At 37.5% G+C, this 144,179-nt stretch overlaps 6 protein-coding genes and 8 pseudogenes across 8 annotated transcripts; 9 read left to right on the top strand and 5 right to left on the bottom strand.

Annotated features, from left to right (window-relative positions):
* The first annotated feature begins 9,335 nt into the window (after window positions 1-9,335).
* Window positions 9,336-11,549, top strand: LOC143551220 (cytochrome P450 82A3-like). Its single transcript, XM_077041693.1, has 2 exons — window positions 9,336-10,262; window positions 10,765-11,549. Exons 1-2 carry the CDS (start codon window positions 9,336-9,338, stop codon window positions 11,395-11,397), a joined length of 1,560 nt encoding a protein of 519 aa, XP_076897808.1. The 3' UTR covers window positions 11,398-11,549.
* A 22,001-nt stretch (window positions 11,550-33,550) lies between these two features.
* On the bottom strand, window positions 33,551-35,207 carry LOC143551218 (protein CANDIDATE G-PROTEIN COUPLED RECEPTOR 7 pseudogene; annotated as a pseudogene).
* A 2,399-nt stretch (window positions 35,208-37,606) lies between these two features.
* On the top strand, window positions 37,607-38,122 carry LOC143551182 (protein CANDIDATE G-PROTEIN COUPLED RECEPTOR 7 pseudogene; annotated as a pseudogene).
* Window positions 38,123-39,962: 1,840 nt separating this feature from the next.
* On the top strand, window positions 39,963-41,445 carry LOC143551217 (protein CANDIDATE G-PROTEIN COUPLED RECEPTOR 7 pseudogene; annotated as a pseudogene).
* Window positions 41,446-42,462: 1,017 nt separating this feature from the next.
* On the top strand, window positions 42,463-43,654 carry LOC143551205 (protein CANDIDATE G-PROTEIN COUPLED RECEPTOR 7 pseudogene; annotated as a pseudogene).
* A 937-nt stretch (window positions 43,655-44,591) lies between these two features.
* LOC143551204 (protein CANDIDATE G-PROTEIN COUPLED RECEPTOR 7 pseudogene) lies at window positions 44,592-45,906 on the bottom strand (annotated as a pseudogene).
* A 5,059-nt stretch (window positions 45,907-50,965) lies between these two features.
* Window positions 50,966-53,098, bottom strand: LOC143551203 (protein CANDIDATE G-PROTEIN COUPLED RECEPTOR 7 pseudogene; annotated as a pseudogene). Its single transcript, XR_013138462.1, has 2 exons — window positions 51,941-53,098; window positions 50,966-51,478 (listed from the first exon to the last, which is right to left on the bottom strand). The product of XR_013138462.1 is annotated as a protein CANDIDATE G-PROTEIN COUPLED RECEPTOR 7 pseudogene (transcript).
* On the bottom strand, window positions 51,059-51,457 carry LOC143551181 (protein CANDIDATE G-PROTEIN COUPLED RECEPTOR 7 pseudogene; annotated as a pseudogene).
* A 3,701-nt stretch (window positions 53,099-56,799) lies between the features above and the next one.
* On the top strand, window positions 56,800-60,673 carry LOC143551202 (putative pectate lyase 4; annotated as a pseudogene). The gene is made up of 5 exons (XR_013138461.1): window positions 56,800-57,133; window positions 59,353-59,704; window positions 59,848-60,059; window positions 60,151-60,219; window positions 60,290-60,673. The product of XR_013138461.1 is annotated as a putative pectate lyase 4 (transcript).
* A 12,852-nt stretch (window positions 60,674-73,525) lies between these two features.
* Window positions 73,526-76,983, top strand: LOC143551201 (soluble inorganic pyrophosphatase 1-like). The gene is made up of 9 exons (XM_077041681.1): window positions 73,526-73,603; window positions 74,786-74,960; window positions 75,074-75,102; window positions 75,195-75,260; window positions 75,348-75,455; window positions 75,567-75,632; window positions 75,924-76,044; window positions 76,255-76,336; window positions 76,670-76,983. The coding sequence occupies exons 1-9, from the start codon at window positions 73,556-73,558 to the stop codon at window positions 76,710-76,712; spliced, it is 738 nt and encodes a 245-aa protein (XP_076897796.1). The 5' UTR covers window positions 73,526-73,555; the 3' UTR covers window positions 76,713-76,983.
* Window positions 76,984-81,772: 4,789 nt separating this feature from the next.
* LOC143551200 (uncharacterized) lies at window positions 81,773-84,364 on the top strand. The gene is made up of 2 exons (XM_077041680.1): window positions 81,773-82,554; window positions 83,728-84,364. Exons 1-2 carry the CDS (start codon window positions 81,953-81,955, stop codon window positions 83,732-83,734), a joined length of 609 nt encoding a protein of 202 aa, XP_076897795.1. The 5' UTR covers window positions 81,773-81,952; the 3' UTR covers window positions 83,735-84,364.
* A 34,074-nt stretch (window positions 84,365-118,438) lies between these two features.
* LOC143551216 (histone H2A-like) lies at window positions 118,439-120,123 on the top strand. The gene is made up of 2 exons (XM_077041692.1): window positions 118,439-118,878; window positions 119,689-120,123. Exons 1-2 carry the CDS (start codon window positions 118,669-118,671, stop codon window positions 119,929-119,931), a joined length of 453 nt encoding a protein of 150 aa, XP_076897807.1. The 5' UTR covers window positions 118,439-118,668; the 3' UTR covers window positions 119,932-120,123.
* A 1,501-nt stretch (window positions 120,124-121,624) lies between these two features.
* LOC143551215 (T-complex protein 1 subunit gamma-like) lies at window positions 121,625-126,965 on the top strand. The gene is made up of 13 exons (XM_077041691.1): window positions 121,625-121,782; window positions 122,807-122,868; window positions 123,017-123,089; window positions 123,174-123,241; window positions 123,385-123,454; window positions 123,556-123,624; window positions 123,712-123,783; window positions 123,944-124,017; window positions 124,583-125,245; window positions 125,927-126,052; window positions 126,161-126,265; window positions 126,400-126,474; window positions 126,560-126,965. The coding sequence occupies exons 1-13, from the start codon at window positions 121,758-121,760 to the stop codon at window positions 126,746-126,748; spliced, it is 1,671 nt and encodes a 556-aa protein (XP_076897806.1). The 5' UTR covers window positions 121,625-121,757; the 3' UTR covers window positions 126,749-126,965.
* Window positions 126,966-130,981: 4,016 nt separating this feature from the next.
* Window positions 130,982-131,468, bottom strand: LOC143551199 (small ribosomal subunit protein eS17-like). The gene has a single exon (XM_077041679.1). The coding sequence runs from the start codon at window positions 131,423-131,425 to the stop codon at window positions 130,997-130,999; it is 429 nt and encodes a 142-aa protein (XP_076897794.1). The 5' UTR covers window positions 131,426-131,468; the 3' UTR covers window positions 130,982-130,996.
* Window positions 131,469-144,179: the final 12,711 nt, after the last annotated feature.

The following is a 144,179-nucleotide window of genomic DNA, read 5'->3' as shown; positions in this document are numbered from 1 at the left end:
ACTTTTCAATTTCATACCCAAGGCTCCGGTCGGAAAATCCTTGACACGTATACCAACCGTTCCGATTGGCAAGACGGTAAAAAACAGGAAACCGATCAATATGAGGCACCATGTCTCGCGCTATACATACAAATTCATAATGACGAATTCGCATCATAGCACGCGGATGCAGTTGACATAAATGGATCCCATAGGCGGTTAAAAATCTCTGCAAAAATTTTGTTATAGGAAGACGAAAATTCCCATGAACGAAATAATCGGCATACAAAGCCATTTTCCCATGCGGTGGGAAACTGGCTATGGAACCTGGAAAAGGGAACTCTGGTTCCCATTCAGGTGGAACACCATAAGTTTCCAACAGTTTTTCGTATTCTGTATAATCCCACGTAACTTCTATCTCATCAACTTCAGTCTGAACGTTTGACATTGCAAATAGAATTGGGAAAGATAAAAGAAAGATATATGGAAAATTCAGAGAGAATTAACAAGGTAATCAGAACAAAAGAGCAATAAAAATTCAAAAAGAATGAGTATCTCCCTATTTATACCCACCACAATTAATGCGATGGGATATAAACAGTAAAGAGAGAAAAACACCACCCAACCAGTACTTGCCACGTCACGCGGGAAATTCGAAAAAGAGAAAAAGTTGTACAGTCGGGTACAGTGACAGCCGTCAAAAACGTTCCATCATCTGTTCACGCGCCTGCGAGTGGTTAACTTGTCCTTTTTCATGATTATCCATACCAACAGAAGATATTTTCTACTTAACTTCCGAACAACAAAAATCCCCAACATACATCAAGTCCAGAATTTCACCCGCACAAAGACTTCACACGGAAGAAACACTGGACTAGGGGGACTTGTAGAGGTAGGGTACCAAAAAGACCTAAATACCCTTAAGTACCACCCGCGGGTCACATAGAATGTTCTTATAAGCCACCCGCGGGACATACGGATCACCCGCATATCACGATAGAGAAGGAACGTCCTTATAACACGCGCGGAAGCATCTGGGCATCCTCAAAAGTCATCCACAGGACAAGACATCTGTTCGCATAAAACAACTGGAGGATAATGCCAGCGGGACAGCTGTCACCATTCAAGTACTCTCTAGAAGAAGGCTCATGATTCTTACTTGGGGAAGACCCCCCTCTTGTCCTTTCTGTAACGAGACTCACGATGTCTGTTTTGCAGGTTCTGGTCACTGGACTTCGGGAAGTCTTACTCGTATCGTGTTGGTAGTTACCGTATTATACTCATTAGATCCAGGACCCATACCCGGGGATTGGATCATTAGGCCACGTTTCATTATTCTCCTTTACACGTGTTGATGTCTAACGAAGAACTCGACCTTTGCACTCCCTGTTTTGTCTCTTCAAAAACCTTTCTCTTTCTATCTAGATTTCTCTCTCTATCTTCTCTACGGTGATGGTGTGTCACTCGATTTCATCTAATACGGCTCCGATTCTTCTGTTGTCGGGTTCGATTTTGTAAACGGCGGTGCTGATTGTTACCGTGTTCCATCTTGAAACCCTAGGCGACGGCGGTTCTGTGACTGTTGCCGGGTTACATTTTGGGATCCATACAACGGCGGTGGCGGAGACCGTCGACTTTCCGTTTAGATGGAGGTGGTGTCGTGTCGGTTGCCTCATGTCGCCATTTGGGTTTTTGTGGCTTTGTCGTCTGTGTTCAGATGATGTTGGTGACATTGTTTTTGTGCTCGATCATAAGTTGCTCGATGTAATGCCTATACTTATAAATTAAATATCTCTACTTTAGATGACGGTCTCATGAGCTTGGACCGACGTGTATATGTTTTTATTGACTGAATCGGGTGTTTTTGCCTTTGTTCACCGGGTCTGTGATTGAATAAAGAGTTAAGTCCGGTTTCTTTTCTAAAGGTTCAGTTTGCTTAACTGCGAAGCCCTATTTAATCTGCTTATTTTTGTAATTATTGGTTTAGGATACAAATGTTGTGTACTTTAAGTTGCTGCTGTGTTAATTAGTATAACTTCATTTTTTTATTTTTATTTTTTGCATAATCTGGATGACTTGCTTAATTTGGATGATCTGCATGCATTTTAGATGTTGTTAGTGTTTTATTGTTGGTTCATTGGTTTGTTTTGTGTGATAAATAATCCAGATTTCTCTATATTTAGTTTTAATAAATCAAGGCCTGAACTCATTTAGTTTTATATCTATATTAGTTGTGAACTTCATTAAAACATTATTGTTGTGTATTAATCAGCTTGCTTTGTGTTTATTGTTTATGTTTCCCTAATTAAAATCAGAATTACTTATGGCATTTAGAAATATTAGGATTTGTTATGAATCTTAATAAGGTTTTTTATTGACCACTTTTGGTTTCCCATTGTCCAGATTAAGAACTGAAGAGGAGTCACGTTGACAAGCTATAGATGGTTGTGCATCATTGTCGGGTTCTGACTCGGAACTATAGGTGGCAGTAAAGTGGTTATGGCAGTTGTCTGTTGCAGTTGGCAATTGTCGGTAACGTGGAGTCATATGAGAGTTTCCGGATAAGGACTCTGGTTTTTTCGTTGCTAATAAATGTAAACTCTATATTTTGTTGGTGTTCAAGGCTATGATGACGGGCCTCGTCTCATTTGAGTTACAATTTTATTCACTATGGTTTGAGCTATGGTGATGGGCCTAAGCACATCTGAGCAACGGTTTTACTCTCGATGAGCGTCAATGCCATTTGGTGTCTTCTTGGAGTCTGTGATGGTCATGTGACTAATTTCGGTATCACAAGAAAACTGGTTGCAGCCAAGATGGCTATGTGATTTGTATTTTTGACCCTCATATTGTTTGACTACTTTGAACGGTACACGTTTTTAAGATTGGTTTATAGCTTAGTGTTACATCCATTTATTCAGTTATGTCTGTCTATCTTTAAACATGTTATGTTTGGAAGAGGCGGTGATGATAATTTGAATTTGCACAAAGATGAGATTTGTTGTAGACTTGGTGAGGCAATCGAGATGGCCATGTGAGTTGCTTTGCTTTCAGATGGCAACTGATCAATGTGTAGCTACGTGGGTCTATTCTCTTTCTTTGATGCTATCATTTCTGGGTCTCACTTACAAATATTTACTTGGTTTTGGGATTACTTTGCTTTCATGTGTTTGACTTAAATTTCACTCGGAAGTTGGGGTTTTCATGGTTTTACACCAGGCACCCCTCACACAACATCTTTTGTGAAATGTTGCAGCTTGAGTTTATTCTAGATTTTTATTACTAGATGCCTAATGGAGTAAGAGGCGGACATGTTGTCACCAAGTAGAAGATGTGTTCTATTGATTTTGTTCTTACTAAATATTAGAAAAACAAAATTCTTAAGAAATGGTTAACACTGCTGACAGTTTTTGTGCAAATACATTTTGGGTCAAAGGTTAGCATGAATATGTGTTCTATTTAGTTTTGGAATCAATTGTTTCATTCTGGTATGGAGCTGCTGATTTAAAAGAGTGCAACACATTAAAAGACAAATTTGGAGTTGCTGCTTTCAAAGGATTCAAATACAACTGTGAAGGATAGTTTTGTTTGTGTACATGTTTTTTCATGTTTTGTTTACTAATAAGTTATAGCTTTTGTAAATCTTTTTGTTTACTAATAAGTTATAGCCTTTGTAAATCTGTGTGACATAATTTAATGAAACTAAAAAGGTTTTCTTTCAACGTGTTTTTTATGATTTCACAGGCCACAACACACGATTTCGAAACTTCTAAACACAAACCCGCGCCCCGCCCGGGTTATAAAACCTAGTTTATTAAAAAAAATGATGATTACTTGAACTTTAACACGTTACATAAAAATTCAACATTCAAAACATAGAAAAATCTTACAAAAGAATTTAAACCTGTTTTATAACATAAAAAGTAAATACTTGATAAAAAAACAACGGATTAAATAGTTATTTTAATTCAAATACAAAATGCATTACATAGTTATTTTAATTTAAAAACAAAATACAACATTCAATATTTTCTCAGTAATGAAAAATTAGAGAATATTTTACATAATTGGTGTAGTTTAATAAGTCGTAAAGTTTGTATTCTTAGAAATATTAGACAATGGTAAGTGTTGAGATTTAACTACACGTTAAAACATATTGTTCTATTAAATATATATATACATAATAACATTATTTATTACAAAAACACAATTATAATAGAGATATCTTTTTGAATTGGGTTATAAAGTTTAAAAAACAAAGACAAGGGATCCTCCCACACCATTTTTTTTCTATACGGCTCGTATAGGGCTATACGGTCGTATAACACATGAATCATGACAGTTTGTGTCTGATGTTGTCGGCAATCATTTGTAGTGCCTCGTATAGCCCTATACGGGTCGTATAGGCCTATATGGTCGTATAGACACTTTAAAAAAAATGATGACCGTATATCTAAAATACGTGATTTATACCGATTGTATCTGGCTCGTTTATCTTAACAGGCTTAAATGTTGACCTCAAGCTTAGCTCGTCAAAAGCTCAAGATTCTTTATGGCTGGTTGACCTAGCTTGTTTATTATAAAATTTCCAAAAAAAAAATTAAGGTTTTTTTATATTCTAGGCATATTTGTAACTTACATATAATAAAATTTTGAGGTTTTTTAACATCTGGTCTACATACATTAAGCTTAGAGAACTGGAAATATGTCTGTACGGGTCGTATAGCACTATACGGTTCGTATATTCGTTTTTCGGTAGCGATTAAGGCAGTCTGAATGTTTCTGCAAATGTTTTCTATACGGCCGTATAGCCCTATACGACCGTATAGGTTTTATGGCTTTTCAGAGAGCAAAACGAGACATTTAATGCCTATACGGCTCGTATAGGCATATACGGTCGTATAGGCTGCAAAAAGTTGTTTTTTTTGTCCCATTGTCAGTCATTCGTACTCTATACGGTCGTATTGGCCTATACGAGCCGTATAGACATGTGGGGTGGTGTATGAGAATCACATCCCAAAACAAATACACACCATGTGAGTTGTACTTGTTTTGAGAATATGTAGATGCTTTCAGCTTCTGTTTTTTTTATGGTGTAGACATCTTTGCACCCTAATATCTTTAAAATTCAAAATTCAATTACAAAATGTCATATAAAAAAATTTAAAACAGATAATGTGTGCATACTTGCGTCAAGTATTATAAAATGTCATTCAAAAAACAAAAACCACGTTTCACACTACCCAATTATGAAATTAGTGTCGTTCATTTGAATTAGAGTAAGAAAATCAATTAAATTAAAAAAATATATAACTTATAATATATGGAAATAATACTGTGTTGGTATCCCAAATAATATATAATATATGTCACACCATAACCTAAGACGGAAATGTCGGGGCGTGAGTTGATAGTTCCGTTCGGTGAAAGAAGATTAAATTGAGAGAATCACCTCCTTAATCATCCCACGAGTCTCTGATAGTCCCGTTCAGTTAAAAAAAAGTGTTACAGTCGCTATAGCCTAGTTCAGTGAAAACAGAAGCGGCACTTTTCAAACAAATAAAAGCCCAAACGTACAAATGGAAATAACGAGCAAAAGAAGATTAGAATGAGGGGATCCCCTCCTTAATCATCCCACAACTCTTTGATAGCCCCACTTAGTGAAAAAAGAAATTACATTTTTCAAACCAATAAACCACGAGTAAAAGAACATAAGACCGCGCGACTCACCTCCTTAATCATCCCATGAGTCCCTAATAGCCTCATTCAGTGAAAACGAAAGTCCACCAGTCACCTCCAACCCAAACGAACAAATGGAAACCACAACGTAAAAAGAAGACTAGAATGAGCGATTAACCTCATTGATATGGTCGGCTCGTATAGGAGGGTAGGGTGGTCGACGACCTCTAGCCTAATCATCCTGCTAGGCGCGGAATTTTAAAAAATTCTTTTATATCTTTTTGTGAAAAAAAAATTAGTTTTAATGTTTAAATTAAATTACTCAACTCATTTAAGCCTATTTTTATAAACAATTTTTTTAAGAACCCAAATCATAACCACATTAACCCATTTAAAATTTAGTTGTTTAAACTCTATAAAAAATCCTTTTACTTAAGCTCTAGATTTTTTTTCGTCTTTGGCTCCCAAATTTTATCGATTTTTAGAATACATACCTACCTATTTACACACGTACATACATCCCATACTACCTACGTATGTATATATGCACAATCATACATAAATACATTTACATATATAATGACTGATATACTACTTGACCATTCTGCTTTGACAGCCATCCAACCACCACCACGTTACTCGAAAAAGTACTCATAATGGTTTTTGTTTTAGATTGTTAAAGTTACATAGCTGGACAAAGTTTTTACATCATATACAAATTTAGTACATACACATACGTAACTATAAAATCGGTTTAGCTTCTAGATTAAGTGTGTATAAAATTTTATATTGATGTTCAAATGAAAGATTCAAAATGTGATCATAATTATCCAACGTTAAATATACAACCATCTAGTGCTTTGTTTAAGATTTCTACAAAAGATTGTCAAAAACAGGATGGCACTTGATATATACATTTAAGTATTTAAGTACCATTTGATTTATATTGAAATCTTGAGTTTTTTATTATTATTTTCTTGCCAGTTGTCAACATGGTTATAAAAATCTCGACTAAGCCCTGAGTACTCGCTACAATGTATGGTGCCAAGTCGACTTTCTTTAACTCTGCCTAGTTACTCAGAATCAATCAAAAGTGGTCAACCTTCGCCACAATTGAATATAGTCGGTCAACCAGAGCCGATTTTGACTTTAAAAAGTTAAACATAATTCATATCTCTATAACATTAAAGAACGACTATCATTGTTTTAATTAATTGTTTCAAATTTTAAATATTTTAGTATTTAAAGATGTTTTTTTATTTATATTGATATTCACGTATTTTGTTATAAATATTAGTAGGTCTATGATACTTGACATATATCAAATTTTGTTATAATAGAAGAATTACATAATTACTTTATGATGTAATTACATAATTACTCTACTAGTATATATAATTATCCTACTTGATTATCACGTTTAGCACATTAATTTCATTTGTATTTGATCCAATCGTTATACACACACACACAAAAGCTTTTATCCCTTGTATTACGGGGTTGTTTTATATTATTTGTTTCTAATTATATATATATATATATATATTGGATTTTAATTTTATTTATTGAAAGAAAGTTAATAATATAATTAGGGTTTGATTATGAAAGAGTTTTTCAAGTAAAGTTGTTTAGTGAGACCTATGATCCGCTTATTTTTTTTATTATAACGTTATTAGTTATAAACATATCAAATATTTGGTAAGATTAATTTTTATTTTAATGAGATGATATAACCCATTTAAGGGCTATCTGAGTTTGGTGAGACTCATATCCATAAATTCGGGTCAAATGCATGAGAAGTTTCAGTTACAAATTAAACAATCTTGTGATTTGAGAGAGATCATATTAAATAAATTTTATGAAAAATGTAAATAAACAAATGTTATTACGCAAACGCTAAAATAATTATCATTTTTAGTTCGAAACTATAACGTAATAATAATTATATTAGTATTGTCATAATTATTCTACTATTTTATACACTTCTCACGAAGATATTTATAGTTGATATAACACTATGTATACAGGGGTAAATTAATACACAAAGATGAATTAACACACAAAGTGCATAAAACCATAACAACAAATGGCATGTGACCTTTAACACCTTAACTACACATAAAGTAAAATAATTACAAAACATATATAACTAATTACACACAATAATCACGCAACATATATAAATAATTAATTTATAAAAATAACCCCGCAACTAATTAATTTTAATAATTGTGCAATCTAGATTTAACATGTTGTTTGACTTGTTATTCTTTGACATTCATAATATGAAATAACTTATCTCGGGTATGCATATATCCAATAATTCAAGCGCAATTACATGTTTCATTAGCTGCCTTGTTTTGAGATCTACCCGATGAGCGGTTTGTACGATTCCCATAAACTGTGTGGAGCCGAACAAACGTCGGCATTTAAGTTCACACAAGGTTTGTAAGTTTTCAAATACTAAAATTAAATCATTTTTTTGTTTTGCGTTTTTCCATTACGTGTGTGTAAAGTGGTTAGCAGGTATCTTCAATCGTCTTTGTCAAACAATGGCTATAGTAGTGGCCGAACGACAAACCCGCGTGGACTACGAATTTTGAAATAGATCCTGCACTATATTTAGTTGAAATTCCTAATATTTCCATCGAGTGACAATAATGCTTGACCTTGAGCCGAAGTGGGTTTCACTGCCTTGCCAGGGGCGTAGGCAGCTTAAGGGGAACGGGTTCGGCTGAACCCGTACAAATTTTTGTTTTAGTGTTATATATTAGTGTATAATGGCATCACACCCGTAGGAATTTCAACATCGAACCCGTAGAAAATCCAAATCTAAGTGAAAAACAATCGGTCGTTCGTCCCTCGAAATTTCCCGAACCTATAGGAAAACATTTCTGACTACGCCATTGTGCCTTGCAATGTTTTGTTAAATGTTTTCTCAAAGTAGAGTTTCACTCAAGGTTGAAAAACATACCACGTTTCTTACACCGAGCATAGATTGTACCGCTTGACATTTCACATATTAACCCCTTCAACGAAAGTTTCAGTTGTTGATGCACCAACGAATGATTGCAATTGCGTAGTTACGCTTGTCATAATGGATAAAAACTTTTGAGAGTATATGCAAACAATGTAAAGGTGATCGCGAACGTATTAGTGCGAAGCCTGTCTAGGTGATCATTGAATAGTGAGAAATTCTAAGTTATGATAAACTCTTGGTGGATGCCAAGGAGTACGTATTAAATGTAAGGTGGGTTGGTTAACAATCGTCCGAAAAACCACCATATATCTTGTGTTGGTGCATATTTTCTTTCGTTTTAAACCTGTCTACTTATGTTTTAAAGCGTTCTTTGCAACAAATATTCAATAAACAAGAAAATCATTTTTAAGAATCATTATTAATTTTTTTAAATGTTTGAAATAAGTCAAGTTTTTGTAGCTAAATTCAAGAAATAAATTACATCGAAATAAGACAAACGGACAACAAAATACACCTCATGTACATCTTTGAATTTAAATACACCCCTCATGGATCATAAACAATATTTCAAGTAAAATATTGTAATAATTAACAAATGCAACACAAACACACACACACCACTAGGGTTACACTTACATCTATATATAGAGTTATTCACACCATTGCTAGCTTCATATAGCAAGAGACAAGAGTAGTCATGGGGTTTCTTCTCTTGTTTCCCACAATTGTACTCATTTTTCTTTTCCTAGTTTATTTCATCAACAAAAAGATGGCTAAGATTGACACCACTAGAAACCCACCTCAAGCCAAAAATGCATGGCCTGTGATCGGACACTTACACCTTCTAGGTGGATCTCAGCTCCCACACAAGGTTTTAGGTGACATGGCTGACAAATATGGCCCTATATTCACCATCAAGCTAGGTTCTCGCCAAGCGTTGGTGGTGAGTAATGCGGAGTTAGCCAGTGAATGCTTGACCAAAAACGACAAGGCCTTTGCAAGTCGTCCTAAAGGACAGGCTTTCGAACTCATGGCATATAACTATGCCGTGTTGGGATTTTCTCCGTATGGGGATTACTGGAGACAAGTTCGTAAGATAGTGATGCTCGAAGTTCTGTCTCAACGCAGAGTTGAGATGCTTGAACATCTTCGAGTTTCAGAACTTCGAGCATCAATAAAAAGCATATATGATGCTTGGGTTGAAAACAAAGAGGATATGGTGAAGGTGGATATGAGTCATTGGTTTGGGGAATTGATATTAAATAATCTGGTTAGGATTATATTGGGAAAGAGGTTTTCGCCAAATGATGAAGCGGGTGTTCGGTTTCAGGTGGTTATAAGGAAATACTTCGAGTTACTGGGCGCGTTTGTGGTGTCTGATTATATCCCTTTTCTCAAGTTCTTCGACGTGGACGGATATAAAAAACTCATGACAAAAACAGCCAACGATTTGGACGAAATCGTTGAGGGATGGTTCGAGGAGGTAAAGATTAAGCGAGAGTCTGCTCCACAACATGAAGGCAATCAAGTCTTAATGAATGTGCTAATTAACATTCTTGAAGGTGCTTCCGAGACGCAGTTTCCCGGTTTTGACCATGATACAGTTATCAAAGCCACATGTCATGTAAATTCAACTTTATTTTCTCTTTATTTCCTTTTACTAAACAAATGAAACAGGTATCACCTAACTACAATTCTGTCGGTAATTCGTCAGTGATACTTTACCCGGAATTGTGTCCGGGTAATTTAGTTTCTCCCGGATTTTATCGACAGACTGTTTAGCAACGGATATACAGACACATATACCGCCGAAAATTAAGATAACAAATCACGGAAGGATTTAAAAAGGGGTTTTGCTGACATGCTTTTAAGATAAATTAAAACAGCTGATAGCGACGAATACTTTTGTCACAAATTTGTCCCTAAAGCAGAACTAACTTTTTATACAATTTCATTAAAAAACACTGGTGAGATTTTACTGGATACGTCTGTTTGTTAAACAAATTCATAAAAAGGTATAAATTCTACAAGATAAAATAAAATACTACTATAGTAAAATCACATTAATTTACCTTCTTTCTCCTTACTTTGCATTTTAATGATTTCTGGTACATTTCATTTTGTAGCAACTCCTAACAGCAGGCGTGGACACGACATCCGCAACTTTAACATGGGCGTTATCATTATTGCTAAACAATCCAGGCTCACTAAAAACTGCCCAAGCGGAAATTGATAAACATGTTGGAAGAGAAAGGCTCGTGGAGGAGTCAGACATGAAGAAATTGGTCTACCTTGAAGCCATCATCAAAGAAACAATGCGTCTGTATCCGGCTGCACCTCTCTCTGTACCTCATGAGTCAATAGAGGATTGCGTTACAGGTGGCTACAATATCCCAAAAGGCACCCGTCTCTTGGTAAATCTTTCCAAGATTCACCGCGATCCAAATACTTGGTCAAATCCTCATGAATTTCAGCCAGAAAGATTCTTGACAAGTCATCAGAATATTGATGTGAAGGGGAAACATTTTGATTTGATTCCATTTAGTAGCGGTAGAAGAATGTGCCCTGGTGGTATCTTGGCTCTCCATGAGTTACGGATAACGCTAGCTAGTTTGATACAACAGTTTGAACTAAAACCGCCATCAAAGGATCCTATTGACCTGAGTGAAAGCTTTGGAATTACTATTAGCAAAGAAATGCCACTAGAGGTTCTTCTTGCTCCCCGTTTATCGCCTGACATGTATGGGGTTGGCGAATGATAGATCTATTTTGGTTGTAACATGCTTTCTAAGACAGTTATCTACTTGAAATATTAATAATAAGAGTTATGACCTTTCTTCTAATTTAAATGTCAACACATACAAATAGGAGTCCTGATACGTTGTGAGAATCATAGAATATAAACACATGATTATGAGTATTTGAATTTCGAGACCACCAATTCCAACAAACCCGCCAAGAGTGATTTGCACTATTCCCATAAATCCCGTCCAAACAAAGTCATGCCATATCTGATGGTTAATGACAAAACTGCGTTGCTACTTATACTCTTATAGAAAGTTATGTCGACGAATAATATGGCGGTGATGGGCCCACACTAACAATGAATGAAAAGTCTCAGCGAGAATCCAATTCGAAATCTTCTTCTCAAAAATATCGACAGTTACTAACAAACAGTTCGTCCTCATACCGTTCCCTCCAAAAAGGGTAAAATTTTACAGTTCCTTCCAAACATCACTGCTGTAAACGTTGCTTCAGATTTGGGCCAGTGGACTTAGTTATGAACTGATAGTGTCATGGTGGTTTTGGACTTCATCTCCTTAAAAGTTTAAAATATATGGTCTGCAGAAGAAATTTGGACCTCTCTTGGCTATGGGCCATGTGCAGTTGCCTAGCCGGCACAGACCCAAAGCCGGCCCTGTTTATTTATCGGCTACCCCAAAATTTTTTTTGGCCTGCGCTACCTCTTAACTTTTATTCTAAATCCGCCACACTCACTCACTTAAACCCACTACCATTTGTATTGCTATTTGCGTAACAGTCTCTAGATCATGGCCTATTGGCCAACATGTTCCAAATGTCGAGGTTTACGGACCTAAACAAGCTCCATGTACGTGTGCGATACCAACGCTTTGCCACTTTTATCCAAAAATCTGGATTCCGGAGTACGTAGTATCATTATATATACTACATATATGCATATACTGCATATCATGTTACATTAACTTAAAAACCGGTTTTAAACACTAGTTATATTTATCTTTTCATTATATACACACCCACACAGCACACACTATGCCATATTTGACTATATATATGGTCCATCACATACAATCAAACTTTCTTATCTTATCCGTTTCTCAGTTTCAGGTTTCATAAGTCAAAGAAATAATACTATTGCATGCAAAAGGCGATTGTTTAAATTTATTAAGAAAAATGGGTTGCCAGTCGTTCAGATTTCATCAACTTTGGTTGAAATTGTGTTTATAAATAGCACAAAGAAGTAACTACAAATGGCAACCAATCGTCTATCAAACCAGACTACAAGTATGTAATAATGTTTGTTCTTTTACATTCTTGTTTTTGTTCCCCAACCAAACCTCCTTATGTTATACCCTTGGTGTTTATTCGCTGGTGATTAAAATGTTAGAATTGATGTTCTCGGAAATAAAAGATGACAAAGATGATTTTGGAATCCTCATCTTTTCATGGGGTATTGAAGAGGTAGGTCCCAGCAGAGCCCAGTTGGACCCGCAAGACTCACCTTGAAGAGGGACGTCTGCGCAGAAACCAACTGGATCCGCAGGACCAACCATGCTCAGAGACGTGACGTCCTTACGCGCAGTACGCAAGCTGTTCCCGCAGGAAATGCCTCCCAATGGTGAAGTAATCTGCCTGTTCCCGCAGCTGCGGATACAAGCCATCAGAGAAGGCCACCCGCGCAGCAAGGCTACACGCACAAGGCACTTAGCTCTCAATCACTCAGTGTCACCTGAAGGAATGAGCAAAGCCGGGAACAATCCCGCACAAAGACGGGAGGGGGAATACTCCCGCCCAACTAAGCCAGTCCGTACGATACGGGAAGATCTTCTGTACTATACCTGACGAGGTATGGGCAAAAGATCTGACCAAAGATACGACAGCTTATTGACAACAGTATGGCGAGCAGCATGCTCTTGTACTGTATGTCACTATTAGCCGCTGCCTACTCACCAACTCCTGTCATACCACGTGCATAGCCGGCAGTTGGTGGAAAAGGAATAGTACACAGCAGGCCTGGTCACTGTCAGCCGCTGCCTACCCACCAACTACCAGCAGGGCACGTGCGTAGGCCACAGTTGGTGGAACAGGAATACTATTCAGCCGGCCACACCTCCTTGGAAACCTACCTTCGGCTATATATACCCCAAATGGTATGACCATCTCATCTCATCATATTATCATCATATTATACCTGATATCTGCTCTAGCAATCTCTTAATATACATTTATATTTAAAGAGCAATCTAGTCTGATTCTCACGCCGGAGGGTGGTCACAAGGAGGAACCCTTCCTTCTCAGTGACAAGCTCACGGTGTCTGTTTTGCAGGTTATCAGAAGAACCATCTTTACCGGGTCTAACCCCTCGTGGGAAACACCTATCTAACCCCCAGGTTATCTGTAATCTGCCCGGGGTCCGGTTAGTGTTTCTTCATTGGCGCCATCCGTGCATAAAGGCTAGAACTTCATTTCCTTTCAGTTTTTTCAAACTTCTGGAGAGATGGTTAAAGAAACTCCGGTAACCACAACCCCAGCTACTGGGGGGAATACCGGCTACACAGTCTTTACAAACACTACCCCGGTTACCCAAGCCGGGGCAAGTGAAGTAAATTTTACGAACACTACCCCAGTTACCCAAGCTGGGGCAAGTGCAGTAAATAATCGCTCACTGGGATTCACCGATACCCAGTTAGAGAAGCGAACAAGGCTCCCCCGCCAAACACTCGATGAAGTTAAGGCATGGGCGGAGGCACGACAGAAGGAATTCCAAGCTGAGTTGGACGAACGATTGCGTTCCGTCCAACAGGCTGACGAATTCGAAGAATACTTGGACGATGACTCGGAGGAATCCGACACCGACGCGAACCCTCGCCATAGAGCAAAAGGGAAGCGTAAGGAAACGGACTCCCAACCGAGAAGGCGTTTTGGAGAAGCCTTCAAAACAAAAAACACAGGTGGAAGTCCACGTGACTTCTCCAAAACATTCAGACCAACTGTGGCAAATGCGGGAACGTCCAAATTTGCAAGGGACATTGCGGAAGCAATCGCCCCGAAAAGTGCCAAACAGATGTCCAACATCGGCACTTACGATGGTATATCTGATCCAGACGATCATTTGAACAGGTTCATAGCGGGGGCAACCGTCAGTAGTTGGACGGAACCTACGTGGTGTTACATGTTCCAAATGACGCTCGTTGGGGCTGCTAGAGCGTGGTTCGATCGTCTACCGGTCAACCACATCTACGACTGGGCAGACTTCCAACAGAAGTTTAGCCAACACTTCAGCCAACAAAGAAAGTATACCGAAGAGCAATGGACAATCCTCAAATGCATTCGAGAGGAAGATGAATCTTTGCTAGACTTCATCACTCGCTTCAACTCGAAGAAGCATAGTCTGAGTAATATCAGCGAAGATCTTGTTCGCGCTGCTTTCATCCAGGGCGCGAACGACCCAGAGCTCATCCGCACCTTAACGGGTAAAGATGGCATGCCATCCACATGGGATGCCATCATGACAGCAGCTAAACGCTTTGCGGAAACGGAGAAGCAACTGGGTAGAGATCTCCCACAGAGCACAAACCTCTACACCCAGAAAACAAGAGAAGACAACGTCCTTACCGCCCGATTAAACAAAAAGCGGAAGCTAGGCATTTGGCAGTCAAGGGTAAACTTTGACACCTCATCCGGCTTGCAACATCGGTTAGGCGGAAGGGATAACGTACGGTCGAACCAGAACTCCAGATGGACGCCACTCACCATAAGCGTCACCGAGATATTCGCCACTGAGGAGCTCCCATGGCCAAAGGCTCCAATTATCCGACATCGTCCCAATGCTGATCGGAGCAAATACTGTGACTTTCACAGGACAAAAGGCCACAACACTGAAGAATGCACAGACGTAAAGGATATGGTCGAAGCATTTGTCAGAGATGGGACGCTCGCGCACCTCGTGGCGCAATGAACGCTGAGTAGGCTGATGCGTGTAGAACTCCAGTTGGGGAAAACACGAATAAAATTGCAGCTTCAATGTTGGAGACTACATACTGCGCAAACAACGAGATCCCGAACCAAGTGCATATCGGCTCGATGGCACTCCCATCCCAACAACAGGGAAGGGAGCTCAATTACACAGTTTGCATGTAGATCAATTCTAAATTTGTAAAGAAAAGGCCCAGAGCCACTTCTAATGGAAATGATTCTCCTTAGAACATCGACGCTGATGATTTTACATTTATACTTTATGAACTATCAACACTGATGCCGGTTTTCACCGCATACATAAGTGTGAAAGTCGTTGCGTGGGGAAGGCGGCAAAACCCGCATAAACCCAAAAAACGGGAAACCTTCACGCAGGTCAGTTGAAGGGGAAAAGTTCAGTCATCCCACTAAATGAAAGTGCCGGTCTATCCGCATGAATCATGATAGAGGAAACTGAACACTAACCTATTAACAACCGCGCGTCGAACGGTTAATTTATTCAACACGGATATGCTGGTTTTCACCGCATAATTACGTGGAAAGTCGTTGCGTGGGGAAGGCGGCAAAACCCGCATAAACCCAAAAAACGGCAAACCTTCGCGCAGGTCAGTTGAAGGGGAAAAGTTCAGTCATCCCACTAAATGAAAGTGCCGGTCTATCCGCATGAATCATGATAGAGGAAACTGAACACTAACCTATTAACAACCGCGCGTCGAACGGTTAATTTATTCAACACGGATATGCTGGTTTTCACCGCATAATTACGTGGAAAGTCGTTGCGTGGGGAAGGCGGCAAAACCCGCATAAACCCAAAAAACGGCAAACCTTCACGCAGGTCAGTTGAAGGGGAAAAGTTCAGTCATCCCACTAAATGAAAGTGCCGGTCTATCCGCATGAATCATGATAGAGGAAACTAAACACTAACCTATTAACAACCGCGCGTCGAACGGTTAATTTATTCAACACGGATATGCTGGTTTTCACCGCATAATTACGTGGAAAGTCGTTGCGTGGGGAAGGCGGCAAAACCCGCATAAACCCAAAAAACGGCAAACCTTCGCGCAGGTCAGTTGAAGGGGAAAAGTTCAGTCATCCCACTAAGTGAAAGTGCCGGTCTATCCGCATGAATCATGATAGAGGAAACTGAACACTAACCTATTAACAACCGCGCGTCGAATGGTTAATTTATTCAACACGGATATGCCGGTGTTCACCGCATAATTACGTGGAAAGTCGTTGCGTGGGGAAGGCGGCAAAAACCGCATAAACCCAAAAAACGGCAAACCTTCACGCAGGTCAGTCATAGGTAAACTTTGGTCAACTAAATGAAAGTGCCGGTCCTAACCGCACAAATCATGAGAGGAAACCAAACCTATTGACAACCGCGCGTCGAACGGTTAACTTATTCAAGAGAATTTCTAACAAAAGGATGAGGAAAACCTACACGCAGGTCAGATATAGGTAAAGTTTAGCCATTCTACTAAGTGCAAGTGGCGGTCCTACCCGCACAATCACGAAAGAGGAAGCAAAACTTCAACCTATTATCTACCACGTTCAAAGGTTAACTTATCCTAAATACTTAGAAATTTCAAAAAGATGAGGAAAACCTCCACGCAGGTCAGACGTAGGTAAAGTTTAGCCATCCTACTAAGTGCAAGTGACGGTCCTACCCGCATAATCACGAAAGAGGAAGCAAAACTTCAACCTATTATCTACCACGTTCAAAGGTTAACTTATTCTACACTTGGAAAATTGCTAATTTAAACTAAAGTATGCAAGTCATATAACGTTTATAAAGCAAGGAATCCAGAGAAAGTAGCGGTCTTACCCGCACAAAGATTTATATTTCACAATGATTCATTACAAGAATGGCCGGGTAACTACCCGCCTACAAGAAAATAAATCTATACAAGCTAAATCTATCCTAGCAGTGGGAAGGGATCTTCAGGTCAGGCTTCAGGGCCACTTCCACCTGGACCCGCACCATCAGTAGAACGTGGCGGTTCAAGGAAAGCTTTAAGGATAGCTAGCCCATCATCAGCAGCAGCAACTTGGTTCACCTTCTCCACCACCGGATGCGGGAAGGCGGCATACTGATTCACTGCTTGGTCGTAAACAGCTTCAGTATCTACATTATACAAAGGGAAGTTGGAAGGCGGGATGCCTTTCTCAACGAACCCTAGACCAAGCAGGAAGCCGGCCTTTTCCCCATCCTCGTGAGAAGCGTTGAGGGCTGCGCTCATAGCATCGTCATAAGACGTATCAGCAAAGACTCGATGCACAACCTACAAGAAAATATACAAGTGTCAAAACCTTTTCTATTTACAAAGAAAAGCGTAAAGAAATGAAAAGCATACCTGAGACAACGCTTCTCGAAGAAGCCATTCCTTGGCAACCAGAGCTTTTTGGAGGGCAGCTTGAGCTTCGTTACGGGCGCGTTCGGCTTCACTCTTGTTGAGGTTGGCAAGCAACACTTCTTTAGCCGCAGCCTCTTCGACGCCCTTTAGCTTCCGCTCAGTGTGGTCAAGCACCCCCCTCTGGTCCAAGATCTCTTGGAGCTTTTTGGCGTCTTCCATCGCCAAGGCATCATGAGCCTGCTGGAGAGCCTCTAATTTGGCTTTAAGCTCTTCATTCTCCACGCGTAGAGGCTCAGCAACAGGTTCAGCCTTGGTGGCCCTCTCGGTTGCGTTCCTTGCAGTTTCCTTAGCCAGCCGAAGCTGTTCATTAACAGCTTGGGCAGCCTTGGAACGGGCCTCGAGCCGGGCCTGAACTTCAACCTCGAGGGCCTTGAAGGCCTTCTCCTTTTTCGCAGCCACTGCGGTTAGCCTTTGGTTCTCCTCCCGGACAGCCCGCGCCTGAGCTACTTCTTTAATGCGAGCTGCTTTTAACTTGTCGTTTTCACGACAAAGCAGCTCGACGCGCGGCTGCATCCGGGCCAGGAGAACCCGAAGCTCATTGGTTAGCCTACCCTCCTGGTAGCTAGCCATGGCTTCCCCCAACGCACCACTGGGAGCAGCGTGACGAGCCCACTCCACGCACTCCACAGGGGTGTTCCTCGGCGGATGTTCCATCGTGGAACATACACTTCATTGGAATCCGACACTGCAAAAAACAAAAAGCAGTTAGGAAAAGATGATAAAAATATATATATAAAATAGGCCAAAAGAACCCTACGCACCTGTAGGGTCAATAACAGGCCGATAGCCGCCAAACCCATCACCTGAACCCAACGGAAATCCATCCAAGAGGTCAGGCAGATGGGAAGGAGGCAGAGGTTGGCGATAAGCCCCAGGCATACCTGAAGGATCGGCCGTCGTGGCCGATGACGGAGGAGGCATGGTAGAAGCCGCCGCGGTTGCCGCCGCGGAATCCGCAGCAAAAGTAACCGCCGGCTCAGTGAAAGATGCGGTAAAAATGGCACTGACAGCCGGCGGTGACGTCATCACAGCTGGAACAGTCGGCTCAACGGAGTGAGCAACTGAACCAGTGGAAGCAGGCGCAGGCGCAGCCGCCTGGGTCGTCGCCTCAGGTAGGCTGACCAAGCCTACCGTCATGGGCGGAGGGGTACTCCTCTGCGCTCCACCCCAGAATGCGTCAACATCCACGCCTGCACAAAGAAGATAAAGTGTTAAAGACGAAAAGCTATGAAGTTAAGATAAATAAAGTTTGTACTTACGGGTTTTCTTGAGCATGAATGTACGGACAGGCGGGGATGAACCCGACGGAGCCGGCCTCTTTGCGCCGCTCACCGTCATCCGGGGCTCTCCGGAGGTGACAGTCGCAGCCTCCGGAGCGGTGGTCCTATCACCACCCGGGTTCCCCGCCACCTCCTCGCTCTTGGCCTCTGAGTCAGACCGAGGCACCGGATCGGCAGTGAAGGCCACCTTCTCCTTCCCCTTCCCGCCGGCAGCCTTCTTCTTCCGCACCAACGGAGGACCATATGCGGATTCCTCATCAGAACATACGATTAGAGGAATTCCAGCAGAGGTTTCAACATTGAGGGGTCGAGGGTTGAATAGCGCCTTACCTGGCCGCCTGACGCTCAGGATCTCGTGGCCTAGCGGGTAGACCTCCACGAACCGATCCGCCGTTTGTTCTAGGATGGGGAACTCGCTCTCGTCTAGAGCGCGAGTACCCATCCGAGCGGGACTCTCAGCCTCCCGCGGGTACATGAGCGACTGCAAGTCGTTCCCCTCTGAAATAAACAGGAAAGAAGTTAGAAGAGATTATAAATTAACAAAAAGAAACATAGCATACCGTAAGGAACAGAGTTCGAACCGTATTCAAGGACGATTGGGATCTTTTGCGCATCCGCATCCTTCCACACCCGGCTCATCCCCAGCATCACCATCCAGGACTCCGCAAACCGGTAAACCGGAGATTGGACTCGGGATATCTTCGCAAACCATTCCTGTGACATCTGCCCCGATCCGACCCGACCCAGGTACCCGTTTCTCCGATCCGATCTCTTTCTTTTATGATTTAATATTTATTTATACTTATATTTTACTTTTAATAATAATAATATACTTTTCCTTCCCGCCTCTTTCTCTCTCTTTCCTTCCGCCGTCCCGTCCCTCTCCTCCTCTCTTTCCGCCTTCTTTTCCCTCTTGTCGCCGTCCCGCCCTTACGCCTTGTTTCCCTCTTTTTCTTCTAACTCTTTGCTTGTCCTTTGTTCCTTCCCGCCTAAGGTTGTCTGCGCAGCTCCACGCGCCAGACCCCTTACAAGGAATCCTGCGTGAAGACCACCTGTTTCAGCGTTACGCGAGACGAACTCTTCTCGCAGCGCGCTAAGAATTGTAATTCTTCTCGCAGCGCGCGAAGGACGGTAGTTCTTCCCGCGACGCGCTAAGGATTTGTAGTTCTTCTCGCAGCGCGCTAAGGATCGTAGTTCATCCCTCGACGCGCGAAGAATTATAGTTCTTCCCGCGGCGCGCTAGGAATTTTAGTTCCTCCCGCGACGCGCTAAGAAATGTGATTCTTCCCGCGGCGCGCTTAGAAATGTAGTTCTTTCCGCGACGCGTTAAGGTTAGTTCTGTCTGCCTTCGCGCTCGCGCTCTCTTGACCTTCTGTGTCAGCCTTCTCGCGCTAAACCCTTTGAGTTTTCTTCTGTTTAATCTAGCCGTTTGTTTTTGTGATGTCTTATCTTTTGAGCCGTTGACCTAATCTGCTTTATGTCTGAAAAGTCACTTTCGGCGCAGCATGCGCACCAACCCCATTGGTTGGCAGAAAAAGTAACTGACATTATCTTTTGAGATCTGCTTTTTCCATGCCTGACCTGTACCTTTATCTGAACCGCCCATGCTTTTTTTTACTGTTCCCTGTCAGCTTTATCTTGCCTCTGCAGCTGCCATATCTTTCCATATCTTTTACTTTTGGATTCGTATGCTTTTTGATATCTTTTGCTTGATCCTGTTAAAGATCTTTTCCCCTTTTCTAGGGATTATGTCTCCTAGGGTTTTCCTATAAATAATAATAATGTTATTTTCTTAACACTACACACACAAACACTTAATCTCTCTTATTCTCTCTTGCTCCTTGCTCTCTCTGCCGTCCTCCTCTCCGCCTCCGTCTTCCTCCCTGTTCTGCCCTGCTTTTCCGGTAATATATATATATATATAATAATTTACTTATTAATTATGCTAACTTATAATCAAGACTTAAAACAAATCATTAAAACAATAATCTTTAATTATAGGTTAACTTGTGCTTGTTTAAAGTTGGTTCTAGCTTTATCTTACACCGCATCATTTATCAAGTGAGTAATCTCGAACCTAATCCCTTTTTGCTTTTCATGTTTTGGGATGTTCATGTGTTCATACAAACTTAGAGTCTTAAACTGTTTATGAACTTTAGTCGCGCAGTATCCCATGTGTTGAGGACGTAGACTTGGCTGTTTATTTGTATGTGTGGATCATTAACCGTCTTGTCGGTCTATTCCGCAGTTCTCATGGTACCATTAGATGAACACGGGAGAACTATCGTTTATGATTTTCTCTTTTGTTTACACATGCACAGTTTGTCTTGTTTGTGAGCTCAATTGTGAGCACTGGCAGTCTTATGAATCTTAGAGTTGGTCCCGATCAGATTACACCCTTGTTGAAAACCAGACATACACATGTTGCGCGCAGATTTATGGTTATCTATGTATTGTATTAAACTTGATTTCTCACCAACACGCAAGTGTTTGACGTTTACTTTAACACATGTTCAGGTTTGCAGTAGCTGTTTTGGAGCTTGTGGACACCTAGGAAGTTTTCTTTATTTTGGACCTAGATTAAAATGTATCAAGACAAGTTATTGCTGTTTTATTATTATGATTTATATATATTGATTTATGATGATTTATGTTATCTTGTGTTTACCCTGCGCGTGCGCGAATGAATGTATTTATTAAATATTGACACCCAATAGTGTCACGAGTAATGAAACAATATGTGGCGCCCCGATGTATAATCCGCCTTTGGTCGGGGTGTTACAGATTGGTATCAGAGCTCGTTGAGTTTAGGATAGGTGGTTAGACGTAACGGCCTAGAATACCTAAGAGTCCCTTCTCGCGCATGAGAGAAATCTCATGTTTGCGCGCTTATTGTTAATTACTCGTTATTTATGAATATGCTCGCGCTTGCGCAGTATATGACTTTATGTTTTATTCCGCGATATTTCGATTTTTATTGATTTTACTTACATATTCGTTTGTGGGATTTGAAAATCCGAAAAGTCATGGTGATACATGAATAGTTGATTTTCAATTTCCATTTACGATTATGTTCTGATGTTGGAGACTTGAAAAGTCATGGTGATACATGAATTGTCAACCTCCAATACTCATTTTCTTGTATGTTTTATATTGAAGATTGAAAAGTCATGGTGATACATGAATCGTCAATCTCCAATACTCGTTTGCTCGTATATTTTAAATTGGGAATTCGGAAAGTCATGGTGATACATGAATTGTCGATTTCTGATTCGAATTTGTTACCTTTATTAAGTCTGCATTTAGGGTCATTTATTTTACTTTAACTTTTGACAGTAACTGACTCCGTGAAACCAAGCTTTATAAAGTTATACTTTGCGATAAAACCAAGATATTAACTAAAATTAAAACTTTTATAGAATGCCTCCGCTATCTCGCCGATTTCAGAGAAGAGAAGCCTCGCGCATGCGTAGACAGCAACGTTCCCAGGAAATGGCCGCCGCAATAGCCCAAGCCTTGAGCCAAAATAATACCTCCAGTTACAACATTAAGTCCTTTAACGCGGGTAACCCTCCAAAGTTCACAGGTCTTGAAGGAGCCACCGTGATGCTCCAGTGGCTTGAGAAAATAGAAAACACTTTCCTCCACACCCAATGCCCCTCAGACAGACGAACCCTATATGCCTTCAGTGTCCTGGAATCCAGAGCGCTTACATGGTGGAATGGAGTAGCCCATGCGCGTGGCGCAGAAGCTGCTTCCAGCATACTCTGGGAGGAATTCAAGGAAATTCTTACGCGAGAATTCTGCCCTCCCAACGAAGTTAAGCGCCTGGAGGAGGAATTTTGGAATCTTAAGCAGTACAGTGGTGAAGCGCGCGAGTACTCGACACGCTTCCATGAACTAAGCCTGCTGGTCCCTCACCTTGTTACCCCTTCCCGCCGAGCCATAGAGAAATTCCTTGGGGGTCTCCCCATGGAAATCCAAGATTCTGTATGGGCCAGAAACCCAGTTACCCTCTCTGACGCCATCGAGTTGGCCGCTGTGCTCAGCGACAACCATGTCAGAGTAGGAACCCTGTTCCTGCGGGGAACTGAGAAGACCAAACCCACCAAAACTGTCCATGAACCCGCAGAAACCAAACCTGAACCCTCAAACCATAACCAGAAACGTAGGCGCAGACAAGCTTACGCGCTTACCAACCCGCCCATTGTCCAGCAACCCATCTACCAACCCCCAGTTTACGCGCCTAACCCTCTGTCAGCTTACCCAACACCTCCTGTAGTCCACAACTATGCCTTAACCAATCCCGCACTCCCTGCCCCGCCAACTAAGAAACCTTACACAGGAAACCATCCCTTTTGCCCAACCTGTAGATTTCACCACCCAACCCAAACCCCGTGTCGACTTTGTAACCGATGTGGCCGTACTGGTCACACTGCTGAAAACTGTAGAGTCCTTCCCGCCAATCCAATTGCGCCAACACCACCAGTCTACCCGCAGAACCCACAACCAACCTACCAAAACCCACGACCCAGATCGTGCTTTAACTGCGGTGATCCCAGTCATTTTCGGAACGCGTGCCCAAGGCTACAAGTGCAAATCACACAAGCGAATCCGGTGAACCAGATTTCGAACCAAGTGACACGCGGGCGAGCTTTTAACATAACCGCGCACCAAGCGCAAGCGAATAATGACGTAGTTAATGGTACATTTTTGCTTAACGGATTTTATGCTTCTATACTTTTTGATACTGGCGCCGATCGAAGTTTTATCTCTCGCGCCTTCGAGCAGAAGCTTGCGCGACCGCGCAGCGATTTAAAAGAAGATTTTTCAGTTGAATTGGCTAACGGTGAAACTGTTTTAATTAACTCGGTGATTAAAGATTGCACACTTAACCTTAACGAAAACGATTTTCTAATCGACCTCATCCCCATGCCTCTTGGAAGCTTTGATGTCATTATTGGTATGGACTGGCTTACGCATAATCGCGCCGAAGTTATTTGCGCCAAGAAGATGATTCGCATACCTCGAGAAAATGGTGATCTTCATATCTACGGCGAAAAACCCTCCCGCGGTCTTAAACTTATGTCTTGCGCCGAAGCCCGAAGGCTCATGAGGAAAAGGTGTATTGCATTCTTAGCTCATGTGGTTAAACCTGCTGAAGAAGAGAAGCTTCGCGATATCCCTGTTGTGCGTGATTTCCCTGAAGTTTTTCCCGATGATCTTCCTGGTATCCCTCCCGCTCGTGAAGTCGAGTTTCGTATTGATCTTGTCCCTGGTGCTTCCCCCGTAGCTAAATCTCCTTACCGTCTTGCGCCCGCTGAGATGCAAGAATTGGCAAGCCAACTTCAAGAGTTGACTGCTAAAGGATTCATCCGCCCTAGCTCTTCGCCCTGGGGTGCTCCGGTGTTGTTCGTTAAAAAGAAAGATGGATCGTTCCGCTTGTGTATTGATTACCGCGAGTTGAACAAACTCACCATTAAAAACCGGTATCCTTTACCGCGTATTGACGACCTCTTTGATCAACTCCAAGGTGCCTCTTGTTTTTCCAAGATCGATCTCCGCTCTGGCTATCACCAGTTGCGCATCCGCGATGAAGATGTTCCGAAGACTGCTTTTCGAACTCGTTATGGCCATTTTGAATTCTTGGTCATGTTGTAAACAAGATGGGTATTCATGTCGACCCATCCAAGATTGAAGCAATCAAGAACTGGATTACGCCATCCTCTCCTTCCGAGATCCGTTCCTTTCTGGGCTTAGCTGGTTATTACCGGCGCTTCATTTCGAACTTCTCAAAGATCGCATTGCCTTTAACAGCTCTAACGCACAAAGGTAAACCATATATTTGGGGCTCGAAGCAAGAAGAAGCCTTTCTATCGCTCAAGCGATTGTTGTGTGAAGCTCCTGTCCTTGCGTTACCTGAGGGTAATGATGATTTTGTCGTGTACTGCGATGCCTCCAACCAAGGTCTCGGTTGTGTTCTTATGCAACGAGGCAAGGTTATCGCTTACGCATCAAGGCAACTCAAGGTTCACGAAAAGAATTATACAACTCACGATCTCGAACTTGGTGCAGTGGTATTTGCCTTGAAGATCTGGAGACACTACTTTTATGGTACTAAGTGTATCCTCTACACTGACCATAAAAGCCTTCAGCATATATTTGATCAAAAGGAACTCAACATGAGGCAACGCCGATGGAACGAACTCATCAGCGATTACGATTGTGAGATCCGGTATCATCCTGGTAAGGCTAATGTGGTAGCCGATGCGCTCAGCCGAAAACCCTGCCAGCTTAACTGTATCTTGCCGCGCACCCAGCTTCACTTCGCGCCGATTCAAAACAACCTTGAATCGCGTATTCGTGACGCGCAACGCGCATCCATCAGTAATGGTAACCTTCGCGCCGAGTTAGCGTGTGGCGCGGAAGCGCATTTTGTCCCTAATCTGAGTGGAATTCTCTGCTATCTCAATCGCATCTGGATTCCCTTTGATGAGAATCTTCGCGCTGATATCCTGAGTGAAGCGCACAAATCTCGATATTCTATTCATCCCGGCGCTGATAAGATGTACAAGGATTTGCGCATAACTTATTGGTGGCCCGGTATGAAGAAGGATATTGCTGTGTTCGTAGCTAGATGTCTGACTTGTTCTAAAGTGAAAGCTGAACACCAACGCCCATCTGGTTTGCTCGAACAACCAGAAATTCCTACGTGGAAATGGGAATGTGTAGCGATGGACTTTATTACCAAGTTACCTTTGATAGCAAGCAAACATGATAGCATTTGGGTAATAGTGGATCGTTTGACTAAGTCTGCTCACTTTCTGCCCATTCGTGAAAACTACCGTGTTGAGCAACTCGCGCAGCTTTATGTCAAGGAAATTGTCTGCCGCCATGGTACTCCTTTGAGCATCATATCCGATCGCGATGGCCGTTTTATATCTCGCTTTTGGAAATCTCTCCAATCTGCGCTAGGAACTCGCTTGGACATGAGTACGGCATATCATCCTCAGACTGACGGTCAGTCTGAGCGAACTATTCAAACTCTTGAGGATATGCTCCGATCTAGTGTTCTTGATTTTGGAGGTAATTGGGATTCGCACCTGCCTTTGATCGAGTTCTCTTATAATAACAGCTATCATTCCAGTATTGGTATGGCCCCATTTGAAGCACTTTACGGTCGTAAGTGCCGCTCCCCGATTTGTTGGAGCGAAGTGGGAGAAGCTCAAATCACAGGACCCGAACTTGTTCAAGAGACAACCGATAAAATCACCAAGATCCGTGATCATCTGCTGACTGCCAGAAGCCGACAGAAGAGTTACGCAGATCGTAGGCGGAAGCCTCTCGAATTTCAAGTTGGTGATCTTGTTCTCCTCAAAGTGTCGCCCTGGAAGGGTGTTGTCCGCTTTGGGAAGAAAGGTAAGCTTGCTCCTCGTTATGTTGGTCCATTCAAGATTCTCGAGCGTGTGGGAAAAGTTGCCTACAGACTTGACCTGCCGCCCGCGCTCAGTAATGTGCATCCAACGTTCCATGTATCCAATCTCAAGAAGTGTTTAGCTGACGAGAACCTTCATATTCCACTTGATGAAGTTCAAGTTGATGAAACTATGCAGTTCGTTGAGAAGCCTGTTGAGATTATGGATCGCGAGGTTAAGCAAACCAAGCGCAGTCGTATCCCTATCGTGAAAGTTCGCTGGGAGTCCAAGCGCGGAGCCGAGTTTACATGGGAAAGGGAAGATCAAATGAAGATCAAGTACCCGCACCTGTTCTCTGCGCAACCTACTTCGAGATAAATTCCGGGACGAAATTTCTTAAAGTAGGGGAGACTGTGACATCTGCCCCGATCCGACCCGACCCAGGTACCCGTTTCTCTGATCCGATCTCTTTCTTTTATGATTTAATATTTATTTATACTTATATTTTACTTTTAATAATAATAATATACTTTTCCTTCCCGCCTCTTTCTCTCTCTTTCCTTCCGCCGTCCCGTCCCTCTCCTCCTCTCTTTCCGCCTTCTTTTCCCTCTTGTCGCCGTCCCGCCCTTACGCCTTGTTTCCCTCTTTTTCTTCTAACTCTTTGCTTGTCCTTTGTTCCTTCCCGCCTAAGGTTGTCTGCGCAGCTCCACGCGCCAGACCCCTTACAAGGAATCCTGCGTGAAGACCACCTGTTTCAGCGTTACGCGAGACGAACTCTTCTCGCAGCGCGCTAAGAATTGTAATTCTTCTCGCAGCGCGCGAAGGACGGTAGTTCTTCCCGCTAGTCGCTAAGGATTTGTAGTTCTTCTCGCAGCGCGCTAAGGATCGTAGTTCATCCCTCGACGCGCGAAGAATTATAGTTCTTCCCGCGGCGCGCTAGGAATTTTAGTTCCTCCCGCGGCGCGCTAAGAAATGTGATTCTTCCCGCGGCGCGCTTAGAAATGTAGTTCTTTCCGCGACGCGTTAAGGTTAGTTCTGTCTGCCTTCGCGCTCGCGCTCTCTTGACCTTCTGTGTCAGCCTTCTCGCGCTAAACCCTTTGAGTTTTCTTCTGTTTAATCTAGCCGTTTGTTTTTGTGATGTCTTATCTTTTGAGCCGTTGACCTAATCTGCTTTATGTCTGAAAAGTCACTTTCGGCGCAGCATGCGCACCAACCCCATTGGTTGGCAGAAAAAGTAACTGACATTATCTTTTGAGATCTGCTTTTTCCATGCCTGACCTGTACCTTTATCTGAACCGCCCATGCTTTTTTTTACCGTTCCCTGTCAGCTTTATCTTGCCTCTGCAGCTGCCATATCTTTTGCTTTTGGATTCGTATGCTTTTTGATATCTTTTGCTTGATCCTGTTAAAGATCTTTTCCCCTTTTCTAGGGATTATGTCTCCTAGGGTTTTCCTATAAATAATAATAATGTTATTTTCTTAACACTACACACACAAACACTTAATCTCTCTTATTCTCTCTTGCTCCTTGCTCTCTCTGCCGTCCTCCTCTCCGCCTCCGTCTTCCTCCCTGTTCTGCCCTGCTTTTCCGGTAATATATATATATATATAATAATTTACTTATTAATTATGCTAACTTATAATCAAGACTTAAAACAAATCATTAAAACAATAATCTTTAATTATAGGTTAAGTTGTGCTTGTTTAAAGTTGGTTCTAGCTTTATCTTACACCGCATCATTTATCAAGTGAGTAATCTCGAACCTAATCCCTTTTTGCTTTTCATGTTTTGGGATGTTCATGTGTTCATACAAACTTAGAGTCTTAAACTGTTTATGAACTTTAGTCGCGCAGTATCCCATGTGTTGAGGACGTAGACTTGGCTGTTTATTTGTATGTGTGGATCATTAACCGTCTTGTCGGTCTATTCCGCAGTTCTCATGGTACCATTAGATGAACACGGGAGAACTATCGTTTATGATTTTCTCTTTTGTTTACACATGCACAGTTTGTCTTGTTTGTGAGCTCAATTGTGAGCACTGGCAGTCTTATGAATCTTAGAGTTGGTCTCGATCAGATTACACCCTTGTTGAAAACCAGACATACACATGTTGCGCGCAGATTTATGGTTATCTATGTATTGTATTAAACTTGATTTCTCACCAACACGCAAGTGTTTGACGTTTACTTTAACACATGTTCAGGTTTGCAGTAGCTGTTTTGGAGCTTGTGGACACCTAGGAAGTTTTCTTTATTTTGGACCTAGATTAAAATGTATCAAGACAAGTTATTGCTGTTTTATTATTATGATTTATATATATTGATTTATGATGATTTATGTTATCTTGTGTTTACCCTGCGCGTGCGCGAATGAATGTATTTATTAAATATTGACACCCAATAGTGTCACGAGTAATGAAACAATATGTGGCGCCCCGATGTATAATCCGCCTTTGGTCGGGGTGTTACAATTCCGCCTCCTGGTAGTTGGAGGCGTGAAGGCTGGGAAGTGCTTGCCCATTCTTGAATTTCATGGCAAGGGGGATGGCGCGAGAGAAGATGTAGAAGAACTCCCGCTTCCACGAGCGAAGACTGCGCTCGGTTGCGCAAATCTTCAAACCCTTAATACGGGTTATCGGCGTATACCACCCCTGGATGCACCTCCAAGAGTAGAAGGTCATCAGGCGGTCGACGAAGGGCTCAATGCCCAGTATCCGGCACACCCACTCGAAGTGGCGAATCTTGGCAATCGCCATCGGATGCACCTAGGTCAGGTGCACACCGTGCCTCTCAAGGACACGGTAAACAAACTTTGTCAATGGGAACCTAAGATTCCCATAAACAAAGAATGCAGCATATACCCCGATCTTGCCTCTGGGGGCATCATACACCGTCTGATGGGGTTCAGGAAACTCAGGCTCGAGAGACTCGAGCATGAACTTCCTGACGACGTACTGATACAGATCGACAGGCAGAGCACACTGGCACTCGCCAGCAGTACTCTTGTCATCGGCAAACACCCCAGCCTCCTGGGCTGTAGATTCGAGATCACGAGAAGACATCTTACAAGATGAAAGAAGAAAACGATTTCAAGAGAATGCTTGCCTGAAAAGGTGAGTATTCGCCGGAAATCGTTTAGAAGATGAAGAGAAAAGTGAAAGTGTGGATTACAAAGAACCCTCTCCCCCTTTATATACTAATCGCAATTAATGCGATGAATTTAATGCGGAAGAGAGAGAAATCGAAGGTGCAATGAAACTATGACACGTGGCAAAAAGCAAGCTGGCAACAGCTGTTGAAAGGACGCGTACCATTAATTTCGCGGCCACGCGCCCGAAAAATCGCGCCCATGCGCCTGAAAAAGCGTCTGGAATGACCATGTACTGTCACGTCACCATAACTTCCTGCACGTCCTGACACAGTCAGAAGAAACCGTCGCACGACGTTTCAGAGGTTTGGACTGTTCTTATCCTTTCACCAACCTTTCGAATTTCAAAAATTCAAAAAGATTCAAAAGTAAGCGGGAAAATACCCCTTACCTTGGCAACCAAGTAACCATAAGACGGGTGCGGGTACAGTGTCAAGGCAAAACCCTTCACATACTTAGCACCTGCAGGGAATTGAAGCCAAGAATACCTTGGCAACCAAGTAACCATAAGACGGGTGCGGGTACAGTGTAAAGGCAAAACCCTTCACATACCTAGCACCCGCAGGGAATTGAAGCCAAGAATACCTCGGCAACCAAGTAACTATAAGACGGGTGCGGGTACAGTGTTAAGGCAAAACCCTTCACATACCTAGCACCCGCAGGGAATTGACGCCAGGAATACCTTGGAAGTAAAGTAACCGTAAGACGAGCGCGGGTACAGTGTTAAGGCAAAACCCTTCACATACCTAGCGCTCCGCAGGGAATTGAAACCAAGAAGCATCTTCTGGGCAATGCTTGCGGAAACGGAAATAACATCCCCGCATAGCGGGAACGTCGAGAACTACATTGTTTGAAGCTCCAGGATGGAATTGGTGGTTTTAACATAATTGATCACTATGTTCAAAACTACCAAAACCTCATGGAGAATCCACACAAGTGGGACTCAACGCTCCTGACTTGCGAGGAGGTTACAGACCTACCCGCATCATACCCAAAGATCAAGCAGGAAAGTCAGGAATTTCTGCAAGTGACAAGGACTTCCGCGGGAAGAATCCCCATGGAAAACCTTAAAACTAAACCCTTTTCAAAACCCTTTGCTTAAAGTCCAAAAGTTCACCTCACTTTATTAAACATTCATGAGAAGAACATTGGACTGGGGGGACTTGAAGAGGTAGGTCCCAGCATAGCCCAGTTGGACCCGCAAGACTCACCTTGAAGAGGGACGTCTGCGCAGAAACCAACTGGATCCGCATGACCAACCATGCTCAGAGACGTGACGTCCTTACGCGCAGTACGCAAGCTGTTCCCGCAGGAAATGCCTCCCAATGGTGAAGTAATCTGCCTGTTCCCGCAGCTGCGGATACAAGCCATCAGGGAAGGCCACCCGCGCAGCAAGGCTACACGCACAAGGCACTTAGCTCTCAATCACTCAGTGTCACCTGAAGGAATGAGCAAAGCCGGGAACAATCCCGCACAAAGACGGGAGGGGGAATACTCCCGCCCAACTAAGCCAGTCCGTACGATACGGGAAGATCTTCTGTACTATACCTGACGAGGTATGGGCAAAAGATCTGACCAAAGATACGACAGCTTATTGACAACAGTATGGCGAGCAGCATGCTCTTGTACTGTATGTCACTATTAGCCGCTGCCTACTCACCAACTCCTGTCATACCACGTGCATAGCCGGCAGTTGGTGGAAAAGGAATAGTACACAGCAGGCCTGGTCACTGTCAGCCGCTGCCTACCCACCAACTACCAGCAGGGCACGTGCGTAGGCCACAGTTGGTGGAACAGGAATACTATTCAGCCGGCCACACCTCCTTGGAAACCTACCTTCGGCTATATATACCCCAAATGGTATGACCATCTCATCTCATCATATTATCATCATATTATACCTGATATCTGCTCTAGCAATCTCTTAATATACATTTATATTTAAAGAGCAATCTAGTCTGATTCTCACGCCGGAGGGTGGTCACAAGGAGGAACCCTTCCTTCTCAGTGACAAGCTCACGGTGTCTGTTTTGCAGGTTATCAGAAGAACCATCTTTACCGGGTCTAACCCCTCGTGGGAAACACCTATCTAACCCCCAGGTTATCTGTAATCTGCCCGGGGTCCGGTTAGTGTTTCTTCAGGTATCCTCATCTTTTCACGGTGGATCATTTATTCGGGTGGGTGGGGTACGAGACTTCGAGCATATCGTGTTAGAGGTCATCCCATTAGTTTTTGTTGGGATATTTTGGTGAGCCCTCTATAAACAAAAGCTTGTACAGTAATACTAAACTTTTACGTGGCTTCTTATTATTCAATAGAGGATGAAAGTACGATGGATAGTGCTAGAATTTTCACTGAAGAATCTTTAAAAAAAAGTGAAGAGAACGTTGTTGCTAAGTGGTTTATTGAAGCATATGAGGGAAAGCTTTGGCATGAATACCATGGTGCTATTGCTTGAGCTAGCCAAATTGGACTTCAACATGGTGCAAGCAATTTACGAAGAAATTTCAAATCATTCAGCATGTCTATGAAATTTAACCATTAATAGGCTTCATGAACCATTAAAAGGTGTTTTTTTAGTGAACCAAACACACTTTACCCCGACCGATTCAGGTATAGTCTTTTAATAAGTTATAGGAGCTTGAAATAATACAAGTGAAAATCTATCTACTTCCTTACGTTTAAACTTATATAAGAAATTGAAATATTGAAAATTTATTATACTTGGCATTTAATAGCAAAAATCAGTAGAAAAATTATCTACATTCGCAAAGCGGTCACAAAATGGGATTACAATTGAAGGTTTTTGCCACGCAATTTCGATGGCAAAAGGCCATTTGCGACATATTTGTGGCCATAAAGACAGTCGCAAACACTAAGTAGCTAAAAAAGTAACAAAACCCATGGCAAACGTTTGTAGCAAAAATGAGCATCAACAAAATGAATAGCAACAAGCCAAATTTACAGTGAAACTTGTAGCAACAGGGGTATCTGCCAAATACATGCTTCGGGTTTTGGTAGTAGCAATAATATACTTTTATCAAATCTTCTAATTAGTCTTTAAAAAGTTGTCATTGTAAATCTATCTTTCATATTATTTACTAGGTTTCTTATTTTTAAGTGTGGTTACAACACAATGTAGATTCATACGAGAGCTACAGTTTGTTTCTCATTTAAAACAATTTTGATTCACACATGAATTTGTAAAGCGGTGTACCTTTAGTTAAGGTTCGTAAAACAGTTTAATTCAAGTATAAATTGTGAATTTTGTAAGACATTCTCATATTCACGTGTGAATTGCAATTAAGCGAATACTCAAAATCGTCTTTCTTTTTTTACATTGTTTGAAACTACCCCAATACCCGAGTGAGCTACCCTGAGACAGAATGTCAACCGTCCAAACGTTAACCATAAAAAAAATATTAGCCTTAACATGTCGTTGGACAGTTCCTCCAATCCCAATGTGTAGAAACAAAGCTACCTAAAAATGTCCTAACCATGGCAATCATGAGCGAACTCTGTTAAGAAAATATCTTGTATTTTAGACCCGCCTGAACATACAATTTCTTGTTAACGACGTAAGTTGTTGAGATAAAAAAAGTTACGCGCATTTGCATTACTAGGTGAAGACGCATCATCTGAACCTGAAGAAACGCCACTATTACGTGCATATCTGATATGCGCAACCTTTGAACTAGATGATGAAGGCTTGATCTAAAGTAGAATTGATAAATTTATTTTAAATAAAAAAGGTTAAAAAAATGTTTAAAGAATATTCGTATAAAGGCTTGAAACATAAAAAAATCAGCCCTTGCTTGGCTGATTTTTACAGTAATTCAGTAAACAAATCAAAAACAGAGTAAGAACATTCAGGTAATGAATATAGTGAAATAAAAGCATTAAAAGACAAAAGGGAAAAAACAGAGATAAAAATACAAAATGTTAAACAAAGTAACAAACACTATCATATAATCCCACAGTTGATATAACACAATATAAACAAAAGGTAGCATAAAATTGTTCAAAGTAAAACTACTTAAAAGAAATAGTTGTCAACTCACATTGTATCACCTAGGCAGTAATGAGACTCACAAAACAAGAAAACATCCACCATATGCAACTTCAAAGCTCAAATTCTTCATCCTTAAGAGCCAACTCCGCCGCTTCTTCATCTTCCTCATCAAGAACAAAGTACTCGTTTTTCTCAACCGGCCTAAACATGTAAAACATCACCAAATAGAACGCAAAACTAGCTATCTCCTCTGCAGCATTAGCCACCCACTGATACTTATAAGCAGCAATCGTCTTCAACGCAAAAACGACAATCCTTGTAAAGTACAAATAGCCAATAACCACTATATAAAACTGCCTAAAAAGAGTCAACTTCGCCAAATTCCTAGCGGCTTTCCCATCGGTTTTAGACGTCTCCCTCAACGACCTAATCGACCACACAATCGGGAAAATAATCGCGCAGCAACAAATAATATCCACCAACAAAAACACCTGGTTCCAAGTAACCCAATCCTTAATAAACGGGCCCGTCTCCCCAATCACTATCGAAGCCACGTTAGCCAAAACCTGAAGCGGGATCACAATCATCAAAACCTTCTTCTCCTTCTCTTGCAGGAAGGGTTTCAAAAACGACCAACCCGTACCGATCAACACAATCACCGTAAACAGAAGCACAACTCTTATAAACTGAAACAAGTAAAACAACACATCCCACCCATGAGGAGTACCCGTAACCTTCACGTAATGTTTATCCTCCGCCGCGCAGATCAAATTCAGCGCTTTCATAACAAGCAACCCGCCCATTAGCAAATGAACCCGGTGAACCGACCGCTGGTTTTTGAAACACACGGATACCCAAATCCCTAGAAAACATAAATAAATTACAGAAAATATAAAATACAGAGAAGGCAACTGAGTCGACCCAGCAGATAGATAATCCTTAGTTCCATCATCGGTGTTATAAAGCTCTGTACGGACATCCATGGTGACTAGAGATTGAGGGTTACAATTGGCGAAGAAGAGTGAGTATTCGTTAGGGTTATTGACGGCAAATGATTTGTGGAATGAAGAATGAGGTGGAGGTGATAGATCTCTGAAGGTGAATACGAGTAAGATGAATTTGGAATCCAGAACGCAGAAATTAGGGTTTTGTTGGTATTCGATTTGGACTTGGATGAGTGATTCTTCGGATAATAAGAAGAACCCGAGGCGAAATGGGACGGGTTGGGAAGCGGGTGAAGTGACGGAAACGGAAACGGAAACGGAGGAGACGGAGACGGTGACGTTGCCGGTGTGGGTGAACCCGAACCGCTCGAAGAGGATCATGGGGCGGTCGTCGGATCGGATCTTGAGGGATTTGATTTCGGCGGTGGACGGAGTGGTGTGGAGGATGAAGAGGAGGAGGGTGATGACGAGGATCCTCATTTTGAGTCGCCGATGGTGGTGGTGGATTATGGTGGTGGTGGTGGTGGCGGTCCAAATGAGGAGTGAAATAGAGATCGGAAGGAGACTTCTAGGCGGAAGGAAGGCGTGAGCCGTTTGTTGGATCTGGAGGGTCAAACAGGCCCACCAAAGTTTATATAAATAAAGGAAAATAGCCTAAATAGGAAAAATAAACATTTTGTCTCGATAAAATCACTAGAATAGACATTGAATTTTAGTTAGAGATAGAGGTGTATAAATCGGGTTTTTTCTAATACTCGGGTTCGGGTATTGAGAAAAATCAGGTAGGGTTTGGGTAGGGTATTGAGGAGAAAAATTCAACCCTATGTAGCCGGGTAGGATATGATCGGGTTCGGGTTTTGGAACCGGGTATTAATACCTGGTTTTGAATTTTTAAATTTTTATACATTTTTTATATTGTTTAAAATTTAAATTTGCTTTGTAACTTATAAAAATAATTAAACTATATTACAAAAACCATATATCTACTTAATTAAAAATTATTTACTCAGTAATATGCATTTTACAAGAACTTAAACATAAAAGTTGTGAAGTTAACTTAAAAATATACTATAAAAACTCATGTATTATTTCGGGTATTAGAAAATTGGTACCGGGTATCGGGTATAGGGTATGACCGGGTCCGGGTATTTACGGGTATAAATCGGGTATGGTTCCGGGTACGGGTATTGACATCAAAATGCATACCCTATCCATACCCTACGGGTAGGGTCGGTTCCGATTTCGGGTATAGAATACCCGGGTATAAAAAAACCGGTTCCGGGTATTTTTTCGGGTCCGATTCCGGGTACGGATTTTTTGTGCACCTCTAGTTAGAGAGATCCATAAATGTGTGTTAATGGGGGTAAAAAATGAGTTGGGTAAAAAAAGGGTCGTGTTAAAAAGAACCGGGCCAGCCCATCATTCTAGAGTCCCAAAGTTGAATGAATTTTCGGGCCTCTTTTCCAAACTTTATTATTAAAAATATTCATGACAAAAAGAACAGGCCGGACCACTTTAAAAATGATCAGTGTAGTTATATAAGAGGATGATAAATAAACACATTGTTTTTGTTTTTGTTTTTGTTACAAATACATCATCAATTCATTAAAAGTGTAAAAGATTATAAAGAATAAATAAAAGTATTAAAAAAAAGTGATAATATGAACAACGATTACATAAAAAGTCATTATAACTAAGCTTAAATACAAATAAATATATATATGATATGAAATATCTTAAATTTTAAAATGTATTATTAATTCTACATTTCGGTTTAATTATATGATTTCGGTTTGCTGTATACAATGTAAACCAAACAGTACATTACGGTTTTTAAAATTTTGAAACCGACCGATCAAAAGTAGAAAACCCCCGACCATTAAACATGTATTGGCAAGGTTGCAAAAGTCGCTAGGCGGTCGACGAGGGAGCTGCGAGTACTCGGACATGGTATTTTATAAAGAAATTTATTTTTTGGAGATTACATATATGTCAAATATCAAAAGTTTACTAAATATTCTACAAAATACAAACGAAAAGTACAAAAACCAATCAATAATACTTACATATTAGTTCAAGAACATGTCTTAATTGATGAAATTAGTTCAAGAACATGTCTTAATTGATGAAAGAGGTACCCCAATCGAACTTGAATAAGAGGTTTGCGAGTTTATAACATTGAATCGGATGATTCAAAACTCAAATTAGGTTGCGCCATAGAGTGAAAAAAAAAACAATGGCCGCTCTTGGAGAAATTGGGTTTTTATAAAGGTTAAAAAATTGTTAAGAACGAGTTGGACCGTCTAGGCCGAGTAGAGCCTCCTAGGTCCGCGTTGGACTGCCTAGGACCGATTCCGATTTTTTTGGCATTGAAGAAGAAAAACGGTTCAGTGAAGTGTCGAGGAGCGCCTAGACGCCGAGTACTCGGCCGCCTAGGCTGAGTTTTACATATCCTTATGTATACTCTCTACAGAAAAGTAAGTGTGTACTTACCTTTAGTTAAATTGTGTATTTACAGTCATGAAGAGTCTTCCACACTTTAATTGACTTGACGTTGATACAATCAAGCAGTTGCCAATTGAGAATGTGTCACAGAGTTATAAGTTCCGTATTTCTAATCTCTTGATAGATTTTTGAACCATATATAGTTTCACTGCTAGATTGAAGTCATTCAAGTTTAATTGCAATCTTAATCAAATAAGGCATGAAGTTCTCTAGATAACAACAATGTTCTTTTTGGTGAAACAAAGTTGTTACTTTCATGTGTTAAACGCACCTCATGACAGTGATTTAACCACCATAATGATTGTGGTGAAACATAATAAGTACTAAGGAGCGCTACATCTTAGCTAAGTTATTACAGTTTAACAGTAACTTAACATTGACCTTCAATCAACATTTCTTCCTATATTTAATGTATACGTACCGTTAGCGGGATAAACATTATGTGAAAGTCACAGGAAATTCTCATGGATGGAATGTTTTGTTTTACATATTCCAATTTATAAACTCTATGCTTTCGTTCACTGTGATCCTGTCGGTCGGTTTCGGATGGCCGTATCTGAAACCGTTCCTGTTGGAAAAGGAAAAGAACCTTTTGATGATCGTGATCCCGCTTCAGGTTTTGGCTAACGTAGCATCCATAGTGATCGATGCAACCGGCCCGTCTTTTGTAGACTGGGTGATGTGGAATCAAGTGTTTTTGTTGGCGGACTTTATCTGTTGTAGTGCGGTCATCTTCCCCGTTGTGTGGTCGGTCAGTTCGTTTTCGACGACTGATGGGAAAGGTGCTAGAAATTTGTGCGTGGCGGTTGTTGGTTATTTGTTGTTCACAAGGTTTGGCGTTTTTGTGCTTAAGATTATTGGTGAAGTTTATAAGGATCCATGGGTGTGTAGTACAGTGGAGGAAATTGCCAGGATTATGTTCTATTTGGTGATGTTTTACATGTTCTTGCTAGTTGAGGACTGCTTTGTTCTTGGCGATTTAGGTGACTCTGAAGAAGCTGGTTATGAGATGATTCACGGTTGAAGAATTTCAGCTTTGTTCTTGTGTTTGATTTGATACTTTTGTACATGGTGTATAATAATATTCAAATTTTGGGTATATGCCGCGTGATATGTAGAATCATTTGTGCATCTAATGGTTCATTGTCGGGTAGCTAAATAGGTTTGATCAATTATTCATGCATGGGTTAATTTGCCCGTCTCACCTTGTTTCGGTACGGTGAGGAAAATATTGGAGAATACCAACAAACATAAAGATATATAATGAGGAATGTGTGGCAATTCAAACAATTTCGACTTGTTGGATGATTTGGATATAAGGAACCATAAGATTTTTGATAGCAAACCTTTCTTGTTGGACAATTTGGTGAATGATATCAAACCTCTCTTATTATTTTTGGTTCAAACACAGGAGAAAAAAACTTAGAGCTTGGAATGGGAGAAATTGTGAGTTTACTTTTATCAATTTTTTCTTTATAGTATGTTACTTTCGTTAGGAACTTTTGTTGTTTAATTTCCTTTTCCTTGTATGCTCCAAGCTTCTTGCGACTTACTAATTGTCTCTTTTTTGGTTTTATAATATTAGCCTTAAAAAATGTATCGTGTAAACTTACATACACGTAGTTTAAATGAGGTAAGCATATACGTTGACTATGAACATGTACTTTCACGAACTATACATACATATATACGCGCGCATACGCGTGCACACACACACACATATATATATATATATATTATTTTCGGTAATTAATAATAACAAATAAAATATGAAAATATAAAAATTTTAAAATATAGTTTTTAAAGCAGTTTTCAATTATTTTATTTGTTTTTTTTTTCTAATAGGGTAAAAAGAACTCCAACAACTCTCTCCCTTTTTCCTATAAGGAAGAGTCAGGCCATCCTGACGATTAAAGTTGTAGTCCACATATCAGAACAATTATCATCAGTATGATGTTTATCAAGTTTAAATTAACTTATCTTTAAAAGAATCTTTAATCCAGTGATACTTTGCATTCATATGTTATGTTCTTTATGAAACACAAAATTCTTTGTATGATGAATAACACTTTGATTATTAAAAAAAACCACATAGTGATGTTGAATAGAGTCAAACTCTAGAAGAAGTCTTTTCAACAAAAAATAGCTATGTGGATCCTTCTATTGCTATCTAAGCTTCAATACCAGACAAAACAACACGCTTTGTGGTGACTTCCATGAAAAATAATAGCTATGTGCATCCTTCATCAAATATCCCATATGCATAAGTAGATTTTATGGTGTCTTTAATTTTCGTCATGTTAGAATCTTTATAACAAGCATTTGTTTTGCATTTTCAAATATTGTATACCCAAATTTAATATATTAAGATCCACTTAACTGCTTCTAAATGCTACTTGGTTGGACTAGACACAAACCAACCAACAACACTTGTTGGAAAGACAAGGACAAAGCGCTGCCTCTAAATCCGTCAAACGATAATTGATTTTTTTTCCGGGTTGAAGTGATAATTATCTCGGTAGTTATCGATTAAGTATATAAGTTGGATTTATCAAAAACATCTATATATATTGAAAACTTTTCTTTCTATACTTAATGCACATGGTTGGCGGGATTGACCAAATCCAAACCAAAATTCACGTCTGCAACCTAACCCGTAATTTTCAAACATGACGACAAAGTGTATAATACTGTATATCATCGAAAAGTCATAAGTCAACTTGACCAAGTCTACAAAATATCATCGTCCACTTACTTTTCGATTTGTTCCTGCGGTCCATAATATTCTGCCCACTGGCCACTTCTCTATTTAATTTATCTTCCTAGCTTAGTTTAACTTCAACCACCACCTCATACTTGCGTCAAGTCAACCACCGGAGACTTTAAAAAATGACCGTTTTATGGTCAACTCTCACCGGTTTTCTCCTCTTCTTCTTCCTTTTCACTGCTCCGTCTACCGCGGAGATCAAATCGATCAAAATCCAATCCGATGACCGCCCTATGATCCTCTTCGAGAGGTTCCCATTCACACACACCGGTAACATCACCGTAGCCATCTCCGCTGTGTCCGTCACCTCCACGTTATCACAACCCGATCCCACACGCCTAGGCTTCTTCCTCCTATCGGAAGAATCACTCACCCAAGTCCTCATTGAACTTCAACAAAACATAAATTTCTGTGTTGTGGATTCCAAGTTCATTTTACTTCTTTTCACGTTCAAAGATCTTTCTCCTCCGCCTAGCTCTTCGTTTCGCATATCGTACCCTGTGACATACCCAGGCGAGTACACACTCTTCTTCGCCAACTGCAACCCTGAATCACGAGTCACCATGGACGTCCATACTGAGCTGTCCAATCATGATGGTGCTACAAATAACTATCTATCACCCGTGCTTACACAGCTTCCGTCTCTATACTTCATCTTTTCCGTACTTTATCTATGTTTCTTAGGATCTTGGATTTATGCGTGCTTTAGAAACAAGCAATCTGTTTACCTGCTTCATTTAGTAATGGGCGTGCTGCTTATTATGAAAACGCTAAGCTTGTTCTCAGCTGCGGTGGATAAACATTACGTGAAGGTTACGGGTACTTCTCATGGATGGGATGTTTTGTTTTACGTATTTGAGTTTATGAATTCCGTGCTTTCGTTCACTGTGATCGTGTTGATCGGTTCTGGATGGCCGTATCTGAAACCGTTCTTGTTGGAAAAGGAAAAGAAGGTTTTGATGATTGTGATCCCGCTTCAGGTTTTGGCTAACGTAGCGTCCATAGTGATAGGTGAAACCGGTCCTTTTATTGAAGACTGGGTGACATGGAATCAAGTGTTTTTGTTGGCAGACTTTATCTGTTGTTGTGTTGTCATCTTACCTGTTGTGTGGTCGATCAGGTCGTTTGTGAGAACTGATGCGAAAGATGCTAGAAATAATGTGAAAGAATTTAAGGTGTTCTGTGTTGCGGTTATTGGTTATTTGTTGTTCACGAGGATTGGTGTTTTTGCACTGAAGATTTTTGTAGTTTATAAGGATCAATGGATGGGTAGTGCAGCTAAGGAAATAGCCAGTATTGTGTTCTATTTGGTGATGTTTTACATGTTCAAGCCTGTTGAGGACTTTGTTCTTAATGATGGAGGTGATTATGAAGAAGCTGCTGAGTTGGTTAAGGGATGAAGAATTTCAGCTTTGCTTTATGTTTGATTTCGCGATTATATACTATCCTTATATTTGATGTATAAAATTGTGTATATTGTTATGATAGTATGTAGGGGATGGTTCTGATTAGAATAATAATGATAATTGATAACATAGCCATCTCATTTCTAAACAAAGTATTCATTGGTATTATTGTAAGTTCGCAACAAAATTTTGTTTATATTTTAGCACGCTAGAGTATTATTGTCCATTTACCGTAGCAGATCGGGATTTGCTAAGAAAATTGTTGAAACTTTAAAGAGTCGGCCTATATGCTCTGTAGCCTTGTCTGAAAGTAAAAGAACAAAGATAGCTTCTTGAAGGCGCTTAAAGTCTGTGACAACCCAAACTTATGAAGTGACCAACAATAGCTTAAACAATAGTTAACACGGATCAGATTACATTCAAACACAAAAAAAATCAACTGATAAATATGTAGTCAAGAAGGGTCTCAATGAACCCCCATGTAGATTGTTTATTACTTTATATTAGTACTTTCTATTAAGTATTAAGTGGTTAAATAATGTATCGTTTTTTGGTTTTGCAATGAAATACTTTGCATCCAGAATAATATTGTCATTAATAAAATATACTCCGTATAACTTTCTCTGTGGACACCATGAAGGAGAGCAACACTGTAACTTTAAGAAACGCAATAATCGACATATACAAAGGGTCCATGAGACTTGCAGTGGAGAAACGGAGGCGTATTGAGGTAATCGAACCATGTTGTCGGTTAAGAAAATCAACAATCTATCACTTATCGAGTTTGAACTCATCACGGTTGAATTGACGAGTGAAGAATTTACCCTTTTCCCCTTGCCATCTACTCTCTAGATGCATGTGTTCGATCGTGCATTAATGGGTGATTTTATTTACAACTTACTGTTAAGTTTTCTTACCCTTTTTGTTTTTATAGTTACTGACATTAGTAGTCGTTCTGGTTATCATGAGACAAGAAGTAATCGTTTAAGAATAGTATGTGAAACTGTAAAACTACTTGCTGGTTATCTCGGTAGTTATCTATTGAGTACGTGTAAGTTAGATTTATCAAAAACAAGATCTATATTTTATCAACTCTACTTCCTATATTTAATGTACATGGTTGGCGTGATTGACCCTCCAAATCCAACCCAAACTTCACGTCAGAAATCCCAAATTTTTCATACATGACAAAATATCATTGTCCACTCACTTCTCTATTTGATCCTGTGGTTCAAATTCTGTCAACTTCTCTATTTATCTCCCAAGTTAATCTAAACCACCGCCCGGAGACTTCAAAAATGAGTGTTTTATGGTCAACTGTCACCGGTTTTCTCCTCCTCTTCTTCCTTTCCACGGCGGAGATCAAATCAATCAAAATCCAATTCGATAACCAACCTATGATCCTCTTCGATAAGTTCTCGTTCACCATGGACGTCCAAACATATATGTTCAATCATGATGGAGCTACAAATAACTATCTATCACCCGGGCTTACACAGCTCCCGTCTTTATACTTCATATTCTCCCTACTTTATCTGTCTTTTATATGGTTTTGGATTTATGTGTGCTCTAGAAACCAGCGAGCTGTTCACCAGCTTCATTTATTAATGGGCGTGTTGCTTATTATGAAATCCCTTAGTTTGTTTTGTGCCGCAGTGGATAAACATTTAATCAAGGTTACAGGCACTTCTCATGGATGGAATGTTTTGTTTTACATATTTGAGTTTATGAATTCCGTGCTTTCGTTCACTGTGATCGTGTTGATCGGTGCCGAATGGCCGTATCTGAAACCGCTCCTGTTGAAAAAGGAAAAGAAGGTTTTGATTATCATGATCCTGCTTCAGGCTTTGGCTAACATAGCGTCCATTGTGATCGAGGAAACTGGTCTTTTTATTGAAGACTCTGTTATATCGAACCCAATGTTTTCATTAGCAGAGTTTATCTTTTTTTGTCCCGTCATCTTACCCGCTGTGTGGTTGATCGGTTCGTTCTTGAGATTTGATGCGAAAGATGCTAGAAATAATTTGAAAGAATTTAAGGTGTTCTGTGTTGCGGTTATTGGTTATTTGTTGTTCACGAGGATTGCTGTTTTTGCACTGAAGATCTCTGTAGTGTATAAGGTACAGTGGGTGTGCATAGCAGCAGAGGAAATTGCCTGCATTGTGTTCTATGTGGTGGTGTTTTACATGTTCAGACCAGTTGGGGACTTTGTTCTTGATCATCGAGGTGATTATGAAGAAGCCGCTGAGTTGGTTAAGGGATGAAGAATTTCAGCTTTGTTTTGTGTTTGTTTTCGTTATGTTAATTTACTTTTATATTTGGTTTATAAAATTGTGTATGTATTAGTATTAATATATAATATATTGACAGGCCCGGTTCCGGGGATCTAAGGTGGAACTGGGTGGCAACTATTGTTTTAGGGAAAACCGCTTAGACCATATGTTGTGGCCGTCTTGGGGGGGGGGGGGTGAGTTGGGGGCAACATTGGGGCGGAGCACCGATGTAGGGATAATCAGGGGAATGGAGGAGGAGTCGCCATCTTTTTTCTCTCTCTCTCTCTCTTTCAAATACACACATACATATATATGTATCATATAATTGGGCAACAAAGGGGCGACAAACCACTATGGGGCGTAATGGAGAAGGGTTTCGAAGCCCTGTTTCCTACGTGACGATGACGTGAAGGGGCTATGTGGCCCCTCCATACAGGACAACCTTAGTGCAAAGAGTAGTGTACCTCGCTCAAGGGCAAGTTCAAAGCCAATAAAAAGTAAATCTTTGAATTTTCAACTCTACAATTTTGACTTCTATAAGTGAAAACATATATACGCCTATTCATTTACAACATTCTTTTCTTAGCATGCAAATGAGTTATTTTGAAAATGTCTGGCTCAGCCTCATAGTACTGTTGCTGCTCTATTCATCAGTTCTGATTCTAGTAATACACATTGGCGCTTAAGGTTTTTGGTCAAACCACTAGCAAGTGTTATAGTTTAGTAATTATTTCATAACTATTTTATAGATTTCATGACATTGACTATCCGGCCGCCAGGCTAGTATAAAAATACACAAAGGTACTAAGGGCACTTCACTAACATAAAACACAAACGAAAATTATTTTGTTAAAACAACATAGTTATTAAGTTTTTTTTTTATAAAATACAAACAAAGAGAAGTATTAATATACAATACAGTACATAAAAGGATTGATAAACTAACAGAAATGAATACCGCGTTGCAAGTTGTCACCGCCACAACATCACGTGTGTTTCATACCAATATAAGTGTAAACTGACATCACCAGATAGAACCCAAGATATTCATCCCTTGACCATCTCAGGAGCTTCTACATATTCACCTCCAGTGTCAAGAACCAAATCTTCAACTGGCCTGAACAAGTAAAGCATCACTAAATAAAACACAATCCTGGCTATTTCCTCTGCTGCACTACACACCCATTGATACTTATAAACTACAACTATCTTCAGTGCAAAAACACCAATTGTAGAGAACAATAAATAACCAATAACCGCGACACAATACACCCTAAACGCTTTCATATTCCTTTCACCTTTCGCATCAGTCCTGGAAATCAACCCGATCGACCACACAACGGGGAAGATAGCTGCACAGCAACAGATGAAGTTTGACAACATAAACACCTGATTCCAAGTCACCCAGTGTTTGTAATAAGGGCCGGTTTCATGGATCACTATAGATGCTACGTTAGCCAAAATCTGAAGCGGGATCACGATCATCAAAACCTTCTTTTCCTTTTCCAGTAAGAACGGTTTCAGATACGGCCATCCTGCACTGATCAACACGATCACTGTGAACGAAAGCACGGTATTTAGAAACTGGAATATGTAAACCGAAACAATATTCCATCCACTAGGAGATCCTATAACTTTCACATAATGTTTATCCTCCGACTCACAGAACAAGCTAAGCGCCTTGGTCATAAGCAAGGCGCCAATTAATAAATGAATCTGGTGGACAGTTCTTTGTTTATGAAAGCACATATATATCCAAATAGCAAAACCGCACTGATAAATAATGAAGAAGATGTAGTATAGAGACGGGAGCGGCCTAATCCCGAGTGATAGATAATCCTTGGTAGCTCCCTCATTATTGAACAACTCTATGCGGACGTCCATGGTGACGAGTGATTCAGGTTGGCAGTTTGCGAAGAAGAGCGAGTACTCATTGGGGTTGGTCACAGAGTACGGACTATGGTGGAATGAAGCATGAGGCGGAGGAGAGAGATCTCGGAAAGTGAAAAGAAGTGAAATGTACTTGGAATCCAAGACACAGAAATCAGGGTTTTGTTCAAGTTCATGCAGGACTTGGATGATGGATTCTTCCAAGACAAGGAAGAAACCTTGGTGTGAGGGATCAGGATGCAACATCGTATTGGAGGTGACCGACACGTTGGAGACAGCCACAGTGGTACAACCGGAATGTGTGAAACCGAACTTCTCAAAGAGGATTGTAGGTCTGTTATCGGATCGGATCTTGATTGATTTGATCTCCGTGGTGGACGGAGCAGTGAAAAGGAACAGGTGGAGGAGAAATGCGGCGATGGTTTCCCTTAAAATTCTCATTTTTAAATTCTCCGGTGGATGAAATGGTTAGCTTAGAATAAAATATTGATTGATTGATTGGATGTGTTCAATTAGAGGGAATAAAAAGATTGCTTAGCTTAGAATAAAATAAAGATGGGAGACGAATCTTAATCATTGGATCAAATGGTTAGGACGGAGTGGACAACGATACTTTGTCGGGAATTGCATGGATTGGTCTATGTGACTTATGAATTATCGATCGGTATATACTTTGTAGTTATCATTACAAGGAAGACAAACACATGTGTTTCATCTTTTCCGTACTTTATCTATGTTTTCTAGCGTTTTGGATCTTTATGTGCTTTAAAAACAAGCAATTTCACCAGCTTCATTTATTAATGGGCGTGCTGCCTATTATGAAAACGCTTAGCTTGTTCTGTGCCGCGGTGGATAAACATTATGTGAAAGTTACCAGCATTCCTCATGGATGGAATGTTTTGTCTTACATATTCTAGTTTATAAATACTGTGCTTTCGTTCACTGTGATCGCATTAATCGGTTATGGATGGCCATATCTGAAACCGTTCCTGTTGGAAAAGGAAAAGAAGGTTTTGATGATTGTGATCCCACTTCAGGTTTTGGCAAATGTAGCGTCCATAGTGATAGGTGAAACTGGTCCTTTTATTAGCAGACTTTATCTGTTGTTGTGCTGTCATCTTAACCGTTGCTGGTCGATCAGGTTGTTTTTGAGAACTAATGCGAAAGATGCTAAAAAATAATATGAAAGAACTTAATGTGTTCTGTGTTGCTATTAAGTGATTAAATAAACGTTTGTTTTTGTTTTAGAAATAAAATACTGCTGCATCCAGAGTAATAATAATAAGACATATAACATATTGGTTTTTGAAGCACACAGAGTTTGGTGGTTAATAAATGAACAATGAAGCTGGTGAACATATTACTGGTCTTAAAGCACACAGAGATCATAATTGAGCAAAGATAAACGAACATATATAAGCAAACGTAAACGAACATAAATGAGCACATGCAAACATACAATTACAAAACATTAGATGATTTATCCAAAGTTTCAACCAAAAATGAACCTAAACAAACATTCTCAAACATAAATGAACAAACGAAACATGTGTTCATATTCATTCGTTTTATTAAATGAACAAACATAAACGACTTCCCACGGATGAATAGTTCACTGAACGTTCGGTTCGTTTACATGCCTAGGAGCTCCCTAAGCCCCAATGATATATAGTTGTAGCTCCTTGTTCATTAAACAGCTCTGTGTGGACGTCCATGGTGACAAGTGATTCAGGTTGGCAATTCATGAAAAATAGTGAGTACTCGCTGGGATAGGTCACAGGGTACGAATGGTTGAAGGACCGTTGAGGAGAGAGATCCCGGAAAGTGAAAAGAAGTGAGATGTACATGGAATCCAAGACGCAGAAACCCGGGTTTTGCTCAAGTTCATGCACGACTTGGATCATGGATTCTTCCGAGACAAAGAAGAAACCTTGGCGTGAGGGATCAGGTGGCGACTCTGTTTAGGAGGTGACCGACACGTTGGAGACGGCCACAGTGGCACGACCGGTATGTGTGAATCTAAACTTCTCAAAGAGGATTGCAGGTCGGTTATCGGATTGGATTTTGATCGATTTGATCTCCGCAGTGGACGGAGCAGTGAAAAGGAAGAATAGAAGAAGAAGAAAAGTGGTGACAGTTTCCGTTAAGATTCTCTTTTTTTAATTCGCTGGTAGCTGAAATGAGCTGTAGGATGCAATGGTTAGCTTAGACCAAAATAAAGATGTTAGGATAAATGGTTTTTGGTCAAGACTGAGTGGACGGGGATACTTTGTCTATATCTGCATGGGTTGGTCTATGTGACTTATGAATTATCGATTTTGTCGTTATGTTTTGATATTTTAGGTTTTGGACATCAAAAACTCCTAAGCAATTTTAATGAAATTATCATCTATTTCTAATGTTTGGTGTCTCAACAACTGTACAACGAACCACTGTAGATATTAAGAAAAACTTAAAATAAATAGGAAGCTAAGAACTTATTGGAGAGATTTAATCCGGTTCATTTAGGGTTGTTCACGAGCCGAGCCGAACCGAGCGAAGGCTTGCTCGTTGTTTGGCTCGTTTACAACTGAACCGAACGGCTGAAATTAGAACAGAGTGAAAACCGAAACTAGCCAAATTCGAATCGAGCATTTTTCGATCAAACATCAAGCGATTTCGAGCATTAGTTATTTCTTTTTCAGTTTAAAATTTTCAATAAGAAACAAGGTAGTGAAGTCACCCTCGGGGGAAGAATCATTCCATTCACTTGTGAAACTGCTAAGAAGAATAGCTTTTCTCTGAATCCACCACTCACTCTCTTTCGGGTAGGGTTAACAAGAAAGTAAAAGCAATCTCCTCAAGTTTAAAGGTTGTAAATTATATAATTTATAAATAAATTAGTAATTTTTAGACAAACGTGTAATAGATTGTAAATTTTTATTAAAAGTAAGTTTGAAGTGAGATAAATTGATCATGTAAACAAACTTTAGTATTCTAAAAACTTGAATCGAACAAATAAAACTATAAAATTGACGGAATAGGAAAAATTTTAAGGAGTTAAAAAAATTGTAAACTTATATTTATGTGTTTTGTCTATATATTCATATATTTGTTCTTATATAATTATATATAAAATAAATAAAAAATATTCGAGCCGAACCGAATCGAGCAGACCTTTGCTTGTTGTTTGGCTCGTTTGCAAACCGAACCGAGCAGAGCGGCTCGTTTCAATCGAGCGAGCATTTTCCGAGCCAGCGAGCGAGTTCGAGCGACAAGCGGTTTGGACGGCCCTAGGTTCATATATGAAGTTACAAAGTTTAGGATTTTGGCTTATTTGGTTTAATGGTTCCATTTAGAGGTGCACAAATCGGATAACCGGTTAACCTATAACCGGTTTTTTTGTGGGCAATAACCGGTTTTTCGGTTATGGTAGTAACCGGTTTTGACCGGCTGGAGAAGCGGTTTTAACCGGTTAGGCCGGACCGGTTAACTGGTTAATAACCGGTTTTTCATAAAATAATAACTAAAAAAATTGGTTAACCGGTTCGGTTAAATGGTTTATAACCGGTTTTGAAATCAAATATACAAACCGGTTACTAACCGACGGTTAGGATCGGTTAGTAACCGGTTAGGACTAGACCGATTACTAACCGGTTACAAAATCGGTTAGAAACCAGTTAACCGGTTATGATGTGCACCTCTAGTTCCATTCCTGATTTATTGAGCCATGTTAATTGTGATGGGTCTGTTTAAACAACATTCGGCCAACCTAAACAGCGGCGGGCCTATATAATCGGTAATGGGTCGGCGGTCAGCTGAACCTAGTGGACCTAGCCCATGTTTGGTTATATTTGTAGACTTGTAGTAGAATAGGCTTTAACTAACATACAAGTATAAAATCACAAGTTTACTAGTGACAAGTGTTAAATAAAAAGTTTAAATCGGACCTCAAATTTCACGAGTTTTGATGTGGGCCCAAGTGTAGAAGAGCGGGCCATGGTGTTTCTGGAGGCCCAATATCGCGCTTCAAAAGGGGTTGCACGAAAATGGGCTTAACTTGGGCTACGGGCCTCCGTTTCAGGCGTGCTACCGGTCAAAACGACTGTTGGAACGTTGGCCGCGTTGTGTTTTTCCGAAATAAGGCTTCTAGATACACTTTTAGACCACTTTTATGTTTTCGTCTAGTTTTCGGTTTTTGTTTTGGGCTGTTGTTTGGCCTTTGGTTGTTTGTGTTGGCCCAAACCTATTTTGGATTCTCTATTAATATATATGTTATAAATGTCTTGTGACTGACCATTGATCAGAATTGAATAAAAAACTTTTGTTTTTTAAATTGCTGACTTTTGGGTTGAATTTTGGGGTTGGGGAAGGATCATTACGGGCATTCGTAGAATCATCGTGATTTACTTTCGTTCTCTATTAGTACGCTGCATCAGTTTTACATTTGGAGTCGACTGTATAACTTTTGTTATTTTTATTTCTTTTCCATTTTTAAGAATATGTATTAAATCCATGGTCCGTCTCTGTCATAATATAGAGAAAACACTTCAAAATAATTGAACCATCGAACAAGCAAAACTGAATCATTGAAAAGCTAGGTCTTAACACGCCATTTACATGTATGTGAAATGCATTTTGCCTTGAATCTTATCATTATTTATGTGTTACAATTCTTGTCTCTTTGTCCTCTCCAAATCTCCAATACATGGTTAGTCCTGTCCAGATTCAAGGTATCGTATATACTCCAGATTCCACTAAACTTTATCACTAGGTGAAATATCCAAGATTTAAAGTATCAATGCCTAGTGACATTAATTAAGCAGTAGTTGAAGATGCAATATGATCGATCGTTGGTGTTCTAGTTCGATCAGGAGTAGCAGACCATTATTTTATATTTTTAATTAACAAGGAACTTGGACATAAATAACATATATGCCTCAACTTGAAAAAAAATTGTTAATTAGTGGTTTATTAAAGTTTAGTCGTATATAACCTATGAACCAAATGTGCTTTCGTATGAACCAAATGTGCTTTCGATCTGTAAGTTTTTTTTTACAGTTTTCTGTAATTCAAAAGACAAATTCCTTTTAATGTTTAAAATCTTAATTTGAAAGGTTTCACGGTGAGCCATTATTAAGGCGTGCTAAACAAGCTTTGACAAACAACTTGTGTCATTTTAAAAGAAAGTGATGAGATTGTATATATTACTGTGTGTAGGTTGTGTATCGAAGACTTTAAAATGCGTTTGACTTCTGAAGAATATTCTTCCAACCAATTAGTTAGTTACATATCTACCCTATATTTTTGTTGTTTGTTTGACTTGATTCGATTGATTAAATACAATCAAGCGGAGTCATAATATTATGCAACGAACAGGAAATAGAAAAGATTCTAAATAAATATCATTAAACTAAAATAGGTATAAAAACTTATTAGATTTTATAAACATTAAACAGTTATATAAAACTATATATAACACATGATATTACTCAAAAATGAACATTGCAAGTTTGCAACCACCGGAACAATGAAACAAAAATTAATGACAAGTGAGCTGAGATTGATATATATATACATACACGAATTTTATATATATACATATTCGGAAAACGTCATGAAGTTTTCGAAGCTCAAGTTCTTTATCACTTCGCCATCCCATATGCTTCTTTATCTTCAAGAACAACATACTCGCTTTTCTCAACTGGCCTGAACATGTAAAACATCACCAAATACAACACAAGATTGGCCACTGCCTCTGCTGCAATAGACACCCGTTGGTACTCATAAGTTGCAATGGCCATGAGTACAACAACACTAATCCTTGTGAAAAAGAAATATCCGAAAACCAAGCGATAGAACCGCACATATAGAGTCAATTTTCTATCAGCTTTCTGATCAGTCTTAGAAAGCTCATTCAACGACTTAATCGACCACCCGATGGGGAAGAAAATAGCACAATAACATATGGCATCAGACCACATGTATACTTGATTCCATATCACCCAATCTTTACTATAAGGGCCGGTTTTTTCGATCACCATGGAAGCTACATTAGCCAAAACCTGTGCATTAGAATTCAAAGAAACGAAACATTATTGTTGAACCATATTTTCTGTATATTGAATAACCGAATACCTAATCTTATATAAGAAAAGATAACGATCATAACATTTTGATAGAAAAATAACTAACAATCACAACTTGAAAATAAATAATAATCAATCTGTACTGATCAGGATGATAACACTTTAGTAATAATTTTACTGAGTTTGGATCAAATACAAATAATATTAACGTGTTAATTGTCAGAATCAAGTAGAGTAATTATATATACAAGTAGAGTAACTATGTAATTGCATCACACGGTATTTACATAATTACCTGTGATGTAATTACATAATTACTCTATATTTATATATAGTTAATCTACTTGATTTGAACAATTAGCACGTAAATTTCATTTGTACGTTAACTTTTCCCTTCAAAAGATATGATAAAATAATATATATATATATAACAATAACCTGGAATGGGATCACGATTGTAAAGACTTTCTTTTCCTTGGTTTGCAAGAACGGTTTCAAATACGACCATCCGGCACCGATCAAGATGATCACAGTGAGCAAAAGCGTAGAAGTGATGAACCGGAATATTTAAAACAAAATATTCCGTCCAAGAGGATCATTACCTGTAACCTTCACATAATATTCATCCACCGCTGCCCGGAACATACTATGTGCCTTAAAAAGAAGCAACAAACTCATTAACAAATGAATCTGGTGAACAAACCCCTTGTTTTTAAAGCACACGTTGAACCAACACCCTATAAAACATAGATAAAGTATGGAGAAGATCAAGTATAGAGACGGGAGCTGCGTTAACCCGACTGATAGATAGTTTTTGGTAGTTCCTTTTTCGGTGTTGTAGAGTTCGGTGCGTACGTCCATGGGGTGTCTGATGGTGGCAAGTGTTTGTGGGTTGCAGTTGACAAAGAAAAGTGCGTATTCGTTCGGGTTGGTCACAGGGTACCAGTTATGGTAGGAAGACTGTAAGGGAGAGATATCTCGGAAAGTGAAAAGGAGTGAGACGAACATGAGATCCATGAGGCAGAAAGTGGGGCTTTGTTGCAAGAGTTGGATGAGCGTTGAGTCCGAAAGAAGGTAGAAGCCTATGAGTGACGGATCATATGAGGAATCCGTGGAAGTGACTGACACGTTGGAGATGGTGATGGAGAGGTTGCCGGTATGCGTGAACCCGAACTTGTGGAAGAGGATCAGGGGTCGGTTATCAGATTGGATCTTGATTGATTTGATGGCCGCAGTGGACGGTGTAGCGAAAAGGAAGATGAGGAGGAGAAACGCGGTGACTGTTTTCCCTAAAACACTCATTTTTAGTGAAAGGTTTTGTTCAAATAACGGGTGAGATAAAGATATGTCTACGTTTTTACACCGTAGTTAAGAGAGTTGGCATTATATACTTATCAATTTATACATGAGTAGCTGGCATATATGTAGGTGTTGGTCTGGTTAACTTATGCATCTATTCTTTGTTATGCGGGTCTGGTTTATTTCATTATTTGACGAGTTCAAGATGTTAAGCTTGGTTTTCAATCCGTTATAGGAGGCTAATAGTCTTATTAATTCTAGGAAGGGTAGCCTACTAGATGAAGTCTGCCAACAAAGATGATTCCACATCAAAGGATCGGTTTCGCCGATCACTATGGACGCTACGTTAGCCAAAAAATCTGAAGCGTGATCACGATCGTCAGAACCTTATTTTCCTTTTTTAGCAAGAACGGTTTAAAATATGGCTATCCAGAACCGATCAACGGTATCACAGTGAACCAAAGGACGGTATTTATAAACTCGAATATGTAAAACAAAGAATTCCATCCACGATGAGTGCCTGTAACCTTCACGTAATGTTTATCCTCTGCTTATGCATTCCTCGACTGAAAAACCACTGGTATGTAGTCAAACGGGTTCTTAGGTATCTTTAAGGCACGTCAAACTATTGTCTCTTGATTAAGCAAGCATACACTACGAGTAAACAAGGATTTTGTGAGCACGATTTTGGTCGCAAAACGGTCACAACTCCTTTGTTGCGACCATTTTGCTACGTAAAACGTGGTGGAAAATGGCTGGTCGCAGTTGCCCTATTGCCACCAATTTGCGACGGTTGATGTATTTGCGACCAGATTTTTGAGACCACAAGAAAGGTCGTAAATACTGCAACTGATAGTTGCGACCGCGACCTGACTGTTGCTACCAAATAGTGAAGCAGTGAGGAGAGATCCTATGTAGGTTGAGAACAACTCCGGTTGAAGAGTTTTCCGACATCGTGGGGGAGAAAATAAGGGAAGAATCCAAACCGTCTGTAATTTCTCTTTCTATAAATTTTTTCCTACTTTGTACAGCCAAGATTGAAAGTTGAGGAGTTTAAATGGCCAGGATCTCTCTAAATGTTGATTACATATACCGAGAACAATATATTATATAATTTAATATCTAATAGCATTAAAGTGATACCATTTGAAAATGCATGAGCTTTCGGGGCGGTTGTCATTTATTTGGTGTGGGTATTATCAAGCTAATTAAGGGTGGTTCATCACACCAATCATACACATCTCTATTTCACATAACAAATCGAATTTCTGTCGTTCCTAATTTCCATACATCCCAAAATGGTATATATCTTCTTGAACGAACCATAAATAAAGTCCGACTGTCTGAAAATCTAAATGACTAAAGACAACTTCATACACCCACAATTACAGACGGTGTTGGGTAACTCAAGCCCACTATCGCTAGTTTCAAGAAAAACCCACCCAAAGGCAACACTATGATAAAACTCAGTTGTAATTGGATTCAAACTTAAGCGATTATGGTATCTAACCTAAATCTTCATTTCTTCTCCAATGTCAATTGAGTTAAAGCTCACTAGCCATAATCTATGATATTCATCTTTTCATTCTTAAATAATTTCATTTAATTGAATAAAATAAATTTAAAAAAATACTAATACAATTAACTAAAAACTTCAAAAGTAATTTGAAGTTATCTGAAATAAGTATAAAAGTTCTAAACTAACAAAATTCATTGATTAAAATTAAAAGACTAATAGCATAAATTCATGTTTGGAGGCGGTTAATCAGAGAGGTTGCTCTTTCAATTTTTTTTATCTGGTTTGTTTTTTTAATGGTTAAAATAATTATTATTACATTTTATTAAATGATGGTTTTCTTTGTGTTTAGACTTTAGACCATCATACTTTTCAAATTTGCTTTATAATTAAATGATTATTGGGTTTAAATAATTAATTGTGAAATGAGGTTTGCTTAAAATAAACCTTTCGTGTTTAATTGTATAAAAATGGTTTAATTGTTATTCTAAAACTTTTTTTAAGTATAAGTTTAGATAAGGCTTGTTTTTTTAAGACGTATTTTTTTACTTTCTTGGACTTGAGCCAAAAACCTTCAACCAACCCCAGAACATTCCAACAACTTTTGCATCCGTTTTGTTGTGTCCACTAGAACATTCATAATGGGCTACACACCCCAATGTTCAAATCCATGTGGTAACTTGCAGACATTGAGGAAGCCGAACTCTACTATTGTGGAGCATTAAAATGCTTTTTAGGTGCTTTTGAGGGGTATTTTGGACATTTAGCCTCTCCAAAAAACAAAAAAAAAACATTTTAAAGAAGCAATCCCAGACATGCCCTAAGAATTGTTGTAAGTTTGGTTATGCAAACTTGCTGCGAAGTTGGAGTATTGGTCCTCCTCCTCTCTCTCTCTCTATCTCTCTCTTACACACCCATATCATATAATATTACATATATGTATATATATTTAATATTTTTTTTAATAAGGTTTGTTGTTGTGAAATAAAGTTGAGGTGTTTTAGAAAAGTTTGAAATATAATGTGTCGATGATGTAGCGCTTTGTATGAGTTTGTTGTTGTGAATGCTCAATCCATTGTATTTATACGGTTGTTTTGCTACTGCATTCATTGTTTATTGTTGTTTTTGTGCTCTCATCATTTGGGACTAGTTTGCAACGAACTTATTTTTAGCCTCTTTACCTTTTAAAATTACTTTCCCCACGGACTAGTGACCAACTTTATTCTATTTTATAATTTTCATTTTTCTAAACCAACAACCGTAAAATGAAATGTTTATTTTAGTCGCCAATACGGCAACTGATTTTTTATCGCTAAGTTGGTTTTGGTCTCTAAGAGACTTAAGACATTCGGCGGTTTTGTCATAACATGGCAAGGTGGTAAGTTGTCTCGCCTCTATTCATATCCAGCAAACTAGGGCGGTTATTTTACCTGAAATCCAACCTGAAAAACTCGTACCCGATACCCAACCTGAAAAAACTCGTGGCCCAACCCAAACTACCCCGACCCGAGAAACCCAAACCGAAGTAATTAGGATTGGTTCTTGGGTCCAAGTTCTAGGTTTTGGGTCAACCCGAAAAACCTGAAAAACCTTTTAGTTTTTAAACCATATATATTTTGAGGTATTATAGGCTAAAGCCTTATCCGCTAACATTATCATAATTTAGTCCAAACCGACTTTCTCATTCCAATTTTAATGAATCGATTGTTTATTGTTTACTAATGTTTCAATTTATGGCTAAAAGCAACTATAATCTAACACCCAACACGACATACTGAAGACGATTACGTTGGTCTTGTTTATCATGGTTGAACTTCGTTAAATTTTGCTCTTCTTTTGATGTTTTATTGGTTTATTTTTGTTTTGTTATTCGTTTATTTACATTACGAGTAAAGAAGAATATGTTACATTTAAATTCAGCAATGTAGTTTTTTTCCTAAGATGCTCGAAACCCGATTAACCCAACCCGAATTACCCGAACGCGAAGAAACCCTGAGAAATTTGTGTTGGGTTTCGGGTCTGGATTAAAAACTTTAAAACCCGACCCAAGAAATTAACCCGAAGAACACCCCTATTGCAAACACGGTTATAGGTTGCTTACATGAGTATTTAGGAGCATGTTAATATTTAAAAAAAATGTAGAAAGAAAGACGGCCGGTCGTTGGTTTTGCAACTTGTTTTGTAGGTCACAAATTTATGTCCTTTATATCATTTTTCTTTCTTTTTTAGTGGTAGTACTATATAATTGAACAGATAATAATTACTATAACTATTGTCATTTTGAAATAAATTTCAAGCATATGTCTTTTTAAACGTTAAAATTATTTTAAACGTGAACGTGGCCGTGTTAAACTTCTAGATAACAATAAACTGGGTTCACTCGTTTTATTGGTGACCAAAACACGACAAATCCACATCTCCCATCACATTATAAATCTAAGGGGCTAAGTGTTGAATGATATTACTACAAATCCTAGCGAGTAACAACATGGCAGCTGTGTCAGCTCTTTACCATCATGTTGGTCGTTTGGCCATTGGCGGGCTTCACAGTCGTGTTACAACGCTATCAGGTCAGTCAAGTTTAGGGGTTCGGTCACTTTGCCATTGGTGGGCTTTGCGGATTGCTCCATCGTGTTACAAAACTATTAGGTCATTCAAATGCTCATCAGGATTGACCAACGAAACGGCAGGATTATCGATTCTTTACCCTAATGTCGATCATAGCTTGCGGGCTCTAGCCGGTCAAGCTGAGGGATTCGGTCACTTCGCTGTTGGTGGACTTCATGGAGCGATCTATCATGTTACAACGCTATCCGGTCAGTCAAACATTCATCAAACGTAACTATATATAATTGACAAAACTGGCCTAAACATAACTGATAGTGGACATAGTCAATGATTCGGTCTTGAGGGTTGGGAATTGGGATTAAGATGGCCTCGATTAGGCACACAATAACCGACCACTATAACAGAATCAAAGCAGTATATTTGATCATGAAGTAGCAGTTTGCATGAGAGATGCAACGAGCCGAGCTCGAGCCCTCCCTTTAAAATAAAGTTCAAGCTCGAGCTTGACTCATTATTATTTATTAAATATATAACTAGCTTGAGAAACATGTACTACACATATAAATGATAATTGATGACAAGATAATACAATTAAGCAAAATACAAAAAGAAAACAATAAACTTATCATACATTGTTAAGAAACCTATTAAATAGAAACAATACACTAATAAGTAATTATTATATTTTTTGTTTTGATTAGTGTACTATACGAGTTTCAGGAAAACATAACATAGAAACAATTAAAATTGATAAACATAAAAATAATACAATAACTTTATCATATTATTAATAAATTATACAGTTTACATGCAATTAAAAAAGTAAACTCTTGTGTAATAAATCACAAATAGTGAAATTTATTCGTATACTATATTTGATATTGTATTAGTTTGTTTATCTTGTTTCTCATAAACCGAGAAATACCGGGATTTGATAATTAAATCCTTGTGATATATATTGATTGATATAACTTTTGGAAACTTTTATCAAAAATAAGTTTTATAAATTTAGGGTAGAGTTACAATAAAAAGATTAGTTTTTTAGAAATGATAGGAAATAATCTTATTCATTCATTTTAGACTTGAACGGCTGAGATTAGATTAGAGAAGGGTAAGGGCATAATAGAGATAACATATTTATTGACTTTCTCTCTCCACATGCAAGACATATGTCAAATTCCCCCATCATTTTAAAACGTCCATAAATTTTTTTATACGACATTTTTTAAACAATTTCACCTTAATAACGAGTGTTTTTTTATCTTTTATATGAGTGCCATATTGCTATATAAAAATAAAAAACATTGTGGGTTTTTTACAAATTGTGTTTAACCAAAATTGTTTTTTTACAAATTGTGTTATACAATTGTGTTTTAGTTTTTCATAGTGTTTTTTACATTGTGTTTTAATTGTGTTTTTTGTTATTGTGCTATTATTTTCATAGTGTTTTTTACATTGTGTTATTTAATTGTGTTTTTGTCATTGTGTTTTTATTTTCATAGTGTTTTTTCCATTGTATTTTTCATAGTGTTTTCCATTGTGTTTTTTCCGGTGACCATTTCGGTTGATCATTTCCTGTAATTGTTTTTTCGGCGAATTTTCGGTAAATTTTTCGGCGAATTTTCCAGTGAAATTTTCCGAGGATTGTTTACCGGTGACTTTCCGGCGAAGTTTTTCTGAAGACTTTTTCGGCAAGGTAAGATTAGTGAAAATTTAAGTGGGCTTTTAAGATTAATTAAGTGGAATTTTGAAATTAAATTAAGTGGGTTTTTAATATTAAGATAGTACACTAAAAATTCCCTCCTTTCTAGCATTTTTACAAAAATCAAACTTCTTATTTAAACCCAACTCTATAAATCTAAGAATTTTAAAAATAGTTATCCTAAATACAACTTAAGTATTAATGTAGTTATTTTGGTTCTTGAAATTAGTATTTAATAATTGTCGGTGTGTTTCTCACTTTTCTTTTGCTTTGTGTTTGTAGTTAGTTTTTGTCATCGTGTTGAACCGAGGTCTTCACCTTAGCCTTATAGCGATATCAAAAGGAACAATTGAATCATTAACCGTATTAAACGTTGACGTTAAATTATTAAACATTCTAAGCAGCATTTTATATTATTTATTGAACACTTACAATCCGATTTATGAAATATACTTGGTGTACCCATAATCCTACAGAACAATCAAAGCCTCTGAACCCTTCAAAGACCTCTCAGTCCGTAACTCGCCACACATAAAACTCGTGACAGCTCGCAAATTGCGACAAGCACATAAATACGTCTATGTAATGCATGAAAAATAACCATATTTAGGGGGAGAGAATAAGTATATATAATACAGTATATATATAAGTGTTTTATATAAGGCTTTCTACTTAAAGTTGGTTTCTATCTAGAATCAGTAGATACACATGTATATAATCATTTGATTTTTAAGTATGATATGATAAGTTTTGAATCTATTGTAGATGATGGACCTGGATCACTTCGAGCTGGATGTCGCAAGAAAGAACCTCTGTGGATTGTTTTTGATGTTTCGGGTACTATTGAACTTTCATCATATTTAGATGTATCCTCGTACAAGACCATTGATGGACGAGGACAAAGGATTAAGCTATCATGCCACGGATTTAGGCTAAAAGCGTGTGAACATGTGATCATATCCAACTTAGAGTTTGAAGGCGGTGTAGAAGATGAACTAGATGCCATTGAAATCAAGCCCGATTCAAAACATATATGGATTGATCGTTGTAGCCTCAAAGATTTTAAAGACGGGTTGATTGATATTACACGCCAAAGCACAAACATAACCATTTCCCGGTAACTAATTATTCTAGGGTATATAGCAACATGTTTTGTTACAACTAAGATAATCAGTTGTAACAAAACGTGATGAGATACTCTTTTGGTATGCTTCTATTTGTTTAAATTTGTGGTTACTTCACCTTATTTTGTACAATTAGGTGTCACTTTTCACACCATGACAAAACAATGCTTATTGGAGCTAACCCTTCCCACATTGATGATAGAGGTATTTTTTGTCACAATTCACCATTGTTTCTTTGACGGAACCAGACAACGGCAGCCACGTGTTAGGTTCGCTAAAGTACATCTATACAACAATTACACCCGTGACTGGGGCATTTATGCTGTCGCTTCCAGTGTCGACGCAGAGGTCACATTGCTACTTTAGATTAATTGCTTTATGTTTTCTACTTTTGTTCTTAGGAGTACATATGTAATTATGGTACCACTTGTTGATTCAGATTTACTCACAATGCAACATATACGAAGCGGGCAGGAGGAAGGAGACTTTTAGATACATTCCTGAGACGGTAAGCTTGTATTCTCATGATACTTATTTAGACATACATGATTACCATAAGATGGTATTATGTTGTGCAGGCAGCTGACAAAGATGAGGAGAATGCGGGCTCCATTATATCCGAGGGTGACCTATTTCTAAACGATGCTGAATCGGACTTACTGGAACCAATATGTACCATGTTTCACCCTAGCCAACACTACCAGACATGGACGGTTGTACCCGCAACAAAAGAGCTCAAGCATGCTCTCAAACATTGTACCGGATGGCAAAATGTTCCACGCCCGCCTGGAGCGTAACTAGTTGCATATTTTTTTGTATGCCAGATATATATATGACGTGTTTGAAGTATGTTATAGTTGTGGTAATAATCCTAATTCACACGTGAAAGGGAGATAAAAAAACAATTTAAATAAAGGAGAAGTTTAAAGTTTGAATAATGTAAGGTTATTGGTTAATTGGTTTATCCGGTAAGTTTAATAACTTTAAGTTGAGTTTAATCGGGTTATGTAGTCATATAAAATATAAGTCCAGGGATTTTATTGTTTGTACAGAATCTTGTTTTCTGTATAAATCTAATTTTGTTGTGACTACTCTAAAAGCACTTGAACCAAAGACACATCAAGCCTCTCAAGTATCCTCAAAAAAAATTTCCTTTTCCTTTTTTAAATAAAAATTAAACAACTAAAATTGGGAAAAAAAATTACTGTTCCATTAAAACTTAAATGTTATATTAAAATACGATAACTTAAAAGAAACAAGCACGTGCGGAAAGTTTAAAAATCACAATGCCAACCCATAGTTCTCCCATATTTGACGTTTCGTTCTAGAGTTACTTCTAACATCCGACCAGTCAAATTGTCATGAGGGCGATTAAACCTTTTCAACTCCTGATCATACATAACTTGCTTCACCACATCTAGTTGTGCTCAACAACGCTTTGGTAGCCTCTCCTTGCCTCTTTTTTATTCCAACAAACTCCCTGTACGGCAATTCTTTATTTGTCTTGTATCCCGAGTTCACTGTAGGGAAGGAAATTAAAAAAGTTGTGTTCCAAACTTTTTATTAGGAAAGAACGAAAAAAAAGTTGTAGTTGTGTTCTCAAGTTTTATAAAGAAGGAAATAGAAAGTAAGGGGAGAGATATGAAGATGAGTAGGAAAGAATGGTTTTGATTAATGAGATTCTATGCGTAATGAATGATTTCATTTCATTAAGTAATCAAACACTACTTTCTTCATTCCCACATAATGAATCATTTCATTCCCCCTGTCATTCTTGCATACCAAACGCTACCTAAATTGGCCAAATTCGAATGAATTGAAAGTAAAGAAAGGAAAGGGAAAAGAGAAGAACATAAAGGGAAGGAAAATCTTTCCTTCTCTTTTCTTTCTCTCATTAATGAACTTGGAAACACAACGTAAGTATCTCGGCCATATTCATTGTTTATATTTTGGTTTGTGTAAAATGGTAAAATAAAAAGATTGGTTTTAAATAGGATCGAAAAAATCTTTCTTTTATTTATTTAATCAGTGTTGCAATTTTCAAGAGATTCCTAAGGCTACGTGTTTCAATCATGTACTACTACCCGTTTCTGGCTGCCTGAAATGGAGATCAAACCATGGGTTGCGGGTACTATACCCAAAGGGGTACCCCGCAATGCGCTTGTTCCCCCTAGTAGAAATATTATGTTAGCTTTTAAGTAATGATGCCAACAACCAATTGTTACCACTATGTTTTGTTTCACCGTTGATAAATGATGATGAAGTCCACATTCGGATGTCTTGAAAGCAATATTGAGCTTTGATAGTTTCACAACAAGGAGAAATCTCGTAACCCAACCGCGATATGAGCTTAAGTATTTATTTTATAACAAAGAAAAAAAATCATTTGGAGACGTTTTGTAAAGTGTTGAAGAACACTCCGGATCGAGGTCAATCACAGAGGTCAACCGGCGTAACTATTTGGCATTATGATGTCAAGGCGGTTTGGGAAGCTTGATTCATAAGGGTTTGCCATATGACCACTTCGGCAAACCAAGATTGGCGCGTCTCATCCAAGAAGTTCTACAACCGCGTTATACTAATGTAAGTCGTTCTACAACCATGATAGTCTAAAAGTGTGGAAAAAAGCGAAACAAAGTTTAATTATAGGTTGTTAAAGTTTAGCAATCAGAGTGAATTTGACTTGTGATGTTTGGTCGGCCCCTCACGGTTTACCCGATTCGTACCTTGTTACCGCGCATTGGATAGACCCAAATACGTTGCAAATGAACAAGCGTAAGATTGATTTAGAATTGTTCCCGTATCCATGCATGATGCACCGCACCCAATTAATTTCAAATTTTAAAAGAAGTGATTGAAACTTTTAAATTTGAAGAAAAGTTGTTTTCTATATCTTTTGACAACGAACAATACCGTTGCGGTTGTGCAACTAGAACTAACATTATAACCGATATGCGACGTTGATTTTGTCCATAGCCATGTTTTGCATATTATCAATTTAGTCGTGCAAGACGGAGTAAGCCAAATTGTGAATGTAACAAAAGAGGAGGTTTAAACAAATGTTAAAAGATATTTATTTTTTTACTAGCAAGGCAATATATGTATGATATAGGTGTGAATTGTAAAGAGTCGGGTACGCGTTGTTTAGGTGCGAATTGGGACGTACCAACTCGATAAAACTCGATTTGCAATATGTTTGAAAGGGCTTCAAAACAAAAATCAAAGAAAGTTTGATTGCATTCCACGCGTTGATTGCAACTGACATGTCACGTGAAAAAGACCGAGGATTGGCTCATCGTCGCTTGCTAACGAGTATCATTGCCAATCATCTATGCAAGCATCTCAACATGCTGCATTGCTTCGTAATGCACATGTAAATTCGTCATGTTACATAGATAATGGCGACGGCGACAGAGTATGTGAATTCTGTGATGCTTTATTTTGGTTCAATGAGCACGTTTTTACTTCCTCTAGCAGGCAACGTTAGAAGTACACGTGATGTTGTAAGGGTGGCCGAGTTGTACTTCCGTATCCAAGAAGACCTTATACGTGTATTTGAGGAGAATTGAGCATCTGTTTTCGTTTCTGCTTACTTGAGGTTTAAAAACTATCCCGTGCTTGAGGGGTCTTTATGGTTGAATTTGGTTATGATAAAAATAAACTGCTTCATTTGAAAACTTCTATTTGATTGTGTATCAACAAAAACCAAACTACTAAGTACTAACAAGAGCTATAAATTTTGGGGATGATACTTGTGTGTTGTATGGAATGTTTCCGAACTCTTCGGTGCACTTAATGGTTCATTGTTGAATGGCTAAATTGATTTCATCTATTATTAACAATTGGGTTAAGCTACCGATGACCAGTGGCAAACCTAGGAAATTTTTTCACAAGGGTCGGAATTTTTTTTAAGTCGGTATTCAGTTATATAAAATTTTTTGGTCCGGTTTGGTTGTTTGGGTCGAGTCAAATCAGTATATAGTTTTTATTTTGGGTCCAGTTTGGTTGTTCTAGCCTGGTCATATAGGGTCGCGTCATATAAAAAAAAAGATAAGAAAACAAAATAGCATATAACCAAGAAACAACACGTGAAACGTCATTATAAATTAATTAAAATACAACTATCAGACTTCACGCACATACAACTATCACTTAAATTTTCATCACTCATTTGATTACGCAAATCAAAACATGAATAGTGATCATAATTTGCTAGGTCCCAAAAATTTGGTACGAGAGAAGGTGTGCTCATTTCATATCGTTTTAAGTACAATTTACCATATAATGTGTTTCTGTGTAATTAAATTAATAAAAAAAATAAGTGGTTAAAGTACTCTTATATTTTTATCATTAAATATTAATATATACTTTTCACTAATAAGGTTGAGTTAAAACTTACTTAGAACTTTTAATTAATATACCTTTGATTGTGATAGTCAGATAGTGTGGCTTTGAATTGTGATGGACCTATTATTTTTTACTCGGTTGATACTTACCAATTAAAAGCCCAATATACTAATATTAAATTATTAGGTCATTTCGCATCTTCATCATCAACGTCTCACTCTCACCCATATCCAGTTGTGCAGCGCCGCTGCACCATCGTGACCGGAAAAAACAACTAACCATCTTTCAGGATTTATACTTGGTCTGGGTTCTCATAAATTTCACAGGGTTGGTATGAAACTTTCACAAGGGTCTATTAGGAATTTAACACTACAATAACACTATTTACTTCAACATCTTTAGGTGTTTATATATTTTTTTCAAATTTTTAAAGTATGCATAAGGTTTTCAACTAAAATGCTAATTATCAAAGGTATCTAAAACTTACTGTTCAGAGTTTGTAAATGTCAAAATTTCTCAAAAATTGACTACTCAGGATTTGCATACAAGGCCAATTGGAAAATATTCTAGACACTTAAAATGTTCATTAGAAAGAGGAATGAAGTCTAAAACTTCAAAAACAATAGAGTTATGCTCTTTAGAAGTGGACCTAAACTCTGTCAGTCAAAAACAGATTTGACCTTCGGTTTTATTTTTCACGTTTGGGTAATCAAAACTTCTCTAAAAATTACGAAACCAGTGGGGTTTGAAACTAGACTCTTTAAACTTAATGTTAGACTCAAGAAACGATCAATTTGCATCTGTTATGATCAAAATATTGTTTGAACAAAACAGCATTACAGATTTCATCAGCAACAGCATTCAAGCAACTCATGTAAACATTCAATTTATCGGTTCCAACATTCAACCTAGCATCTAAATATCATTCTAACATAAAATTCATGATTCAAACTCATCAATTTCATACCATATAATGTTCAATTCCCAACCTAGACATCAAAGATTTCATCAAGAGTCGAATTAAACATAAACCATTGAAATCTAACATATCTAAATCGATTACCAACAACATACAAACATCACACGATAACAATCGACATCAGCAGCTGAGTTTGGATCGAGGTTTAGGTCTGGTCGAGCATAAGAAAGTCGAAAAAATGAAAGTTTCATACCTAGGATCGTTGGAATCGAAGCAAGGATCGGGAATACAAACTCGGTTCTTGGATTGGAGATGATTTGTGGGTGATTAGAGGCTGCAAGTCGATCGAACAGCAGGGAGAGGCGTGAGTTTGCTGCTGTAGATCGAACAGCAGGGAGAGGCGTGAGAGAGTGAGGCTGAGAAATGAAACTCTAGAAATCCAATTCTCCGCTTTTTTTAGAGAAACAAAATCAGAGAAATGAAAATGGTTTATTTCCATTTCTCACCTCTTTCTTTCATAAACAAACAAGAGAATTCTTTCCAATTCCATTTCTCACCCCTCAATTCCCTCTACCAAACACCCCCTAAGAGAGTAGGACTCACTTTTTAAATATATTTTTTTTACTTTTTTCGTTTATTTTTGTTTAGTTTTATCAGGATTTTTAACTGTATCATTCTTTTAATATTCTTTCTATTTATTACATCATTAAAATATATTTTTATACACTAACAGACGTGTCTCTATTATGGCTCCCGGCTCTAGAGTTTTGGTTCCGTCACTGGCCATGAACAAACTCTTGTAATGCAACGCATATGGCTTCACCATTAGTTGCCCATTATGAGGCATATGTGTGCGTCTTTGATTGCACTGTTACGGTTGCTCTAAACCATGCCCGGGAGTTCCCGTTTAAGTGTGTGTTTTTACCCAAAAACATTCAACTATAAAAGAATTAGCATAAAACTAAGTTAAAACATATTTGGTTGATTAAACCGTCTCTTGAAAACTATTTTATCGAATGTCAAGAAAATGAATGTTAACCTTGGCTTGGCATAACGAGCTTGTAATTTTGGTGTGTGATCAGTGTCGAAGGTACCGAAAAAAATAGTAGAAGTCTTGTGTTTCCTATTCACCTTAATTTGATATGGCAAGTAGCGTGTCAAACAACGAAAGTCTGCGGTTAATGTTATGATTAACTAATTATTAATTTTTTTTACAAAAGTTATGTTTGGAGTGTTGACCACACTAGCAATTTGTAATTGGTTTGAAAGTAACAAGCTTGTATTAATAAAATAAAGTAACACGAAACAATATCAAAGATTTGTATCAATTAGCTGTAACGAAAACACACCCGGGTTCAAGTTAGTAATCATTCAGGGGTGATCATGTTAACAAACAACTTCTTATGATTAGGTTTTCTAAAACATCCTAACCAATGACGTTAACAACCGTCTATTAATCGAGACTACCATAGATTTTCCTTCACAAATCAACAAACTGTTGTTTGTAATACAGTATTACGACACGATATTATACTCCGCATAGACAAGTTTTACTGTAGATGTCAAACAATCGTCAATGATTCAACGATGTTCATTAACCTGCAACCGAATGATTGAATCAACAATACTAAACATCAAGTCCATGTACATCATCAAATAGTTACATAAAACATTGTTCAAGCATTAACACTATTAAAGGTACCGAATTCATGCTAACTCTACACCCGTGGATGATTCGTGGTGGTTTTAGCTACTCATGGTAGTCATTGGATCTTCAATTTATGATGTAGAACAATTGAACATTGATTTAATGGTGATTTTGGAGGCGAAAAACCTCTAAAAATCGCCCTCTTTCTTCCCATAACGACTGTGTAGACCTGCCACGTACATTTAACAGTGTAGACCTGCCACGTGGCGACACGTGGCAGGCGTCGCGCCACGTGGCGAACGTGTTGCCACGTGGTGACAAGTGGCGACAACTGTTGCCACCGTGTGCCACGTGGCACACGTCACTTTGTGTCAGACACCCCATCGCGATAGGGCTCTCTTCTGATCTATCGCGTAGCGCGATGGGTCAGGAAATCAGAATTTACATTTCAGTCCCTCAAGTTTGGAATTTGGCAGAATTGGTCCCTTTACTTTTGAAACTTGACATTTTTTTTGGCTCAAAATTCCCGTGATGTTACAGTATTTATCCGTAAGATGATTGTTGTATCTAGGATCATTCATTCATTTGCAAGTTTCAAGTTATCGAATAATAGTGAGAGAGCCTGCGCGTTACCACTAGGATGCAGCTAGGACTGGTTGGCAACAGTTTAGTTCGTTATGGTATCGACGTTTACTATACCAACAAAATGTATTCGACATTTTTTGGAGATTGATTTTGACTTTTCCTGTCAAACCAGATTTTTCTAAATACAAAACTAACACATGCTCTTTTTCAAAATTAAGCACTTAATATTTTCTAGATGTATATAATTCATTTTTACCAAAACAAGTCGAATGTATGATTTGTTGGCATGCCCTCTATTTTGAGGTCATCTTTTTATAAAGCTTAAAGTCACCACCTACAAGTTGTATAAAAAGGAAACAAAGTATATACTCCGTAATTGTTGGGAAGACAAAATCAAGTTTTACATCCATGTTTATAATCACCCTACAAATATTAAACTCATTACATTTTTTTAAAATTTATTCAAATGACTTTTTTTACCATAATTAAAAGAAATCATTTACATCATGTATGCCATCTCTTGTGAATTTGTGTGTGCTCGTATCAAACCTCATCACGTTTTCTACATCAGGTAAAGCAATGCCTCCCACAACATTGAACCTAATCACGCTTTCTACATCAGGTATACCATCTCTCATGAATTCGTGCCTGCTCGTATAGATGTTTTTTGTCTCGATAATATGACACAAGATTGTTCTACTTCTCATTCTTGACAGGGTAATTTAGACATTTCACACCCAATCAAACAAAATGTTTGTTAAAATACTGAAATTGTTAAAAAAAGATAACATTAATTTAAAAAAGAAAATACTAAATCTTGAAAACAAATTAACAACTAATAGCTAAGTATATGGATGAATATTTTAAAAAAGAAAATACTAAATCTTGAAAACAAATTAACAACTAATAGCTAAGTATATGGATGCAAAATATTCTTTGCTACCTTTCTAAAATGACTCTATTTTGAATTAACTGTTTTTGTTGGGATCAACTGATACCTTTTTAAAATGATAGGTTTTGATCAAACCAAAACTATATCTTTTAAAATAAAACATGGTTACCCAAAGCACATCGATACCCATTTAAATTTTCCTAATTTTAAAGGAACCGCTTTTATCATAACCAAGTTGGTACATTTTTAAAATGACCCAAATAAAAGTGATGCCATTATAAAATGGTATGTTTTGACATGAACCAAATTAATACCTTGTTTTAAATTAATGATCTTTTTAACCAGAACCAAATTGATACCTTTTTTAAAATGAACTATTATAACCGAATCATGTCAATACATTTTAAAAATAACACATTGTGACAGGAACCAAATCCATGCCTATATGAACCGTTTATAGCGGAAGAGTTTGCGCTTCGCGACAGGGACATAAGGGGGATTTCGTTGATAGGGGGTTGGTTCGTTAAGGTACCGACATATTTCATAGTCAATTTTGTAGTCATCTATCTATCATAATAAAAGCCTACCATTTTTGCTACTTGTCAATCCCATAGCCCTCCTCGCCTTTTTTTCAACCAATTTTCATATATGGTCTTTATCTTTTAAGTCATTTCAATATATGACATTAAATTTATAGGTTTATTCCAACTAATTCCATTACTACATATGATAAGTATTCTCCATATGGATTGACAATAGACGTTTAGTGAACTTTGAAGTGCTAATTAAAGTGTTTATTATGGTTTATATATATTCAAAATAATAAATAATAGACATTCGATTCATAAATCATAATATGTGGAATGAGAACAATCGACTTAGACTAAATCCTGATAAAGAAAGCGGCTAAGGCTTAGCCTTTATATACCTAAAAATACATATGATTTTAAAAGTAAAAGTTTTCGGGTTGACCTGAAACTTAGAATTCGGACCCAAGAACCAACCTGAATTACTTCGGTCCAGCTTCGTGTTAGTATTTTCTTGGGTTCGAGTTTCTCAGGTCGGGTTAGTTTGGGTTTAGTTACGGGTTTTCTTGGGTTGGGTTTCATGTTACGGGTAAAAGTAACAGCCCTACTTTCAACGAATATAGATTAGGATCACTATCTTCTTTTTATGCAACTTTAAATCTGCTAATATTCTTCTAACTCTGAGTAATCACTATTATTTGAACATGGTTTTAATGTTAGTATGTATTTTTCATTTTCCTGGCAATTACATTCATATAAAATAAACAAATCATTTTGTTATATTTAAATTTTCGATTTTTATGTTGCTTAATTATACAAGTTTTAGTTGTAAAATATAAAGTCAATTAAAATTTTTCACACATAATATGAATGACAACAAATTTATCATGATCAATCAATTTAAAATTGTAAAGATTCTAAGGATGATTATATCATCAAAGTTCATGTATATGATTTTTGAGATAATCATGTTTTTTTTTGGATAAACATGAGCATATTATCTCAAATGATATCATATTAATTGATTTAAAGCTATGATATTCTATATGTATGAGTTATTTTTTTTTATTAGTATCATGGATATATATTATCATTTATCTAGAGTTGGTATGTACTTGGAGAACTTTTTTATTACATGGACAACTATATATGACTATATCAAAAGTTATAAGGAGACCTATATGTTACTTTATTAAGTGCTACAAACAGACATGAACTAAAGATTTTGATTTTTGATAAACAATGAATACCTACTAATACAATCATAAATGTAGTGTAAAAAGAAGTTTTTATCTATTTGTAACATATTTCTGTAATCTTAGTTATGTAATTTCTGTAATTTTAATTTAATTGTAATTATATTAACAATATATGATCAATTTGTTGACTGTATTTCACTTAATGGTCAAAGTTAAATACAATTACGATATGAGATCTCTCTAAACATTGACAAAGTGAAGTCCCTAACACCATTTGTAACTTCTCATGTAAAAACTAAAATTGTTTTGCCTATTAATAATTCGCAATCACAATATGTTTTTGTATAAACAATCTTCCATTGTTACTTCATATTTTACTCAAAGGTGTCACAATAATGCAACTCAAATTGTTGGTTTGGTTATATTTATTGTGGTTCACCAGTGTTAGATATAGAGGCGAACTCGGTCAAATGCATTAACTTATGTGTTAGTAACTATATTCGATTATGAGTTGTTTAGTAGACACCATTACTAAATAATTTACTTTCAGTTTAAAAAACTAAAACCGAATCGTTAAATATTGAAACAGAATCAAGCCGAACTATTACTAACAATTTGGTTCCAGTTTCGTTTTACGGTTTTGGCTCGTTGGGCCTTAACACAAGTTATCCTAAAGCAACCCAAAGTTAGATTGTGATGATAACAAAAATTAGAACGTGTCAAGTAAGAAGTTAAATTATGTATATAAAGTGTGCCTTTGGATAATAACTAAAATAAACATTAAATATCAGCAAAATCAATATGTTGATACTAGAGTAACTGGGTTTTACCGGGATCGCCAAGCCAAACTCAGATGCTAGCAAGGATCCCGATCATGTCAACATAGTTGGCCTGAGTGGGGGTGGTGGGGCACGGCATGCTTGCGCAATGAGATAACTTAACTGTGAAAGTTACCGTTCAAAAAACAAAATAAAATACATGCTTATCTGAAGATATAGAACATCCACGTATTAATACAAAGTCAATAAAAGCTATTAAAACATCAAAACTTGCACAAAATCAAATTAATAATTTACAAACTTGCACCTATATATCACAAAAAGTAATATGAAAAATTAACAAAGTACAAATACATATTACATTAGTTTTGAGTTTAGAGTTGATTAAAAAAACATAGAACTATACAAAGTATATAGCGAGTATAGTCAGTTGACAACTCAAAATGATTAATTATTTATGGCAATTTCAACCCATTTACTATTGAATGAATTTATTCAAGTCTACGTTTAATCAAATTATTAGAATAAATAGTTCTAGTAGATGATTATGATTTTTGTAATTAAAGTTTCAATAGATCTTTTATAAAAATTACATCAAAAATTAAATTTTGAAGAATAACCCGGCCCAAAGCTTGTTAAAAGTTTCACAATCTTTAAAGTGGTTGAATCAATAAGAAAAGATTATTTAAGAGTGGTTTCATATAATTAACTTTAGTATTATAAAATGGGCGAATCACGTTGATTTGCAATAACTTTTTTTAGCTTATTTCATAGCTTTTTTTTTTTTTAACTAAAATGAGGTGTAGGGAAAAAGTATTTACCAAAATAGTATTTTTGAAAACTGTTTATCAAAATAGTTTTTTTTATATAAAGTTATCTTTTCTCATCTTGGATAAATATTTTCTGTTTAAAAAACATGGATAAAAAGTTAATTAATTTTCTATTTTCTTCAAAATACTTTGAAGGTTGGTTTTTGAAAACTATTTTTCAAAATCTTTTTTTTATTTATTGGTTTCTGATATAAAAGAAACGTTTTAACATTATTATTTTTGGGTTTTTTTATCATCTTTGTTGTTTTTATTTATTGTTTCTTCAAATGTTTTTTTTTATATTAAGAGTGTTTAAAGTTTGAATTGGATTAATGAATTCGATTCGTCATTTGTATTAGTACGATACTGATACTCGAAAAACTTACAATATAAAAAAAACATTTTGTTTAGAAAACAATTATGTTTCAACAAAATAATAAACGCAACTGGGAAACCATAAGAAAACGAACGCAGGTGCCGACTCCGAAAAAACGTTACCAATATAAATGTAGTTCGGTTGGAATTGGTTTAGTTTGTCGCATTACCAGTTAGTATCGACACTCATATAGCTTACGATACTAGAAAAAAACACTCTAGTTTCAACACAACTTTGTTTTCAACAAAATATATACGGGATTGTCGAGAAAAAAAATCAACGCAACTGCGTTTATAATTTTTTTTAAGTTAACGAATGAAAGTAATTTTAAATGTATATATTATATATAATATAATATAAATATGAAAAAGAAAATGAAATTTATTATTTCTTTTAAATATTTATAATATATTTTTCAAGTTAAAAAAAACAATGATAAAGTAATTAAAATAAATATATAATAATAACAAAATAACTTTTTTTATCTTATTAAAGTTGTATTAGTGATGAAAAAACTTTTTAAATAATAATAACAATATATTATAACAATATATTATTTTTCAGCTTTTTTTTCGTCTATATTACTTGAATTAAAATTATTTTTACAAAAAAAAAATGAGTGAGAAAAGTAATGTTGTTTAAAGAAAACATATTTTTGTAAATAGTTTTCGAAATCTATATTTTAGTAAATACTTTTCCCTACACCCCATTTTGATAAAAAAAACTCCTTATTTCATTTATTAATAAATGGTTTATCGATTTTGTTTTTTTATACAAACAAAATTCAACCTATTTGAATCATTTAAGATGAAAGGTCAAAGGAGTGTTTTAGGAACCGGTCTGGTTGGTCAAACAGGGAACCGTCAAAGTCACCAGTCCAGTTATAGGAAAATAAACGAAAAATAAAAATCTGGTCGGTTATTCACAAACTCTAGAAACATGTTTGAACCAGAAAAAACCACTATAACATAGCATTAGATATTTTTAAAACTGGATAACTGTACACAATAATTCTTCCACTGCCTAATGGTACATTTGATGCTGTGCGTTTTATAATCCTTGGCTTCCTATTTTATTTTCTCGCTAGAGTAATGTACTTAAGACCTCAAGTGACACAATGATAATTTAATTAAATGTCAAGTGAGACAACCATTTTTATTCACGATTTTTATTATTATTCATATCCTAACAATGGTGAAGATTAAAAACAAAATAAATCTTCCAAACGAGCGTTTCATTCAACTTAAAACCCCTTAATCAACGGAAATCTATTAAATAGACAAATATCTTCTTCTTCTTCTTCCACCAAACCAAACGTCAACCAAGTTTGTCAAAGTGTCACGGTATCTTAGTCGGGCCGGTGATAGCGGTGGCCCACTCAGGCCCACCACCGAACTCCAGCGTGACGGTGACTCATCACGTATGACATCCTCATCCGCATCTTTTAATATTCCATATGGCACCTTTTTGTCCAGGTCAGAAACAGCTAATTCCACACCACCCAACGCATTACAACTTGTACTTCAATCTCTAATACTTGTACAGTTATTTGGAAAACGAAGAGATTCGTTATGGAAAGTAAAGGCCCGGTGTTTGCTTTAAATTGAGAAAGGTGAAGATAGCGGGAACAGAACAACAACTGCGTGAAGCTTCCGCTTATAACGTACGTTTATATGAGTGTATGTGTATGTGTATGTGTATGTGTATGTGTATCCACATGTTTTGCTTTAATCTTACGCTTATTGATTTCGTTGTTAAATATCATGATTTGCAGTTCAATTTCTCCGCATCAGGTTCACGGATCAAGTAAGGTTTGTGATTTTCTAACTTTCGTAATTATTTTTAAATTCGAATATGATAGATTTGCTGCTGTTGTTTGATTTTTACACATACGTTACTTCGTATTATACACGCTTTGAATAGCTTTTTTTTACCGGTTTATGATGTCAAATGCTGGTGTTTCTGTAGTTTAACTGTATGTGTGAAAGTGAAACAGAGAGATTATATATGATATATCACCATAGGTCTCGATTCGACACGCATTGCTGATGATTCGAGTTTTAAAATTTGGTAGATAAGTCATTATTCATGTTGATAATAGTATTGTTAGCCTTAATGCGATCTGGAACATTTGAAGGAATTTTTACTAGTTTCAACTTTCTAGAAGATATTAAAATGAGTGATTTAACAGCTTATGAAAATGGTGAAAAATGTGATTCAGGACCTATGATTATGTTCACATAATTCATTAATTATTATTTTTTTTAGAAAATTCATAGATCATAGTTGCAAACAGTTTTGGAAATAGCAGATGAGAGGTGCACAAACCGGTTTAAACCTCAAAACCGGTTTGGGATAAAACCAGTTCGGTTTGGTCAATAAAAGTCAAAACCAGTTTATGATCGGTTTCGGTTTGGGTTAAAACCGGTTTCTTTCCATGCTACCATAGGTTTCGGTTAGGGTTTTGATCGGTTTCGGTTCGGGTTTTGACCGGTTTTTCCTTGGTTTTGGCCGGTTTCAGTTTGGTTAACCGGTTTTGGTGGAGAAAATTACAAACCGGTTCCGAACCTACGGTTTCAATCGGTTCCAAACCGGTTTCTACATAATCAGTTTCAAACCAGTTCAGTTTCGGTTTGATTTTCGGGTCGGTTCGGTTAACCGATTTATTTGCCCACCTCTAAGCAGGTCAATGTCATTATGAATGTTTTACATGAAGCAGTTTGTGTATATGCTATTTTGTAATTTGTGTATTTGTAATATGTGGCACATGTGCACAACTTGATCTACTAGATCATTTAATGGCACCAAAAAAGTGTTTTTTGTTGGCTTTGTTTTTCCTTATAATAGATCTCTTTTTATTTGTTTTCCTTTTTGTTGTACATCCTGGAGTAATCTTCTTGTTTCGGTGTTAATTTTTTTATTATACTGACATTTATGATTTAACATGGTTAAAAGCATTTTTTATTGAAATTTTAAGTGTGTTACATGTGCAGGCTGCAACAATGACACCACCAATTGAGACATTACCAACTGACACATCATCAATTGAGACACCAAAAAAACCTGCTGACTCGCATTATCACTCACACCCTCCTCTCAACGAAAGAATACTTTCGTCCATAAGGAGAAGATCAGCTGCTTCTCATCCTTGGCATGATCTTGAGATAGGTATTTCATACTTTTCATCTAATGATTCAAGTTTTTAGTCGATAAACTAAAATAATTCTGTTTAGGTATCTGATAACATTTAAACATCTGACTTTTATGATGATCCAATGCAGGACCAGGAGCACCAAAAATATTCAATTGTGTAAGAATGCGGAATCAGATACTTGCATATAAGAATTTGTGTGTGTGTGTTTATACAAAGGATTTATTATGAAATCTGTTTGTTTGTTGCAGGTGATTGAAATTAGCAAGGGTAGCAAAGTAAAGTATGAGCTTGACAAAAAAACAGGGCTTATTAAGGTAACTATGATGGTGATAAATTGATAAGTGGTGTAATGAGTTGGATTCTACTGGTTCATGTAATAATCTTACATGTGCTTTTATCAGGTGGATCGTGTCCTATATTCATCTGTCGTGTATCCTCACAACTATGGCTTTGTACCACGTACTCTTTGTGAGGACAATGACCCACTTGATGTCTTGGTTATCATGCAGGTGTGTCATTTTTATCTTTTGTTATTTTGTTATCACTGTATGGTTTGAAAGTTGTGAAATTTGTATATTGATTGGAAATATTGCTGATTTATTATACACTTAATATTATAGGAACCAATCTTGCCAGGTTGTTTTCTTCGTGCAAAAGCAATTGGTGTCATGCCCATGATTGATCAGGTATCAACTTGCTATAACATCATGTCTACCCAACAAAAAAGCTCATAATATCAAATATACCTATTTACAAATTTTTGACATTTGTACCCATTTCTTAACATTTCATTAGAGTTTAGACTATGAGAGTTTGGAGTGCAAAGAGAAAGAGAAGGGTATGATGGTCATATTCAAATTTGTATTTAAAAAAATGGGAATATTTTATATTAATTTTTCAGATTGAGTTGGGGTATATATGAAATTGTCTTGTTTTGTGTTTATCATTAAATTTTACTGACATGGTTGACAAATCAGGGAGAAAAGGATGATAAGATTATTGCAGTATGTGCTGATGATCCCGAGTATAGACATTTCAATGACATCAAAGAGCTCCCACCACATCGATTGGCTGAGATTCGTCGTTTCTTTGAAGACTGTAATCTCTAAAAACTCACTTTTTAAATTCTCACAAATAGTATTTTTAGATGCAGTTATATGGTCACATTTATGAATGGGCTGATTAAGGTTGTTTTTTTATCTTAATTGGGTCCATAAAGTAAAGTTAGCTAAAAGTTTTAAATTATTTACGTTTGATTAATGACGATGTTAATGGACTCAAGTTTTGTTTATGTTGACAACTATTCAGATAAGAAGAACGAGAACAAGGAGGTTGCAGTCAATGAATTCTTGCCGGCTGCAGAGGCAATTGAGGTGGTCAAACATTCCATGTAAGTACATTCTCAAAGTACTTCACTTGCTTCATATATACCACTTTTTGTACATATGGTTTTTCAAACCGATCCAATCAATGACCCGGTAAGGTGGCCGGTCCAATGATTTGTTAGGATATCAAGGATTGCCTTTTCATCTATTAGTAATCATTAATCACCTTAGCTCTGTTTTGGACACGTAGCTCGTTGCAAAGATCTCATCATTGAGAATGCAAACCTATAATGTTTTAATTACACATTTCATCTGTAAAAATAATTTGCGTTGTGAAAATCATTTTTTTCAACTAATTTTCCTAACAGCTTGAGTTGACCATGACGTTTATCTTGAAGGGACCTCTATGCGGACTACATTGTGGAGAGCTTAAGGAGATAGTGGATGTCTGGTCCATATATAACTGAAGATGTTTTCATATAATTTTTATTTTTGCAAATTCTATATTTTGATCAAACCTGCACATACTCATGTGTAGTGTAATTTTATGATTGTTATATGACGATGATGATGATGATGATGATGACGACGAAGGCGACAGCAAACACTAGCTGGATTGTTACACGTATTCTATTTTTCTCGTTTGATATATTGGCAATGTAGAAGGAAAGAATTATTATGCATTTTCAAATATGATAGTACTCTTTCTGGTCTTTTATATTGATTTTATACGATGAAAACGATTCTATTTAAGAAGTGTTCCAATCTGTTTTTGGGAAGCCTGTAGATGGGTGTGTCTGTATAGTAGGGATGTTCACAAGCCTAGCCGGTTCAACTCAAGCCAGCAATTATAACTATACTCGGTCTTCTGCTCAGTTGAAACTTGATCTTGAACTCAACTCATTTATAGCTCAAGCCAGCTTGTGGTTTGAATGATGGGCTCATATAATTTTTTTGATAGCGAAGGAAAAAAAAGTAATAATTAGATAAATATTGAAATTGATTAAGCACTTCAATTATTTTTCTAAATGGTTACTGTAGGGGTATGGTACTAAAACCCGGTTCTACGACCCTAGATCTATTATGTTTGGCTTATTTTATTACATGGACTAATACAACGTTATTGGGCTGAGGGGGTTTTGTGGAGGTAACCCTAACTGGGCTAGGCCCATTAGGGTACCATGATGGTGGCCATGAGACTCTATATAAGGAGGTCTCCACCTCCTTATCATGGGGGTCATGCTCAATAAGAGCCACCACCACCTTTTTGTGTCTGTAAACAAGAAATCCTCAGGATATCTTAGCAGTCGCCTCCACACCCCCGAAACCATTGCAGGTTTCAACATTGCAGGTCACCGGCGCAGCCGCAGAAGAAGAAGATCAAGACGTGGTTCGTTCATCTCGAAAATCCGTAGAAACATCGTCATGGATCAGGTCAGATTTCATTTCGTGTTTCGACATTGGCGCCATCCGTGGGACGGCAACGAACTGCCCTTCGATCTTCATCTCGGCTGTCAGATCTCTCCCAAGAAAAACACAGATCTGGAAGTTTACAGAAAAAGGCTTCAAATTTTGTTCTATTAAAGCTCAAAAAGATCCATAGATCTAAAAAGAGGCTTCCAGATCTGGGCAAGAAGAAACGGCCTGATTCGAATTATCAGATCTCCGGATCTGTGATGGTTTTAAATCTGCTCCGGGCTTCAGATCTGTCCAGATCTGATTTACAGATCTAGGTCTAGATTACAGACCTGGATTTTAGGTCTAAAGTTGCAGATCTGACTCTAAAATTGCAGATCCAGAAATTACCAGACTTCCGCCGCCATGTACACACGCCTGTGGATTCTCACTCCGCAGCCGTGCATGTGCCGCCGCGGAAACCACCATCTGGGTTTTGCGCAAGAGACCTCCGCCATGCACGCGCACTCACGAGTCACCACTCTATCGCCGTGCATGCGCGCATTAGGCTACGCGCCAAACTTCAAGGTTGGGAATCCTCCTAATATCCCATATGGCTACGCGCCAAACTTCAAGGTTGGGAATCCTCCTAATATCCCATATGGCTACGCGCCAAGGTTGGGAATCCTCCTAATATCCCATATGGCTACGCGCCAAGGTTGGGAATCCTCCTAATATCCCATATGGCTACGCGGCAAACTGCAAGGTTGGGAATCCTCCTAATATCCCATATGGCTACGCGCCAAGGTTGGGAATCCTCCTAATATCCCATATGGCTACGCGCCAAACTTCAAGGTTGGGAATCCTCATAATATCCCATATGGCTACGCGCCAAGGTTGAGAATCCTCATAATATCCCATATGGCTACGCGCCAAGGATGGGAATCCTCATAATATCCCATATGGCTACGCGCCAAACTTAAGGGTTGGGAATCCTCATACCATATGCTCACGCATCACATATGCTCACGCACATTACACATGCTTACGCATCACATGCTCACACATCACAGTCTACACGCACGCGCACGCAACATCTGCGCGTGGCGCATAACACAAAACCAAAGTCTACGCGCACGCGCATGCAACATCTGCACGTGGCGCGTGACATAAAGTAGCTCGTAAGCCGCCTCACGCGCAAGCTCCACTATTATTACAGCTCATAAGACGCCTCGCGCGCAAGCTTTATTACTTTCACAGCTCGTAAGTCGCCTCACGCGCAGGCTTTATTATTCACACAGCTCATAAGACGCCTCGCGCGCAAGCTGTTATTATTCTTACAGCCCGTAAGTCGCCTCACGCGCAGGCTTTATTATTCACACAGCTCATAAGACGCCTCGCGCGCAAGCTTTATTACTTTCACAGCTCGTAAGTCGCCTCACGCGCCAGCTCAATTATTATTCTCAAAGCTCATAAGACGTCTCTCGCGCGCAAGCTTTATTACTTTCACAGCTCGTAAGTCGCCTCACGCTCCAGCTCAATTATTATTCTCAAAGCTCATAAGACGCCTCTCGCGCGCACGCTTTATTACTTTCACAGCTCGTAAGTCGCCTCACGCGCCAGCTCAATTATTATTCTCAAAGCTCATAAGACGCCTCTCGCGCGCAGGCTTTATTACTTTCACAGCTCGTAAGTCGCCTCACGCGCCAGCTCAATTATTATTCTCAAAGCTCATAAGAGGCCTCTCGCGCGCAGGCTTTATTACTTTCACAGCTCGTAAGTCGCCTCACGCGCCAGCTCAATTATTATTCTCAAAGCTCATAAGACGCCACTCGCGCGCAGGCTTTATTACTTTCACAGCTCGTAAGTCGCCTCACGCGCCAGCTCAATTATTATTCTCAAAGCTCATAAGACGCCTCTCGCGCGCAAGCTTTATTACTTTCACAGCTCGTAAGTCGCCTCACGCGCCAGCTCAATTATTATTCTCAAAGCTCATAAGACGCCTCTCGCGCGCAGGCTTTATTATTCTTAGCTCGTAAGTCGCCTCTCGCGCGCAGGCATTATTATTCTCACAGCTCGTAAGACGCCTCTCGCGCGCAGGCTTTATTATTCTTAGCTCGTAAGTCGCCTCTCGCGCGCAGGCATTATTATTCTCACAGCTCGTAAGACGCCTCTCCCGCGCAGGCTTTATTATTCTTAGCTCGTAAGACGCCTCACGCGCAGGCTTTATTATGCTACAGCTCGTAAGACGCCTCTCGCGCGCAGGCTTTATTATTCTCATAGCTCGTAAGGCGCCACACGCGCAGGCTATATCATTCTCAGCTCGTAAGACGCCTCTCGCGCGCAGGCTTTATTATTCTTAGCTCGTAAGTCGCCTCTCGCGCGCAGGCATTATTATTCTTAGCTCGTAAGTCGCCACTCGCGCAGGCTCTATTATTATAGCTCGTAAGTCGCCTCACGCGCAGGCTTCATTATTTTTACAGCTTGTCACCATCATGGGAAAAACCTCCCAAAACTCAGACAATAAAGACAAGGCCAAAGAAAAGGGAAAAAACCGCCTCACACCTTATAAAGTCCAGCGCTCCACCTAGACGCTTGCGCGCCCAGGAGAAACACTGGACTTGGGGGGCTTGTAGGGGTATGGTACTAAAACCCGGTTCTACGACCCTAGATCTATTATGTTTGGCTTATTTTATTACATGGACTAATACAACGTTATTGGGCTGAGGGGGTTTTGTGGAGGTAACCCTAACTGGGCTAGGCCCATTAGGGTACCATGATGGTGGCCATGAGACTCTATATAAGGAGGTCTCCTCATAGGGGTCATGCTCAATAAGAGCCACCACCACCTTTTTGTGTTTGTAAACAAGAAATCCTCAGGATATCTTAGCAGTCGCCTCCACACCCCCGAAACCATTGCAGGTTTCAACATTGCAGGTCACCGGCGCAGCCGCAGAAGAAGAAGATTAAGACGTGGTTCGTTCATCTCGAAAATCCGTGGAAACATCGTCATGGATCAGGTCAGATTTCATTTCGTGTTTCGACAGTTACACATGCTACCGTTTTGTTGTCATGCTTACCTCAAAGGAGGCCACTCTTACTAGTTACTACTATAATTGCAACGACAAGTTGTCATTGTTTAAGTGACCTAACCTGACCAGACCAAAAATTTGGGCATCGATTAAAAGGCGTCCGAACACCAACAAAATTAACCTCAATGAAAAAACAAACTTTGATCCACTACTACCTCCACGTCAATTGTCTTTTGTCACACGAGCCACCATTACTCTCTCTTACCTTCCTCTTTTACAGAAGTTGTCTTCAACTCACAAATGTACTTCCTAACCATAAAGCATAAGGTCTTTGTTCTCGCCTTGTCTGCCATCTTTTTCGTCTCCTCCGCTCCCTTTCTCTTCCACATCTACCATCTATCATTTACAGATAGTCCAGAATTTTATATATATTAAAAGACAGATTTGGTTCTCCTCATAAAATTCTTAGTTGAATTTCATGTACAAGGACACAAGGCTACAACCACTAATGTCTTTTATTTGTTTATTACCCAGGATTTAGTTTATCATTTGTTATTTATATATATATTTTCACACTATCAAATGGATTTTTTTTTCATTTATTTTACTTTTCCTTTCAACTAATTATAATATTTTAAAACTATATTTTTGAACCTTCAATTTGAGCGAATCTTCATTTTTACATGTTTAATTTGTTAGTTATTTGTTCTAAAGTTTGCTTTCATAATTTTTATGGTACGTCCTTATAATGACCGAAACTTTTTCATAATTTACAAATATTCCGTTGTCACATGTATTTTTATCTGTGTTTCGATGTTAAATACCGCACACTTAAAGTATGTTTTTTTTGCTTATTATCATATGCTAACAATTTAGTGTCGGTACCGTCGATACCAACTGAAATCGCTTCAGTTCGCAGCTTTAACGTCCCAGTTATTTTCATTCTACATAAGATAACTTATTGTATTTTATCATTGACACGTTTTGTTCTGATTCCGTAACACCGACACCGACCGAAATCGCATTGATCTGCAACACGTTCAAGGTTAACGTTTTTACATATTTTTTATTATTCGGTTTAACAATCCCGTACCAAGAATTGCACATGAAAGAATAACCCAGGGAGCATAATGTAAACTTTCACAAATTCATTTTCAAAGATTCTATTTCATCAATTCATCATAAACCTGATAAACCCTCTTCTTCCTCACACATTTCATTCTCCATCAAAAACCCTAACAAACAAACCAAAACATGAACCCATCAAATTTCGATAACCTCTTACTCCAAACCCTACTCGGCCGCCTGCAAATACGGCCACCAAACCCACTTCAACCACACCTCTCACCACTCTTCAATCAAACCCTAGAAGACCTTCTACTGGACACCATCTCAGACACCGAACAAGACGACCCAGACGATGACGACAACATCATCACCAACAAAACCCACCTCGCCAAAGAGGAATCCAAGCTCGAAAAAGAGATTATTAAATTAATTCTGGCCGGAAACACCGAGGAAAGTTTGAAACCCAATTCGGGCCAGGCGGTGTCGATCGGGGAGCACCATATTTGTGTCGGGTATCATATGGAGCCCGGGTCGGAGTACCGGGTGTGGGAGTGGCATGGGCATGTTATGTTGTTTGATGATGAGAATGGGTATAACCCGGAGTATATTTATGGGAATTATTTTGAGAGGTTGAGAGGTACGGTTAAGACGGAGGAGGTTGCGAAAGATGATGGTGGTGATAAGAAAGATAAGAATGTGAATTCGGGGTTGAAGGAGTTGATTGGAGCGAGTGAGGAGTCGGGTACGGGTCGGATACTTCATCGGAATATGAATGCTGGGTCGTCGAGGTTTGATCTTGGAACCCTGATCTTTTAATGGAAGTTGTTTTATTTGTGTTTATAATAAACTTTATATAGTTAACGGACCGTAGGTTAGATGTTACAAAGTTACAAACAAGTTAATTTGGACGAAAGATAGTGATTTATATGGTTTGGTTTAGGTGTTAGAAATTCACAATTTGTTTAAAGTTATCGGTTTTTGCAATTACTGTTTCAATAATAGTTATCCATATTGGGTTAAAGAATGTTTTTAGGATTTTATGAATTTTATGCTTAAATGTGTGTTCGGGTTTTCTTTGTCATGATTAACCGGATTATTTGTAACGATGCGTACATATTAAGTTTTTCAGTTTATATGAAGGTTTGTTATAGTGCTGTTTATAGCATAGATGTGAGATTGCTATATGTATTTACCGTTTGTTAAGCACGCTAAATTTTAAGAGTCGTACACAAGTGCCAACGTATGCAAAGAAAACAAATAGGGGTCTTGATTGTGATGCAAATTTTTTTGTAACTTATTCCGACGGAAGAATAGTATATTGCTTTCAGGTTGTAGGCTTGTAGTCTAGTGAGTTACAAGGACCATACATGTATTAGTGTATATTAGGTAGGAATCTTGACTACAGTAATTCATATTGTTTTAGTGTTTTGCTTTTTTATTGTAACTCTATGCTTGGAGGTTGTAATACCATTTTTGTAAGAAAAAGAAAACGAGTTTTGGGTTAAGTGCTACATTAATTTTACAATGTTTTCTTTATAGTAGTATATTCATCTCATTGTAGTTCTTGATCACAAGTACCTAGTGGTCCATTTTATAGAAATTGCATAATTTTAAGCGTTACATAGTTCAAGTGATATATTTTGACGATTTGTCAATTATGTGAAATACCACAAAAGGAACGGTTGCAATTTTTATCAGAGTTTTCGTCTCTTTTTTGCTGGAAAAGTTTCCACCAATTTATGTCATTTGGTTATTTGTATGTTCATTAATTCAGTATAATAAACAACATACGCATTTTAGGTGTATAAGATTCATTAAAAATTATATTATATTCGCTTGAAGATGTCGTCATCCGTGGTGTTATTTGTAGCCATATTCTTATTTATGGAAAAAGTTAATGTTATTTATCTGCAGTATAGCACCGGTGTTAGTTGAATCCTAACTTTTTGTACTTTTGGCAGAGCGTAGACAAGCCTGTCCGTATCAGAAACTGAACAAGGAGTCCCTTTCTTCTATAGTTGTTTGCTGGTCTAGGTGGAGACCATCAGGTTTAGTGCAAAAATCAAAGATTTTGATACTTTTTAAAGCAGATGATATTGTGTTCTTATGTTCATAAGCTAGTTTTGAAGCATTATATATGCTCAAAAGAATGATCTTTTCAGTTTTCACCAATGTTGTGAATGGAAGCTTTGTTAATCTACCATGGAACATTTGTTATCTTTTGTATTTTGCTGAAATGGCTGTTTGTATGTGGCTTGCTTTTGAGTTGGCTCTTCATCTTACATTAAACCCGAGCAATCTTTAGATTATTGCTCTGTCATTCTTTGGAAAATGATGTTGGCTTCGTTTCCGGTATTGAGTTATCGACTGCTAGAATCAAGAACCGGACCGCGTATGCTTGTCTCTGTTTGCCCTTTTGGTTTGTTGTATTCAGGCAAAAGTAACACTTTTAGTTGACTAGTTTTTAACATTTTTTGGTTTTAAATCTTAATGCTAACTTACATATAAAATTCTGTTAAAAGTGTGTAAAAGACAGTTTTAGTCTTTTACAAACAGCGTGGTTTGTTTATTTCAAAACGAAAGCATTATTGAATCCCAAGCTGATCAATGAAGGAAGTGTGGCAGCTCTACGAATCCCTATCATTCACCATCTGCACAGCCACCTCGATTAATCGGAACCTGTAAATGAGTCACACTGTCACAGGCCACCTTCACAGATCTATTATATTTGCTGGTGAAATGGAGTCAACAGTTAATATGTAACCAGCACACCATTTGAATTCATTAAACTACGAACATACATATTATCAAGTTATCATATAGAGTGCTTTGAGTTGTTTTTTTTTCTCCAAGAAAATGTGTTAGAAAAAGAGAAGATTTAATCATGTTTAATTAACCAAACCCATATGTGTTTTGTACTACTTTTGCACACGGAGCATTTGCGTTAGAATTTATATATGGTCTTCAACCGTATAATTTAAGGAAAAATTTATTGTTTTATCAAATTTGCACCGCAATAATTCAAACTTGGAGCATTGTTTTAATGTAAGTTTTACATTAATTGATTCGTCTTCTACTTCCGATCAAAAATCTTAAACACATCAGTTTAAAATTCGGAAAAAACTTAATGAAATTAAGTTTTTTTAACGGAGGTATAGGGAAAACAATTAGGGTTTGTTTGGTATGGGATAATGGAATAGACGACGGAATAGAATGGACGTGGTAATGGAATGGACAAGGGAATGGAATGGGTTATTACCATTCCAATGAAATGTTTGGTTACCACATGGGAATGTAATGAATTATCACTTTGTATTGTTGGTAGGTATGAAAAAAATAAAATTAAAATGGTAGTGAGTGGTGGTGGTGGTGGTGGTAACGGTGGAGGTGGTGGTGGCGGGTAACAGTGGAGGTGGTGGTGGGCAGCGGTGAAAGTGGGCGGCGTGTGATGTTGGGGCGATGATTGATGGATGCGGCGGCGGCTAGAGGTGGTGGGTGGCTGGCACTGATGGCAATGGTTTGTGGAGGTGGGTGGTAGCGGCGGTGGACGCCGATGGTGGTGATTGGTGGCAGTGGCGGCGGTGGTGGGCAGCGTTGACGGTGGGCAGCATGTGTGATGGTGGGGCGATGGTTGATATATGCGGCGGACGGCTGGCGGTGCTTGGTGGCTGGCACCGATGGCGATGGTTGGTGGAGGTGGGTGGTGGCGGCGATGGGCGGCGGTGGACGGCGATGGTGGTGGCTGGTGGCAGTGACGGCGGCGGTTGGGGGTGGTGGTGGGTGCTGATGTTGTGTGGTGGTGGTGTTGGAAGGGTGGTGGAAGTGATGTAGGGAGAATGGAATGAAAAAAAACATTGGATATGGATGGAATAAAATTGGGGTATTTTAGAGGGAATGGAATGGACTAAGTAATGAGTCATTCCATTCCTTTAGTCAACCAAACACACTATTAGTGTGAAAAGTGAGACCGGTAACAACTATTTTCTAAGTTAAGATTATTATCGGTCAACTACAAAAATGTGAGATTATTAAATTCTAATTTGCCAAATTATCTATAATATATATAAACGAAAACAAAAAAATTCTACGTGTCGCGATGTGGTCGCTCCCCTTTTTTTGAGTGACCAGATTTGCTTGATATTTAAATGGAGGCTTCTCATGCATTTGACCCGAATTCATGGGTATGAGTCTTACCAAACCCATATATTCATTAAACGGGTTATAACATGTAACATCACGTAAATTTCGAGTTCAAAATGTCAACTTTCCAAAGTATAGGGATTGAAATTGCCAAATGTCAAACTTGAGGGTTAAAAATGAAAAATCTAACTTCTTGTCCTATCGCGATACGCGATGGACAAAAGGATAAGCCCATCGCGTACCGCGATGGAGCTTCTGACACAACGTGACACGTGTGCCACGTGGCACACGGTGGCACCACCTGCTGCCACGTGTCACCACGTGGCAACACTGCCCCCACGTGTCGCCACGTTTCGCCACGTGGCGCGGCGCCTGCCATGTGTCAACACGTGGCAGGTCTACGTGGTGACTCACAAGGCCTATATCGTGCTACGCCACGTGGCAGCAGGTGGTGCCACCGTGTGCCACGTTTCGCCACGTGCCTGCCATGTGTTAACACGTGGCAGGTCTACGTGGTGACTCACAAGGCCTATATCGCGCTACGCGATAGGCCAACATAAGGACCCATCGCGGTACCCAAATTTTTGTCTATAAATAGCAGGTCCGGGGTCTTCATATCTCACACCAAAAACACACACATATATCTTTCTCTAACTTCTCACTAGATCCCGACAATCATATTAACGATCCGCCTCGATAAGCGTGCCCCGATCCCTCGTTTGTGTACGACGTTTCCTCGAAATACGTGCCACCCTCCACCCACATACCAAGAAGGTGTTTGTTGTAATGATGATAAATCTCGTAAAGCGTGTCGACGAGTGTTGAAGTTTGGCATTATCGTTTGACGATCAAGGAGATCAAGCGGCGTTGGAGTGCTGCTTAAAGTCCCTAGGATTTCTAAACGCCAATAAGGTTAGGCGTAACGACAAATCAATATAATATAATATTATATTCAAGGCTTGAGCCTTAAGTCGAGGTTATACTCGATACCTCGATAGATGAAAAATAAACATAACAAAGAAAAGAATAAAAGAATGAATAATGTTAAATACGTATATATGTGTAAGTATATATGTATATTCTTTGTTATGAAAATATTATTTAATGAATAATGAGTATTCTTAAATAATAAAAGAAAAGGATTACGTTTTTTAGAGAAGAAGAAACGTCGGGTTTTGAATATAAACTAAAGGTTTATAATTTACTTTTAAACTAAAGGTTTTCAAGTAAAAGAAAATGAACTAAAGGTTCATCGAGGTTGAGATATAAAATAAGACTAAAGGTCTTAAGCCGGATCGTGTATCCGACTAACAAATGTTTATACTCGTACTATAGGTGCGAGATAAAGAAGGGAAAGACCCTTGGACGGTGAGTGAAGCCGATCCTAAAGCGATAAGGTGAATACCCCCTCAAACTTTTATAAACTTGTTTTTAAATAAGTCAAACGTGTTATATGAATTTGTTTACAGGGAACTATGTGTTCCTAAAACCGTTATAGCTAAGAGTATAAACCTAGCCCTCAGGCTGTGGTATACGTATGTCTGGATCCTTACATAGGTGGTACTATGCGATGAATGGGCACATCGCACCACCTTTGGTCGTAGGACGCTCTCCTGCAGGGAGTACGACCTTATATGTATATTTACGGGTACTTAACTAAGTCGAACGCTGCGGTGTTTGCTGAGGTGACCTAGAGTAGAGGCTCGTATTTATAATGTGTTATTTGACTTTGTTATTCCTAAGCCACGTTGGGCCGAGGCAGGCGTAGTCTCGAGGGGTAATAAAGTAAAAGAAAATATTTTTGCGTCAGCGTGTTCACCAGCATTCGTTGCTGACGTATTTTCTTACATTTTGCAGGTGAACAAGATTAGCGCTTGGAAGTGTCGAAGTGCTATATTAAATCCGATGGCTCGGATCTTTTGTATTAAACTTTAATATATAAATAGTGGTGGTTTTGTAATGTAAAAACAAGTAATCTTTTGTACTTAAGTTTGGGAATCTTTTAAAAATCCCAACTTTTGTTTATGTAAATATTTACAACTTAAATCCACAAGTTTTATAAGTCTTCCGCTAATATAACATAACTCTGATTTATTTACACTTGTGGTACCAACTATTGGATCACACTCCTAGGCCTAAGATGGGGGTGTGACAGGTTGGTATCAGAGCCATCGATCTTAGCAAAATGGGTATCATAAAACAATACCCAAGCTTCGATCCAAGTATAGGAAATAATTGTTTATATGTTTTAGGGATAAGATAGGCTGGTAACCTTTCTTTCCCACTCCACAATCTAAACCACCCATAATATTAGATGTCATTCAAATCTCACATAGAAGACTTTGTGCGCAAGGCAAAAGAGGCCGGAATCGCCGAACCTTACCCCGAAGACAACATAAGTGATGGATACTATGAAGCGTACTTCGATCAAGATGTGGAACATGACTTGACCAAACCCGTGTACTACCCCAGAAATCGACACTACCCAATAGATGTTCCCGAAAGTCCACCAAAACCAAATATTGAATCACCAAGACACTCAAGCTATCATCCACCAACCATACCAATGTATAATCCATCTGAAGTACCGACATATCATCCAACGGAGATACCCGCTTACCAACCCTCGGAAATACCGCAATACTATCCAACCGGATACTTACCGAATCCTCACCCGTCTTATGCCTTCCTTTCCAACATACCCATCAAGGAGGAACCAAGATCCCCATCTTCTGACTGGATGAAATGCCACTCCGATCCGTGTCGATGGTATACCGGAAGCTCCACTTTTAATGAAGTCAGCTCTCAACCAAACAATAATGAAGGGCCGTCCCACAAACCAAAAATGAGGATAATGATGCCTTCTGAGAGTTTCCAGATGTCCCCAATAAACATTGAGACTATACAACCCATGGAGGAAGATGAACCAGAAGAAGAAGAACCTGAAGAAGATGAGGATCCCGTAGAGGAGGAGGACCCTGAAGAAGAATCTGAATCTGAACCGGAAGAAGAGCATCCTGAAAATCCCAACGAAATATCAAGTCTAATGGAAGGATCACTCACTTCCCAAAACCTGAGCTATGGTTCTGTGGATCCATATGTCCAATACCTCGAGAAACTTAAGAATCAAGCTTCGTCATGCTTCCCACCATTTCAAGGAGAAATTCCCTCGATTCAAGAACAAGCCGATGAAATTCGAGAGCAGAACCGAGCTGCCAAGACATATCTCTACCTTTCATCTGACATGGATTATGTTCCGTATCCAGCACCAAGGAATCACTACGAGATGGTGACCCTGGGTTATCGCGACCCACCTCCACAGTATGGATACCCCAATATAGTCCCACAATCATATGAAGAACACTTGGACCGCGCTTTGCACGAAACTGATGACTGGAGGAAGAGGTAGCCGAGGAAGGAAAGAAAAAGAAGAACATGGGAGAAACACTCCTTCGTAAATGCACTAAACTAACGAAAGTTGTGAAGAAGTTCATGAAGAACTGAAGATGGCAAAGAAGAATGTTATGTGTAAAATAGTTTGTATAATATGTGAACTATGTGTAATAAAGAACGTTGAAACGTTCTTAGAATAATGATAGGATAATCTATATATATATCATTGGAACGATATATATATAAGTGTATTATGAAATATATATGTCCTTGTGATATATATATATATGTATGTATAAATGTGTAATAAATAAAACGTGTGTTTAATAAAAGAAATGTTGTTAAAATTTCAGACTTAATTGAAAAAGAAATATGTATGAACAAAGTAACAACAATTAGAATGCTCGTAAAGAGAAAGAAATGAAAGACAAGGGGAAAAACCCCGAGAATGAAAACGAGTGAGAGGAAGAAATTCCTGAAAAGTACATGAATAAAATTCAAATGATGATTAAGAAAGCTGTTAGGGAAGAATCCGAGTTTAGATCTCAATCTAGACAATCCAAACATTCCCGATCTGTTAATTCTTCCGTTCATCCTTCTCGAAAATCTGAAAAATCTCGTCCGAAACCATCTCGAGTCGAGGAAAGTGTACATGAGTCTAACGCCGATGGTGGAGTTAGACGTGAATTCAAGAAACTCAAAATCAGTGGGTGTTCGTTTAAAGATTTCAAATACTATGGACCGTAAGAGTTCCATGATGACAAAGGAGCCATCACAACCGTGAGATGGCTTGAGGAAATGAAAACAATAATTATTACAAGCAAGTGCTCCGAGGAGGAGAAGATCCAATATTCCGCCCTGTTGTTTAAAGGAGAAGCACACGAGTGGTGGAATGCGTTGTTGATGAGTAAGGGAAGAGACGTGATGTATGGCCTGACATGGGATGAGTTTAAGGCCATGGTGATGGGAAAGTTTTGTCCCATGCACGAGACCGACCAAATCCAAACGAAATTTCTCAATCATAAGGTCGTGGGGACAAATCTTCGTGAGTACAATACTAAATTCCTTGAGTATTGTCGTCTAGTTCCCCAATTGGTTAACCCTGAGTCCAGCAAAGTCACAAGATACATATGGGGATTGCCGCGGGAAATCCGCGACATGGTGAGGTCACACTTGCCACAAACCGCTGACTCTGCAATGGAGTTAGCCGGTTAGTTGATGGGCGGCATGGTCCGTAACAAAGAAGAGGACAGGAAGGTGACAACAACAGCTGCTCAAGGAAGGACTGGAGGAGGTTCAAACTTCAAAGGCAAAGGCATAAACCGAAACAACTCTACGCCATGCAAGACTTGTAGGAGGTACCACAAGGGTCGATGCAATTTCGCCCCGCCTCCTAAAGTATGCGAGTAATGCGGCTGCTGACTGTTGGAAGAAGAAGATGACTTGCTTCAATTGCAAGGAAATGGGCCATTTAAGTTTCGAGTGCCCAAAGAACAAGCCTGCTGCTGGTGGTGCGGGTGGAAGTGGCAAGGATAAGAAAGGAAACGCTCGAGTATTCATACTCGACACAAAGAAGGCCGCTGACATGCCGGAAACCATTACCGGTACGTTTCTAGTCAACAACACCTATGCTAGAGTTTTGTTTGATTCGGGTGCCAATTTAAGTTTTATAGATTATAATTTCTGTAGTCTATTAAACGAACCATTAACAAAATTAGATAAAACTCTAAGCGTTGAGACTGCTAGTGGCGAAATTGTTAAGATCTCCGAAGCCCTTGAAAACGGAAAAATTCTCTTAGCTGGTTATATTCTGCCTATTTGTTTGTTACCCATGAGTCTGGCTGGTTTTGATATTGTACTTGGTATGGATTGGTTATCCGATAACCATGCCCGTATCATCTGCAATAGCAAAACCGTTGAACTTCAAGCTCCCGATAAACGAACAATTCGAATTGAAGGGGACAAAGACGCTGGCCAAGTTAGCATAATTTCTATGATTAGGGCTAACAAACGTTTAAATCAAGGATGCCTCGCATTCAAACTCCACCACTAACCACCACACCAACATCATAATCTTTCCATCCATTTTACCTCTAAAGATTGAATCTTTACATCAAACCCATAATCTTTCCATGCATTTTATGTCCAAATATTGAATCTTTCTTCATACCCATATCAACCACCACTATTTTCCAGCCAAACCTATTATTTACATACATTTTTCTTCATACCCATATCAACCACCACCACCACCATCCACAACATTCTTAACACTTGCCATTTAACCCTCACAACCACTTTCTTGATGAGCAAAGTTTCAATCTTTCTTCATACACAATTTATCATATTTTTAAAACTTTTATGAAAATCATCTGATGAGATTAAATTCATTGGTAAATTATCATTTTTTTTACTTTTTTGAAAATTTATCGTTTTTTTTAACTTTTGTGAAAATCATCTAACAAGACTAAATTCACTGGAAAAATATCATTTTTTTGCAACTTTTTTGAAATTTCTCGTAAGAGATGAAATTCACCTGAAATGCATCCAAGGAGATGAATTTCAAAAAAACGCGAAAAACCATGACTTTTGAAAACTCATGGGCCCGATAAATTTTATTCGAAAACCATGGTTTCCGTGGAGATGATTTTGGCTTGAAAAGTATTTGGGAAAACAGATTTCATTGTAAATTTAACGTCACCTTTACACGTGTCATAATGTGACTGGTTAACCAAATCTCACGTCACGAATACCTATGTGTCACCGGAGATGATTTTCCTTGGACTATTTTGGGAATTTTCAAATTTTTTGGACTATTTTGATAATCTCTCTCTAACTTTGGACCATTTTAGGAATTTTACCTTATAATTATGTTGTGTAATGCTCTATGGTTCCCTCTTCCTTTTTCAGTACCGCCACAAATGACCGTTAAATTAAATATAAGATCATGATCATCTTCAGCAAAACATCTATCGATGAGTTCTTGTTAACATATCGATTGTCGGTTCCATACTGATAATGATATTGACCAAACATGTATTTCGGGTTTTCATTATCTACAACTATCGCCTACTGTATACTCGCGCGCCGCAACGCACGGGTAAAAAACTCGTAAATATGATTAATCAAATGTTAAAAAAAATGTGTGTTTAGTTTAATTACATGAACGAAGATAAAGATTCTAATGTGAATGATCTAACAGCATTCCTGTAACATTCTAAAATTTTAATGATGAATAAAGGAAGTTATGTTTAGTGATTTCGCGTAATTAATTAATATCGGGTAAGGAGCGGGTCTTGGACTTGGATTAATTGAGATGGGTTAAATGAGAATGGGATTTCAGGGATATAAATACCCCCAAAACCCCAAAATACCTTCATTTCCATCATTTTCCTAAAAACACTCCATAACATACACACCACCTACAACCGCCGGCGGCAGCCGAGGAGAGGGAGAGCGAGGTCCGAGATAGAGAGAGCGGTTGGTTGTGATTAAGCAAGTAAACGAGATCCAAACAAGCCCAAAAAGGTATGGTTCTTGATCTTTGAAGTTTAAAGATCCAAGCTTTTTAGTGTATAAACGACCGAAAATGGCCGGGTAGCGTAGTGGGTGATATTGAACCATAGCAAGGGTGTTAAAATCGCTCGAAATGCCGATCAGAAGCTAAAACAGCGGCTGTCTGGGCAACTTCGCCTTCATCTGGGCAACTTCGCCTTCAAAGCAACGAACTTCGCCTGCAAGCTAAGTTCGCCTGATGAACTTCGCCTGCAAGCTAAGTTCGCCTGATGGCAACTTCGCTGTAAAGTTAAGTTCGCCTAACTGGTAACTCCGCCTGAGGCTAAGTTCGCCTGATGATAACTTCGCCTGAGGCCAAGTTCGCCTGATGATAACTTCGCCTGAGGCCAAGTTCGCCTAATGATAACTTCGCCTGAGGCCAAGTTCGCCTGATGGCAACTTCGCTGTAAAGCTAAGTTCGCCTAGCTGGTAACTTCGCCTAAAGCTAAGTTCGCCTAAGGTTAACTTCGCCTAAAGTCAAGTTCGATTAAAAAATAAATTAAAAATCTAATGAAAAATGTCTTAAGACAGTTAATGGAAATAAAATTTTTCCAAGCTGACCTGGCAGCTCGACCCCAGCCAGGGGCTCTGCCCCTTGGACCCTGCTAGGGGCTGCCGCCCCTAGACCCCGCTGCCAGGGGCGCTGCCCCCGGACCCCCGTTCGTTGTGGGTCATATAAAGATAGAAATACATTATAAGTAGTGATAGTTAAATTGATATGTATACTTGTTATACAGTCAGCCGTGCACAACTGAAGAAAGGGATTACGATCAACGGAGAACGTAACCGTGTTCAGGTGAGTTCTAGCCCCATTCCTTGTTATGTTTTCGGGGCTGTGTGCATACTTGATGTGTTGTTAATACATTTATCCTAAGTGATAAGTGTATGCCCTATATGATATATGTGTTATGTAAGAATGATTGCTTGATGGTACGTGAACGATCTTCGGATATTGCACGTACTGTCAGGTTGTAATGTTAAGTATAAGGTAAATATGATATGTATGCTTATGCGTATGAACGTGATAGAGATAATAAAAGAAGGGAATAATGATGTATGGTTGTATGGTTACGAAAAGGGTACCGAGCCCTAATAATACTCGAGGTATGATGTATGGTTGTATGGTTACGAAAAGGGTACCGAGCCCTAATAATACTCGAGGTATGATGTATGGTTGTATGGTTACGAAAAGGGTACCGAGCCCTAAACTTACTCGGGGATAATGTATGGTAACGAAGAGGGAATCGAACCCTACTAATATTCGAAAACTAGGGACCAGACCCTTATAATATCTGTGAGGTTATAGGGCGAAAGGCTCTTTAAAACGTATGATTATGTATGTAAAGAAAGTATGAAGGTAAAAATGAAAGTAAAAGCACTTAAGTGTGTATGAAAGAAAGTTAGGAGGTTAAGTATGAAATGTAAAGAATGTATTGTATGATTATGTGATTAACTAGAACTCACTCAACGTAGCTGACTTTTAGTATGCACGCAGGTGAGTAGGATGAGACAGCTGGCTTGAGCGGGGACACATGGCAGAAGAATAAGAGCCTGGCATCTGAAGACTTACGATGTTTTAATTTTAATGTTTTAATGTGAAAGACAAAGGATGTTTTGAGACAAGTTATGAAATATTGTAATGTTTTATGAAAGTTTTATATTCCGCATAAATGTTTTAATTTAACTCTGATATTTAGAACTGTGTTTATGAGTAAATCCAACACGAAAGTAGGGTTACCGGTAATGGGGCCTTACAATTCCCAACCCATCCTCTAAATTTATGTGAAAAGAGTTTGTAAATTACAGGGTAATGTTTTAAGTATTTGGGAGTGTAAATTATAGAGTTGAGACAGAAAATGTAGTATTTTTTTGTAAATTTTGGGAAATTTTGTTTGTCCATATTTATTTTTTTTAATATTTGTTAAATTGGTTGTGAGTAGAGAAAAACTGTAATACTAAAGGTATAAAAATATTTTTTAATTGAAGAGTAGAAATAAATGTATTATTTTGTATTATAATTAGAGAGATGAAGATGAAGAACGTGCTGGGAATGCTCTAACCCATGCTTTAAAAGTAACGCCCGAGGTTTCCATATGTTGTCAATTTGAATTAATAAATATTATTAGTAATATTATATGCTAATACTATTATTTATTTTTATTTTTTATTAACATTAATTGACTTAAAACTAAATAAAAATAAAATAAACCACATAAAACTCGCACTTCCCTTGATTTTCACTTCGTTTTTCAAATATTAGCTACATCAATTTTCAGATATGATTTTCCTACTCACCCCTGCTCTATCTTTTTTGTGGCTCAAGCAACATCGATTTCTATATCTGACTGTGCGATTAATTTTCAAATCTTGTGAGAGTTTTGGGGTAGGAAATGGTCGGGTAATATGGTGGTGGTGGCCGACTTAGGGAGGTGATAGTGGTGATTGCAGGTGGATTTCACGTAGTGTTTTAAAACCGGTTTAAACCAACTTGTTCAACCAGATTTCGGTGAGCAGCCATGTATTTTGTACACGATATATTTGAGTGGTTTTATGGAACATTAAACCGGTTGGTTTTCATATCAAACTGGTTTATACCGGTAAACATGTTTAAAAGCCTACCAAATTTTTTATGTTTCAGACCCAATTTTTATTTTTATTTTTGTATAGGTTACTTAGTTCATGTAATTTTTATATATTATGATTATATGTAACTAAATCTTGTTACTTATTATAGTAGGAAATGAAAGTACTTATAATCTTGTTTATGGACTGGTGATAAGAGTGAATTTCATCTTTTAAGCGAATGTGAACTCAATGTATACAACACTCTGATGACATAAATCTATTGTGCGCCTTTATTTTAAAAGAACCTTGTTTGAAAATCAAGTGATTTTGTATTGTTTTTTGAATATTAATTAACTTTTAAATTTATTATGGGATCATATGTTTTTTGTTTTTTTAGTTAAAGTTGCATTTTCATGAAAATATAAGGTAAACTATATAACCCGGTTGTACCATTTTTTAGTTCAACCCGATACGAATAAAATATCGTTTTTTAAAACATTGGTTTCACGTAAAAGAAGATAGGAAGGGGTGAGGGGTTGAATAAATAATAATTGTATTATTTATTTATTATTTTATTTAAAATAAATTACACAAATAGACCATATATATGTACTTATAAACATACATAACCCCTCATATGTTAAATGATTAAAATACACTTCTACTTAACTGAGAAATCTAGTTGAATTAGTTAAAATGATGCAAATAGATAAAATATGGACACCTTAGGCCTCACATTTATCAAAAAAACGGGTTTGATACACAACTGATCATTTTGGTTAAATCTAAAGAAAGCAAACCGAAATTAACTCTTGTAGATATAATATATTAAATATTTTTTTGGGACGGTCAACGAATCCTTCAAATGGCCTATTGGCTAAATTCATCACCCCAACCTAAGGGGGAAAATGTCGGGGCACGAACTGATTGTTCACAGCTCAGAGGTTACTATCATACAATTTAAATATGATAATATCTAATTTATTTATTTATATTCAATCAAATACACATCGTCTAAACTTGTTACAACTAAATCCAAAAACAAATAAATCTGTTATAAATATATTGATATTATGGTTATCAACTCCTAATATAGATTAGCTTCTTCTCCAAGTTTTCATATCCTATAAATATCCCATTGTATCTCATGTATTACATACCGAATGAATAAAATCTCAATCTTTCTCCCTACATCTCTTTGTCATATTACTTGGCTTTTAGGCTTGTTTCACAACACGTTATCAGCACGAAAGCGCTCTCTCCAAAAACCATAACTTTTTTTTTGTTTCTCAGCAAGTTCGATTTCAACAAGTTAATCTAATGGGACAAGTAGCTTTGCAACATCTGGTAATTCTTGGAGACGACCAACTGATTTGCTTCGATATTTCTAAAACAAAATGTAACCAAATATATACTTTATCGTTAATTTATGAAACTTGATTGCTGGGTAATATATGGAAGACAATTAATTATTTAAATCATGATAATCAAAGTTTGTACATCATGGTTATTTGTTTGCTCAAAACTACACACAAAGTGTTCTCTACATGCAAGATTTTACTTTTCTCTTTCAATTTACTTTATTTTGATTAGTTTTTCTACTTTTCTAGTAGATCAAAAATATGCATAGATTAATCCATTCTAGATGGACATGATAAGCAAAGTGTTACAAAATTAATGATTGATTACACAAAATATTGATTTTTGTTGAATTTTCATACAAACAGTTTTACGATGTTCATACAGTTTAAATGTTAAAACTCGCGAGACATCTATCATGAATTTTAAAACAATTTAACAGTTAAAATTCTTAACCATTCATCCTTACGGTTTTATAAGAGAAACAATTAAATCATTTAAATTCATGCAGTTACTAAAAAGTTTAGTTTTAAAATAACAAAAGTTAATAAAACTAAGCTTTAATACCATGTTTTAGAATATTAATCGTTTTCTAGAAACATAAAACATGGTTTTGATTTTTGGAAGAAAAGCTTCGCAATTTTGTGTTGAATGAAGATTTATTGTTGTTATGTCAATACAATTAAGAAGAATGTGTTTTTTATAAATCAAGTTATATTTGTTAATTATTATGGTATTAAAAGAAGATTTGATTTACTAATTAGAGTAAATAGAAGGTAATAATACATCTTTCGAAATCAAATTTAACATTCTCTTGATTATTAGAGATGGTTTTCTTTATTTGTTTTTTTTATGCAACCTTTTATTTATAAGTTTGATCACCAGAGTAATTCAGTAATTATACTTTTTTTAAATAGTTATATACTTATATTGATATTAAGTAAGAAAAGATCTGCATAATATTTGAATATGGGTTTAGATGTTTGTCTATTTATCTTATTATATATATTATTATCCTAAGCGAATTTTTATATCATATGAAATTAATATAAAAGTTTATTATTAATAGAATGCATTAGCATGTCACTAAAGAAACATGTTCCCTATTTACAAGTGATTTAGTATTGAATGTTAAACTATTATTATTGCTTTTAATAAACAGTGATGGTTAGCCATTCTGAATCTAGATGCTTCATATTTATAGATTGCTCGTGTGTTAATATGTTGTTTAAGTAAAATAAATTGTGGATACCTCGAGGAATTGCATAGTATAATGTGTGTTATATGTCATCGAATAAAGCAAATACAATGGCAGGGTTATGTTATGTTAACACTTTTATGAAATTAAAAATATCCTTTGATAAGACACCTCAAGTGTCATATATCTCATTGTTGGTTTAAAGAAATGTCGTAAGATTTAACTGCCGCATATTACATGACTTGGTTGTGTAATTATTTTTCAAGCTTTATTATGTGACGAGAAAGCTGTTTATAATAAAAACTTGAATAGCATAATTTTCATTTGCGATATTTCAAATACGCTACTGAAGTAAGAATATTATTTTGAGACTATAATAGTTTTGAAATTACTTCATAACCACGTGTTCATGAAACTTGTCTGGTTTTTTACTTTATTCTTTAAAGTGAATGTGACTATGAATTGATCATTGTGATCATACACATAATTGAGTAAACTCAAATTGGTCATGATGGAAGTGAGACCGACCATCAAACTGTTAATGATATTCACGATAATAATGAGATTGGCCACATGAAGTGGCAAAAGGATTGAGTACAAAATATGTAAGGCCCCGTTACCGGTAGCCCTACTTTCGTGTTGGATTTACTCATAAACGCAGTTCTAAATATCAGAGTTAATTAAAACATTCGCGGAATATAAAAGCTTTCATAAAACATTTCATAACAAAACACGTCTTGTCTTAAAACATCATTTTGTCTTTCAAAATAAACGAAACATTAAACTCAAACGTCTTGAGTCTTCCGATGCCAGCCTCTTATTCGGTGCCACGTGTCTCCTCAAGCGAGCTGCCTCATCCTACTCACATGCGTGCATACTAAAAGTCAGCTACGCTGAGTGAGTTCTAGTTAATCACATAATCATACAATACCTTCTTACATTTCATACTTAACTTCTTAACTTTCTTTTATACACACATAAGTGCATATACCTTCATTCTTACCTTCATACTTTCTTTACATACATAATCATACGTTTTAAAGAGCCTTTCGCCCTATAACCTCACAGATATTATAAGGGTCTGGTCCCTCTTCGTTACCATACAACCATGCCTTTCCTTTGTTTATTAACTTTATCGCATTCATACATATGAGCAAATACATTATACTTACCTTATACGTAACACTACAACCTGACAGTACGTGCAATATCCGAAGATCGTTCACGTACTGACAAGCAATCATTCATACATTTCACATCATTCATATAAGGCATACACTTATCACTTAGGATAAGTGTATTAACAAACATATCGAGTGTGCACACAGCCCCGAAAACATAACACAGAAGTGGGGCTAGAAACTCACCTGAATGCGGTTACGTTCACCGTTAATCGTAATCCCTTTCTTCAGTTGTGCACGGCTGACTGTATAACAAGTATACGTATCAATTAACTATCAATACTCATATCATCTTTCTAGTCTTAACTAGTACCCACAACGAACGGGGGTCCGGGGGCAGCGCCCCTGGCAGCGGGGTCTAGGGGCGGTAGCCCCTAGCAGGGTCCAAGGGTGTTGGTTCAGTCGGGACCGAGACGATTCGAGCCGGTTCGAGACGGAAGGTTTGATAACCAAAGACGGATAGAAACAAACACGAAACAAACGATTTCATTGATAAAAACGAAAGATTACATGCTTGTTAAACACTGAAATCACGATCTATGGCAGGGGGAGGTTAAGCATGGCCTCCCCCCTCATCCGGACAGCACCTGGGCGCCGGGCACGCAAATCCTTAACAAACCACGCCTGAAAGCTGGGTATTTATACCCACTGCTATTCGATCAGGACTCATTCGATCGAATGAGTCCTATTCGATCGAATAGCAGACTCATTCGATCGAATCAGAGACTGGTTCGATCGAATGAGTATCCATTTGAAAATGCTCTTTCGAATGGATGACTTTCGGCGTGGACCACTATCTAGGTGTACAGCAGACAACATAAACAATCTAAACTATTCGCCAAGCGACGGCCACAAAACATGCACCAACATATTCCCCCTTGGACGTTGCTTGCGAATTGCTGTAAACACCTCTTGCAATCTTCAGTCAATCTCTGCTCTGGCTTGATAATCACGTGGTAGAATACCATCATTGCAGCAGATTCCCCCTTAGACTGAACTCTCAGTTAATGATGCAAAGTGTTCTCCATTGCTGACATCTTCAGACAAAACAATCTGTTTAAAAACAACCAACTATAGAAATTCCCCCTCAGACGTTGGCGTGTATCCCAATATATAGACGTGTAAGCTCATATCGTCTTCCGCTGACTTAATAATGTATTGGGCAATCTTCGATGAGGCTTCCGATCCACAGCTACTCCCCCTAAACAGATTAGTTTGTATGCAGATTCATCATCGGAGACAAAGACACATCATTAACTTCGTGATTGCGAATCACCATTCTTCAACAGAATTCCCTCCACAAAGCGGAATTCTCACATGCGGAAAATAAATATTTGACGCTGATTGGCCCATAAATAGTCAGATGCTCCTGACTACCCCACAATAACTCAAACTCAGATTCTCTCCACAAAGCAGAATCTTCAGAATGCGGAAAATAAATTAAACTTGGTTGGCCCATAAATAGTCAGATGCTCCTGACTACCCCACAATAACTCATCAGTAATCACTTTTCTCTGTTCTTCTGTGTTCTTATAACAATCACCACTGTAGAAGCTCAATGAACAAGGGGTTATCCATTAAACTTGTAAACGATAATTCCTTCAGGTGATTGTGCTTTGTTCATTGCCCCAATTTGCCGCTTTAACCATTAAACATTTAAACGCTCTGACTTTGCCGGCAAATATCAGTGAAAATTTCACTGTCACCAAACTTTTTCTGGATTGTAATCAACTTGTATAGGATGTCCAGAAAAATCTTATCACTGACCCGAAAATTAACCGAAAATTTCCCGGAAATTTTGTCGGAAAAAATTTTATTTTTGCCAAACTTTTTCAGAAGACTTCCCGACTGATAAAAATGGCTTGGGCAAATTTTCGTGTAAGCGGGCGTTCCAGACTTTTTTTTTTTTTTTTTTTTTGGTCTGGAACATGTTCGATCGAATAGGGCTCATTCGGTCGAATGAAGCACAGATTCGATCGGATGAAGAACTGGTTCGATCAGCTATTTGAATTTGACACTTTGAGAGGGAAAACCAGTTCGATCGAATACAATCTGATTCGATCGAATGAAGTCAATCGAATGGGCGGGAAAACTGGCGTTTGAATTTGACACTTTTGAGCGGGAAGACCTACTCGATCGAATCAGCCAATCGAATAGGCCTATTCGATCGAATGGCGGATTCGACTCCTTCATCGCCAGCCCAGAAAACGCGAAGAACACGAAGAACACACCAACAGTTTAACGTCCAGAACGCATAAAATCAAGAGCTCGGCTTGCTAGATCGGTTGTTAGACCCTTCTAGCGGTAACCGTGGCTCTGATACCAATTGTTGGTTCAGTTGGGACCGAGACGATCCGAGCCGGTTCGAGACGGAAGGTTTGATAACCAAAGACGGATAGAAACAAACACGAAACAAACGATTTCATTGATAAAAACGAAAGATTACATGCTTGTTAAACACTGAAATCACGATCTATGGCAGGGGGAGGTCGAGCATGGCCTCCCCCCTCATCCGGACAGCACCTGGGCGCCGGGCACGCAAATCCTTAACAAACCACGCCTGAAAGCTGGGTATTTATACCCACTGCTATTCGATCAGGACTCATTCGATCGAATGAGTCCTATTCGATCGAATAGCAGACTCATTCGATCGAATCAGAGACTGGTTCGATCGAATGAGTATCCATTTGAAAATGCTCTTTCGAATGGATGACTTTCGGCGTGGACCACTATCTAGGTGTACAGCAGACAACATAAACAATCTAAACTATTCGCCAAGCGACGGCCACAAAACATGCACCAACAAAGGGGCAGAGCCCCTGGCTGGGGTCGAGCTGCCAGGTCAGCTTGGAAAAATTTTATTTACATTAACTGTCTTAACACATTTTCCATTTGGTTTTTAATTTATTTTCTAAGCGAACTTAACTTTAGGCGAAGTTAAACCTTAGGCGAACTTAGCTTTAGGCGAAGTTAAACCTTAGGCGAACTTAGCTTTAGGCGAAGTTAAACCTTAGGCGAACTTAGCTTTAGGCGAAGTTAAACCTTAGGCGAACTTAGCTTTAGGCGAAGTTAAACCTTAGGCGAACTTAGCTTTAGGCGAAGTTAAATCTTAGGCGAACTTAGCCTCAGGCGAAGTTACCAGTTAGGCGAACTTGGCCGTAAGCGAAGTTAAGCCTTGAAGGCGAAGTTAAGCTTTGAAGACGAAGTTATCGTTTTGAAGGCGAAGTTATCGTTTTGAAGGCGAAGTTACCCAGTTCAGCCACTGGTTTGGTTTTCATCAAGCATTTTGGCGATTTTAACACCCTTGTTATGGTTCGACATCACCCACTACGTTCCCTAACCGTTTTCGGTCGTATATATACCCCGTATATACTATAAAGCTTGGATCTTTAAACTTTAAAGGTCAAGAACATATCTTTTTGTGCTCGTTTGGATCTCGTTTAACTTGTTTAATCACAACTAATCGTTCCCTCTCTCTCGGATCTTGTTCGTTCCTCTCCCTCGGCCGCCGGCCGTATGGCGGTGTGTGGTGTGTGTGTGTTTTGGAGTGTGTTAGAGAATAAGATGGAAATGAATGATGGTTTAGGGTTTAGAGGATATTTATATCCCTTTAAGCCCATGGACCTAAGGCCCATTCTCATTTAACCCATCTCAATTAATCTAAGTCCATGATCCGCTCCTTACTCGATATTAATTAATTAATAACGCGAAATCACTAAACGTAACTTTCTTTATTCAACATTAAAAATTTTAGGATGTTACAAAATATGGATGTACGAAAGTGATATAACTTGATTGTTGAAAACGATAATACACTGTTCACTCGTATATTATGTCTTATATTAGATAAGCATAATACATACACGATCATATACGAGAAGTATATGGATCATGATTTTTTAATTAATTGGCATGACCGGTAAGACCACACCGAGTCAATTATGATGTGAAATTTATTGAGGAACCAAAAGATTCTTCGTAATAATTATACAGTAATATTGCTCTCAAGGGAAATCATTTATTTACCAAATGAAGGAGGGTGTGAATCCCTGGATGTTATGGAATTGAGAAAAGGATACACATATCCTAATATGATACCATTTAGTGTTTTTAAAATCGATGCATCGTCTAAATGGTTATCAAGTTCGTAACTTCAAGTTTGCGTGATTTATGGCTTAGCTAATAAGATAGCAAGCATATTATTCCAGATTGACATATTTATTTTTAATTCGATTCCCAAGTTGTTAATAATCGTTGGAAAATTATTGAACTTCATATAGATTATGTTCACATATAAAGTGCTTTTGTTGAGACAATCATTGAGCATCTACAATTGATTTCAAAGCAAGTGATCATAAGAGCAACAATTCATGTTTGCATTGGGTACATGTATTTTACATACAATAGCATTAATCACATCAAGTCAATAAGTTATAATAATTACTTCTCATTTAAGTTGGTTTTTGGTCAGGAACCAATTATTTATCATCTAATATTTGGTGTGTGTTATATATTGAAATTAATCCACCACAACACACAAAGATGAGACCACACATGAAGTTGGGAATTTATGTCGAGTATTAAATTTTATCTATGATTAAATACTTAGAGCCATTAGTGAGATATTTGTTTATGGCTCATCGGTTTTCACTTTAGTGAATCAACTTTCCCAACATTAGGGGGAGATATAAAGCAGTTGGAAAACGAATTTAGTTGGAATGAATTATCACTGATCCTCAAACTAAATTATATGACCTAAAAGTTCAAAGGATAATTCATGTATAAAGATTAACGAATCATCTACCAGACGATTCACTGACCAAAAGAGAGTGTCTAACTAAGACATCTATACGAACTGCTAATGCTCCAATTAATAAATGTCCCAAAAGGACAAACACGTATTGATAATAAGTCTAACGCACGCGTGTAGCGTGGTAGACTGATCGGTTCCAAAGGTAAAATTTCCTCGAAAATTGGAGCAAGTAATGAAGATGGTCAAGTCGAGGTGCAGTAAAAGGTCTCTTGAAATAGATTAGACATGATGCTTCTTGAAGAACCTTAGGTACCTGAAAACAAAGAGCTCTCAATAAATTATATTGTATCATGTCTACAAAGATATATGGAATCGAAATAGAGTCGACGTCGTTATACTTTTGATAGCGCTTAAAATTATGAAATGACGAGGATTAAGATTTAAGATCTACCTATGAAAAATTATTGGCCAAAGTGGAAAGACGCAAACAAAGTAGAGCTGAATTCTCTAAATAACGGAAAGTTTGTTGGACCAGCAGTCCTTACAACTAAAGTTGTAAAATTGGGTCTTGTATATGAGTTATGAAATATAAGGCAAAACTGATGGCACAAGGATTTTGCAAAGACCCATGATTACATACGAGGAGACACATTCTCCAATGGTGGAAGCAATGATTTTCCGATAACTAAACAGTCTGGTAATATAAAGAGAGAATTGATATGCGTCCAATAAATATTGTTATTCAATTGATACCGAAGGTTTACAAGAAAATCTATGAAGGATTTGAGCTATCAAATCATGTAAAGTAAGTTCTCGAGAACACAATGATTGTTGTGTATAGAGTCGTATTTGAATACGTTACGATTATTGAATATGTTGAACATAAATGGAACTCCTGAAGAGTTTCCTAAGGTAATTGAATACTTTAAAGATTAATTAATAAATCTTAATGATGTAATTCTCTGCATCAATAAGCATACGCATATAAGAGAATGTACGTGATGAGTACAATATCTCAATAAACAAAGAGATTGCACAATATGGATTTTTGATATGTGATACAAAATGATATGTTAATGTGCAAGTTTATGCAACAAAAATCCTGGAAAAGTGAATGCGTATTTGTCAAGTTGAAAAGAAGTCCATGATGGATTGCTAAATGCATGGATTTATGCTTATTAAGTATGGATTAAATTATTTGGATTGAACTTGATACAAATCAAGTGATATTTTGATAAAGAGGGAGATAAGTTGGATATAACCATACTTTTATCAAAATTTCACTCTTAAAAGGTAATTATAATCACAGTTTACAATGATGTACATATCATCAAGAGAAACTTATGAGTTTTTAAAGAGAAAATTCTTTTTGAAAGACCTTGACATGGTGTGATTATTGTTCGACTTATAGTTCGAGTAGATGTGTAATTATATGCTTATAAATCCATCAAAGTTATCGAGAAGACGCTGAGGCATTTTACCATGGACACGTCTAATCCTTTGAGTACGTTAAAGGTTGTTCAACAATGCATTCTACATCATTTCCTTTCACCTAATGAAATATTATTGGTTTAGAAGTACCATAATTAAATGCATATGCGCATTAATATGTCTTCTAGCTATAGATTATTTTTTATTTTATTTATTTAAATTATTGGCATGTGTCTAAGTAGGATACATCGGAATTGGTTAAAACATATATTTCAGGTATGAAAGTTATGCGTTTTTATTTTACTAACTCATCAAAACAAGTTTTGTTAGTCTTGTCGATACAGAGAAACACAACAGGGTATCGATACAATAGTATATGGTTACTGATTATACAACTAAAGTGGTCACGTGAAGATCATACAACATTATTCAACTTGAGGATTCAAATATCAAGGGAAGAAGACCCAAATGATTGACTACAAAAGTTTTGGGTAATTTTCACAGAAGATCGATATTTACCATTTTAACGGATATATAAATCAGGGGGAGACAATACGCGATGCACTCTTTTTCCCTTAGCTATGGTTTTGTCCCACTGGGTTTTCCTAGCAAGGTTTTTAATGAGGCAGCATTTCCAAGCGTATTAAGTTGATAACTAATGGGGAGTGTTATATATATATATTGATATTATGGTTATCAACTCCTAATATAGATTAGCTTCTTCTCCAAGTTTTCATATCCTATAAATATCCCATTGTATCTCATGTATTATATACCGAATGAATAAAATCTCAAACTTTCTTCCTACATCTCTTTGTCATATTAATTGGCTATTAGGCTTGTTTCACAACAAAATCAAACTAGTTGTCTTTTTAGGCTGTGTGTAGTGGAGAGGCTACAAAATGGGGCATTTTGCACCATGTGGCGCCCGGTCAGCAAATGGTAGGTTTTTATTTTTGAGGTGTAATTGTGTTGTAGCCTAATATATATATATATATCACAAAACATAAAATAATAATAAAACAACCAAGAGCACAGACAACAACTGCATGTCGCCCCGCCCAAAATCGCCCGTTTTGTAGCCCGGGGGGGCGGTGTTATCGCCCCCAACAACCCATTATCGCCCTTTGTCTCCCACCACTACGGACTGCCTTATATATAAGCTAAAGCCAATTTATGTGATCTTCAATATTCACTCAAATCAAAACCTGCAATATGCGTGTGTGTGTGTGTTGTCAACACGAGTTTGAGTGAGAAAATCACTAGTTTTTAACACTAAATATAATATGAGATAAAAACTGCAAATCAATATCATGAGTATCAATAATTAAATGAAAGAAAATAATGGGTAGCAACTGACTATGCCTCACAAACGGGCTATGGCTACTATGACGATTTGCTAGAATCAAGACTTGCTAGAATCAAACAAAGAAGCAAATAAGCAATCAACAAATAACATTTAATTGATCAACAACACAATAATTATGATTTGCTAGTATGGATAATATGAAGTATGAAAAGTAAGAATAGATATGCATAAAGTCCCAAAAAGTATTTGAAAACAGTAAAATAGGGGGAGTTATTACTCACCATGATGATGAAGCGAGCAAACCGAGAGATAAAATAAACGAGCAAGGTTATCACGACAAGTATACTGATCCAAATAGACCCGAGACTTATACAAATGAAAATAGAGTCGAATCCGAGAACATAGTCGCTGGAATCAATCCAAACGGATGTATAGAACTCCGGTTATGATATGTTTAATAAATAAGCGAGCTGGTACTGACCAAAATCCGAAAAGCGATTCAGGAGTCGGGTTTTGGTCATTACACTTAAAATCTCGAAGTAAACATAAAAGTCTTCTGGACCGAAAGCTAATTCCGACCACAAGAGTTAGAAATTGATTAGTCAATCTTGTTGACTATTTTGCCCTTAAACGAGTCGAAGTCCAGTTGACATGGTAAATACCCTCAATCTCATAAATTGATTGAGGATTTTTGTAAAGGAGATAAAAACCTATAGTATCGAAGAAGACAACTTACCCAAACACAGATTGAAACAAAGATAAAGTTGTGGTCAACGAGGTTTTGAATACCAAAGTCAACTAGTTTTGAATGAAATCGATTAAATTTTGAAGAATTTAATGATGGGGATAGAAAAATTCATGGGTTTTGCTTAAGATGGCTGAGGTAAAAGGTTGTAGGATTTATAATTATGTCTTGGTTAAGAATGCAGAGATTATAACTAATTGTTTTAGAAATTACTCGATTAAGGTAACCGAATAATGTAATTAATACAAATCATCCGAATAACAAACCCGGGTCAGGTATAAAATATAAATACAAGAAACAGAAAAACTCAAATGTTACACATCATCACCCGGTACTACCGATACTAAATGATAGGAGGCAAGAACCGAACCCGGGTCACATGAAACACCATGTCTCTCCATTATCACTCCACTACCAGCTTATTGACAATATTAATAAACTGATAAGGTAATTATTATTTTTTTATTATTATACATTAGCATTTGCGCACTTGGTAATATTATAATATTTTTTTTATCAATATAAGCGACATAATAAATAAGTATTTAATAAGGGAGTAGACATTAAACGAAATTAACTCTGGTTAAACTTTAGAGAAGCAAACTCAAATTAACTCTATTGTATATTCTATATTAAATATACATTAAATTGATACTAAACAATAATAAATTTTTTTATTAATTTCATATCTGCCTATACTAATAAAAAAATAATTTTGGACACATAACATTATAAGATTAATTCTGACTATCAAATTCCCACCAAAATCACTTATCTTCTATTGATGGAAAAGAAAAAAATATATATTTTATTGATTATAATTTCAATATACCGTATTAATTGGTCAATTTCCATTGATTGAATTGTTAATGCCATAAATTATATTGTAACATACTTAATATAAAAAAATATTAATATAATAATTACGTGTCATAAAAGATATTTTCATAAAATTAAAATGCATATAAAAGAGTTTATGTTTAAAGAGTACACAAACATTCAATTTTTGAGACATCTAAGAAAATTATAATAATTTTATTTATTTTATTTTTTTTACAAATATTCAATGTTAATAAGTCTTAAAAAGTAAACAATATAAAGAGACTTAATTATTTTTTTATTTGTATACCTATACTTATAAAAGAAAATAATTTTGAACACATGGCATTCTAAGATTAGTTCTCACTATCAAATTTCCGTCAAAATCACTTATCTTCTACTGATGGAAAAGAAAAAAATATATATTTTAATATATAGTATTGATTATAATTTCAATATACCGTATTAATTGGTCAATCTCCATTTATTGAATTATTAATGCCATCAATTATATTTTAAACATACTTAATATAAAAAAATATTAATATAATAATTACGTGTCATAAAGATATTTTCGTAAAATTAAAATGCATATAAAAGAGTTTATGTTTAAAGAGTACACTAACATTCAATTTTTGAGACATCTAAGAAAATTATAATAATAAAAATAATAATATTATTATTATTTTTACAAATATTCAATGTTAATAAGTATTAAAAAGTAAACAATATAAAGAAACTTAATTATTTTTTTTTTACTTGTAAACCTATACTAATACAAGAAAATAATTTTGAACATATGGCATTTTAAGATTAATTCTCACTATCAAATTAACGTCAAAATCACTTATCTTCTATTGATGGAAAAGAAAAAAAATTATATATTTCAATATATAGTATTGATTATAATTTCAAAATACCGTATTAATTGGTCAATCTCCATTGATTAATTTATTAATGCCATAAATTATATTGTAAACATACTTAATATAAATAAATATTAATATAATAATTACGTGTCATAAAAGATATTTTCTTAAAATTAAAATGCATATAAAAGAGTTTATGTTTAAAGAGTACACTAACATTTAATTTCTGAGACATCTAAGAAAATTATAATAATTTTATTATTTTTAATTTTTTTTTTACAAATATTCAATGTTAATAGGTCATAAAAAGTAAACAATATAAAGAGACTTAATTATTTTTTTTATTTGTATTAAGTTATTCATTATAATTTATACATTAATTTATCCCGTGTAATACACGGGTTTCTAAAGTTAGTTTTTATATATTAGCATTGACGCGCTTGGTAATTATTTTAATATTATTATCAATTTTAGTGACATAACAAAATAAATATTTAATCAGTGCAGTAAACGCTAAACGGCAAAGTAAATTATATTTCTTAAATAGTCGATTAAATGCATATACACTGCTATAAATACGAGGAAAAGTAACAATTGATTAATCATATGCACATTTATTTTTTACAGGCGAGATAAGCGTCTGCAACACAAGACAATACGACGTGCAAGTAAGTTTGTAACTCGTTTATGTTTATTACCATATGTTTTGTTTTGTTGCACTGGAATTCTTTTAATTCTTTTGGTAACTAGGTCCTTTTCGCTAAAAGAAATATTTATTTGGTGTTTGATTGAATTTTTCGCCTGTATTTGAGTGAATTTGTTTTCGGAAATTATGTTTTGCAATACAAAATGAGTGTGAGTCATTTACAACTTTTTTTTCATACATTAATCAATTTATAAAAAAAAAACTCATGATCTATTGGTATAGTAGTACGGTGTTTTCTTTCGTGAATATGAAATTTTGGATTCAAATCTCTATAAGTGCAATGTAAAAATGGAATTTTTTTATAAAAAACAGCCATTTATAAAATTTACAAAATATGGAACTTTAAATGAACAATTAATGTTAGTAATTTATAATTAATAGTTATGTGTGCATTTATAGGGGTTTAATTTATAATATTGGAGTTAATATATTTTTTGGTCATTGTTAATACTCATTATATTAAATGAAAAACCAAACTCCCTCTTCTTTTCCCAATGTATTACTAACTAGTCATTAAATTATCATTATTATTTTATTAATACATCATATTAGGGTGTTCAGGAAAACCGAAAAAACTGAATCCGAATTAATAATTTGATTTTTGATTTGGTTATAACCGAAAACTGAAATCTAAGTTCTATTTGCGGATCAATTTGTTGGCGTGGCTTTTTTTTAATGTGATTTGTTCAATTTTTTCAGTTTAACCGAATTAATCGTTTAAAATGTAGTTTGTATCAGTCATTTTGTATATTACTCAATATTTAATATATAGTCCATATCCATATTTCGATTTTTCATTTTGGATGTTTTAGGATGGTTAATTCATGATTGAATAGTTGCATGTTCAAGACTATTTAATGGTTCGTTGGTTTGGATGTTTTAGGATGTGTATGTTAGGTTTGTTTGAATATTTTGATGTAGTACGAAGCTCAAACGATTGTCTGAATCAGGAACACAAACATGAAAGTTTGTTGTTTTGGATGAATTCGACATAATACGCTTTGAAGCGTTTTGTTTGTTTTTAACTGAAACCGAACCAAATTGAATTCAGATCGATTACCCCCTTTCCGAATTCAGTTTGGTTTGATTTTTGATCAGGGGTAAAAAATCTCATAACCGAATAATAATAATAATAATTTTTTGTAACAATTTGTTGGTTGCAAACAGTGTTTCCTTTCACTGGCCAGAGTTCACAGCTGCCTTCCAACGGAGATGATATGTGTGATTTAAATTTAAGTTTGAATCTTGCCGGGAACAATCAAGTGGCTCAAGAAAAGAAAGATTTAGCCAGAAAGGGAAAGTCCATCAAGGTACATATTTTAATAATAATAATAATAAATAATAAGCTTCCATATAGGGTGTCTCAACTTTTTTAGTACATAAAAGCATATATTAAAATCAGTTTCATTTTTGTTAAAAAAATTAATACTTTTTTTTCTTAGTATACAACAATATGATATTTGATATTTGATAACACATACACTTCATACGATTTCTAAAATACATGCAGTGATATTTATAAATAAAGTTGACTCTGGTACTCTTATTCTTTTGTAGATTGAAGAGGTCTCAGGGACCGCGTACAAGAACACTTGTCGTATCAAAGTTGAACCAGGTTTCATGAAGCCCTCTTCGAGTCATGAGCCGACGCCTTCGAGATTGTCTCTTGGTGGTAGCAACACAAGGATTGAAAGAGGCAGATCATCGGGCTTGCGCTTTAGGCAGGATCCTGCAGCCCGTGGTAAGGCTCCTGAGTCTTCAAGTGGTCGTGCTTCGGTTTTGATTGTGATGGGTTGTCGCAACTGCTACATGCATGTGATGGTGTGTGATGCGGACCGTAGGTGTCCTGTGTGTGGCAGAGGAGATGGCTTGCTCGATATATACCGTGCTTGAGACGGCTGTGAAGAAAGCTAGGATTAGTTTTCTCCTTTTCGTGTTTTCGTGTTTTTGTGTTTTTTAAGGTTGTTTCCTTGAGGGTGGACTTATCAAAATCTTGATTGGAATAAGTTGTTTCTTGAGTCTTGACTCTTGACTATGCTAGTATTGTTGTTTGTTTTATGATATTTGACTAAACCAGTGTTGTTTTCAGTTTAATGATGGTGTTGTTTACTTGTTTTTTTTATTTTCATATGAAGTTTTATGAATGGTGGTTGCCTGGTTGGGATAAGTAGTTGTTTGACTGAACTAGTATTTTATTTTATTTTTGTTTTATGATATTGATTGAACCAGTGTTGTTTTTAGTTGAATGATGGATTGATGGTGGTGTTTCTTCTTTTCAAATGAAGAATTATGAATGGTAGTTGGTAGCCATGAACCGCTGGCACTCCGGCCAATTTGTGTACATGGACCAACCATGGTACAAGGCGCAAGCTACATGCACTCAAGATGCAAAGGCGAGCCTTCGGCCTATACACAAGGTGCTTAAAAGTGATGGCTTTTTTAGCAAGCGCACGTATAAACAAACTAGTATTTGGGGTTTTAGACTTATTTTAGGCTGCTTCAGGACTAGTTTATGTTGTTTTAGATAAGTTTCGGTCCATTTTTGATGTTTCAAACCAGTTTTAGTTGTTCGAGCCAGAATTTTCAGATTTGACCAAAATCTCACTAGAAGGTCGTCGAAGCGGCTTGATGACCCTAAGGCAGTTTAACTGCGTTGGATCTTGCGTTTTACGCCTTTGACTACATAGGTGCACACAGCACGCATAACACATTGCATAATATGATAATATGGTTGAAGATGAAGTATATGCGATAAGTTCTTGGTCCAATGACGTAACTTCTATTGATGTGCTGAAGAAACACGAATCCACTCCCCAGGTATGGGTCTTGGATCCAATGAGTCCACAGGGTACAATACGACAACTACTATCACGATGTGAGTAAGGTTTCCTAAAGTCCAGTGACCGGAACCTACAAAACAAACACCGTGAGTCTCGTTACAGGAAGGACAAGAGGGGGTGTCTTCCTGTAACCACCCTCCGGCGTGAGAATCAGTAATGTTCGTAATGAAGAAAGTACTGAAGTACAAAGACTAAGCGTAGTCATAATATAGGTGAGTGAATGAATACCTCATACCATTTGACAAGGTATTTATAGCAGAAGGATGAAGGAAAGATGATTGGGGCAGCTGTCCTCTTCTAGAAGATCTCTGATAACCGTCTGGACACGTGTCCTCTTGTGATAGGTTGAGCTATACGTCTCATGTGCATGGGTATAACAACCTGGACACGCGTCACCAAATGATAGGACGGATTGCACTCTGGCCATGTGCACGGTTATAACAACCTGGCCAGGTGTCCTTTATTCATTGGTTAATATGTTATGTATTTCCCAAGTTAGAATCATAAGCTTTCTTCTAGAGAGTATTTGAGTGATGACAGCTGTCCTGCTGGCACTGTCCTCCAGTTGTTTAAGCGGACAGACATCCTGTCTTGCGGATGACTTTTGAGGACGCCAGGATGCTTCCGCGTGTGTTATGAGAACGTTGCTCCTTACTCGTAACATGCGGGTGGCCCAAGTGTCCCGCGGGTGGTTTATAAGAGGGTTCTCTATGACCCGCAGGTAGTATTTAAGGGTATTTGGGTCTTTTTGGTACCCTACCTCTACAAGTCCCCCCAGTCCAGTGTTTCTTCCGCGTGAAGTCTCTGTGCGGGTGAAATTTCTGGACTTAATGTATGTTTTGGGGATTTTTGTTGTTAGGAGGTTAGGTAGAAAATATCTTCTGTTGTATGGATAGTCACGAAAAAGGACAAGTTGAGCACTCGCAGGTGCGTGAACAGATGATGGAACGTTTTTTACGGCTGTCACTGTACCCGACTGTACAACTTTTTCTCTTTTTCGAATTTCCCGCGTGACGTGGCAGTTACTGGTTGGGTAATGTTTTTCTCTTTCTACTATTCATGTCTCATCACCTTAATTGCGATGAGTATAAATAGGGAGAGGCTTCTTCTTTTTGAAGTTTTATCACTCTTTTCGTCTGATTATCTTCTTAATTCTTTCTTAACTTTCCATATATCTTCCTTTCAATCCATTATAATGTCGAACGCACAGACTGAAGTTGATGAGATAGAAATTGCATGGGACTATTCAGAGTATGAAAAATTGCTGGAAACGTATGGTATTCCACCCGAGTGGGAACCAGAGTTTCCTTCCATTGGATCTATAGCCATTTTCCCACCGCCTGGGAAAATGGCTTTGTATGCCGATTATTTTGTTCATGGGAATTTTCGTCTTCCTATAACAAAATTTTTAGAGAGAATTCTGACCGCTTATGGAATTCATTTATCTCAACTACACCCGCATGCTATGATGCGAGTTCGTCATTATGAATTTGTATGTATAGCACGTGATATGATTCCCCACATAGATCGATTTCCAGTGTTTTACCGTCTCACTAACCGTAATGGTTAGTATACATGTCAAGGGTTTTCTGATCGAAGCCTTGGGTATGAAGTTGAAAAGTTGTCCGTCGACTGGCGTAACAAGTTTTTCTGGATATCTGAGGATGTGGTGCCCCTTGCCATGGTTCGCCGTCCAGTGAATGCTGCTCTTCCGGACGTTGTCACGGCCGCTCATGAGGGTCGTGAATGGTATCGTGTACTTACCATGGAGCCCTCACCTATACGTGCTTTACCAGAAGAAGCTTTGGTGTGGCATGAGCCGGTTGTGGCCGACGGAGTTTTTGGAACCCATTTTTGCAGATCTGCATGAACGCAAGTTTCTTTGTACTGTCTCTTCTCTTTTTTGAATATTCTGATGATTAAGTTTCTATCTTCAGGTCGAAGCTCCATGTTCAATGTTCTCTTTGGAGACAGGGGTTGTGTCCGCAAGAGTATCCGCGAGGCTGGGGACCAGCCCATACTTGACAAGACTAAGTCTCTATTTTTGTTTCCTAAGAAGGTTCGGGCTGAACCTGTAATTTCCAACGCCACCTTGGAAACAGGTGCGTATGTTCTAAACCCTCATCCTCTTACTGCCGTTAATTCCGACGGAATGATTGCCATCTTATCATCAAGTGATGATGATGGAGATGTTTCTCAGTTTTCCACTTCGAAAGAGGACGAAGACTCTGATGAGGGTGCTTCTGAATTTTCCTCTGTCTCGTCTTTGTTAGCAGAATTGGAGAGAAAGGAAGCTTTTGTAGCTTCTCAGACGGATCGCCCAAATGTGAAGGCTGCGGATACTGAGGCGGGGCCATCGAATAAAAAACGGAAAGTGCACCGTCCCAAGAAGCCGCAATACAGCCTTGCTGACCGCATTGACACTGTTGAAGGTACATATAACTTTGGTGTTACACTGTAATCTTTTTTATAAGTGTTTTAGCTAAGTGCAACTTTGTTGTGTAGATCCGTTGATTTTTAGTGAAGATATATCTGAGAAGTTATCAACACCCACTCCTCATACTGAAAAACCATCATCCCCTTTGACAAGGGGAGAGGCGGAGGATAAACCATCTATTCCGCCTGATGCTGCTGATATGGAGGACCAGCCAACTTTCCCCCAGGTTGGGGTTACTGTGGATGAGGAGATGCCTACTCCTCCGATTAATACTTCAACGGAAGGTCCTGACAACCAGTCTGGTCGTGATACCCGCTTTGATTACCTGTTTCAGGCGGGGGTGGTACTGGTGGTCAGCAGGACAATCCTGCTTTTATCGAAGAAATTGTTAGGAATGTGGAGTCTCCTCCACAACGACCTTTTTCTACCCCGGCTCGTCTTAAACCTTCGGGTTCTCGTTACTACGGGGATACCGGCTTTGGGGACAAACATGAGCTGTTTGTTCCTCCATGGGGCAGTACTAACGGATCCCGGTTCTCCCAAGCTAGGACTTGTATGGATTTCGTTGAACACTGTGCACCACCTGCTGAGATGGCATATCAACGTGACCTTTCCCGCCATGATCTTCACACGAATGTGGCTTACCATTTGGCTAATGCTTTGGCTGGTATCCAGGAAGTCTTAAGCGAATGGCGTACTTTAAGCGGAAAGGTGGGGGAGGCTCGTCGGGCGACTGAGATTGCCAAGAAGGAGGCTGAGGAGCATCGCGTTGCTGCCCAAACCGCCAAATGGAAACAATCTGATGCGGAAATCGCCTTGAAAAACGAGCAGGATCGCAATGCCGAGGCTGCCCGGCGATGGAAAGAAGCTTGTGAGAAACAAACTTCTGTACTTGAAGCTGCCCGAGCGAAGGCTCAAAGGGAGAAAGACGACTTGGCTCGTGTTCAAGATGCTAACTCTGCATTGGAGAATCAAGTGGCCCTTCAGGGTGCCCGAATTCATGATCTTGAAGCGGAGCTGAAGTTGCAGAAAGTGCAGGTCAAACTTAAGGATCAAAGTGCTACTGAAATCCAAGCTGCTTATGACTCTCTCCTTTAGGCGCTCATGAGGAAACTAGTGCGGAAGCCAAGGAGTTCCGAGCGCGGACGGAACGTATGGAACAAGATCGTCAATGGTTCCTTACTCGGGGAATTGACGTTGTAAGTTATGCTTAACCACTTGTTGTTTTTCTCTCAATGTTTGATACTGGGAACTCATGTTTTCGTCTCAACAGGTTATCCGCCATATCAAAAGAAGTAAGGAGCTAACTGACAGTTTCGCCAATGTGATGGCTGTTTCATCCTCACTTGGGCGTGTTACGGGTTTCCATAAGGGAGTGAACTATGCGCGAGGTAACCGCACATTCAAAGATCATCCGCTCTATGGCGTAAACGTCAAACAAGATCGTGTCAACCGGGTTAAGGAACATGACGCTTTAGTCTCCCCCCTACAAGATGTGCTTCCAGAATTTGCTTCCGCATATGACGGCGTACAACTTTTGAAGACTTATCTTGGGGAAGACTCTGAGGATGACTCTTCCGAAGACACGTCGTTGAAGGCTCCGGAAGGCCCACCGGCTTCAAATCATTAGGATAAGCTTAGATGTGTTGTATCTTGTAATTTTTTCTTTTCCTTCTTGTAATTACTTTTTGGATAATTAATGAGGAAGGTTTCTTTTGTCTTTTGTGGATATTCTACTCTGTTGATGAAAATATCTTTAAGAAATGTATTTGATATTTTATATCACTTGAGAAAATTTTTATGAAATCTTCGACTTTTTGAAGTATTAGAAAGTTTGGATAACTATGATGACGTGGCGGGGAGAGAAACTTATTGAGGACAACTGATAAGACGTTCATGACGCCTTTGACAGCCTGTTTTCATCATCTTGAATTTCCCGCCTGACGTGTCTGTCATCTGGCGGTCTGCGGTTTCTCTCTCTTCTGGCAATTTATGAATCGCATTAATTGCGATGGGTATAAATACAACCCTTGTGGTTTCCATTTAAACTTTATCACTTTCATATTTCTTCAAACACTTGAGGCCTTTTAACCTTCTCCAAAATTTCTTCGTCTTTCTGAGATTTCTTTTAAACTTTCTGATATAGAAATGGCTAAAGAGAAAAAGAGTACCCCTTCTGGGATTCAGAATTTTGTTGCATCGGTGGTTGATTTGTCTCTCCTTCTTGGACATGTCCGGTAAGGTGGTTGATCGGTTCCTACAAAAAGACGAGATCTTTGTCCATTTGTCTCTCGTTTAATATCTAGGCGAACACCTTTTTGGATTCAGAATTTTGTTGCATCACCTAAAAACATTGATTTCCAATGTGGTGTAAACCGGCGAGTCAACGCTTCATTTCGTTTAATTCTTCTTTCATTTCCACACTCAACACCCACCGCCTATGACCCTGTCGCTTTCCCCTTTCCACCACTTCTTTCTACTGTCATGTCGAGGCAACTCCGCATACTCATATTTTAGTTATATTAATTGATAAAGGTTTTAATGTTTAAAAAAAGGGTTTTAATATAAAATATGTATTTAAAAATGTATTGTTAATTAACATATTAGAATCTTAAATATATATAAATGAAACATCCCTAAATTCTCTCAAGCCACCAGATTATTTTATTTGTAAATGAAGGTTTCTCTTGCATTTGACCAGAATTTACGGGTATGTGTCTCACCAAACCCAGGTAACCCTTAAACGGGTTATAACATCTCATTACGTTAAAAATTAATCTCACCAAATATTTAATATGAAAATTATATAAAATAGGGATATACTAAAAATTAATATCTATTTTTTTAAGTTAAAGATATTATTTATAATTAAGAAATAATTTTATAGTATAAATAGGTGTGGGTCATGGGTCTCACCAAACCCATATAACTTTTAAACCGAGTTATAACATCTCATTTATTTGTGAAACTCTTTCATCACAAATCCTAAGTATATTAAGTAACTTTGTTACAATGAAATAAAATTAAAATCCTAAAAAATATATAAATATTAGAAACGAATAATATAAAACAACCCTGTAATACGGGGGGGATAAAAACTAATATAGATATAAGTTCAAGTGTTTTATAAAAAAATTATATTTTATACACATAATTAGTATTATTTATTATATTTTATTTATTGTTTACAAAATTTGTTAAAATACGAGAAATTAATATGTCAAATAAAATTATTAATACAAGGTCTTTTTTTTACATACATCTTCATTTGTTAAAATACGAGAGATCATCTTTCCGGATAAATTCGTAATTAACCCAAACCACAAGGACCAAAACGCAACTACTCCACAACAAAACCAACCTATCCACATGTCACAACCCAATTGGCTCACACCCACTCACTCGAATCACCAACTAACACCCTTGATTAACCCCAATCCAACGGCCTAAACACAACCACACCAAAAAACCACAAGGATCAGCAAAACAAAGAAAACCGTATAAATGAGTCCTCATTCTTTTCCTATCATCACGCTCTCTTATTATCCATCCTCTCTCATCTAAACAAATACTCACCGGAAAACCAAATCATTTCATCCACAATGGAAGCCGGAGGAAAGTTGAAGAAAGGTGCTGCCGGAAGGAAAGCAGGCGGCCCGAAGAAGAAGCCGGTCACACGGTCCGTCAAGGCCGGTCTTCAGTTTCCTGTTGGTAGGATTGGCCGGTATTTGAAAGTTGGCCGGTATGCTAAGCGTGTTGGTACTGGTGCTCCGGTTTATCTCGCTGCTGTGCTTGAATACCTTGCTGCTGAGGTAATTTTCATTTTATTTCGTTTTATTTAATTTTAGGAATTAGGTTTTTGACGCTGTGTTTAATTGTTTAATTAATTGTGTTGTTTAGGAAATGTAGTAATTGATTGTTTAATTTTAGTTTCATTGATGTTACGGATCTGAAATGAAATTAGGTTAACAATTGGAATTGTGATTAATTGAATTTAGTGATTGATTTATTGTAATTAGGCTAAACAGGTTCTAATATCTAACAACTGTTCTGATTTTGAATGAATTGGATGATTGTGTGGTTTGAATTTATGAAGATGATGTTGAATTTGGGGCTAAATTTAGGTTAACAAGTGAAACAATGATTAAATGAATTTAGTAATCGGTGATTTGTAATTAAGTTTAGTAGGTTCTGATATGTAATGCGAATTATGTTATTAATCAATTGGACGATTGTGTGGTTCGAATTTAAGAAGTTGATGTTGAATTTGGGGCTTAGGTAAACAACTGAAATCGTGATTAAATGAATTCTGTAATAGGTGATTTGTAATTAAGTTGAGTAGGTTATGATATGTAATGGATATTATGTTATTAATCATTTGGTTGACTGTTTGCTTATAATTTATGAAGATAATGTTGATTTTAGGGCTAAATTTAGGTTAACAAGTGAAATCGTGATTGAACGAGTTTAGTAACTGGTCATTTGTTATTAGGTTGAGGAGGATGTAATATATGTAATGGAAAATATGTTATGAATATTTTCGATGATTGTGTGTGTTGAATTTCTGAAGATGGTGATGAATATGGGGTTAATTTGTGTGTTATTTTGGAATTGGGGATTAGGTTTTGGAATTGGCTGGAAATGCTGCTAGAGACAACAAGAAGAACAGGATCAACCCGAGACACGTGTTGTTGGCTGTGAGAAATGATGATGAACTTGGAAAGCTTCTTGCTGGTGTGACCATTGCTCATGGTGGTGTTCTCCCGAACATTAACCCGGTTCTTTTGCCCAAGAAGGCTCATGACAAGGCTGCAAAGGAACCCAAATCGCCATCGAAGTCGACCAAGTCCCTGAAGAAAGCTTAGTTTGTTGTTGAGTGTTAATCTACATTGCTATGGTTGTGTAGGGTAAATGAATGTTATGGTGTTCTTAGAGATGATTTAGAATGGTTGTAATATGTTACGTTTATGTTAGGATCTAGGTGTGAAGAATTAGAAGAAGAATGTCTTTTTCTATATGGAAATTGTTAAGCTTCTGAATCTATGAAATCTTCTGAATCTATTGAATACTGATCAGCCACGCCAAAAAGCCCCAACATCTCTTGTTTCCTTAAACTCCACAAAGAATAGGCGGCTACTATACAGTTCATCTTTTGGGCCCACATGATGTGGTGGGTGGGGGGGGGGGCAATGATACATCTTCCTTATGAGGTCTGAATCTATGAAATACATGACATGAAGATGAATGCTCTATTGAATCCTACAAGAGAAAAGAATGCCTTCAACCTCGTTAGGGCATGGGGTGTTATCTCATAACCAAGCTTGAGGGTAACAATAAATGTGATGATAATGAGTAACTAATGAAGGGAATTCAGTGCTTTAAACTTGTGAAGATTAAGGTTGTTGAGTTCAATAAATGGCCCACAATTCATACCTTAATTAGCCAAGGTTTTCCTCATGATGCTGACAAGGTTTGGTTAAGGTGATATAATAATGTTACAGTATGTCCTTACGTCTTTATGTGTTGTCGCAACGGTTATGGATAGCTTATGTCGTATCGTATTCCTTGTTGATATGTAAAATTAGGCATTGTGGCAGATCAAGCTATGTACGTGCAGGTTAGCACTTCGTATCGAGGGGTCTGCACTGCATCTTAGTAGGTTCTCCTTAGCATACTTGGCTCATATTATTGTGTGTAAACGGATGGTTCGACAACTTTAGTTTTTATGATATATTTTTATTAACACTTTTACTTGGTTGAAATTATTTTTCAATTGAAACATGACTTTTTAGAATAGTGGAAATAACATATTTAATTATTTATATTAAAAGTTCCTTAACTCTACTGTTATGTTTCCAAGTTCATTTTAACAAACTTATCCACCTTTAACAAATCCAAAGCTGAAAATTTCTAATTAACTTCCGATGTTTATTTGCTTGATTTTCGATTTGTTTGGTTTCAATTTCATGGTTTGTCTACTGAATTTGAAACGAAAAATCAAATCCGGTTTGGTTCTAGTTTCAACCGAAAAATCAAATAACCATTATATGCTATTGCCTATTAGATAAGGTTCAGCCAGCTAAATAAGATTAGGCTAAAATTATTGGATTGAGATAGATAATAAAACTCAAACTACTAATACATTTTAACCTCTTTATACATTTGGAATCGAAACCATGTTCAATTTTAAATTGTTTGACTTTGAGCATGTTTGAGACTGAATTTGATAAATGCTTATTGACTTATTGGTGTTTTCAAAAACCAATAAGTTAAAATGTGTGTGACAATAAAAAAAATCTGTTTTATTTTAGTCTATTGAAAATGTTAAAAAACAGTTTTTCAAAAGCCCCCAAATCCTGACTTTTTCAAAATGAATTTTTTAAAGCTAATAAACATTTTTCAAACCAAATCTCAAACAAGCTCTTAATTCGGTCCAATTTTTGATTTAATCTGATTAAAACTGAATATTTAACACCTTAAAATTGAAATGAACTGATTACAAAAGCCCATTAACATATAAGCCCATGAATGTATATTATCTTGGCCCGTTGAGTCCTAAAACAACGCCGCTGCAAGTGCTTCTACCGCTCATTCTCGCACATTCTCCATTTCCAAAAGCAAACGAACGCAGAAACCCTAGACTGAGCTCAGACCACTGATCCCTAAGGCTCTTACACTCACATCTACAAATATGCAGGCTCCGGTTCTCGTTCTCAGTAAGTCCGTCTTTCTGACACTCAAATACGTATTTCGAATATCATATATTCATTCTGATCTCGTTATTTGCTACGGTTATTCCTGATAATATTAGTGTTTTTGTTAGCTTACACTGATCTGGTGTTAATTCTAGTGTCACATCTTATAGAGCTTGTTAATTTATTATTATTATTAGGTTTAGCATTTTGAGAACTCGAAAGCTGGCTTAACGGTTTAAATTAGGTTTTGGTGGCTTGTAGTGAAGATATATTATTGTTTTGGTGCCGTTTTCTAACTTTATTTTGAGAGTTTACAAGTTTAATTGTGGTATATTATATGTGCGAGTAGTTGTTTACTTGTTGTGTGTGTTATTGTAGAGATTTGAATCACGTGGTTATGTGTGTTTCAATGGAATTCGGATTTGAAGTATGTAGCTACACTTGATTTCTGTTCCAGAAATATATATGTTTTGGCATTCTTAAGTTATGTTTTACCGTCTTTCGGATGCATAATTTATGGATTTTTTGGTGCTTTCATTAGCATCTTACAAGTCTGCGTGGCAATACACGGTTTAATATTTATCTTTTGGTGTTAATTTTAACTTTGTTAGTGGAAAACTGTATATATTGTTGTTTTATGTTACTTGTTATTGTAATTGTTAATTTGTAAGTTCGATTGAGGCATATACCTGGACGATATTTTTTTTAAAAAAGGAATCATGTGACGTGTATGTTAACTAAATTTTCTCTATAATATATTGTATTTTTGGATTCGAAGAGTTTCAACTTTGAACTTTGTGAGGTTCAGATTTTTATCTATCACCGTCTTCATATTCTGTGATTAATCTCACCTACCATGACTTTAATATGAAATTATTGCTGTTGGAAATGAAAAGGTGATTCAGGAAGGGTGAAATAAATTTACATAAGATCACAAGAACATCATCAGATGCATAATTCATTGAATAATTGAAAATCAAGTGGAAACAGATTAAATGCTTCTTTTGAAATGACAGCTCATGTGTTTACTATTTGAAATTTGTAGAGGATTCGCTCACTCGTGAATCTGGAAGTAAGGTGCATCATGCGAATATTCAGGCTTCTAAGGTACACAAATTCATTTGTGTTGATTTGTTAGATTTTTTTAAGGCATTTTGCTTCTGTTAATCTATTTTTCACGCTGAATCATTTTCATCTTTTAACATGTAAGTTCATCGTTTAACCATAAATTCATTCTTTGTTTTTTTATTTATAGGCCGTGGCTGATATTATTCGCACCACATTGGGTCCAAGGTCCATGTTAAAGATGTTGCTCGATGCCGCAGGAGGTGAATTTTAATATCTTTCAACATTTTGAAATTTGGTTTAATCCATTTCATGTCAACACGGGTTTTAAAGAGATTTTTCTATAGGAATTGTGGTCACTAATGACGGAAACGCCATCTTGCGGGAGTTGGATATTGCTCACCCAGCTGCAAAGGTATTTTACATTGCTGGAGTTATTTATAATATGATTGAATCAAAGTGACCCTTAATTATTATTTCATTTTTCATTCACATGTTTTGGTTCTTTTGAGTTTTACTGTGTTCTCTAAATCATGTTTTGTGTAAAATTATTTGCAGTCAATGATTGAACTAAGCCGCACACAGGATGAAGAAGTTGGTGATGGAACTACATCAGTCATTGTTCTTGGTATACATAATCAGTTTTTTTCCTTAACTCTACAACTTGTAACGACTTCATTTTACATTTCTATAAATTTACACCGTGTATTGTTAAATTAAAATTTTTAGCTGGTGAGATGCTTCATGTTGCGGAAGCTTTCATCGACAAGAAATATCATCCAACAGTTATTTGTCGAGGTATGCTTTTGTTGAATCGTGATGTTTAAACTATTATCTTGACATTGTCATATTACAAAATACAAATGAAGAGTTATGTATTTGCAGCTTACAACAAGGCTCTTGAAGATGCCCTTGCTGTGTTGGACAAAATCTCCATGTCTATTGATGTGAATGATCGTAAGCTCTCTTGTTTTTTTCTTTTTTTACTTACTACAAGGCTCTTGAAAATTTCCACATTTACTTACTATATGAACTACATTCATATTAATAATCACATAATTTAATGATTGAATTAACCTTTTTTTTCGTTTTTTTCTTTGAAAATTTTGCATTACAGGTTCAATGATGCTGGGACTGGTGAAGAGTTGTATTGGCACAAAATTTACAAGTCAATTTGGGGATCTAATTGCAGTGAGTATCCTATAACTTTTTTTCTTCTTTCTTTCTTTTAGATTTGTGTTAAACTGTTAGTTATGTACTTACTATCTTTGCCTGTCAGACAACTAAAAAAATTTTTCTGTCTAAAACTATATGTTCTTTTTTATTTGTAAATAACTTTTTTTTGCCCAATTTACATTTGCTAATCTCATGTTACTTCAATAAGTAAATACAAGGGACACTTCAGTCATTTCTGGAATCCTGTAGTATTAAATGTTTTTCTATGATTAAAAATCTGAATATTGTTTTAACTCTAGTTTTTTCTATGATTAAAAATCTGAATATTGTTTTAACTATAGTTTTTTCTATGATTAAAAAATCCGAATATTTCACTTTTCGTCCATAAGGCTTAAGCTAAGGAAATAAAAGAAATCATCCTGCATGTTCATATCTTGTGACGGTTTACGTTTTTTCCACCAACAAATGTTAGATTTTGGGGTTAAATTCAGTCATGTGCCTTGCACACAAGGGCAGTTTAGTCATTGTACTCACAAATGATCTATTTTTGTTACTTACCGTGATATTTGTCATCTTTTAGGATCTAGCCCTCGATGCAACAACCACAGTCGGTGTTGACCTAGGCCAAGGTATAAGAGAGGTAGATATCAAAAAATACATTAAGGTTGAAAAAATTCCAGGTGGCCAATTAGAAGACTCGAAAGTCCTCAAAGGTGTTATGTTCAACAAAGATGTCGTGGTCCCCGGAAAAATGAAAAGAAAAATCATAAACCCACGTATCATTTTACTAGATTGCCCTTTGGAGTACAAAAAGGGTGAGAATCAAACAAATGCAGAATTGCTCAGAGAAGAAGATTGGGCAGTACTCTTGAAAATGGAAGAAGAGTACATAGAAAACATTTGTGCACAAATACTTAAATTCAAGCCCGATTTGGTAATTACAGAAAAAGGGCTTAGTGATTTGGCGTGTCATTATTTCAGTAAAGCGGGAGTTAGTGCGATTAGGAGGTTAAGGAACACAGATAATAATAGGATTGCTAAGGCGTGTGGAGCGGTTATTGTTAACAGGCCTGACGAACTTCAAGAATGGGATGTTGGAACTGGGGCCGGGCTTTTTGAGGTTAAGAAAATTGGTGATGAGTTTTTTGCTTATATTGTGGAGTGTAAAGACCCGAAAGCATGCACGGTTCTTCTTCGAGGTGCCAGCAAGGATCTTTTGAATGAAGTTGAGCGGAACTTGCAGGTAAATGTTTATTCTTCTAAGAATTTACGTTTTTATGAATATATAGTGTCATATGATTGATTACACAGATTATGTTATTTTCATAGTCATTAGGATTCGAATGAGAATTTATAGAAGATTTTATTATATTCATTAGAAATGCAAATTAGGCGACTTGAACTTTTGTATACATGTGAAATGATGTTTTAAACGTTCTTATGGTGTTAAAATGTGCGCTATGCGGCCTGATGCATGCATTCCTTACTTAAAGTGAGTTTTTGCATATATTACATTTATTTCATGCATAGATTACTTGTACACATAAGAGTTACAAGACTTATTTTTGCTATACATAAAACTTTTTTGGTGGTGTTGTAGTTTTTTTCCTCTGAATATGGTTATTTTAGTCTCTTATTTTCTTAGTGTTAAAAAGTTAACAAGCACATCGAATACGTAATGCATGCACATTGCATATCAGCTTTTTGGATCAAAACTCATTGAACTGCATTGCGCATTTTAAAACCAAAAAGTTTTATTTCAGGTTTGATCTAGTTTTATGAATAACATGGTTTAAAAGGTTTGATGCATAAATTGAATCAACCCGTTCATAAGTACATGAATCAAAATTGCCATTTTTAGCAATGAGTGACAGTTTATTACAGTTGAAGTACATCTAGTTTAATACAATTTTATCATTATTAGGATGCAATGTCAGTGGCCAGGAATATTTTAAAGCGTCCAAAACTTGTCCCTGGTGGTGGTGCAACTGAGTTGACTGTTTCTGCTACATTGAAGCAGAAGAGTTCATCCATTGAAGGCATTGAAAAGGTTCTTTTTGTAATTTGCATTATTTTTTTAAAACATACATCTTTCTTACTGCCAATGGCTAAAATTGTGACAATTGTTGATGTTAGTTTCTTTATTTTGTTGAAACAGTGGCCCTATGAAGCTGCAGCTATGGCATTCGAGGCTATACCAAGAACACTGGCACAAAACTGTGGTGTCAATGTTATTAGAACTATGACTGCTCTTCAGGGGAAGGCAAGTCACCTATTTTTCATTAGAAAACATTAGTTTTGCTTTCTTTTGTGTGCGTATGAATGCGTGTGTACTGTGCTTGACTTTTTTAGAAATTTGTTGATGAATTTTACATGCTATATGTTTACACTTTACAGCATGCAAATGGTGAGAATGCCTGGACAGGTATAGATGGGAATACAGGTGAAATTGCTGATATGAAAGAACTTAAGGTACAAAACTTGGTATAATAACCTTTTTTTTCTTAATCACAATTAACACAATTGACCTGTTACATGTATTATAATATTTTGGTAGATTTGGGATGCTTATAATGTGAAGGCACAAACCTTCAAGACTGCCATTGAAGCCGCTTGTATGCTTCTAAGAATAGATGACATTGTAAGCGGAATTAAAAAGAGACAAGCTCCTGGAAGTAGCCAACCATCAAAACCCACTATAGAGACCAAAGGGGATGCTGACAATGAGCAGATGATTCCCGAGTGATGAGACATGTTAGTCGAGTATTCTATTTGTTTGGTTCCATCACGAATTTTTGTGTGTTTTGTTATTGGTAAGGACTAGGCTAAACTATTTGGTTAACTGAAATTTTGGTATGTTTTCAGGGGTGCTTTCTTTTGCTTTTGTTTTTGTTGTCATATGACCCAACTTGAATACTAGTATTTGCTGTTCATTTTGATTTGTTGACATTGTATCTTAGTTAGCTGCTGTCTTTCTGAATCATAGTATTTTCTGTTCATTTTGTATTACAAGATTAGATTGTTTTGGTTGTTTGTCATCCACTTGTTATGTGTGATACCAATAAGTCGAGTGATTTTAGTATAATTTGGCTTCTAACCATGTGAAATTTAAAAGGCATAGTTATGCCCAAACCATCTCTCTCTCTCTCTTGCCTAACTCTGTGTGTGTGCACATCCACCTCAACATCTTTATCTTGACTATTTTCATTTTGCTTGCTTGTGCCGTCGTGATGGCCCAACTGTCTCTTCCATGTAACATAGCCTGTCATATTGCACACTATGGATTTCCTCTTTAGTTTAACTCAGAAACTCTTAGTCACACCGCACCCTGCTGGCCGCACTCCACCTACACCAGTCTGCCTAAAGCCAATGTTGGACCTATAATTCTATCTCTCTCTCACTCTGAAGAAACAAACCTGGTTACTTAAAGCTGGTTGTTTGCAGAGCCACATGCCCCTCAATGGTGATTTGCATATCCTTCTCTTTGGTACTTGATAGCATCATTGAAGTCCCAATGAAGATTCTCTGTCTTGAAAAGATAATCCTTACATCATTTCTGTATAAAGCAACTTGCCATCTTCTAGTCTCACAAACACCATATGAATGCTTCCTTTCCTTATTCCCTATACTTTTCCATCAATCTTCTAACAATGTGTATCATTTAAGTGGTTGGCCGTTATGACATGAAACCAAATTGGTTCCCCGTAACCTAGGTTTCCCTCCTAAGTATGGTCTTGATTACTCTCTCCCATAATTTCATAGCATGAGTTTGCAACTATACCCCCTATATTTACCACAACATTGTTTGTCTCCATAGTTAATACCAAAATAAACCAGGACACCACTCCACTGGTCTGACAATTTTACGAATTCTGAAAATCGGAGGGAACATAGTTAACCATTGAACTCTTCCTCGCCCAAAGAATCCGTTATGGTTACGTTTACCACAAATCATCATCAACCAATCACTCTCAAACACAAACCCTAAGATGAATAAATAAAAGTAGCGCAGAATATCCCCTATTTCTTCTTAACTATAATCATATTTGAAAAACCTTTGCTTGTCAAATTATTACACATATACGTTCTCTGTTTTCTTGAAACACAAAATTGTTGCAATTCAGTTGATATTTTTTGATAATTGAGTATAGGAAAAATTCCCACAATATCCATTTACAAGATATAGATTACAACTTTGTCACTCCTTCTCGATTAATACCTCAAATGTCTATTCCTAAACAATCGGACCGGGTATAAAAACAAATCTCACGAGTAATTTTTTGGGTCATTCACAACCATACGTGTGAGTGGCACTAATTTAGACGGTACGGATATTTTAGGAGTTGAAAATTTGTCACAATAAATATTTTGTTAAACATAATGTAAGGGGCAAGTTTTTTGAATAACAATTTTGTCGGGACGAGCAGATTGTCAAAAAGTTTGCATTTTTTGAATATTATATTATTATAATTAATTTTACTCATAATTGGTTTTGAATAAAATTATTACGTCAGGGCGTAGATTAAAAAAAGGGCAACTATGACTAAAATTTAAAAATCTTTCTATTTTAAAAGTTATAAAAGAAAAACTAGTTATGAATAAGATTAATTATAATAATATATTATCAAAAAACTAAACTTTTTGACAGTTTACTCGTCCCGACAAATTTCTTATCCTAAAATAGTCGACACGTCCAAATTTGTAAAAAGAACTCGTTGACATTAACAATCTAGTCGGTCCGAGCCGATGATGATGAAACATTTTGAAAATACGTTGTAAAATGGAGACATAACTCAGAAACTCTTCCCTTAAATGGACATTCTTAAAATTTTCCATTGAAACTCGAAACTCATTATAACACATTTGGTTCTCTTTTGTACTTATTGTCCGTATTCCAATGCGTTTCAACCTAATTTGTAATTGGTCTATGGTTTGCGGATCAAAGGAGAGGGGGCACAAAATTTAGCTGTTGGGGTTTCAAAAACAAGTTTGTCGATCAAAGAAATTGTGGATTATCATTCAGATGCTCGTAATGGATGATCATGAAGGTGCTGATATTTATTTAACCCACCCTTAAATGAGAAATAAGTGCTTACAGATTGTTAACTCAAGATTTAATTACATGTTCTTTTGCGTTTTTCTTTTCTTTTTCTGAAAGCCATTATTATTTCAAAAGACATGTTCAAAGAACGCTAGACTCGATTCAGGATTTATAGTTCAATGCTGTTAATGTTTTTTTGGAGGTTTGAGAAAGTTTAAAACTAGGTAATATGTGAAGAGCAAACATGTTTTCACAGATGATAGTTCAGCTTAGAGGTGCACAAAAAAACCGGTTTCGGAACCTAACTGGTGGAACCGAACCGGAACCGGTTCCAGTTCCTACCCGGTTGGCCCAATACCCGGTTTGGGTATTTTTGTACCCGAAAATCGTACCCGGTTCTCCTATTTGTATGTCCCCATCGGTTCCAACCCGGTTCCTACCCGGTTCTTAATTGTAACCGGTTCGGTTCCTACCCGAAAAAACCGGTTCCGGCGGGTTTTTTTTTATTAGTCAAACATTGGTCAAATTAGCCGTTGGAACCGGTTCCAACGGTAATATAGCCGTTGGAACCGGTTTTTGAGACACAAAATAGCCGTTGGAACCGGTTCCAACGGTAATATAGCCGTTGGAACCGGTTTTTGAGAGAGAATAGAGCCGTTGTAACCGGTTCCAACGGTGATATAGCCGTTGGAACCGGTTTTTGATGCCCGCCGGAACCCAAACATCGGGGCATCTTGTTATTTCGATCACCATAACAACGTCGTCATTAGTTGCCATTTGTTGTCGGTTTAAGCTTAATTGTGTTTTGGAGTGTGTTTTATAGTTTTGGAAGTGATTTAACAAGTACACACTCATACATTGGTATTTATAGAATGAAAATGGCTAAATATAGTAATAAAACCGGTTCCAACGGTCAAAAACGGCTATATAGCCGTTGGAATCGGTTTCTAACGGCTATATTGTTTGAATTTCAAAAAAAACCGGTAGAACCGGTTTTTACGTAATAACCGGTTCTGTTCCAACCCTACCCGGTTCCTAAAAGTTTGCATTTCTGGGCATCGGTTCGGGTCCGAAACCGAACCGGTTCTTGACTGGAACCGGTTTCATTTTCTACCCGGTGTGAAAAAAACCGGTTCCGAACCGGTTCGGGTTTTCAAGGTGAACCCGATTTGTGCACCTCTAGTTCAGCTGTTAAGTCACCTACTCATCATACTAAGCTGCTTTCACTTTTATCAAACACATTAAAATTCAACAAAATATGCTTTAGATAATGGTTTTGCTTGTTTAATTGCAATCTTAAATTAGTTATTTGAACACGAAATATCGGTACTTGTTGAGCGATGTTAGAACTGAACCTATTTTAGTCGAGCTAACTCAAACAAACTAAACTGAATCATCTTCAAATGGCATGTTCTGGCCTGTTAACCAGCTAGACAGATTTACCAAGCTAAAATGTAACGACGACACCCTAAACAAATATGCTCTCTAGAACCCTTTTAAAACAAACCCAAACCACAGCTGAAACCTGGTAAAAAAACCATCAAACACTGGCATGCAACAACATTAAAACCCTCAAACATGGCATGTTCTGGCCTGTTAACCAGCTAGACAGAGTTCATAAAACCTGTGCTAAAATCAAGTTCATAAAACCTGTGCTACCTATATGCCATCAAATCAAAGCCAAATTATCCCTAACACTTGAATGATAAATTTCCTAAGCGTAATAACATCAGCCCATATTACCTTTAAAGAAAACAAATTATAACACAGATTTACCTATCATAGCATAAACAAAACATATCATAAAACATCAAGTTTCAATATTAAACTTAAATAAATCCAACTCAAAACACCAAATTCATACTGATAACAAGTTCAACCAAAACCCTAATTCAAAATCCAAATAACACAAAACATTAATAAAAAAACATCACCATTATTATCCTCTCACTCTCAGTACCTCCTTCCACCACGACCACCATACGCACCGGGAATAGCAGCAGACACCAACGGCGCATCCTCCTTAAGCGCAATCCCAGGCAAATCACTCATCCCAAGCGAAGCCAACAACTCAATAGTCTCCTTATCAACCTCAATCCTGTCCACCTTAATAGCAGACTCGTCCGGCACAAAGTCCATACGACGCTCACGCTCCTCCTCCTGCAGCTTCAGCGATATGCCTCTCACCGGACCTTTCTGGATCCGCTTCATCAGATGGGTCGAGAACCCGGCGATCTTGTTACGTAAACGCTTTGATGGGATGATGGCCACTTCTTCCAGGATCTTCTTGTTGGTGTGGAAGTCCAGTGTCATTTTGGAGTAGTAACGTTCGATTACTTGGCGGGAGGATTTCTTCACGGTTTTGGTTCTGACGCGACCCATGGCGGCGGTGTGTTTTTGGTTTTGCTTTTGCAACGGTGGTGAAGAAGATAGATTACTTGCTAGGGTTTGTTGGAGGTGATTTAGGGTTGTTTATAAGTGTCTGGTAATTGGGCTGGAACTTGGAAAATGATATTGTTATGTGAGCGACATTTCACTATGGGCCCAAAGTGAGCGACATTTGACTTTTGACCCAGTTCAATTCATTTAGTTGGTTTATTAAAAAGGGGCAATTTCATATTAAGGTGCACAAATCGGGTATTAGAAAACCCAGGTTCAGGTATGGTACTGGTTCGAGTATTATCGGGAATTGGAAAATCGGGTATTAGCAATACCCGGGTCACGTATAGAATCGGATATTCTAAAATCGGGTATTTAAATACCCTATTTCCGGGTATTAAAAAAACATATTTTCGGGTATAGATTGGAATTTTTTAAGGGTTGCACTTTTTAGGGGTATTTTTCGGGTATTTTCCAATTATTTTTCGGGTATAGATCAGGTATTTGAAAAACCCGGCTTCGGGTATTGGAAAGACTCGGTTCCGGGTATGGAACCGGTTTGAGGGTTTTCGGGTATTACCGGGTACAAATCGGGTCCGGTTCGGGTACCAGTTTTGATACTAAAATGCATACCCTATCCGTATCCTACGAGTATGGTCGGGTATGGGTTCGAGTATTAAAACCCTGGATATAATAAAAACCGGTTCCAGGTTTTTTTCGGGTCCGGTTCCTGTTACGGGTTTTTTTCGGGTCCAGTTCCGGGTTCTTTGTCCACCTCTATTTTCTTATATACTCTTATAGACATTACAAATATCATTTACCTAAACAAAACTTAAAATATTATATATGTCTATTTTTTTAACGAATAGGCCATTCTCTCCAATTCATTACATAACGTGATTGTACCCTATGTTATTATTTAAGTTCTGATCAACGTTTATCATCTTGGACAACCAAATTGTGTCTTGTCATTTCTTCAAAATTGCAAACCCTTCAAAGGTTTGTCACATCGAATGATCAACATTATAAGGCTTTTATGCATCTAATCGAACCAGGGTTATCTGGTCATTTTTTAAGTTGTTTTTAATGAAATGAGTATATATGATATATTAAAAAGTTTGTAACGACATATATGATATTTTTAGTATTGTGTAGATATATATGATAATTAATAATATTTGTAATGGTATGAAATTGTCCATATTAAAAAATACATGTTAATTGATATTGAAGTTAACCGGGTAACAAAACCCATCACATTGCGGCGACGTGACAAAATGAATTCGTTCGGAGTTTGTTAAGATACAGACACTAAATTAAAAGGATTAACATGTTAATGCCTAAAACAATGTTCCAGACGCACATACAATATATGATCTAAATGACACAAATCTGGCCATATTTAGTTTATGTTTATGCATTGGGATTAATTTGAAAGTTATTTTATTTGAGGTTGTGTTATGCTCATTTCGGTGTTTGTTCATGAGAATTTAGCGGGTCGGTCATATATGATTTAAAAAATTCAACGGTTCGACGACGAGGACCGGTTTTTTCCAAGTGTTTTGGTTTGTATCAATTTTGGGACTGATAATGTAGACCCAATCGGGTAAGTAATATGTTTACGTACCAATTGTTAATGTTAACAATCAAGCTCTGAACCTTTTGATTTTGTTTGAATTTTGAAAGTTATACAAGGTAATTCATTACTTTATACTCAACATGGGCTTATACAGATCGTTTATTCTTTTTGTTAGGCCAAAATATTTGAGTTACATGTTTATTTAAATTCTTATAAACTACTTTATCCCAAATGTGTTTTTATTATCTAATCATTTGCTAGAACATATCTAGTGATTTTATCTCTTCCGTTCGACATAGCTTGTTCTATTAACTTGGATAGAATTTGAGTCAAATTGTAATGCCTTATCTAACAAGTAATGCAAGGTTATATAAACCAGTTATAACAAGTTTGTGAGGTTTCTAGTAAAAAGAGAAGTGTTCCTCTAGATAAACATCTTTGATGGCTATCATCATTCAAAAAAATATATAGAAGAGTAACTAATGTGAGAGTTAACCTGTTTTGATTTTTTTCAATATCAATTCATAACTTGAAAAACATTACAACACTGACATACTAACTAATACATGTTCATACTATATAAAAATGAGATTCTTTATTTTTCTAATCTCTAGTGTAATCTTGAAGAAACCCCGCCAATCTTTTGAACAATTCCCTTGCATTTGGATATATTTCTTTTGACACGGCACGGAATGAACCAATAATGAACAACCACATTGAAAATGATTATTTTGGTTTCGGTTATATTTCTTTTGACACGACACGAAACGAAAATAATGATGTTTAACGATTTCTTGTACGTTTAACTCATTTAATAACAATATTATTTGGATCATTTTAACTCATATAAAATTAACTCTTGTACTGAAAGGTTGTGTGTTAAAAAGTAGACATAAAACCTACAATTTATAATTCAACCAACCAACTTCTTTACAACCCGTTACAACTTCACACTAGATTTATTTGACAAAGATGTAAGATTACATAATAAAAGTTACATCACTAGACATAACAATCACAATAAAGTTATATATATATATATAGATATAGATAAAGGATCAAATACAATAATCCCCTATCATACAATAGGTACGCGAGTTTCTTCACCATCGATTTTCAAAAAACACGCGACCGTTATGATCCTCCGCTCCACTGCTCCATCGATTCCGTACGCCTTCACCATCACCGTCCAATGATTGCATCTACCGTCGCGACCGTCGATGGTACCGTTGTGAACACCATCTTCCTCGTTATGCCTTTTTCACAGGTCAGTTGATAAAATTGACCAATTGAAATTGAAATTGTTGAACTAATTGATCAATTAAACTTAGAAATTGGTCCAATTAATCGTCAATTTGAAGTTTCAATTAATCAATTTTGAGTTTTGAGTAAACCCAGTTGCAAACGTTCCATATTTTGTTCATATGATCGAATCAATGATCAAATTATGTGACACTCGCCAATTTCAGGTTAACTCCGTGTAAGGCCCCGAACCCGGTGACCCTACTTTAGCGTCGGATTTACTCATAAACACAGTTCTTCAAATCAGAGTTTATTAAAACTTTTCGCGGAATATAAAACATCAATCATTTGTTACAAAACATTAAATCTTTTCTTTGATACCATAACACAAAACTTTATATTTAAAACATCTTTTCTTCTTTCTTCAGATGCCAGCCGTTCAATCCATGCCGTGTGTCATCCTCATGCTAACCCTATAATCAGCTCACCTGCGTGCATACTAAAAGTCAGCTACGCTGAGTGAGTTCTAGTTAATCGAACGCCATACAATACATACACATACATACATATCTGTAGATACATATCCATACTTCACTAGTTACCCTTCTGTTCTACATACATACTTGCTACCATACATACATACATATCTACAATCACTAACCTCCGTCTACCGAGAGTACGTTCATAGTTCACCGTCTATACCTGTACTCAAGGTCGTGAACACGTACAAGGTTCGCAGTCCTTACCAATGTTCACCATTTATGGTACGTACAAGGATCGCGGTCCTTCCCTATACCATAGTACATCCACAACACGTACAAGGTTCGCAGTCCTTCCCTATGTTGCAACCTAATTCATAGCACGTACGAGGTTCGCAGTCCTCCCCTATGCTACAAAATCAGCACGTATAAGGTTCACAGTCCTTTCCTATGCTGAAATACATCCACAACACGTACAAGGTTCGCAGTCCTTCCCTATGTTGCAACCTAGTTCATAGCACGTACGAGGTTCGCAGTCCTCCCCTATGCTACAAAATCAGCACGTATAAGGTTCACAGTCCTTTCCTATGCTGACGCCTATCTACATTACGTATAAGGTTCGCAGTCCTTATCTACGTTTACATATATCATCTACTTCACGTATAAGGCTCGCAGTCCTTAACTACGCCATCACCAGCCGAGTCTATGTCCGACAGAAGCTAGAGGGATTTGCCATCCTAACTTACTATGTCGAACGTAGAACTCACATGCCATTCGTGTACCTATATACACATACTTACATTATAACATAAGAACACTCTAGGCATCATTCATTTAACAACAATACCCCTTGTCGTTACGTGCAATATCCGAAGATCGTTCACGCCCCGACAAGTATTCATTTGTAATGTTCATACATCTTTGATATATAATATTCGTATCTTTATTTTTAACCTGACAGTACGCGCAATATCCGAAGATCGTTCGCGTACCGACAAACAATCATTCATATCTATCACACATATCACATATGACATACACTTATCACTTAGGATAAATGTATTAACAACACATCGAGTATGCACACAGCCCCGAAAACATAACAAGGAATGGGGCTAGAAACTCACCTGAATTCTGCTTCTTTTTCTGATAGCTGTAAATCCCTTCTCTATCTGAGCTCGGCTGACTGTACAAGTTACACGTATCAATACTCGTCTGATCTAATCTGGTGGCCTAGTATTAGCTTACTTTAACTTATCGCTTGATAATTTATTTTCTAATCAAACTTGGCTTCAGGCGAAGTTAAACCTCAGGCGAACTTAGCTTTAGGCGAAGTTAAACCTCAGGCGAACTTAGCTTTAGGCGAAGTTAAACCTCAGGCGAACTTATCATCAGGCGAACTTAAACCTCAGGCGAACTTGTCATCAGGCGAACTTAGCTTGCAGGCGAAGTTCATCAGGCGAACTTAGCTTGCAGGCGAAGTTCATCGCTTGAAGGCGAAGTTCATCGCTTGAAGGCGAAGTTGCCCAGATGTCCGCTGTTTCGGTTTCTGATCAACATTTCGGGCGATTTTAACACCCTTGCTAAGGTTCAATACCACCCACTACACTTCCCAACCATTTTCGGTCGTTTATACACTAAAAGCTCGGATCTTTAAACTTCCAAGATCAAGAATCATACCTTTTGAGCTTGTTTGTATCTCGTTTATCTTGGTATCACCACTAATCTTTCTCTCTTACCCGGACCTCGCTCGATCCTTCCTTCTTTCTCGGCCCGGCCGGCGGCGGTTTTGGGTGTGCTTGGTGTGTGTGTATGTGTGTGTTTAGGAGAGTGGTGAAAAATGAAAGATATTTTGGGTTTAGGGGATATTTATATCCCTGAAATCCTATGGACCTAAGGCCCATTCTCATTTAACCCATCTCTATTAATCCAAGTCCATAACCCACATCCATTACCCGACACTAGCCCAACCCATACCAACTCCTATTCTTCTATTTATTTCCTGATAACCCGGGTAAACTTTCTCTCTATAATTAAATAACATAATTAATATTACTTGGAAATTTCGGGATGTTACAAGTCTTCCCTCCTTAAAGAGGTTTCGTCCCCGAAACCTAACTTATTCCCTATAAAAGGAAAACTTCTTATATTTACACGCTTTATTGAATCGCCTTCGTTTTCTGTGTTACCCTTCTTACTTCCGACTTTGCAGTCATCGAATGGTGGTCATGTGTATTAGCTATTTAAGGTAGCTTGTCCATGAGGCCCTCAATGTACCAAGTCTCGTTTCGACCTTCAAGAGGCTTTGTCCTAGATCACATTAATGCTAAAGCCTAAGTCGACACTCTATCACAACACGTCAATTTATCATGACTAACATGCATTTAGACAATTTGTACCATAATTAATAAACACCAGTCTAAATTTCAACATAAATCAACACGCATCGAGTCAGCAATAAGTTACACATAGATTTAATACTTATGGCTAGCATCTAGCCTTCTTGAATGGCTTCTCTAAGCATACGGAGGAATCTGTTAAACCTCAAGCACTCTTCTCTCCTTCATGTCCTCCCTTTGGCTTCTTGCAATCCCTTGCTAGGTGCCCACGTCCTCCACAGTTGTGACACCTATGGTAATCATTACATTCCCAAGAGGAATGTCCTGCTCTTCCACACCTGTAGCAAACACCTAATCCCTTTCTGCACTCTCCGGGGTGTCTCTTCCCACATTTTTCACAAGCAGTAAACCCCTCTTGCCTTGCCTTCTTTTTGCGTGGATCCACCTCATTGGCTTCCTCTGGTTCTGGGGTTGGGTTACCACCTACCCCTTCAACGGTTCGTTCACGGCTTCCAGCAGATCCTTCGGGATTCAGGTTCTTCACAGCAGCAACTACAGCTTGAACAATGGCTGCTTGAACCGCAGGGCTAAGTTGAACTTCTTCGTTGTTGTTCTGGTCTCTTCCAGCGGCGCTCCCTTCATCTTCGGTGTGGGAAACTTCTTCTACCGAGGGTTGCCGGACAAGACGAGGCCTGCCACGACGTCCAGTGCGACCCCCAGTTCCCACAACTTCTCCAGCTCCAACCATCAGTATTCTAAAAGGGACAACACAAGCATCCTCACTCAAGGAACTATATAGTACAAGGATGGCAAGGCTAACAGGTAATAACAATGGCCAGCTGTGACTAGCTGATCACATTGCTTTCCGTGTCCTATACACTTCCCTTTATGAGTCTATTTGTGCTGGTTCTACTTAAGCAGTTAGTCACATCAAACAATCAATTACTTCTATCCTTATCGTTCACATATCTTTCCTTTCTCATTAACATATGTCATTTAATCATGCACTTTACCTTTACTGATCTTGCTTGAGCGACACATGGCATTCTTGAACTGGCATCTTCTTTCCTTTCTTACTTAAATCCCATTCTCTGTTCGAGTCTAAGCATGTAGGATGCTTAAATCTCTCGAACTTATGCTCTGATACCAACTTGTAAGGCCCCGAACCCGGTGACCCTACTTTAGCGTCGGATTTACTCATAAACACAGTTCTTCAAATCAGAGTTTATTAAAACTTTTCGCGGAATATAAAACATCAATCATTTGTTACAAAACATTAAATCTTTTCTTTGATACCATAACACAAAACTTTATATTTAAAACATCTTTTCTTCTTTCTTCAGATGCCAGCCGTTCAATCCATGCCGTGTGTCATCCTCATGCTAACCCTATAATCAGCTCACCTGCGTGCATACTAAAAGTCAGCTACGCTGAGTGAGTTCTAGTTAATCGAACGCCATACAATACATACACATACATACATATCTGTAGATACATATCCATACTTCACTAGTTACCCTTCTGTTCTACATACATACTTGCTACCATACATACATACATATCTACAATCACTAACCTCCGTCTACCGAGAGTACGTTCATAGTTCACCGTCTATACCTGTACTCAAGGTCGTGAACACGTACAAGGTTCGCAGTCCTTACCTATGTTCACCATTTATGGTACGTACAAGGATCGCGGTCCTTCCCTATACCATAGTACATCCACAACACGTACAAGGTTCGCAGTCCTTCCCTATGTTGCAACCTAATTCATAGCACGTACGAGGTTCGCAGTCCTCCCCTATGCTACAAAATCAGCACGTATAAGGTTCACAGTCCTTTCCTATGCTGAAATACATCCACAACACGTACAAGGTTCGCAGTCCTTCCCTATGTTGCAACCTAGTTCATAGCACGTACGAGGTTCGCAGTCCTCCCCTATGCTACAAAATCAGCACGTATAAGGTTCACAGTCCTTTCCTATGCTGACGCCTATCTACATTACGTATAAGGTTCGCAGTCCTTATCTACGTTTACATATATCATCTACTTCACGTATAAGGCTCGCAGTCCTTAACTACGCCATCACCAGCCGAGTCTATGTCCGACAGAAGCTAGAGGGATTTGCCATCCTAACTTACTATGTCGAACGTAGAACTCACATGCCATTCGTGTACCTATATACACATACTTACATTATAACATAAGAACACTCTAGGCATCATTCATTTAACAACAATACCCCTTGTCGTTACGTGCAATATCCGAAGATCGTTCACGCCCCGACAAGTATTCATTTGTAATGTTCATACATCTTTGATATATAATATTCGTATCTTTATTTTTAACCTGACAGTACGCGCAATATCCGAAGATCGTTCGCGTACCGACAAACAATCATTCATATCTATCACACATATCACATATGACATACACTTATCACTTAGGATAAATGTATTAACAACACATCGAGTATGCACACAGCCCCGAAAACATAACAAGGAATGGGGCTAGAAACTCACCTGAATTCTGCTTCTTTTTCTGATAGCTGTAAATCCCTTCTCTATCTGAGCTCGGCTGACTGTACAAGTTACACGTATCAATACTCGTCTGATCTAATCTGGTGGCCTAGTATTAGCTTACTTTAACTTATCGCTTGATAATTTATTTTCTAATCAAACTTGGCTTCAGGCGAAGTTAAACCTCAGGCGAACTTAGCTTTAGGCGAAGTTAAACCTCAGGCGAACTTAGCTTTAGGCGAAGTTAAACCTCAGGCGAACTTATCATCAGGCGAACTTAAACCTCAGGCGAACTTGTCATCAGGCGAACTTAGCTTGCAGGCGAAGTTCATCAGGCGAACTTAGCTTGCAGGCGAAGTTCATCGCTTGAAGGCGAAGTTGCCCAGATGAAGGCGAAGTTGCCCAGATGTCCGCTGTTTCGGTTTCTGATCAACATTTCGGGCGATTTTAACACCCTTGCTAAGGTTCAATACCACCCACTACACTTCCCAACCATTTTCGGTCGTTTATACACTAAAAGCTCGGATCTTTAAACTTCCAAGATCAAGAATCATACCTTTTGAGCTTGTTTGGATCTCGTTTATCTTGGTATCACCACTAATCTTTCTCTCTTACCCGGACCTCGCTCGATCCTTCCTTCTTTCTCGGCCCGGCCGGCGGCGGTTTTGGGTGTGCTTGGTGTGTGTGTATGTGTGTGTTTAGGAGAGTGGTGAAAAATGAAAGATATTTTGGGTTTAGGGGATATTTATATCCCTGAAATCCTATGGACCTAAGGCCCATTCTCATTTAACCCATCTCTATTAATCCAAGTCCATAACCCACATCCATTACCCGACACTAGCCCGACCCATACCAACTCCTATTCTTCTATTTATTTCCTGATAACCCGGGTAAACTTTCTCTCTATAATTAAGTAACATAATTAATATTACGTGGAAATTTTGGGATGTTACACTCCGTTAATCCGAACTCCGTTAATTCAAACTTAATATCACACGAACTGTAACGCATATCTCATTACATTTAGACTAGGATTTAAATGACGCATGACAATCACTACACAAGTAGTCTTTTGGAATTTCACCGAAACACACACGATTCGACCCAAACCGTTGGTGAACAAACGATAAGTATCATAAAGAAGTTGATAATTATGTGTTACGTTTATGTGCTACCTGGTGTTTACTTGCATAATGTTAATTCATGTGGAAAATAAACTAACTTGTGCTAGAAATTGATTAACTAGAAGATTAGGGGGTTAAGTGTAATATATTAATATTATAATCAGGTTATTACACAACCCTAATCCCCCTCCCTCCCACATACGATCGATCTTTTTCCCCACTCCCTCTCTTGGCAGCCGTGAGCTACACACACACATACAATCTATTTTCAAGCTTGTTTTGAAGAATTCAAGGTGCTAGTTATGTAATTAACATCTCATTTAATCATTCCATGTGTTTAATTAGGCCATTGAAGGTGTTAATCAAAACCCTAAATCTTGAAAGTGATGATTTAAGATGAGTTAGGGTTTAATTATGTGTTTGCTGATGATTGCTAGTGAATTGATAACTAGTTATGTTGTGGTTGATTGTTAATTACATGTTTGTTGAAATTGAACTTTGAAGTAAAACCCTAATTGTGTGTGTAAAGTGAAATTGAGATGCATGGTTGGTGAATTATGCATCTAGAGGGTTGTATGTATGAGTTATAGTTCATAGGTTAATGATATGTTGAGTTTTGATGAAAACTGATGCTGGACAGATTATTGAATTCGTGTTTAAATGATTGTAACTTGATGTTAATTACATGTTCTGAAGTTATTTTTGATTCTATGATGTAGTAGGTCGAGTCTAGTTTCTAAAGAGTCTAAATTTGTAATTTTTGGACGTGTAAAAGTTAGTTTTTATTATTTTACAAATCTCTTGTGCAAGTTTGATTCGGGAAGCCTGCTGGTAAGCTGTTTTGCGACTAAGATATCTCATAAACGACAAGACCAAATGGGTTGGTTCCACTTCTGGAAGTTAATATTTTGAGTTAGGAATCTAACCCAATTGGTCTTGCATTAATTGGATTTTTCATTTAACGGGAATAACAAATAACATTCTGTTGCGCATGATAATGATTGCTGTGTGTTTGCTGTGATGTTTTGATCATTGTGATAAAACTATATATGATAAAAATATAAGAAAAATATTTTTAGAAACCTAACTCACGTGTGTTTCTGTGATGATTTTTTGTGATTTATTTGACATGTTATAATTTATTAAATAGAGTAATCTTGTCGAGTGAAAATCTGCCTGGACAATTTAGCTGCTGAATTACTTGAATTATCATGAAAATTGCATAACTGATTGATGTTTGCTGTGTTTTGACCAAATTGCCCTTGTGGGGGATATTTGCTAGTAATGTACAATATAAATACTTGACGCTTAAGTAGTTGTTCACACATGTAACGTATCACCAACGTGTTTGTCGAGTCGCACTTATTTCACAAACGAAACACGAAACACATCTCATACATAATTTGTATGTGCTGAGTCTAGGGACTCACTCGTGGTATAAATACTTAGAAAATATCATTTTTGTTTTAGAGCACTAGTGAGGATTTTTCTGTGACGCACACCTTTCTCGGATCTTTTTGGTTATCTTCGCAAACAGTGAGTTTCGCGTCCCCTTTTTACTCTTTTTAAACGCTTTTATTTGGGGGAGATAACAACATACTCCAACGCTGTAGATTTTGTTTAGTTTTATATATCACTTGTAAGGCTAAGTGGCAAACAAACCAACCAAAGTCCTTCATAACATCGAATCGGTTAATATTTGGATAATAGAGAGTCACTGTTGAGTAGTACTACTGGGTTTGACAAACCCCACCCAACTCTAAACTCGACTGTAGGTCGAGTGGGTGTAATCTTGGCTAACACATTACCATGGTCGTGGTTGACATGGTGGCAAGGCAATTTATAAACAGTCAGCTTCAGTGTCGAACACTTAGTAATACATGCTTGATAGGTTAGCTACCTATTGATATATAATTGACTTAACACTATATGGAAATGCAAACGCAAACGCAAACACTTTATTTATATAAACCTGTGAACTCACCAACCCTGTGTTGACACTTTTAGTTTGTTATTCTTAGGTAGCCAAGGCGGGCGCGCGGTATAGGAACATGCATTCGCTAAACACCATCGCTTTGAAAACTTCTTTTAATTTTTATCTTAATAACTTGGGTTTTTAAGTCGTCCTGTGTGGTGCAAAATTTTTGGTTTACAATTTACGCTTCCGCATTTTGTTCAAGACTTAATGTCTTGTTGGTTTGAAAACTTTAAACATGGTGTTTGATTATAACTAATGATTCTGATCCTGTAAGTTCACACCCTCTGACGGTAAAACTCCATTAGTGGATTTTGAGGGTGTGACAGATTAACGGGCGATTGACGATTGTTTGATGATTATGAGATTATATGAAGTGATTTCAATGTTCAATTTCATGTTTACAGGTGTTTCATTTTTTTTTTGTTAGTTTTAGAAGTTCTGAACACCCAGAACTTCTTAGAACTTCTAAACTTTATCAGTTTTAAACACCCAGAACTTCTTAGAACTTCTAAATTTTACCAGTTTGAACACCCAGAACTTCTTAGAACTTCTAAACTTTATCAGTTTGAACAACCAGAATTTCTTAGAACTTCTAAACTTTATCAGAACTTCAATACTTTTTTAAACACCCTGAACTTCTTGAAACGTATTAGAATGTTTAAAAATGTTTGTTTTTTTTAACACCCAAAACTTCTTTGAATGTATTAGAACGTTTAAAGATGTTATTTTTTGGTCAGAACGTTTAAAGGTCTTCAGTTTTGTTTCGGAATGTTTAAACATAATATTTTGAACCCTAATCAGAGCTCGATTGAGTGAGTTATTTCTGCAATTCCATAATTGATTGATGAATCTAAATGCTTCTACAAATGAATTCGATTGTTTAATCATCATTTTGGTGTTTATTTTGGTCAGAACGTTTAAACATGAACCCTAATCATAGCTTAATTAAGTGTGTTAATCTGTATTTTCATAATCGATTGATGATTCTAAAGCCTCTTACACATCAATTCGATTGATTAAATCATCAATTTTTGATCAATTTGAAGATTTTTAATGTTTAGTGACGTCATTTTCAATTTTGGGTTTTGACTTGAGATTTCATACTGTAAGTTGTGATTAGAGTTTAGAAATTGGATGAGATAGATTAAGGAGTTATGAATTTGGATCGGGATCGATTTTAAATCGATGAATTTGATCGCGAACTACTTTTTAGGTTATTTACCAAACTGCCACCCGCGTGAAATTGAAATCAATGGCCAGTAGTGTCGCGTACGTAATGTATGATAAGTCATTATTGTACAATAACTCACCCCTATATATATATATATATATTTAGGGGTGGGTTAACGTACAATAATGGCTTATCATACATTAGGTACGCGACATTCCAGAGTGTTTGATTAAAAAACGCGCGGTGACAATTTCGTAAATAACCCAATAGTAGTTCACGATCAAAATTCGTCGATTACAAATCAACTTTGATCCAAATTCGGAACTT

This window comes from Bidens hawaiensis, unplaced genomic scaffold (genome assembly GCF_021521415.1).
Source record: "Bidens hawaiensis isolate Kalapana, Puna unplaced genomic scaffold, B.hawaiensis_p1.1 tig00016274_1, whole genome shotgun sequence".
NCBI lineage: Eukaryota > Viridiplantae > Streptophyta > Magnoliopsida > Asterales > Asteraceae > Bidens > Bidens hawaiensis.
The sequence above is the reverse complement of the archived record's forward strand: the minus strand, read 5'-3'. Positions and strand labels throughout refer to the sequence as shown.

Coding starts and splice junctions, on each gene's coding strand:
- LOC143551216 (XM_077041692.1), top strand. CDS start 118,669: ATGGAAGCCGGAGGAAAGTTGAAGAAAGGTGCTGCCGGAAGGAAAGCA. Junction 118,879..119,688: donor TTGAATACCTTGCTGCTGAG/GTAATTTTCATT, acceptor ATTGGGGATTAG/GTTTTGGAATTGGCTGGAAA.
- LOC143551201 (XM_077041681.1), top strand. CDS start 73,556: ATGATTTGCAGTTCAATTTCTCCGCATCAGGTTCACGGATCAAGTAAG. Junction 75,103..75,194: donor CACCAAAAATATTCAATTGT/GTAAGAATGCGG, acceptor TGTTTGTTGCAG/GTGATTGAAATTAGCAAGGG. Junction 76,045..76,254: donor TCGTCGTTTCTTTGAAGACT/GTAATCTCTAAA, acceptor ACAACTATTCAG/ATAAGAAGAACGAGAACAAG.
- LOC143551220 (XM_077041693.1), top strand. CDS start 9,336: ATGGGGTTTCTTCTCTTGTTTCCCACAATTGTACTCATTTTTCTTTTC. Junction 10,263..10,764: donor TTATCAAAGCCACATGTCAT/GTAAATTCAACT, acceptor TTCATTTTGTAG/CAACTCCTAACAGCAGGCGT.
- LOC143551215 (XM_077041691.1), top strand. CDS start 121,758: ATGCAGGCTCCGGTTCTCGTTCTCA. Junction 124,018..124,582: donor AATTTGGGGATCTAATTGCA/GTGAGTATCCTA, acceptor GTCATCTTTTAG/GATCTAGCCCTCGATGCAAC. Junction 126,053..126,160: donor CCATTGAAGGCATTGAAAAG/GTTCTTTTTGTA, acceptor TTGTTGAAACAG/TGGCCCTATGAAGCTGCAGC.
- LOC143551200 (XM_077041680.1), top strand. CDS start 81,953: ATGAACCCATCAAATTTCGATAACCTCTTACTCCAAACCCTACTCGGC.
- LOC143551199 (XM_077041679.1), bottom strand. CDS start 131,425: ATGGGTCGCGTCAGAACCAAAACCGTGAAGAAATCCTCCCGCCAAGTA.